General features: G+C 41.1%; 8 protein-coding genes and 1 non-coding gene across 11 annotated transcripts in view; 3 read left to right on the top strand and 6 right to left on the bottom strand.

Moving 5' to 3' along the window:
* The window catches only part of LOC121955303 (palmitoyltransferase ZDHHC14-like), a 19,583-nt gene extending 9,872 nt beyond the window's left edge, over positions 1-9,711 (top strand). For 2 of the 3 annotated variants that reach the window (XM_088089826.1, XM_042503185.2), the window contains exons 4-11: positions 1,646-1,789; positions 2,546-2,683; positions 3,622-3,670; positions 4,591-4,693; positions 4,821-4,930; positions 5,098-5,209; positions 5,343-5,803; positions 6,725-9,711. In XM_088089826.1, coding sequence (XP_087945952.1) covers positions 1,646-1,789; positions 2,546-2,683; positions 3,622-3,670; positions 4,591-4,693; positions 4,821-4,930; positions 5,098-5,209; positions 5,343-5,792 — 1,106 coding nt within the window. In that variant the 3' untranslated portion in view covers positions 5,793-5,803; positions 6,725-9,711. Of the gene's footprint in view, positions 1-1,645; positions 1,790-2,545; positions 2,684-3,621; positions 3,671-4,590; positions 4,694-4,820; positions 4,931-5,097; positions 5,210-5,342; positions 5,853-6,724 lie in introns of all 3 variants that reach the window. The other variant, XR_015779230.1, reaches the window with a different exon arrangement.
* A 2,523-nt stretch (positions 9,712-12,234) lies between these two features.
* On the top strand, positions 12,235-15,855 carry LOC121955305 (ribonucleoside-diphosphate reductase subunit M2-like). Its single transcript, XM_088089743.1, has 11 exons — positions 12,235-12,486; positions 12,666-12,734; positions 13,151-13,303; positions 13,595-13,711; positions 13,879-14,012; positions 14,191-14,285; positions 14,369-14,502; positions 14,657-14,761; positions 14,857-14,969; positions 15,002-15,176; positions 15,703-15,855. Exons 1-11 carry the CDS (start codon positions 12,397-12,399, stop codon positions 15,853-15,855), a joined length of 1,338 nt encoding a protein of 445 aa, XP_087945869.1. The 5' UTR covers positions 12,235-12,396.
* A 43,695-nt stretch (positions 15,856-59,550) lies between these two features.
* On the bottom strand, positions 59,551-74,601 carry LOC121955801 (galectin-8-like). The gene is made up of 9 exons (XM_088089840.1): positions 74,449-74,601; positions 66,754-66,842; positions 66,436-66,646; positions 62,973-63,092; positions 62,786-62,857; positions 61,251-61,277; positions 60,741-60,829; positions 60,443-60,608; positions 59,551-59,936 (listed from the first exon to the last, which is right to left on the bottom strand). Exons 1-9 carry the CDS (start codon positions 74,581-74,583, stop codon positions 59,787-59,789), a joined length of 1,059 nt encoding a protein of 352 aa, XP_087945966.1. The 5' UTR covers positions 74,584-74,601; the 3' UTR covers positions 59,551-59,786.
* A 1,801-nt stretch (positions 74,602-76,402) lies between these two features.
* On the bottom strand, positions 76,403-80,351 carry LOC121955304 (ribonucleoside-diphosphate reductase subunit M2). The gene is made up of 10 exons (XM_088089838.1): positions 80,106-80,351; positions 79,858-79,926; positions 79,289-79,441; positions 78,881-78,997; positions 78,580-78,713; positions 78,347-78,441; positions 78,130-78,263; positions 77,871-77,975; positions 77,662-77,775; positions 76,403-76,926 (listed from the first exon to the last, which is right to left on the bottom strand). The coding sequence occupies exons 1-10, from the start codon at positions 80,193-80,195 to the stop codon at positions 76,774-76,776; spliced, it is 1,164 nt and encodes a 387-aa protein (XP_087945964.1). The 5' UTR covers positions 80,196-80,351; the 3' UTR covers positions 76,403-76,773.
* On the bottom strand, positions 77,465-77,603 carry LOC121956024 (small nucleolar RNA SNORD94). Its single transcript, XR_006106658.1, has one exon. It is a non-coding gene; the product is annotated as a small nucleolar RNA SNORD94 (small nucleolar RNA).
* A 3,551-nt stretch (positions 80,352-83,902) lies between the features above and the next one.
* Positions 83,903-92,833, bottom strand: LOC121955441 (Krueppel-like factor 11). The gene is made up of 4 exons (XM_042503403.2): positions 92,638-92,833; positions 88,625-88,846; positions 87,470-88,358; positions 83,903-86,726 (listed from the first exon to the last, which is right to left on the bottom strand). The coding sequence occupies exons 1-4, from the start codon at positions 92,668-92,670 to the stop codon at positions 86,431-86,433; spliced, it is 1,440 nt and encodes a 479-aa protein (XP_042359337.1). The 5' UTR covers positions 92,671-92,833; the 3' UTR covers positions 83,903-86,430.
* A 15,336-nt stretch (positions 92,834-108,169) lies between these two features.
* taf1b (TATA box binding protein (Tbp)-associated factor, RNA polymerase I, B) lies at positions 108,170-121,684 on the bottom strand. The gene is made up of 15 exons (XM_088089812.1): positions 121,528-121,684; positions 120,532-120,630; positions 118,955-119,042; positions 118,604-118,701; positions 118,432-118,524; positions 117,782-117,884; positions 117,125-117,293; positions 115,081-115,180; positions 114,446-114,593; positions 114,175-114,349; positions 113,688-113,725; positions 112,471-112,558; positions 111,654-111,724; positions 110,518-110,746; positions 108,170-109,704 (listed from the first exon to the last, which is right to left on the bottom strand). The coding sequence occupies exons 1-15, from the start codon at positions 121,543-121,545 to the stop codon at positions 108,576-108,578; spliced, it is 2,646 nt and encodes an 881-aa protein (XP_087945938.1). The 5' UTR covers positions 121,546-121,684; the 3' UTR covers positions 108,170-108,575.
* A 2,241-nt stretch (positions 121,685-123,925) lies between these two features.
* adam17b (ADAM metallopeptidase domain 17b) lies at positions 123,926-135,201 on the top strand. The gene is given in 19 exon segments (XM_042503773.2): positions 123,926-124,266; positions 125,441-125,576; positions 125,679-125,812; positions 125,887-125,975; positions 126,323-126,503; positions 127,069-127,199; positions 127,272-127,358; positions 127,428-127,538; positions 127,895-128,039; positions 128,135-128,226; positions 129,673-129,825; positions 129,900-130,099; positions 130,639-130,742; positions 130,822-130,956; positions 131,755-131,885; positions 132,270-132,437; positions 132,559-132,615; positions 133,030-133,157; positions 133,159-135,201. Coding segments are annotated over 19 exon segments (2,517 nt in total). The 5' UTR covers positions 123,926-124,175; the 3' UTR covers positions 133,403-135,201.
* Positions 135,202-135,533: 332 nt separating this feature from the next.
* Positions 135,534-142,543, bottom strand: part of LOC121939823 (cleavage and polyadenylation specificity factor subunit 3-like) — a 14,582-nt gene continuing 7,572 nt past the window's right edge. The window contains exons 10-18 of the mRNA XM_088089814.1: positions 141,198-141,344; positions 140,460-140,612; positions 140,231-140,339; positions 139,946-140,044; positions 138,268-138,362; positions 137,531-137,618; positions 137,363-137,429; positions 136,592-136,688; positions 135,534-135,816 (exon numbers count right to left, since the gene is read on the bottom strand). Coding sequence (XP_087945940.1) covers positions 135,727-135,816; positions 136,592-136,688; positions 137,363-137,429; positions 137,531-137,618; positions 138,268-138,362; positions 139,946-140,044; positions 140,231-140,339; positions 140,460-140,612; positions 141,198-141,344 — 945 coding nt within the window. The 3' untranslated portion in view covers positions 135,534-135,726. The remainder of the gene's footprint in view (positions 135,817-136,591; positions 136,689-137,362; positions 137,430-137,530; positions 137,619-138,267; positions 138,363-139,945; positions 140,045-140,230; positions 140,340-140,459; positions 140,613-141,197; positions 141,345-142,543) is intronic.

The following is a 142,543-nucleotide window of genomic DNA, read 5'->3' on the forward strand; positions in this document are numbered from 1 at the left end:
AATTTGATCTCTTGATCTCAGCGGCCTCGACTCGACATCCAATTAAAACACGACCTGTGTGACACTAGTTGCACCATCAGTAGGGTTGAGAGCTGAGAGCTGAAACTTTGTTTCAAATTTGGAAATTCGAGTACTTAATGCCGAGTGCCGGGTACCCATGAAACATAAAAACCTTTTGGTTCTGCTAAAGTGAATCGTCTCTGCTCAAATATAAACTGTGACGGAGTCTCTGTTCGCCTCAAACGTTCTCAGAAACATGTTTTAGCTCTTTGTTTAACTGTGACATGAAATCCAGCCGCCATTGTTTCATGCGGACCGTTCCACATCACATCGCCAACCAGCGGGACTGTTTATTGGTCTGGTGCGGTGCAGTGCATTCTGGTAGATGTAGTTTTCTCCCTCTTGAGCAAAATCGTCCTTTTTGTAGCGGCCGTTTCAAACGTGTCCGTGTCTGTCTGCTGCAGAGACAGAACGGTTTCATATTGTTGAAATACTTCTTTAAGTTTTACTTTGACTTCTTTCATGACAGTTTTTTTCTGTTTCCATGACGACCGTCCATCTGAGTGTTTCTTCGAGCTTCAACATCTGTGGAGGTTTTTCAGCTGCAGAATAATCTGCTCAGTAATGATGTTGAGTCACAGCAGGAAGCTGAACGCCACCTCCTCCAGCCACTCACCGTGTGTGTGTATGTGTGTGTGTGTGTGTCTGTGTCTGTGTGTCAGTCACGTGTCGTCTCTTCAGACCTCGGCTCGGTCAGAAATGTGTCGTCGTGACGTTCGTTTCCACAGAAACTGAAGGTCACTGTTGAAGCTCTGATCCGTTTCAGAAATCTCTGATTGTTTATTTATTTCTGTCATTTTGACGGCGGGTTCAGAATCGGTGGAGCGACCGAGCTGTCAGTCACAGCCGAGCCGGGCCTTCGGAGAACGACCAAATACGGAGAAGAAGCAGAAGAAGCTGGGCTCAGTGTGCGAGGGGACAGAAATAGTCGTGTGTTTTGTTTAGTCAGGACTTAATTCTGTGACGCACAGCTTTAAAAACAGCCTCCTGACTTCCTGCCTGAGGAGCAGGACTACAGAAAGAGCCGGACATCACAGCTGCTCTGATCAGAGTTTTGACCGTAAAAAATGGATGAAATGGTGATTTCTGAGGCTCTGCAGCTGCTCGGGTTCAGATTCAAACTCTGTGAAAACACAAATGTTTCTGTTCGGCCGGTGAAAATCATCAGCGTGATCCTTTGACGTTGAGTTTCGGGCTGCAGAGAGTCGCTAAATTAGATTTGCTTTGTGTGGGTCTAACGGCAGTCTCTTAAAGTCACGCTGGTTTAACCATTCGTTAACCTTTTGTAACTTGAGCGTCTTGGCTGGATTTCTTTCAGAAACACGTGAAGCGACAACAAGCAGCTTAAAAAGAAATGGCTCCAAAAAATGAGCAAGAAACTGAAAAAAGTTACAAGAAAATGAACTGAAAATAGCAAACAAACAAACAAACAGGAGAAAATGACCGTAAGAGAGGGGGGAAATTAAACAGAGAGAAATGGTTTTTTTTGTGACATACATTTGTTTCCTCGTTCATTTCTTTGTTTCCTCGTTCATTTCTTTGTTTCCTCGTTCATTTCTTTGTTTATTTCTTTGTGTGTCCTCAGACACGGCCGGCTGCTCCAGACCGCCTCCTCGCACCCGAGAGGTCCTGATCAACGGACAGACGGTCAAACTGAAATACTGCTTCACCTGTAAGATCTTCAGACCGCCGCGAGCGTCGCACTGCAGCCTCTGTGACAACTGCGTCGGTACGTACGGATACTCGAGTACTCTGAGTTCAGGGCACTGGTACTGGGAAACAGCGTTTTAAAAACGCAATAAATTTAGATTCAGCAACAAAAAAAGAAATGACCAAAACATTTAAGAGAAGTTAATAAAAAGTACAAGAAAATGACCTGAAATGTAGTTAAGAAATGAAAATAAATGAAAAAGAAAGAAAAAATTCTGATTGATCAAAAACTGCATCCAAAATGCTGCTGTAAACATATACTTAATAAATCTTAAAGGTTTATGAAAAAATGGACAAAATGTTGCTGTCATGGTTAATTAAGTGTGTAACGAATTTTATCTGACAAACTGAATTTTCTGCAGCATTTTGAATTCTGCCCTCATGTAAACTTTTGCAGTCTCTGGGAAAATAACGTCTTTAAACATCAGTTTTTCACTTTTCTGTAAAAACTAATGATCAACATCTCTCTGCTGTCTACACGAAGTCCGCAGATTCTCCGAGTTCGGTCTTGAGCGAGTTTTTAGCAGCATTTTGAAATCTGCCTTTCCATGCACAGACAGCTGATATCCTGCCCCCTGCTGGTCACTGAGATACTGGCTTGTTTTTGGTGTCTGAGGTTGTGAGTTTGAGCCTCGTGATGCTGACAGCTCTTTCTGACTCCCAGTTGTTCATCATCTTTATATTTGTCTGCTGCTTGCTGATAGAAAAATGTCCGGCCCGACAGATATAATAATCTGCTGATAATAATAGTTATTGTTTTTTTGTTTTTTGTCAGAGCGTTTCGACCATCACTGTCCGTGGGTTGGGAACTGCGTCGGACGGAGGAACTACCGCTTCTTCTACCTGTTCATCCTCTCGCTCTCCTTCCTCACCATCTTCATCTTCGCCTTTGTCATCACGCATGTCATCATCAGTGAGTAACACCGCGCACGCACGCACGCACGCACGCACGCACGCACGCACGCACGCACGCACACTGAGTGACTTCACTGATTCAGGTATTGATTTCTAAATAAACTCCTCAGCTGCTGAACTCTGATTCTCTGGTGAAATGTAACAGAGTACCTTTACTTGAGTACATATTTAAAGTACTTAATAACTTTATTTATGCAGCAGCTGCAGACCGTCTGAGAGCGAACACTGCGACGCTTGTTTCCTGTTTTTATCTTCGGCGGCAGCTATGAAAAGATCCTGCAGAGCGTTTGATGTGAAACACTCAAAGATCGCTGAGTGAGTGAGCTGCAGCTCGTCCGGCCGTCTGCTCAAATACTGAAAATACTGCAGTACAATTTGACGTATTTGTTTCTCACATCACTGTCTTCCTTTTCTGCCACACTTGGACTCTGCTGCATCTCAGTGTGAAAAAGTGCAGAAAAATCTTTTAATTTTCTGTCACTGACGGTTCATGGACTCATACTTTCAGCTGCACTTTTATAAACTGTCGAGTTTGATTTATAACAAAACATGTTTTATGAAATCTTCATCTTCAACTGCATTTTGTACATTTAATGAAATGTGAATGCATTTATTAAATGATTTATTTTATTTATTTTTTTTCTTCCATAAACTTGAACTTGTGTAAATGTACTTCTCAACATTCCAGCTGCTGGAGAGTTACAATAAAAAAGTCAAATAAGATTAAAAAAAATTAAATAAAATGAAATACTGCAACAGTCAAAAAAACATAAATCAAATTTCAAAATTGACAATAAAAATATGAAAAAACAAAACAAACATATGTATCTGTGTCTAGAAATAAAGAGTTATGCAGTTTTGTTCAGGAATGTGAAAAATATTTTCTGTGTTTTTTCAAAAACCTGAATAACCTGAACATTGTTGTCGTTTCTGCAGGATCGAACCGGACGGGTTTCCTGAGCGCGCTCAAAGACAGCCCGGCCAGATATCCTTCACGCTCTAAAGGCTCCTTTTCAGTCCAAATAATCATATCAGTAATGAACTTTAATCATCTTATTAATAATAATAATAATAATAATAGTCCGCTCACACTGATGAGCCCCCGTACCCTCCGGTCTGTCTCAGCGGGTTCATTTCACGTGTTTGTGAGTTTCTGATAAATCGATGACTCTGACGCTGTCACCAGCCGCAGGTCAATACGTCCCATAATGCATTGCCAAGGTATATTCCCGCCGTCACGCTCTGAGGGCCACGTTAATATTCAGCTCCTTCACTCCGCTCTGCTCGTTTCTGTCTGTTTCTGCTGTCGTCCTCTTCATTTTATCAGTAGTGAGCCGGCACTGCGTAGAAATATCGATATTCATGTTAAAGATGAAACATATTTAAATATAAATTATTTAAATTATTATAATAATTATTTAATTTATTTTATTTATAATTATTTAAAATATTAAATATTTAAATAGTTTCCTGTCTGCAGTGTTCTTCTCTGGCAGGTAAATTAATCTTTAAAAATTAAGACCTTTAATATTTTGGGTTTAAGAATATTAAAGGTCACTTACAACTGAGGACATGTCTCTGAGGACATGTCTCTGAGGACACGTCACTGAGGACACGTCACTGAGGACATGTCACTGAGGACATGTCACTGAGGACATGTCTCCACCATGTCCTCAGTTCAAACATTCGAAAATCTTTGAAATGTTTTAAATGTCTAGAAATGTCCTAAAATCCTTGAAGCATGTGTGGGCAGCTGACCCCTGACCCCTGACCCCCTGACCCCCTGGGCCCTGGCATTTTGTAAAGTGGTCCCTAATGAATCCAGCTGAGTGTCCCCGCTCTATGAGCTGCGTTAATGATCCATTTTTCCAAATTGTGCGGCGGGCCCTTGACTCGGCTGTGCACCGTGCTGGAGGTGGTGGTGTGTTTCTTCTCCGTCTGGTCGATCGTGGGTCTGTCGGGGTTCCACACGTACCTGATCAGCTCCAACCAGACCACCAACGAGGACGTGAGTAAACGAGCTGTGGTCCGAGGACCTTCAGGGGGAACAGGAGACAAACAATGAAGTGTCACCGTGTTTTTATCTGGTCCTGATGTGTCTCCTGTCTCTGGTCCTGGTCCTGGTCCTGGTCCAGATTAAAGGGTCGTGGTCCACCAAGAGAGGGAAGGATAACTACAACCCCTACAGCTACGGAAACATCCTGACCAACTGCTGCGCCGCCCTGTGTGGCCCCCTGCCCCCCAGGTGACAATAATCAATCAATACACAGCAGATTATGAGTTATTGATCGTTCCTGTGCTGATCACAGCTGGTGAAACTCATTTTAATGACTTTATAAACTGCTGAGTCGTTTCATTTGTCAGGAAAGTTTTGAATTGAATAACGGAGACATGTTTGTCTCTGTGTCCCAGTCTGATTGACAGGAGAGGACTCATCCAGTCTGATACCCCGCAGACCGTCTCCCAGTCCTCCCAGTCCAACGGCACCAGCACCTACGCCTCCACCCAGCTGACCAGTCACATGGTGAGACCACGTTTTTGTTTTTGTTTTTTTTTTTTGAATGACTTTAAATGATTCATAAATAATCTGATGAATTTATCCAAGAAACATTTAGACTATATGTCCAAAAGTATGTGGACACTCCGTCTGTCCTCAGTGTGACCAGGATCAGTGTCTTCAGAGTACGAAGTTCGTCCTCCAGGCCGCGGCGACTCCGCTGCTCCATAGTGACCCCGTCGTCCTGGCCCCACTGCCGGGGAAGACCACCACGCTGGGGGGCCCCTGTGCCTACCTGGCCCCGTCCCAGCCCTCCCTGCCGTCCTGTGGGGGGGACGTTCTGACCCTGAGAGACGCCGCCGTCGACTCGCACTGCCACCACCACCTCCATCATCACCACCATCACCACCACCACCACTTCGTCAGCCCGGAGGAGACGCCGTGCTCCACACCGCAGGGCGCCCTGCCCTGCCCCGCCCACCTGCACCTGCACCCGCACCCGCACCCGCACCCCCCTGTCCCCGCGCCCGCCGCCCTGTACGACCCGGCCTGTCAGGACGCTCTGCACGAGGACTCGGTCAGAGGGCTGGTCAAACTCAGCTCCGTGTGAGCGACCACAGCGTGAGTTTCATCCTGAGACAGGAAACGCCACGACTGCTTCCTGTGAGGCGTAAGACACAAACACACCGAGTCAGCGCTGCTTGTTCTCTGCAGCCAACAGATTTTCATTTTGATAATTAGAAAACCAAAACTGTGAAAAAGCTGTGTCTCTACAAAAATGTCTAACTTGATCTATGAGTGAAGTCAGCTGATGTTTGAGACGCTTTTTATTCCTCAAACTCAAAACTGACGCTCAGAAAAGACGGAAAAACAACCCAATGATTTCTTTAACGTTTTGAAACCTGCACAAACTGGCTTCATTTTTTTTTATAAAAACAGGTAGAAGCTAATGAGCAGCAGAGGAAGAAATGACACAGAAATCAGCAAGAAAATTATCTGAAAATGTTATAAAACAACAAAAAGAAAAGATCAAAAATGACATTTAATCAAAAAGGTACCAGAAAATGTTTTCCTTAAAAATTGTGAAAACATTAAAAACAAAAATTAAAAACAAGTCCTCAAAGTGCATTTCTCCTTAAAAAATAATGTAGTAATAATAATATAATAATTAATAAATAGAAAATTCAGCCATTTAAAGTTTCATGCCCCAAAGCCAACATAAAAAACGTAAGTTCCTCCCCAGAGCTTAAAACATGATTTCATATGCTTCCCCTTTTTTCCCCTTCATAAAGAAATGAACAGTCCCTTACCCTCAGCTTGTCTGTACATGATCTGTAAATAAAGTTTTGTCACTTTAAATAAAAACATCGGACGGTTTTAAACTAAAATGTCGCACATGTAGACGCCGGCGTCCACAGAAATAAAAGAGGAAGTTTCAGAATTGAGACAAAATCAGCTGTTTCGTTGGTTTTTCTCTCAGAGAGTGAAAATGTTCATGATTTCCTGTTTAACAAAGCCGTATTTTATCATCCGTCTCCGCAGGATCTCTGCGCCTCCGTCTGATGGAGTCAGATTCTGATTCAGACGCTTCGCCCACAGTAAACTGCTCTCGGCGGACCGGGACCGATGTGTGGTTTTTATATTGTCGGCGTTTCTGTGGATTAAGGAGAACTGACCGTTACTCTCAGAGGAGCCGACAGACCCGACGCGAATCTTCAGGTTTTCATTTCATTCTGTGGACATAAAAAAGGAAGCCGGACCGAGTTTCCAAAATAAACTCCTTCAGACACGAGTTCATCGGAGCAACAACACTGCCAGACGCTCAGCTCACCTCAGCGGTCCACACTGATTTTAATCGGTCCAGCCAAAAACTTCAGCCAGAATCCACGCAGAATTCTCACGTCAAGTTCAACTTTGGTGACTTCAGAGAGGAAACTGGTCGCCGTGTTTTTGTACGTCCTGACGGAGCCGAGCTCTTCTGCTCGTGGAGCGGCGCCGGTGTGCCCACATGGACCGGGATTAACCGCTAACCGCCTCTTCGTTGTTTGCCCCAGTCACGTTTCTCTGACCGTTTCTATCCGTGTTCCTGAAAACACGGAGGCTTGACACACAGGAGACCTCCGCGGTCAGCTCAGTTTCACGTACGGAGTTCAGTTACGGCCCACAACACGATTTGTGAGCTCCGAGACCTTCGACCACCAAATTCTAATAAGTTTGCCATTGAGTTCAACTGGACCTTTTTGACTCATCCCGTTCACGAAAATGACCGATGCAAGGTCACAGTGACCTTGACCTTGACCTTTAACCTTTGACAACCAAATTCTGATCAGACAGAGATTTGTGTCAAATTTGAACAATTTTTGAGACTCCCTCAAAAATTCTTGACATATTGTTTTCAGGATTATGAGACAGATACAAGGTCACAGTGACCTTTAACCTTTGACCACCAAATTGTAATCAGTTTATTGCAGAGTCCGAGTGGCTGTTTGTGCTATATTTGAAAGAATTCCCTCAAGGTGTTTTTGACATATCACGTCAACAAGAATGACATGGAGGTGAGGTCACCGTGACCTTTGACCACCAAAATCTAATCAAACCATTGCTGAGTCCAAGTGGAAGTTTGGGCCAAATGTGAAGAAATACCCTCAAGTTTTTCTTTATAAATGAGTCAGACGCAAGATCACAGTGATCTTTGACCTTCAACCTCTAAAATCTAACCAGATTATTCTTAAGTTCCTGTCGCTGTTTGTGCCAAGTTTGAAAAAATTCCCTCAAGGCGTTCTTGAGATATTTTGTTCACAAGAATGAAATGGACACAAGGTCACGGTGACCTTTGACCACCAAAATCTAATCACTTCATCTTTGAGTCCATGTGACTATTTCTGCCAAATTTGAAGAATTCCCTCAAGGCCTGTTTGACATGTTGTTTTTAGGAGAATGACATGGATGCAAGGTCATACGGGCCTTGACCTTTAAGCTTTGACCACCAAATTCTGATCAGACCATCTTTGACTAGAAGTGGACGTTTGTGCCACTTTTGAAAGAATTCCCTCGAGGCGTTCTTGAGATATTACCTTCATAAGAATGAGACAAATGCACGTCACTGTGGTCACTGTCACCTTTGACCACCAAATTGTGATAAATTCATTGTTGAGTTCGTGTGGATGTTTGTGCCAAATTCGAAGGAATTCCCTTAAAGTGTTTTTGAGATATCATGTCTATGAATTGAGGCGTCCAGAAAAAAAACAGAACGTCTAAAAACACAGCTGGTCATGTGATTCCGCCTCAGCATGTGACACGTTTCTTTGTCCATAACATTCTCTCATACTTTGGGAAGCCTGTTTTGAATTTCGGAAACGTAGCTATTTTGGGATTCAAGGCGTCATGTGGAGCACTCAGCCCGCCCCCTGGCTGTAGTTCTTCCTCCTCACTGTCAGGTCACATGACGGCGCTGGAGGCAGGAAGAACTACAGACTCTGCAGCTGCAAACTCGGCTCTCCCGGTCGCTGCAGCTCTTGTGTCAGTGTGAATCATCAGCACTGTGACAGCCTCAGAAAAGCTGGTGAATTTTCCCTTTAAACGTGTGAACCTGCAGCTGTTCTGTCAAATATAAACTAGAGCCGCAACGATTTATCAATTCAACGATTATTCGATCAACAGAATATTAACTGATAACTAAATTCATAATCAGCTAATGATTTAAGTCACTTTTAAAGAAAAAAAGTATATTCCCAGCTTCTCAGATGTGGGTTTCTGCTGCCCTTTTTGGTCTTACCGTGTTGTAAATTTAACATTTTTGGGATGTAAATGTTATTTGGACAAAACAAGATGTGATGTCACTTGAGGCTCGAGCAGACTGTAACTCTAACTCACTGTTTTATAAGCTTTTGATGAACTGATAAATGAATCTGTAGATTACTCAGTGAAGGACATTTTAAGTATAAACTGCTCCATATCCCAAAAAAGGTGTTAAAAAATCTGGTCGAACCTGCAGGAGCTGTGCGGCAGCTGTCAGTGATGTCAGAGCGAATGAAGAACAATAAATGCCTTATCTTAAATTTTATTTCCTTCATGATAAATGTGTGAAGGATCCGCCCAGCAGAGACGCAGGAAGCTCAGACAAACTGACACCATCACTGACGTGTAGGTTGTTGTTTTTAACTCGCTGTTGTGGACGTGACGTGTGCTCGACAGGCGATGGAGGCTTACCTGAGCACTGCATTCTGGGAGTTGTAGGCGGTTGACTGAAGTGAAGTGTGACGTTGAGGGGACGCCCGGCGGCCGCAGGACTCTGTGAATCCCTCGCCATGTTGTCTTCACTCTGCTGATGATGTATCTTAGTAACGGACGGCGTCGTCCAATCTGCGTGGGGGACACGAGGCTGCTGATTGGACGATTGCTGACTTCTGTGTGACACTTTGCAGTCAGTTTAATAATATTTGTGGTTTTGTGCCAAAAAAAGTTCTCCTCCAGCTGTTTCATGAACGACTGATTTCAATAAAACTTACTTTTATTTAAGATATTAAAAACTCCGTAATCGTTCCACCATCAGACTGAAGTCGACGGACGCAACGATCAAATGAAACCAAAACAAGCAAGATAAAGTAATTTATTAACTACTAAAGTAAAAAACGTTCACAACCAAATGTTTAACTCTTGGAAGCCGGGAGCCACCACTTCTCTTGCTTTCAGACACTTTTCACAAGTATTTAACCCTTTGACCTCTGAGCACGTGGGTTTGAGTTGCTTTCAAAAATGTAAAAAAAAAAGAAAGAAACAAGCATCTTGGTAAGAAATGTTCCACAAGCTGCCAGAAATTAATAGATTTAGAAACTCTTTTTTTAAAAAGCCGGGAAAATGTGTTGGTTATATTCATAAGTTACCCAGCAGTATGTGAAGTCATTAACCCTTTACAACCTGGGCAAATGGGCTTCATTTCTTTCAAAAACATGGGCAGAAGGTAACGAGCAGCTTAAGAAGAAATGACTAAAAAGTTACATGAAAATAAGAAAGAAAGAAAAAAAAACCACACCCCGAAACAGGACAAAAACACGATTTTAAATGTAAAATTAATGAAATATAATTAATTTAAATATAGTTTCTGGGCATTTTCAGATAATATCCAATTTTTGAGTCATTTTCTTGTCACTTTAACTTGTTGCATTTTTTTAAAAAAAGAAAAAAAAAAGTCTTAAAATGCCGGGACATTTTCTTGCAGTTTGCAGGGCACCTTAAGCCAAACTGCTTAATGCCTTTTTTTTCTAAAAGTGTTTTATGTATTTATTTATTCTTTCAGAATTAAGAGGTTTTCATGCTTGTAAAAAGCGTCTGAACCTGACTTCCTTATAATACATCCATGGTCTGAACGCAGCAAGAGAAAAACTGATGACTGTCCAGGTGTTAAAGGGTTAACAGAGTATTTCTTCACTGTGGTAATAGTACTTTTACTGTGATGTAACATCAGAGTACTTCCTTTTGTTTAGCCCTTCTCTGTGTGTGTGTGTGTGTGTGTGTGTGTGTGTGTGTGTGTGTGTGTGTGTTTGAGAGAGACAGCGAGAAAGAGATCATCCGGGCCGCCAGGTGGCGTCTCTCACTGTGACGTACACTCACAGGTGTGTCGTTGTCTTTCCCAGGAGCCAATCAGAGCGCGCGCTGCAGCTGCATTAACCCGGCAACAGTTGGCGCGCGAGCTCCGCTGCAGGGAGGAAGTGCCGTCAAAACCATCTGATTTTAGAGGGAAAATGGAGCGAAAACTGTTGATTCTCAGCCTGAAACCCGAACACAGGACGAGAGGTACAACACGTGCACATAATCACCGACACCGATAATCGATAAATCTGACGGTAAATCTGTTTGTTGTGTCGCGGTGACTGCGTGTGTTCCCGGGTTTTCTGGCGGTTTTACACCTTCTTTACCCTGAAACATAAACGGTTTAAACAAAACTGTTTATTTCACCTGAACGCACATATGACACCTATAAACGTGGAATTATAATAACGTAGTGCGTACGATCATTTTCGCGCTAAATTGTGGTCACGACGCCTTAAACTGTCGGTTAACAACAGAATTTGGCGGCAACGGGAAAAAAAATAAAATCAGATGATCACTTTAACCCTTTGAAACCCGGAGCATCGTCTCTTTTGTGCTGCTTTCTGACACATTGGATTGAATTATTTTTAATGGAAAACATAGGAAAAATGCAACCTGTAACATAGTAAGAAATGTTCCACAAATTGCAATAAAGTTTTAGTTTTAGAATATTATTATGAAAAAGCTATTCATAACTACTGATAGACGTAATATCATTGCTGCACATTTAAAATTATATTACAGACTTATTGTAATTTTTATGCACTTTCCGAGGTCATTTGCTTGGTTTTTTTGTGTGATTTTCAGGTATTTCTAGTAAACTAGTTTTCTTGCACTTTTTAAAAAATAATTTCTTGCAATTTTTGGATCATTTCTGCTTTCGTTGCTCTTTGCCTCAAATGGTTAAATATTGTCACATGTTTATTAAGATACAAAAATACGCACTTAAAAATTAAGTAACTCGATGTAATACACATGACATAAAAGCTACTAGTATAAATATTTGAGCTTTACACACACTTTGAGGGAATATAAACAGTGTTTGAAACAGAATCATTACTGTTTAATTGTTATTATGTACCTCTAAGGTTTATATGACACTATAACATATTTAGAGTCATTAAACAGCAAATTAGACACACACGGAAATCACGTTTCCTTTTGGCGATTTTCTGATCATTTTGACCTTAATGACTGTATTTTAGAGTCTCAGTTTAACGGTATTTAATGTCAAATAAATGTGTGTTTTTGTCTGAACTTTTCATGTTTCGTAAACGGTGATTTTTGGCAGTTTTGTAACGTCGTTTTCGGGCAGTTTTGTAACCCCGCACAGACAAAGCCGTTTGAATTTCCCGCAGCTGTCCGGGCGGCACGTGAGCGCGGCTCGCCTCCTGATTGGCTGCGTCGCAGCGTCAGCTTTAAAGAGCCGGCACGAGCTGCGCTCCTATTGGTCGGTCTCGTTCTAGCGCCAAGACTTGAATAAAAAGGGCGAGCGTCCGGCGGCAGCCGCTTCAGTCTGTGTCCTCCGCCCGTGTCCTCCGCCCGTGTCCTCCGCCTCGCGTCTCTGCGTCTTTGCGTCTTTTTTAAGTCGTTAACTCGTCGTTGAATTCTCCGTGTGAAGCAACATGCTGAGTGCTCGCGCTCCTCTCTCCGTGAAGCCCGGGAACTCGGTGAGCGGGCAGATGAGCAACATGTCGCTGGACAAAGAAAACACGGTGAGGACTCAAACACCGACCCATGAGTCAGCGCTTTTTCACGCGCTCACACGTCGCTGCGACGGCGCCGTTTTCTCTGCGTTAACGTGTCTTTCAGCCCGAAGATGAAGTAAAACGTTAATTTCGCTTCAGAGTGTTATTCTGTTGTTCTCTGAGGATTTCTGTCGTTTCTCTTTCAGCCGCCGAGTCTCAACTCGACCCGCATCTTGGCGTCTAGAACCGCGCGGAAAATCTTCTCGGAGGCTCCGGTGAGTCCAGATGTGCTGAAAGCTCCAACAGCTGCAGCTCGATTCACAGCAGCTGCTTTCTGCGCTAATTATTATCACTTTGTCTGCTGATGGAGCTCATGTGGCGCCAAACCGTCAGTGTGGCGCCAAACACCAACGATCAGCTGTTACTGTTTACAGGCACTTCAAGATGTAGGTCAGGGACTGATCTCTATTTATCAGAGGAGAGGGCAGCTGGGATGTCTCTATTTTATTTATTTATACTGTCATCTTCCCAAATATACTGCCAGTACAAAATGTAAAAGTAGTCACATGATGCAGGATAAGGGACTGTGCTGTATTTATCAGGTGTGACTCCTTCATGTTTTTAGACTGCCCAAATATATTACACAGTTGTTGTGTGTTTGTGTGTGACGGTTGTGTGTTTTATGTCCCAGTCCAAAGCCGTGAAGAAGAGCAGCAGCGGGGAGGAAGAGGAGGAGCCTCTGCTGAAGGAAAATCCTCGCCGCTTCGTCATCTTCCCCATCCAGTACCACGACATCTGGCAGATGTACAAGAAGGCCGAGGCGTCTTTCTGGACCGCCGAGGAGGTAACCATGGAAACCAGCCCGTCTGTAGCTCTGTGTGTACAGGAAGACTGTTCCAGCTGTTTGCTGACGTCACAGGTGTTAATGATGTCATAGCGTCCTGTGTGTGTTCAGGTGTTGATGATGTCATGGCGTGCTGTGTGTGTTCAGGTGTTGATGATGTCATGGCGTGCTGTGTGTGTTCAGGTGTTGATGATGTCAGTGTCGTGTGTGTGTGTTCAGGTGTTGATGATGTCATGGCGTGCTGTGTGTGTTCAGGTGTTGATGATGTCATGGCGTGCTGTGTGTGTTCAGGTAGATCTGTCGAAGGACCTGCAGCACTGGGAGTCTCTGAAGGACGAGGAGCGCTACTTCATCTCTCACGTGTTGGCCTTCTTTGCCGCCAGCGACGGAATCGTCAACGAGAATCTGGTGAGCCCCGCCCACATGTTGATGAGTCGTTGACAGTTTAATGACGAGTTGTTGTTATTGTTGTTTATTGGCAGGTTGTTGTTGTTTATTGGTGAGTTGTTTATCCACGAGTCAGATAGATTTCAGGTGAGCTGATGATGTCATCTGTTTCTCCGTCTGACCACCAGGTGGAGCGCTTCACACAGGAAGTACAGGTGACGGAGGCCAGGTGTTTCTACGGTTTCCAGATCGCCATGGAGAACATCCACTCTGAGATGTACAGCCTCCTCATCAACACCTACATCAAGGAGCCTGCAGAGAGGTGAGGACACACGGGGACAGACGAGGACACACGGGGACAGACGAGGACACACGGGGACAGACGAGGACACACGGGGACAGACGAGGACACACGGGGACACACTATTTTGCTGTGTATATTGAGTGTGTGTGTGTGTGTGTGTGTGCGTGTGTGTGACGGTGTGTTCACTGACCCTCAGAGAATACCTGTTCAATGCCATCGAGACTCTGCCGTGTGTGAAGAAGAAGGCCGACTGGGCGATCAACTGGATCGGCAACAAGAGCGCCAACTACGGTAACTGATCACTTCCTGTTTATCAGCTCTGATGTTGATCAGGTATTGATCAGGTATTGATCAGGTGTTGACTCTTCCTGCAGGAGAGCGTGTGGTGGCCTTCGCCGCCGTGGAGGGAATCTTCTTCTCTGGTTCGTTCGCGGCGATCTTCTGGCTGAAGAAGAGAGGCCTGATGCCCGGCCTGACCTTCTCCAACGAGCTCATCAGCAGAGACGAGGTGATTATTGATTACTGATCAGCAGAAGATCAGTGACACGCTTCATCCTGCTGCCTCCACAGCATCGGATTATCACATTCAAAACCACTTTGCTACTGGTTTCACTGGTCTGACGTGTGTGTTGCTGGTCTGACGTGTGTGTTTCTGGTTTCAGGGTCTGCACTGTGACTTCGCCTGTCTGATGTTCAAACACTTGGTGAAGAAGCCGTCGGCAGAAACCGTCGCTGAGATCGTCAGGAATGCCGTGGAGATCGAGCAGGTGGGTGACGGGAACACGCCCTCCACACGTGGCCGCGCGGGTCTGTGGTTGGACTGGTGTGACTGGTGCGCTGACCGGTGTGTCGTTGTTGTCAGGAGTTCCTGACGGAGGCTCTGCCGGTGAAGCTGATCGGGATGAACTGCGAGCTGATGAAGCGGTACATCGAGTTTGTGGCCGACAGACTGATGCTGGAGCTCGGCTTCTCAAGGTAAGCTCTCCCAGTAACGCCGCTGCTCCCAGTAAGGAGAGCTCGGGGCTCGGGTGCGTCTGTGGTGATGAGAGGCGCAGGGTGCGGACCTCAGCCGATGATGGGGCTGAGTGCTGCTGCGGACGCTCTGATCGGGGGACGAGTGGTTCGCCGTCAGAACGCCAGCTGCACGAAAGAGACGCCCGTCTGAACAGACGCCGCCCGAAGGTGTGCGCTCCTCCTCCTGGGACTCTGAGACTCGGAGAAATGAAATGTAGACAAATATTTATACGCGCTGCATTTTAATATTTCCAATATACAGTAATTCTGTTCAGATCTATTTTTCTTGTATTGAACTGACTTTGTTTATTTTTTTCTAATGTACGTTTTGTTTTCATTGAGTTATTTTTTTTATCATTTATTAAATGTATTTATTTTAATTTTATTTACTTAATTTTTCAGATTTTTATTACAGAGCGTGGACATTTTTTTACCATGAATTTAATTGTTTTCACCAGATTCATTTCTGTTTGCATCTTTTTTTTGTTAATTGTATGACGTTATTTTTCAGGTTTGTGTTTTATTACAGTGACTTTTGCTCCCCGCGGTGCAGTATATGAGGAGTATTTTTCCTTCTTAAACTGCTGCAGTTTGTTCACGTATTCTACTCTATAATGTCTCATTTTCTCAAAGCTGTTTCTGAGTGTGACTGTTAAAGGGTTAAACTGACGTGGGCTCTGCGCTGTGTGTGCAGATCTACCGGGTGGAGAACCCCTTCGACTTCATGGAGAACATCTCTCTGGAGGGAAAGACCAACTTCTTTGAGAAGCGTGTGGGCGAGTACCAGAGGATGGGCGTGATGTCGGGCGCCACAGACAACACCTTCAGGCTGGACGCCGACTTCTGAGGACAGAGGTGGAGACACACTCACTCACACACGTCACACTGTGAGAGGACGCCAGCGGCACGTTAAAACCCCAAGAAGACCGGTAGCGTTTATCACGTGATAGACTGGCCACAGTGCATGGTGGGATCAGCTGTAACACAAACACACAGATGAAAATATGGACACTATTATTATTATTATTATTATTATTTTCATTATTAGTAGTAGTGATAAAATCAGACGTTTGGACGTTGCAGCGCTGAAGCCAGTTTTTGTAAATGATTTTCTTTTATCTGCATTTTGTAACAAACTGCACAGATTTATATATATATTAGTATTTTTAGACCGCAGTAGTCTGTAGGGGTGCCCTGTAAAATATGTACAGTATATTTGTTTTTTTAACTGATTTTTTTATAATAAAAGCTTGTGCAAAAAGAAAAACATCTGGTTGTGGTTTTGCTTTTAACATTTTCTCTACCAAAGCTGCTGATAAAATCTTGAGTTTTAGTATAACTCATAGCTTAGTGTGAAACAAAAATTAAACTTCCATCTAAAAACTCAAACTTTGCAATGGCAAAAACGTTACAGTATACTATTTTAAATTAAATTATAATATAGCATGTCGAACGAACTGTCGGAAAAATTGTAGTTTCTGGTGGCAAAAAATGTCAGTATAGCACAAAAGAAAGGTGTTGGACGAAAGATACCATATATAGCATGTCAAAAAACTCCAGACAAAGTAATAAAAAATGACAAAAGTCTTGATTGTATGGTAATATAGTATTCATAGTATATATGTACTCTGTATTTATCCAGTAAGCAGTGAACCAGCAGGGGCTTTGTGGGACTAATAAAGACTTGTCCAATCTCCGCTTAATTAAGTGACACTCAGGACAAATTAGTTTGAACAAGCTGTTTTAGACCACCGTTGTAATAATAATAATAATATATGAAAAGTGAAGTAAATCAGGCCAGATGTTAAAAGTAACGACCATGCTGAAACAGATGTTTGCCATTTCCACATAAACACGTGAACACAGGCCAGTATCACCAGTGACGATGGCGTCCTCCTCACCACTGCAGCCTGCTGGCACAACCGTTCAGTTCAGGAATGCTGTTTTTACAAGAGGGACTGTGGAAAATTACCCAAAATATTGTTTTGCTGTGTAACTATGAAGCATAGGATCACAAGACGACATCGTTACATGGGGAGTTTGTCAAAGCTCTAAGCTCAGCTCTCTATCTTTTTTAACAATGCACATTAAGGCAAAAGTTTGAACTTGACATTGGGCTGCACGATATGATCAAAAACTCATTGCGTTTATTTTGAAAGATTTTGCATTTGTATTCTGATTCGCAAATTTTGTGTTTGATCAAATTTGCCACCACAATTTTTGTTCTAACCACAGAAACCAAAATGTTTGCAATTTAATCAGCTATTCCAAAAAACATGTTTCAGTGCAACTGGAAAAAATAACTTATAGATCACAGCATCTCTGCAGCACTACAGTCCCTCATCATAGAGCTGTTAGTGAGACAGAAACATTGAATTTTAAAAATGGTAAAATGAGTTCGGAAAACCTGATAAAAGGGCATGTCGAAAAATGTCATGGTAGAGCAAGTCTGAAAATGGACCGAAAAAGTCGACCTTAATTGCGTTTCTCCACAGGTTAATACTGTGATGGTTTTCAACGTCAGAGAGGTCCACTTTTTTAAACCATTTTTGCATACTCTGACGTGTCTAAACATGCTATGTGAACTTGTTTTCAGCTGTTTTTTGGACATGCTTTGCTGTCATTTTAGACATGCTTTATTATGATGTTTTTGGCCATTTTTCATCATGCTTTATTATGATATGAATCCACATGCTATACTGTTTGTCAAAGACCATAAGTCCCAAAAGGGGCTGAAAACTTCATGAACTTGCGTGCCGAGAAACGCCATAGCATAGAATATTGCAAAGACGGCCAGAAATGCGCTAACATTTCATGTTGGAAAAAACATCTGCCATATAATAATATGGCGAAAACTGTAATTATGACATGTTCCAAAAACAGCTGAAAACCACATTAAATAGTGTGCTGAGACACACCATGGCATACACTGTTGCATAAAAGGCCAAAAACACAAAAATATAGCATGTCGAAAAAACGACCTAAAGCACCCAAAACACCAAGGCTATACTATATTTTGGTGTTTTTGGTCATTTTTGCAACATTCTTCACCATGTCGCGTCTCAGCACGCTATTTAATGTGGTTTTCAGCTGTTTTTGGAACATGTCAAATTTTGACATTTTTCGCCATAGCCTTGGTGTTTTCGCTGTTTTTGGACGATTTTTTGACACGCTATAATTTGGCGTTTTTGGCCACTTATTCAACATTGAATTCCATGGCGCGTCTCAGCACGCTAATTAATGCGGTTTTCAGCTATTTTTGGACATGTAAAATTTTGACATTTTTCGCCATAGTATGGCCTTGGTGTTTTCAGTGTTTTCTGCCGATTTTTCGACATGTTATATTTTGGTTTTTTTGGCCATTTATGCAACATTCTTTGCCATGGCGTGTCTCAGCATGCTATTTAATGCGGTTTTCAGCGGTTTGGGGGACAAGTCAAAATAGCGTGCCAAGACATGCCATGGCATTTAATGTTGAATAAACGGCCAAAAACACCAAAATATAGCATGTCGAAAACTTGACCGAAAACACCAAGGCTATACTATGGCGAAAAATGTCAAAATTTTACATGTCCCAAAAACAGCTGAAAACTGCATTAAAAAGCGTGCTGAGACGCGCCATGGTGAAGAATGTTGCATAAACAGCCAAAAACACCAAAATATAGCATGTTGAAAAAACGGCCGAAAACAGCGAAAACACCAAGGCTATACTATGGCGAAAAATGTCAAAATTTGACATGTCCCAAAAACAGCTCAAAACCGCATTAAATAGCGTGCTGAGACGCACCATGGTGAAGAATGTTGCATAAATGACCAAAAACACCAAAATATAGCGTGTCGAAAAATTGACAGGAAACACCGAAAACACCAAGGCTATACTATGGCGAAAAATTTGAAAATTTGACATGTCCCAAAAACAGCTCAAAACCGCATTAAATAGCTTGCTGAAACACGTCATTGCATACAATGTTGCATAAACGGGCAAAAAAAACAAAAATGTGGCATGTCGACAACTTGGTCGAAAACAGCGAAAACACCAAGGCTATACTATGGCGAAAAATTTGAAAATTTGACATGTCCCAAAAACAACTCAAAACTGCATTAAATAACTTGCTGAAACACGTCATTACATACAATGTTGCATAAACGGCCAAAAAAACCAAAAATATGGTATGTCGACAACTTGGCCGAAAACAGCGAAAACACCAAGGCTATACTATGGCGAAAAAAGTCAAAATTTGACATGTCCCAAAAACAGCTGACAACTGCATTAAATAGCGTGCTGACACGCGCCATGGTGAAGAATGTTGCATAAACGGCCAAAAACATCAAAATATAGCATGTTGAAAAATCGGCCGAAAACAGCGAAAACACTAAGGCTATACTATGGCGAAAAATTTGAAAATTTGACATGTCCCAAAAACAGCTCAAAACCGCATTAAATAGCGTGCTGAGACGCACCATTGCATACAATGTGGCATAAACGGCCAAAAAAAACAAAAATATGGCATGTCGACAACTTGGCCGAAAACAGCGAAAACACCAAGGCTATACTATGGCGAAAAAAGTCAAAATTTGACATGTCCCAAAAACAGCTGAAAACCGCATTAAATAGCGTGCTGGGACGTGCCATGGTGAAGAAAGTTGCATAAACGGCCAAAAACATCGAAATATAGCATGTTGAAAAATCGGCCGAAAACAGCGAAAACACTAAGGCTATACTGTGGCGAAAAATTTGAACATTTGACATGTCCCAAAAACAGCTGAAAACCGCATTAAATAGCTTGCTGAAACACGCCATTGCATACAATGTTGCATAAACGGCCAAAAAACCCAAAAATATGGCATGTTGAAAACTTGGCCGAAAACAGCGAAACACCAAGGCTATACTATGGCGAAAAATGTCAAAATTTGACATCTCCCAAAAACAGCAGAAAACTGCATTAAATAGTATGCTGAGACGCGCCATGGTGAAGAATGTTGCATAAATGACCAAAGACGCCAAAATATAGCATGTTGAAAAATTGACAGGAAATACCGAAAACACCAAAGCTATACTATGGTGAAAAATTTGAAAATTTGACATGTCCCAAAAACAGCTGAAAACCGCATTAAATAACTTGCTGAAACACGTCATTACATACAATGTTGCATAAACGGCCAAAAAAACCAAAAATATGATATGTCGACAACTTTGCCGAAAACAGCGAAAACACCAAGGTTATACTAAGGCGAAAAAAGTCAAAATTTGACATGTCCCAAAAACAGCTGAAAACCGCATTAAATAGCGTGCTGGGACGTGCCATGATGAAGAATGTTGCATAAACGGCCAAAAATATCGAAATATAGCATGTTGAAAAATCGGCCGAAAACAGCGAAAACACCAAGGCTATACTATGGCGAAAAATTTGAAAATTTGACATGTCCCGAAAACAGCTGAAAACCGCATTAAATAGCTTGCTGAAACACGCCATTGCATGCAGTGTTGCATCAACGGCCAAAAAACCCAAAAATATGGCATGTTGAAAACTTGGCCGAAAACAGCGAAACACCAAGGCTATACTATGGCGAAAAATGTCAAAATTTGACATCTCCCAATAACAGCAGAAAACTGCATTAAATAGTATGCTGAGACGCGCCATGGTGAAGAATGTTGCATAAATGACCAAAAACACCAAAATATAGCATGTCGAAAAATTGACAGGAAACATCATAAACACCAAGGCTATACTATGGCAAAAAAAATTTGAAAATTTGACATGTCCCAAAAACAACTGAAAACTGCATTAAATAGCTTGCTGAAAGACGCCATTGCATACAATGTTGCATAAACGGCCAAAAGACCCAAAAATATGGCATGTCGACAACTTGGCCGAAAACAGCGAAACACCAAGGCTATACTATGGCGAAAAAAGTCAAATTTTGACATGTCCCAAAAACAGCTGACAACTGCATTAAATAGCGTGCTGAGACGCGCCATGGTGAAGAATGTTGCATAAATGACCAAAACCACCAAAATATAGCGTGTTGAAAAATTGACAGGAAACACCGAAAACACCAAGGCTATACTATGGCGAAAAATTTGAAAATTTGACATGTCCCAAAAACAGCTGAAAACCGCATTAAATAGTGTGTTGAGACGTGCCATGATGAAGAATGTTGCATAAACGGCCAAAAACATCAAAATATAGCATGTTGAAAAATCGTCCGAAAACAGCGAAAACACCAAGGCTATACTATGGCGAAAAATGTGAAAATTTGACATGTCCCAAAAACAACTCAAAACTGCATTAAATAGCTTGCTGAAACACGTGATTACATACAATGTTGCATAAACGGCCAAAAAAACCAAAAATATGGTATGTCGACAACTTGGACGAAAACAGCGAAAACACCAAGGCTATACTATGGCGAAAAAAGTCAAAATTTGACATGTCCCAAAAACAGCTCAAAACCACATTAAATAGCATGCTAAGATGCACCATGGTGAAGAATGTTGCATAAATTACCAAAAACACCAAAATATAGCATGTTGAAAAATCGGCCGAAAACAGCGAAAACACCAAGGCTATACTATGGCGAAAAATGTCAAAATTTGACATGTGCCAAAAACAGCTGAAAACCGCATTAAATAGCGTGCTGAGACGCACCATTGCATACAATGTGGCATAAACGGCCAAAAAAACCAAAAATATGGCATTTCAACAACTTGGCCGAAAACAGCGAAAACACCAAGGCTATACTATGGCGAAAAAAGTCAAAATTTGACATGTCCCAAAAACAGCTGAAAACCGCATTAAATAGCGTGCTGAGACGCGCCATGGTGAAGAATGTTGCATAAACGGCCAAAAACATCAAAATATAGCATGTTGAAAAATTGACAGGAAATACCGAAAACACCAAGGCTATACTATGGTGAAAAATTTGAAAATTTGACATGTCCCAAAAACAGCTGAAAACCGCATTAAATAGCTTGCTGAAACACGTCATTACATACAATGTTGCATAAACGGCCAAAAAAACCAAAAATATGATATGTCGACAACTTTGCCGAAAACAGCGAAAACACCAAGGTTATACTAAGGCGAAAAAAGTCAAAATTTGACATGTCCCAAAAACAGCTGAAAACCGCATTAAATAGCGTGCTGGGACGTGCCATGGTGAAGAATGTTGCATAAACGGCCAAAAACATCGAAATATAGCATGTTGAAAAATCGGCCGAAAACAGCGAAAACACCAAGGCTATACTATGGCGAAAAATGTGAAAATTTGACATGTCCCAAAAACAGCTGAAAACCGCATTAAATAGCGTGCTGAGACGCACCATTGCATACAATGTGGCATAAACGGCCAAAAAAACCAAAAATATGGCATTTCGACAACTTGGCCGAAAACAGCGAAAACACCAAGGCTATACTATGGCGAAAAAAGTCAAAATTTGACATGTCCCAAAAACAGCTGAAAACCGCATTAAATAGCGTGCTGAGACGCGCCATGGTGAAGAATGTTGCATATAAACGGCCAAAAACATCAAAATATAGCATGTTGAAAAATTGACAGGAAATACCGAAAACACCAAGGCTATACTATGGCGAAAAATTTGAAAATTTGACATGTCCCAAAAACAGCTGAAAACCGCATTAAATAGCGTGCTGGGACGTGCCATGATGAAGAATGTTGCATAAACGGCCAAAAATATCGAAATATAGCATGTTGAAAAATCGGCCGAAAACAGCGAAAACACCAAGGCTATACTATGGCGAAAAATGTCAAAATTTGACATGTCCCAAAAACAGCTGAAAACCGCATTAAATGGCGTGCTGAGACGCGCCATGGTGAAGAATGTTGCATAAATGACCAAAAACACAAAAATATGGCATGTTGAAAACTTGGCCGAAAACAGCGAAAACACCAAGGCTATACTATGGCGAAAAATGTGAAAATTTGACATGTCCCAAAAACAGCTGAAAACCGCATTAAATAGCGTGCTGAGACGCACCATTGCATACAATGTGGCATAAACGGCCAAAAAAACCAAAAATATGGCATTTCGACAACTTGGCCGAAAACAGCGAAAACACCAAGGCTATACTATGGCGAAAAAAGTCAAAATTTGACATGTCCCAAAAACAGCTGAAAACCGCATTAAATAGCGTGCTGGGACGTGCCATGGTGAAGAATGTTGCATAAACGGCCAAAAACATCGAAATATAGCATGTTGAAAAATCGTCCGAAAACAGCGAAAACACCAAGGCTATACTATGGCGAAAAATGTGAAAATTTGACATGTCCCAAAAACAACTCAAAACCGCATTAAATAGCTTGCTGAAACACGTCATTACATACAATGTTGCATAAACGGCCAAAAAAAACAAAAATATGGTATGTCGACAACTTGGCCGAAAACAGCGAAAACACCAAGGCTATACTATGGCGAAAAATGTCCAAATTTGACATGTCCCAAAAACAGCTCAAAACCACATTAAATAGCATGCTAGGATGCACCATGGTGAAGAATGTTGCATAAATGACCAAAAACACCAAAATATAGCATGTTTAAAAATCGGCCGAAAACAGCGAAAACACCAAGGCTATACTATGGCGAAAAATTTGAAAATTTGACATGTCCCAAAAACAGCTCAAAACCGCATAAAATAGCGTCCTGAGACATGCCATGGTGAAGAATGTTGCATAAACGGCCAAAAACATCACAATATAGCATGTTGAAAAATCGGCCGAAAACAGCGAAAACACCAAGGCTATACTATGGCGAAAAATGTGAAAATTTGACATGTGCCAAAAACAGCTGAAAACCGCATTAAATAGCGTGCTGAGACGCACCATTGCATACAATGTGGCATAAACGGCCAAAAAAACCAAAAATATGGCATTTCGACAACTTGGCCGAAAACAGCGAAAACACCAAGGCTATACTATGGCGAAAAAAGTCAAAATTTGACATGTCCCAAAAACAGCTGAAAACCGCATTAAATAGCGTGCTGAGACGCGCCATGGTGAAGAATGTTGCATAAACGGCCAAAAACATCAAAATATAGCATGTTGAAAAATTGACAGGAAATACCGAAAACACCAAGGCTATACTATGGTGAAAAATTTGAAAATTTGACATGTCCCAAAAACAGCTGAAAACCGCATTAAATAACTTGCTGAAACACGTCATTACATACAATGTTGCATAAACGGCCAAAAAAACCAAAAATATGATATGTCGACAACTTGGCCGAAAACAGCGAAAACACCAAGGTTATACTAAGGCGAAAAAAGTCAAAATTTGACATGTCCCAAAAACAGCTGAAAACCGCATTAAATAGCGTGCTGGGACGTGCCATGATGAAGAATGTTGCATAAACGGCCAAAAATATCGAAATATAGCATGTTGAAAAATCGGCCGAAAACAGCGAAAACACCAAGGCTATACTATGGCGAAAAATGTGAAAATTTGACATGTCCCAAAAACAGCTGAAAACCGCATTAAATAGCGTGCTGAGACGCACCATTGCATACAATGTGGCATAAACGGCCAAAAAAACCAAAAATATGGCATTTCGACAACTTGGCCGAAAACAGCGAAAACACCAAGGCTATACTATGGCGAAAAAAGTCAAAATTTGACATGTCCCAAAAACAGCTGAAAACCGCATTAAATAGCGTGCTGGGACGTGCCATGGTGAAGAATGTTGCATAAACGGCCAAAAACATCGAAATATAGCATGTTGAAAAATCGTCCGAAAACAGCGAAAACACCAAGGCTATACTATGGCGAAAAATTTGAAAATTTGACATGTCCCAAAAACAACTCAAAACCGCATTAAATAGCTTGCTGAAACACGTCATTACATACAATGTTGCATAAACGGCCAAAAAAAACAAAAATATGGTATGTCGACAACTTGGCCGAAAACAGCGAAAACACCAAGGCTATACTATGGCGAAAAATGTCCAAATTTGACATGTCCCAAAAACAGCTCAAAACCACATTAAATAGCATGCTAAGATGCACCATGGTGAAGAATGTTGCATAAATTACCAAAAACACCAAAATATAGCATGTTTAAAAATCGGCCGAAAACAGCGAAAACACCAAGGCTATACTATGGCGAAAAATGTGAAAATTTGACATGTGCCAAAAACAGCTGAAAACCGCATTAAATAGCGTGCTGAGACGCACCATTGCATACAATGTGGCATAAACGGCCAAAAAAACCAAAAATATGGCATTTCGACAACTTGGCCGAAAACAGCGAAAACACCAAGGCTATACTATGGCGAAAAAAGTCAAAATTTGACATGTCCCAAAAACAGCTGAAAACCGCATTAAATAGCGTGCTGGGACGTGCCATGGTGAAGAATGTTGCATAAACGGCCAAAAACATCGAAATATAGCAAGTTGAAAAATCGTCCGAAAACAGCGAAAACACCAAGGCTATACTATGGCGAAAAATTTGAAAATTTGACATGTCCCAAAAATAGCTGAAAACCACATTAAATAGCGTGCTGAGACGCACCATTGCATACAATGTGGCATAAACGGCCAAAAAAACCAAAAATATGGCATGTCGACAACTTGGCCGAAAACAGCGAAAACACCAAGGCTATACTATGGCGAAAAAAGTCAAAATTTGACATGTCCCAAAAACAGCTGAAAACCGCATTAAATAGCGTGCTGAGACACGCCATGGTGAAGAATGTTGCATAAACGGCCAAAAACATCAAAATATAGCATGTTGAAAAATTGACAGGAAATACCGAAAACACCAAGGCTATACTATGGTGAAAAATTTGAAAATTTGACATGTCCCAAAAACAGCTGAAAACCGCATTAAATAACTTGCTGAAACACGTCATTACATACAATGTTGCATAAACGGCCAAAAAAACCAAAAATATGATATGTCGACAACTTGGCCGAAAACAGCGAAAACACCAAGGTTATACTAAGGCGAAAAAAGTCAAAATTTGACATGTCCCAAAAACAGCTGAAAACCGCATTAAATAGCGTGCTGGGACGTGCCATGATGAAGAATGTTGCATAAACGGCCAAAAATATCGAAATATAGCATGTTGAAAAATCGGCCGAAAACAGCGAAAACACCAAGGCTATACTATGGCGAAAAATGTGAAAATTTGACATGTCCCAAAAACAGCTGAAAACCGCATTAAATAGCGTGCTGAGACGCACCATTGCATACAATGTGGCATAAACGGCCAAAAAAACCAAAAATATGGCATTTCGACAACTTGGCCGAAAACAGCGAAAACACCAAGGCTATACTATGGCGAAAAAAGTCAAAATTTGACATGTCCCAAAAACAGCTGAAAACCGCATTAAATAGCGTGCTGGGACGTGCCATGGTGAAGAATGTTGCATAAACGGCCAAAAACATCGAAATATAGCATGTTGAAAAATCGTCCGAAAACAGCGAAAACACCAAGGCTATACTATGGTGAAAAATTTGAAAATTTGACATGTCCCAAAAACAACTCAAAACCGCATTAAATAGCTTGCTGAAACACGTCATTACATACAATGTTGCATAAACGGCCAAAAAAAACAAAAATATGGTATGTCGACAACTTGGCCGAAAACAGCGAAAACACCAAGGCTATACTATGGCGAAAAATGTCCAAATTTGACATGTCCCAAAAACAGCTCAAAACCACATTAAATAGCATGCTAGGATGCACCATGGTGAAGAATGTTGCATAAATGACCAAAAACACCAAAATATAGCATGTTTAAAAATCGGCCGAAAACAGCGAAAACACCAAGGCTATACTATGGCGAAAAATGTGAAAATTTGACATGTGCCAAAAACAGCTGAAAACCGCATTAAATAGCGTGCTGAGACGCACCATTGCATACAATGTGGCATAAACGGCCAAAAAAACCAAAAATATGGCATTTCGACAACTTGGCCGAAAACAGCGAAAACACCAAGGCTATACTATGGCGAAAAAAGTCAAAATTTGACATGTCCCAAAAACAGCTGAAAACCGCATTAAATAGCGTGCTGGGACGTGCCATGGTGAAGAATGTTGCATAAACGGCCAAAAACATCGAAATATAGCATGTTGAAAAATCGTCCGAAAACAGCGAAAACACCAAGGCTATACTATGGCGAAAAATTTGAAAATTTGACATGTCCCAAAAACAACTCAAAACCGCATTAAATAGCTTGCTGAAACACGTCATTACATACAATGTTGCATAAACGGCCAAAAAAAACAAAAATATGGTATGTCGACAACTTGGCCGAAAACAGCGAAAACACCAAGGCTATACTATGGCGAAAAATGTCCAAATTTGACATGTCCCAAAAACAGCTCAAAACCACATTAAATAGCATGCTAGGATGCACCATGGTGAAGAATGTTGCATAAATGACCAAAAACACCAAAATATAGCATGTTTAAAAATCGGCCGAAAACAGCGAAAACACCAAGGCTATACTATGGCGAAAAATGTGAAAATTTGACATGTGCCAAAAACAGCTGAAAACCGCATTAAATAGCGTGCTGAGACGCACCATTGCATACAATGTGGCATAAACGGCCAAAAAAACCAAAAATATGGCATTTCGACAACTTGGCCGAAAACAGCGAAAACACCAAGGCTATACTATGGCGAAAAAAGTCAAAATTTGACATGTCCCAAAAACAGCTGAAAACCGCATTAAATAGCGTGCTGAGACGCGCCATGGTGAAGAATGTTGCATAAACGGCCAAAAACATCAAAATATAGCATGTTGAAAAATTGACAGGAAATACCGAAAACACCAAGGCTATACTATGGTGAAAAATTTGAAAATTTGACATGTCCCAAAAACAGCTGAAAACCGCATTAAATAACTTGCTGAAACACGTCATTACATACAATGTTGCATAAACGGCCAAAAAAACCAAAAATATGATATGTCGACAACTTGGCCGAAAACAGCGAAAACACCAAGGTTATACTAAGGCGAAAAAAGTCAAAATTTGACATGTCCCAAAAACAGCTGAAAACCGCATTAAATAGCGTGCTGGGACGTGCCATGATGAAGAATGTTGCATAAACGGCCAAAAATATCGAAATATAGCATGTTGAAAAATCGGCCGAAAACAGCGAAAACACCAAGGCTATACTATGGCGAAAAATGTCAAAATTTGACATGTCCCAAAAACAGCTGAAAACCGCATTAAATGGCGTGCTGAGACGCGCCATGGTGAAGAATGTTGCATAAATGACCAAAAACACAAAAATATGGCATGTTGAAAACTTGGCCGAAAACAGCGAAAACACCAAGGCTATACTATGGCGAAAAATGTGAAAATTTGACATGTCCCAAAAACAGCTGAAAACCGCATTAAATAGCGTGCTGAGACGCACCATTGCATACAATGTGGCATAAACGGCCAAAAAAACCAAAAATATGGCATTTCGACAACTTGGCCGAAAACAGCGAAAACACCAAGGCTATACTATGGCGAAAAATTTGAAAATTTGACATGTCCCAAAAATAGCTGAAAACCACATTAAATAGCGTGCTGAGACGCACCATTGCATACAATGTGGCATAAACGGCCAAAAGACCCAAAAATATGGCATGTCGACAACTCGGCCGAAAACAGCGAAACACCAAGGCTATACTATGGCGAAAAATGTCCAAATTTGACATGTCCCAAAAACAGCTGAAAACCGCATTAAATAGCGTGCTGGGACGTGCCATGGTGAAGAATGTTGCATAAACGGCCAAAAACATCGAAATATAGCATGTTGAAAAATCGTCCGAAAACAGCGAAAACACCAAGGCTATACTATGGCGAAAAATTTGAAAATTTGACATGTCCCAAAAACAACTCAAAACCGCATTAAATAGCTTGCTGAAACACGTCATTACATACAATGTTGCATAAACGGCCAAAAAAAACAAAAATATGGTATGTCGACAACTTGGCCGAAAACAGCGAAAACACCAAGGCTATACTATGGCGAAAAATGTCCAAATTTGACATGTCCCAAAAACAGCTCAAAACCACATTAAATAGCATGCTAGGATGCACCATGGTGAAGAATGTTGCATAAATGACCAAAAACACCAAAATATAGCATGTTTAAAAATCGGCCGAAAACAGCGAAAACACCAAGGCTATACTATGGCGAAAAATTTGAAAATTTGACATGTCCCAAAAACAGCTCAAAACCGCATTAAATAGCGTGCTGAGACATGCCATGGTGAAGAATGTTGCATAAACGGCCAAAAACATCAAAATATAGCATGTTGAAAAATCGTCCGAAAACAGCGAAAACACCAAGGCTATACTATGGCGAAAAATGTCAAAATTTGACATGTGCCAAAAACAGCTGAAAACCGCATTAAATAGCGTGCTGAGACGCACCATTGCATACAATGTGGCATAAACGGCCAAAAAAACCAAAAATATGGCATTTCGACAACTTGGCCGAAAACAGCGAAAACACCAAGGCTATACTATGGCGAAAAAAGTCAAAATTTGACATGTCCCAAAAACAGCTGAAAACCGCATTAAATAGCGTGCTGAGACGCGCCATGGTGAAGAATGTTGCATAAACGGCCAAAAACATCAAAATATAGCATGTTGAAAAATTGACAGGAAATACCGAAAACACCAAGGCTATACTATGGCGAAAAATTTGAAAATTTGACATGTCCCAAAAACAGCTCAAAACCGCATTAAATAGCGTGCTGAGACACGCCATGGTGAAGAATGTTGCATAAACGGCCAAATACATCTAAATATAGCATGTTGAAAAATCGGCAGAAAACAGCGAAAACACCAAGGCTATACTATGGCGAAAAATTTGAAAATTTGACATGTCCCAAAAACAACTCAAAACCGCATTAAATAGCTTGCTGAAACACGTCATTACATACAATGTTGCATAAACGGCCAAAAAAAACAAAATATAGCATGTTTAAAAATCGGCCGAAAACAGCGAAAACACCAAGGCTATACTATGGCGAAAAAAGTCAAAATTTGACATGTCCCAAAAACAGCTCAAAACCGCATTAAATAGCGTGCTGAGATACGCCATGGTGAAGAATGTTGCATACATGACCAAAAACACCAAAATATAGCATGTTGAAAAATTGACAGGAAACACAGAAAACACCAAGGCTATACTATGTGTTGTTTGCTGTGGTGTGCTGGGGCAGCAGACTGAGGGCTGCAGATGCAAACAGACTCAACAGACTCATCCGCAAAGCTGGTGATGTGGTGGGGGTTAAACTGGACTCCTTGGAGACAGTGATGGAGAGAAGGATGCTTCTCAAACTACGGAGCATCCTGGACAACAACACCCACCCCCTCCATCAGCTCCTGGTCCAGCACAGGAGCACACGGACCAACAGACTCAGACCACCCACCTCAAAAACTGAGCGTCACGGAAGGTCCTTTCTCCCAGTGGCAATAAAACTGTACAACTCATCTCTGTAAATTCACTGTCATCCTTCCACACTCACTGCACAGTGTCAGGTTATTTCATAATAACCTGACACTTATTGTACAGTCTTATTTATTTCTTGCGCACTGCTCTTTGCACTATGTATATAGTTTTATTCTGTCATTATGTGCACTATGTGCATTGTCTTGTTTTTCTTACCTGTTTGTTGTTGTTGAGCAGAGCACTGTTACGAACAGAATTTCCCTTGGGATGAATAAAGTATTCTGATTCTGATTCTGATAAACGGCCAAAAACATCAAAATATGGCATGTTGAAAAATCGGCCGAAAACAGCAACAACACCAAGGCTATACTATGGCAAAAAATGTGAAAATTTGACATGTCCCAAAAACAGCAGAAAACTGCATTAAAAAGCATGCTGAGACGCGCCATGATGAAGAATGTTGCATAAACGACCAAAAACACCAAAATATAGCATGTCGAAAAATTGACAGGAAACACAGAAAACACCAAGGCTATACTATGGCGAAAAATGTCAAAATTTGACGTCCCAAAAAAAGCAGAAAACCGCATTAAATAGCATGCTGAGACGCGCCATGGTGAAGAATGTTGCATACATGACCAAAAACACCAAAATATAGCATGTCGAAAAATTGACAGGAAACAGCGAAAACACCAAGGCTATACTATGGCGAAAAATTTGAAAATTTGACATGTCCCAAAAACAGCTGAAAACCGCATTAAATAGCGTGCTGGGACGTGCCATGGTGAAGAATGTTGCATAAACGGCCAAAAACATCAAAATATAGCATGTTGAAAAATCGGCCGAAAACAGCGAAAACACCAAGGCTATACTATGGCGAAAAATGTGAAAATTTGACATGTCCCAAAAACAGCTGAAAACCGCATTAAATAGCGTGCTGAGACGCGCCATGGTGAAGAATGTTGCATAAACGGCCAAAAAAACAAAATATAGCATGTTTAAAAATCGGCCGAAAACAGCGAAAACACCAAGGCTATACTATGGCGAAAAATTTGAAAATTTGACATGTCCCAAAAACAGCTGAAAACCGCATTAAATAGCGTGCTGAGACGCGCCATGGTGAAGAATGTTGCATAAACGGCCAAAAACATCAAAATATAGCATGTTGAAAAATTGACAGGAAATACCGAAAACACCAAGGCTATACTATGGTGAAAAATTTGAAAATTTGACATGTCCCAAAAACAGCTGAAAACCGCATTAAATAACTTGCTGAAACACGTCATTACATACAATATTGCATAAACGGCCAAAAAAACCAAAAATATGATATGTCGACAACTTGGCCGAAAACAGCGAAAACACCAAGGCTATACTATGGCGAAAAAAGTCAAAATTTGACATGTCCCAAAAACAGCTGAAAACCGCATTAAATGGCGTGCTGAGACGCGCCATGGTGAAGAATGTTGCATAAATGACCAAAAACACAAAAATATGGCATGTTGAAAAATCGTCCGAAAACAGCGAAAACACCAAGGCTATACTATGGCGAAAAATGTCCAAATTTGACATGTCCCAAAAACAGCTGAAAACCGCATTAAATAGCGTGCTGAGACGCGCCATGGTGAAGAATGTTGCATAAATGACCAAAAACACAAAAATATGGCATGTTGAAAACTTGGCCGAAAACAGCGAAAACACCAAGGCTATACTATGGCGAAAAAGTCAAAATTTGACATGTCCCAAAACAGCTGAAAACCGCATTAAATAGCGTGCTGGGACGCCATTGCATACAATGTTGCATAAACGGCCAAAAACATCAAATATGGCATGTCGACAACTTGGCCGAAAACAGCGAAAACACCAAGGCTATACTATGGCGAAAAAAGTCAAAATTTGACATGTCCCAAAAACAGCTGAAAACCGCATTAAATAGCGTGCTGGGACGTGCCATGGTGAAGAATGTTGCATAAACGGCCAAAAACATCAAAATATAGCATGTTGAAAAATCGGCCGAAAACAGCGAAAACACCAAGGCTATACTATGGCGAAAAATGTGAAAATTTGACATGTCCCAAAAACAGCTGAAAACCGCATTAAATAGCGTGCTGAGACGCACCATTGCATACAATGTGGCATAAACGGCCAAAAAAACCAAAAATATGGCATGTCGACAACTCGGCCGAAAACAGCGAAACACCAAGGCTATACTATGGCGAAAAATGTCCAAATTTGACATGTCCCAAAAACAGCTGAAAACCGCATTAAATAGCGTGCTGAGACGCGCCATGGTGAAGAATGTTGCATAAACGGCCAAAAACATCAAAATATTGCATGTTGAAAAATTGACAGGAAATACCGAAAACACCAAGGCTATACTATGGCGAAAAATTTGAAAATTTGACATGTCCCAAAAACAACTCAAAACCGCATTAAATAGCTTGCTGAAACACGTCATTACATACAATGTTGCATAAACGGCCAAAAAAAACAAAAATATGGTATGTCGACAACTTGGCCGAAAACAGCGAAAACACCAAGGCTATACTATGGCGAAAAACTTCCAAATTTGACATGTCCCAAAAACAGCTCAAAACCACATTAAATAGCGTGCTGAGACGCGCCATGGTGAAGAATGTTGCATAAATTACCAAAAACACCAAAATATAGCATGTTGAAAAATCGGCCGAAAACAGCGAAAACACCAAGGCTATACTATGGCGAAAAAAGTCAAAATTTGACATGTCCCAAAAACAGCTGAAAACCGCATTAAATGGCGTGCTGAGACGCGCCATGGTGAAGAATGTTGCATAAATGACCAAAAACACAAAAATATGGCATGTTGAAAACTTGGCCGAAAACAGTGACAACACCAAGGCTATACTATGGCGAAAAATGTCAAAATTTGACATGTCCCAAAAACAGCTGAAAACCGCATTAAATAGCGTGCTGAGACGCACCATTGCATACAATGTGGCATAAACGGCCAAAAAAACCAAAAATATGGCATGTCGACAACTTGGCCGAAAACAGCGAAAACACCAAGGCTATACTATGGCGAAAAAAGTCAAAATTTGACATGTCCCAAAAACAGCTGAAAACCGCATTAAATAGCGTGCTGGGACGTGCCATGGTGAAGAATGTTGCATAAACGGCCAAAAACATCGAAATATAGCATGTTGAAAAATCGTCCGAAAACAGCGAAAACACCAAGGCTATACTATGGCGAAAAATGTGAAAATTTGACATGTCCCAAAAACAGCTGAAAACCGCATTGAATATCATGCTGAGACGAGCCATGGTGAAGAATGTTGCATAAACGGCCAAAAACATCAAAATATAGCATGTTGAAAACTTGGCTGAACACAGCGAAAACACCAAGGCTACTATGGCGAAAAAAGTCAAAATTTGACATGTCCCAAAAACAGCTGAAAACCGCATTAAATAGCGTGTTGGGACGTGCCATGGTGAAGAATGTTGCATAAACGGCCAAAAACATCGAAATATAGCATGTTGAAAAATCGGCCGAAAACAGCGAAAACACCAAGGCTATACTATGGCGAAAAATTTGAAAATTTGACATGTGCCAAAAACAACTCAAAACCGCATTAAATAGCTTGCTGAAACACGTCATTACATACAATGTTGCATAAACGGCCAAAAAAAACAAAAATATGGTATGTCGACAACTTGGCCGAAAACAGCGAAAACACCAAGGCTATACTATGGCGAAAAATGTCAAAATTTGACATGTCCCAAAAACAGCTGAAAACCGCATTAAATGGCGTGCTGAGACGCGCCATGGTGAAGAATGTTGCATAAATGACCAAAAACACAAAAATATGGCATGTTGAAAACTTGGCCGAAAACAGCGAAAACACCAAGGCTATACTATGGCGAAAAAAGTCAAAATTTGACATGTCCCAAAAACAGCTGAAAACCGCATTAAATAGCGTGCTGGGACGTGCCATGGTGAAGAATGTTGCATAAACGGCCAAAAACATCAAAATATAGCATGTTGAAAAATCGGCCGAAAACAGCGAAAACACCAAGGCTATACTATGGCGAAAAATTTGAAAATTTGACATGTCCCAAAAACAGCTGACAACTGCATTAAATAGCGTGCTGAGACGCGCCATGGTGAAGAATGTTGCATAAACGGCCAAAAACATCAAAATATAGCATGTTGAAAAATCGGCCGAAAACAGCGAAAACACCAAGGCTATACTATGGCGAAAAATTTGAAAATTTGACATGTCCCAAAAACAGCTGAAAACCGCATTAAATAGCGTGCTGAGACGCACCATTGCATACAATGTGGCATAAACGGCCAAAAAAACCAAAAATATGGCATGTCGACAACTTGGCCGAAAACAGCGAAAACACCAAGGCTATACTATGGCGAAAAAAGTCAAAATTTGACATGTCCCAAAAACAGCTGAAAACCGCATTAAATAGCGTGTTGGGACGTGCCATGGTGAAGAATGTTGCATAAACGGCCAAAAACATCGAAATATAGCATGTTGAAAAAATCGTCGAAAACAGCGAAAACACCAAGGCTATACTATGGCGAAAAATGTGAAAATTTGACATGTCCCAAAAACAGCTGAAAACCGCATTGAATATCATGCTGAGACGAGCCATGGTGAAGAATGTTGCATAAACGGCCAAAAACATCAAAATATAGCATGTTGAAAACTTGGCTGAAAACAGCGAAAACACCAAGGCTACTATGGCAAAAAAAGTCAAAATTTGACATGTCCCAAAAACAGCTGAAAACCGCATTAAATAGCGTGTTGGGACGTGCCATGGTGAAGAATGTTGCATAAACGGCCAAAAACATCGAAATATAGCATGTTGAAAAATCGGCCGAAAACAGCGAAAACACCAAGGCTATACTATGGCGAAAAATTTGAAAATTTGACATGTGCCAAAAACAACTCAAAACCGCATTAAATAGCTTGCTGAAACACGTCATTACATACAATGTTGCATAAACGGCCAAAAAAACCAAAAATATGGTATGTCGACAACTTGGCCAAAAACAGCGAAAACACCAAGGCTATACTATGGCGAAAAATGTCAAAATTTGACATGTCCCAAAAACAGCTGAAAACCGCATTAAATGGCGTGCTGAGACGCGCCATGGTGAAGAATGTTGCATAAATGACCAAAAACACAAAAATATGGCATGTTGAAAACTTGGCCGAAAACAGCGAAAACACCAAGGCTACTATGGCGAAAAAAGTCAAAATTTGACATGTCCCAAAAACAGCTGAAAACCGCATTAAATAGCGTGCTGGGACGTGCCATGGTGAAGAATGTTGCATAAACGGCCAAAAACATCGAAATATAGCATGTTGAAAAATCGGCCGAAAACAGCGAAAACACCAAGGCTATACTATGGCGAAAAATTTGAAAATTTGACATGTCCCAAAAACAGCTGACAACTGCATTAAATAGCGTGCTGAGACGCGCCATGGTGAAGAATGTTGCATAAACGGCCAAAAACATCAAAATATAGCATGTTGAAAAATCGGCCGAAAACAGCGAAAACACCAAGGCTATACTATGGCGAAAAATTTGAAAATTTGACATGTCCCAAAAACAGCTGAAAACCGCATTAAATAGCGTGCTGAGACGCACCATTGCATACAATGTGGCATAAACGGCCAAAAAAACCAAAAATATGGCATGTCGACAACTTGGCCGAAAACAGCGAAAACACCAAGGCTATACTATGGCGAAAAAAGTCAAAATTTGACATGTCCCAAAAACAGCTGAAAACCGCATTAAATAGCGTGCTGGGACGTGCCATGGTGAAGAATGTTGCATAAACGGCCAAAAACATCGAAATATAGCATGTTGAAAAATCGTCCGAAAACAGCGAAAACACCAAGGCTATACTATGGCGAAAAATGTGAAAATTTGACATGTCCCAAAAACAGCTGAAAACCGCATTGAATATCATGCTGAGACGAGCCATGGTGAAGAATGTTGCATAAATGACCAAAAACACAAAAATATGGCATGTTGAAAACTTGGCCGAAAACAGCGAAAACACCAAGGCTACTATGGCGAAAAAAGTCAAAATTTGACATGTCCCAAAAACAGCTGAAAACCGCATTAAATAGCGTGCTGGGACGTGCCATGGTGAAGAATGTTGCATAAATGGCCAAAAACATCGAAATATAGCATGTTGAAAAATCGGCCGAAAACAGCGAAAACACCAAGGCTATACTATGGCGAAAAATGTGAAAATTTGACATGTGCCAAAAACAGCTGAAAACCGCATTAAATAGCGTGCTGAGACGCACCATTGCATACAATGTGGCATAAACGGCCAAAAAAACCAAAAATATGGCATGTCGACAACTTGGCCGAAAACAGCGAAAACACCAAGGCTATACTATGGCGAAAAAAGTCAAAATTTGACATGTCCCAAAAACAGCTGAAAACCGCATTAAATAGCGTGCTGGGACGTGCCATGGTGAAGAATGTTGCATAAATGGCCAAAAACATCGAAATATAGCATGTTGAAAAATCGGCCGAAAACAGCGAAAACACCAAGGCTATACTATGGCGAAAAATGTGAAAATTTGACATGTGCCAAAAACAGCTGAAAACCGCATTAAATAGCGTGCTGAGACGCACCATTGCATACAATGTGGCATAAACGGCCAAAAGACCCAAAAATATGGCATGTCGACAACTTGGCCGAAAACAGCGAAAACACCAAGGCTATACTATGGCGAAAAATGTCCAAATTTGACATGTCCCAAAAGAACTTCAAAACCGCATTAAATAGCGTGCTGAGACGCGCCATGGTGAAGAATGTTGCATATAAACGGCCAAAAACATCAAAATATTGCATGTTGAAAAATTGACAGGAAATACCGAAAACACCAAGGCTATACTATGGCGAAAAATTTGAAAATTTGACATGTCCCAAAAACAACTCAAAACCGCATTAAATAGCTTGCTGAAACACGTCATTACATACAATGTTGCATAAACGGCCAAAAAAAACAAAAATATGGTATGTCGACAACTTGGCCGAAAACAGCGAAAACACCAAGGCTATACTATGGCGAAAAACTTCCAAATTTGACATGTCCCAAAAACAGCTCAAAACCACATTAAATAGCGTGCTGAGACGCGCCATGGTGAAGAATGTTGCATAAATTACCAAAAACACCAAAATATAGCATGTTGAAAAATCGGCCGAAAACAGCGAAAACACCAAGGCTATACTATGGCGAAAAATGTCAAAATTTGACATGTCCCAAAAACAGCTGAAAACCGCATTAAATGGCGTGCTGAGACGCGCCATGGTGAAGAATGTTGCATAAATGACCAAAAACACAAAAATATGGCATGTTGAAAACTTGGCCGAAAACAGTGACAACACCAAGGCTATACTATGGCGAAAAATGTCAAAATTTGACATGTCCCAAAAACAGCTGAAAACCGCATTAAATAGCGTGCTGAGACGCACCATTGCATACAATGTGGCATAAACGGCCAAAAAAACCAAAAATATGGCATGTCGACAACTTGGCCGAAAACAGCGAAAACACCAAGGCTATACTATGGCGAAAAAAGTCAAAATTTGACATGTCCCAAAAACAGCTGAAAACCGCATTAAATAGCGTGCTGGGACGTGCCATGGTGAAGAATGTTGCATAAACGGCCAAAAACATCGAAATATAGCATGTTGAAAAATCGTCCGAAAACAGCGAAAACACCAAGGCTATACTATGGCGAAAATGTGAAAATTTGACATGTCCAAAAACAGCTGAAAACCGCATTGAATATCATGCTGAGACGAGCCATGGTGAAGAATGTTGCATAAACGGCCAAAAACATCAAAATATAGCATGTTGAAAACTTGGCTGAAAACAGCGAAAACACCAAGGCTACTATGGCAAAAAAAGTCAAAATTTGACATGTCCCAAAAACAGCTGAAAACCGCATTAAATAGCGTGTTGGGACGTGCCATGGTGAAGAATGTTGCATAAACGGCCAAAAACATCGAAATATAGCATGTTGAAAAATCGGCCGAAAACAGCGAAAACACCAAGGCTATACTATGGCGAAAAATTTGAAAATTTGACATGTGCCAAAAACAACTCAAAACCGCATTAAATAGCTTGCTGAAACACGTCATTACATACAATGTTGCATAAACGGCCAAAAAAACCAAAAATATGGTATGTCGACAACTTGGCCAAAAACAGCGAAAACACCAAGGCTATACTATGGCGAAAAATGTCAAAATTTGACATGTCCCAAAAACAGCTGAAAACCGCATTAAATGGCGTGCTGAGACGCGCCATGGTGAAGAATGTTGCATAAATGACCAAAAACACAAAAATATGGCATGTTGAAAACTTGGCCGAAAACAGCGAAAACACCAAGGCTATACTATGGCGAAAAAAGTCAAAATTTGACATGTCCCAAAAACAGCTGAAAACCGCATTAAATAGCGTGCTGAGACGCGCCATGGTGAAGAATGTTGCATAAACAGCCAAAAACATCAAAATATAGCATGTTGAAAAATCGGCCAAAAACAGCGAAAACACCAAGGCTATACTATGGCGAAAAAAGTCAAAATTTGACATGTCCCAAAAACAGCTCAAAACCACATTAAATAGCGTGCTGAGATACGCCATGGTGAAGAATGTTGCATACATGACCAAAAACACCAAAATATAGCATGTTGAAAAATTGACAGGAAACACAGAAAACACCAAGGCTATACTATGTGTTGTTTGCTGTGGTGTGCTGGGGCAGCAGACTGAGGGCTGCAGATGCAAACAGACTCAACAGACTCATCCGCAAAGCTGGTGATGTGGTGGGGGTTAAACTGGACTCCTTGGAGACAGTGATGGAGAGAAGGATGCTTCTCAAACTACGGAGCATCCTGGACAACAACACCCACCCCCTCCATCAGCTCCTGGTCCAGCACAGGAGCACACGGACCAACAGACTCAGACCACCCACCTCAAAAACTGAGCGTCACGGAAGGTCCTTTCTCCCAGTGGCAATAAAACTGTACAACTCATCTCTGTAAATTCACTGTCATCCTTCCACACTCACTGCACAGTGTCAGGTTATTTCATAATAACCTGACACTTATTGTACAGTCTTATTTATTTCTTGCGCACTGCTCTTTGCACTATGTATATAGTTTTATTCTGTCATTATGTGCACTATGTGCATTGTCTTGTTTTTCTTACCTGTTTGTTGTTGTTGAGCAGAGCACTGTTACGAACAGAATTTCCCTTGGGATGAATAAAGTATTCTGATTCTGATTCTGATAAACGGCCAAAAACATCAAAATATGGCATGTTGAAAAATTGGCCGAAAACAGCAACAACACCAAGGCTATACTATGGCGAAAAAAGTCAAAATTTGACATGTCCCAAAAACAGCTGACAACTGCATTAAATAGCATGCTGAGACGCGCCATGATGAAGAATGTTGCATAAACGACCAAAAACACCAAAATATAGCATGTCGAAAAATTGACAGGAAACACAGAAAACACCAAGGCTATACTATGGCGAAAAATTCTAAAATTTGACATATCCCAAAAACAGCTCAAAACCGCATTAAATAACGTGCTGAAACACGTCATTGCATACAATGTTGCATAAACGGCCAAAAAAACAAAAAATATGGCATGTCGACAACTTGGCCGAAAACAGCGAAAACACCAAGGCTATACTATGGCGAAAAATGTCAAAATTTGACGTCCCAAAAACAGCAGAAAACCGCATTAAATAGCATGCTGAGACGCGCCATGGTGAAGAATGTTGCATAAATGACCAAAAACACCAAAATATAACATGTCGAAAAATTGACAGGAAACAGCAAAAACACCAAGGCTATACTATGGCGAAAAATTTGAAAATTTGACATGTCCCAAAAACAACTCAAAACTGCATTAAATAGCGTGCTGAAACACGTCATTACATACAATGTTGCATAAACGGCCAAAAAAAACAAAAATATGGTATGTCGACAACTTGGCCGAAAACATCGAAAACACCAAGGCTATACTATGGCGAAAAAAGTCAAAATTTTACATGTCCCAAAAACAGCTGGAAACTGCATTAAACAGCGTGCTGAGACGCGCCATGGTGAAGAATGTTGCATACATGACCAAAAACACCAAAATATAGCATGTCGAAAAATTGACAGGAAACAGCGAAAACACCAAGGCTATACTATGGCGAAAAAAGTCAAAATTTGACATGTCCCAAAAACAGCTCAAAACCGCATTAAATAGCGTGCTGAGATACGCCATGGTGAAGAATGTTGCATACATGACCAAAAACACCAAAATATAACATGTCGAAAAATTGACAGGAAACAGCGAAAACACCAAGGCTATACTATGGCGAAAAATTCTAAAATTTGACATATCCCAAAAACAGCTCAAAACCGCATTAAATAACGTGTTGAAACATGTCATTGCATACAATGTTGCATAAACGGCCAAAAAAACAAAAAATATGGCATGTCGATAACTTGCCCGAAAACATCGAAAACACCAAGGCTATACTATGGCGAAAAATTTGAAAATTTGACATGTCCCAAAAACAACTCAAAACTGCATTAAATAGCTTGCTGAAACACGTCATTACATACAATGTTGCATAAACGGCCAAAAAAAACAAAAATATGGTATGTCGACAACTTGGACGAAAACAGCGAAAACACCAAGGCTATACTATGGCGAAAAAAGTCAAAATTTGACATGTCCCAAAAACAGCTCAAAACCGCATTAAATAGCGTGCTGAGACACGCCATGGTGAAGAATGTTGCATAAACGGCCAAATACATCTAAATATAGCATGTTGAAAAATCGGCCGAAAACAGCGAAAACACCAAGGCTATACTATGGCGAAAAATTTGAAAATTTGACATGTCCCAAAAACAACTCAAAACTGCATTAAATAGCGTGCTGAAACACGTCATTACATACAATGTTGCATAAACGGCCAAAAAAACCAAAAATATGGCATGTCGACAACTTGGCCGAAAACAGCGAAAACACCAAGGCTATACTATGGCAAAAAATGTGAAAATTTGTCATGTCCCAAAAACAGCAGAAAACTGCATTAAATAGCATGCTGAAACGCGCCATGATGAAGAATGTTGCATAAATGACCAAAAACACCAAAATATAGCATGTCGAAAAATTGACAGGAAACAGAAAACACCAAGGCTATACCATGGCGAAAAACTTGAAAATTTGACATGTTGCATAAATGGCCAAAAAAAACAAAAATATGGCATGTCGACAACTTGGCCGAAAACATCGAAAACACCAAGGCTATACTATGGCGAAAAATTTGAAAATTTGATATGTCCCAAAAACAGCTCAAAACCGCATTAAATAGCGTGCTGAGATACGCCATGGTGAAGAATGTTGCATAAACGGCCAAAAACATCAAAATATAGCATGTTGAAAAATCGGCCGAAAACAGCGACAACACCAAGGCTAAACTATGGCAAAAAATTTGAAAATTTGACATGTCCCAAAAACAGCTCAAAACCGCATTAAATAGCGTGCTGAAACACGCCATTGCATACAATGTTACATAAACGGCCAAAAAACCCAAAAATATGGCATGTTGACAACTTGGCTGAAAACACTAAGGCTATACTATGGCAAAAAATTTGAAAATTTGACATGTCCCAAAAACAGCAGAAAACTGCATTAAATAGCTTGCTGAAACACGTCATTACATACAATGTTGCATAAACGGCCAAAAAAAACAAAAATATGGTATGTCGACAACTTGGACGAAAACAGCGAAAACACCAAGGCTATACTATGGCGAAAAAAGTCAAAATTTGACATATCCCAAAAACAGCTCAAAACCGCATTAAATAGCGTGCTGAGATACGCCATGGTGAAGAATGCTGCATACATGACCAAAAACACCAAAATATAGCATGTCGAAAAATTGACAGGAAACACCGAAAACACCAAGGCTATACTATGGCGAAAAATTTGAAAATTTGATATGTCCCAAAAGAACTTCAAAACCGCATTAAATAGCGTGCTGAGACGCGCCATGGTGAAGAATGTTGCATAAATGACCAAAAACACCAAAATATAACATGTCGAAAAATTGACAGGAAACAGCGAAAACACCAAGGCTATACTATGGCGAAAAATTCTAAAATTTGACATATCCCAAAAACAGCTCAAAACTGCATTAAATAACGTGTTGAAACATGTCATTGCATACAATGTTGCATAAACGGCCAAAAAAACAAAAAATATGGCATGTCGACAACTTGGCCGAAAACATCGAAAACACCAAGGCTATACTATGGCGAAAAATTTGAAAATTTGACATGTCCCAAAAACAACTCAAAACTGCATTAAATAGCTTGCTGAAACACGTCATTACATACAATGTTGCATAAACGGCCAAAAAAAACAAAAATATGGTATGTCGACAACTTGGCCGAAAACATCGAAAACACCAAGGCTATACTATGGCAAAAAAAGTCAAAATTTTACATGTCCCAAAAACAGCTCAAAACCGCATTAAATAGCGTGCTGAGATACGCCATGGTGAAGAATGTTGCATACATGACCAAAAACACCAAAATATAACATGTCGAAAAATTGACAGGAAACAGCGAAAACACCAAGGCTATACTATGGCGAAAAATTCTAAAATTTGACATATCCCAAAAACAGCTCAAAACCGCATTAAATAACGTGTTGAAACATGTCATTGCATACAATGTTGCATAAACGGCCAAAAAAACAAAAAATATGGCATGTCGACAACTTGGCCGAAAACAGCGAAAACACCAAGGCTATACTATGGCAAAAAATGTGAAAATTTGTCATGTCCCAAAAACAGCAGAAAACTGCATTAAATAGCATGCTGAAACGCGCCATGATGAAGAATGTTGCATAAATGACCAAAAACACCAAAATATAGCATGTCGAAAAATTGACAGGAAACAGAAAACACCAAGGCTATACCATGGCGAAAAACTTGAAAATTTGACATGTTGCATAAATGGCCAAAAAAAAACAAAAATATGGCATGTCGACAACTTGGCCGAAAACATCGAAAACACCAAGGCTATACTATGGCGAAAAATTTGAAAATTTGATATGTCCCAAAAGAACTTCAAAACCGCATTAAATAGCGTGCTGAGACGCGCCATGGTGAAGAATGTTGCATAAATGACCAAAAACACCAAAATATAACATGTCGAAAAATTGACAGGAAACAGCGAAAACACCAAGGCTATACTATGGCGAAAAATTCTAAAATTTGACATATCCCAAAAACAGCTCAAAACTGCATTAAATAACGTGTTGAAACATGTCATTGCATACAATGTTGCATAAACGGCCAAAAAAACAAAAAATATGGCATGTCGACAACTTGGCCGAAAACATCGAACACACCAAGGCTATACTATGGCGAAAAATTTGAAAATTTGACATGTCCCAAAAACAACTCAAAACTGCATTAAATAGCTTGCTGAAACACGTCATTACATACAATGTTGCATAAACGGCCAAAAAAAACAAAAATATGGTATGTCGACAACTTGGATGAAAACAGCGAAAACACCAAGGCTATACTATGGCGAAAAAAGTCAAAATTTGACATGTCCCAAAAACAGCTCAAAACCGCATTAAATAGCGTGCTGAGATACGCCATGGTGAAGAATGTTGCATAAACGGCCAAAAACATCAAAATATAGCATGTTGAAAAATCGGCCGAAAACAGCGACAACACCAAGGCTATACTATGGCAAAAAATTTGAAAATTTGACATGTCCCAAAAACAGCTCAAAACCGCATTAAATAGCGTGCTGAAACACGCCATTGCATACAATGTTACATAAACGGCCAAAAAACCCAAAAATATGGCATGTTGACAACTTGGCTGAAAACACTAAGGCTATACTATGGCAAAAAATTTGAAAATTTGACATGTCCCAAAAACAGCAGAAAACTGCATTAAATAGCTTGCTGAAACACGTCATTACATACAATGTTGCATAAACGGCCAAAAAAAACAAAAATATGGTATGTCGACAACTTGGACGAAAACAGCGAAAACACCAAGGCTATACTATGGCGAAAAAAGTCAAAATTTGACATGTCCCAAAAACAGCTCAAAACCGCATTAAATAGCGTGCTGAGATACGCCATGGTGAAGAATGTTGCATACATGACCAAAAACACCAAAATATAGCATGTCGAAAAATTGACAGGAAACACCGAAAACACCAAGGCTATACTATGGCGAAAAATTTGAAAATTTGACATGTCCCAAAAACAACTCAAAACTGCATTAAATAGCTTGCTGAAACACGTCATTACATACAATGTTGCATAAACGGCCAAAAAAAACAAAAATATGGTATGTCGACAACTTGGATGAAAACAGCGAAAACACCAAGGCTATACTATGGCGAAAAAAGTCAAAATTTGACATGTCCCAAAAACAGCTCAAAACCGCATTAAATAGCGTGCTGAGATACGCCATGGTGAAGAATGTTGCATAAACAGCCAAAAACATCAAAATATAGCATGTTGAAAAATCGGCCGAAAACAGCGACAACACCAAGGCTATACTATGGCAAAAAATTTGAAAATTTGACATGTCCCAAAAACAGCTCAAAACCGCATTAAATAGCGTGCTGAAACACGCCATTGCATACAATGTTACATAAACGGCCAAAAAACCCAAAAATATGGCATGTTGACAACTTGGCTGAAAACACTAAGGCTATACTATGGCAAAAAATTTGAAAATTTGACATGTCCCAAAAACAGCTGAAAACTGCATTAAATAGCTTGCTGAAACACGTCATTACATACAATGTTGCATAAACGGCCAAAAAAACCAAAAATATGGTATGTCGACAACTTGGACGAAAACAGCGAAAACACCAAGGCTATACTATGGCGAAAAAAGTCAAAATTTGACATGTCCCAAAAACAGCTCAAAACCGCATTAAATAGCGTGCTGAGATACGCCATGGTGAAGAATGTTGCATACATGACCAAAAACACCAAAATATAGCATGTCGAAAAATTGACAGGAAACACCGAAAACACCAAGGCTATACTATGGCGAAAAATTTGAAAATTTGATATGTCCCAAAAGAACTTCAAAACCGCATTAAATAGCGTGCTGAGACGCGTCATGGTGAAGAATGTTGCATAAATGACCAAAAACACCAAAATATAACATGTCGAAAAATTGACAGGAAACAGCGAAAACACCAAGGCTATACTATGGCGAAAAATTCTAAAATTTGACATATCCCAAAAACAGCTCAAAACTGCATTAAATAACGTGTTGAAACATGTCATTACATACAATGTTGCATAAACGGCCAAAAAAAACAAAAATATGGTATGTCGACAACTTGGCCGAAAACATCGAAAACACCAAGGCTATACTATGGCGAAAAAAGTCAAAATTTTACATGTCCCAAAAACAGCTGGAAACTGCATTAAACAGCGTGCTGAGACGCGCCATGGTGAAGAATGTTGCATACATGACCAAAAACACCAAAATATAGCATGTCGAAAAATTGACAGGAAACAGCGAAAACACCAAGGCTATACTATGGCGAAAAAAGTCAAAATTTGACATGTCCCAAAAACAGCTCAAAACCGCATTAAATAGCGTGCTGAGATACGCCATGGTGAAGAATGTTGCATACATGACCAAAAACACCAAAATATAACATGTCGAAAAATTGACAGGAAACAGCGAAAACACCAAGGCTATACTATGGCGAAAAAATTCTAAAATTTGACATATCCCAAAAACAGCTCAAAACCGCATTAAATAACGTGTTGAAACATGTCATTGTATACAATGTTGCATAAACGGCCAAAAGACCCAAAAATATGGCATGTCGACAACTCGGCCGAAAACAGCGAAAACACCAAGGCTATACTATGGCGAAAAATTTGAAAATTTGACATGTCCCAAAAACAGCAGAAAACTGCATTAAATAGCATGCTGAAACGCGCCATGATGAAGAATGTTGCATAAATGACCAAAAACACCAAAATATAGCATGTCGAAAAATTGACAGGAAACAGAAAACACCAAGGCTATACCATGGCGAAAAACTTGAAAATTTGACATGTTGCATAAATGGCCAAAAAAAAACAAAAATATGGCATGTCGACAACTTGGCCGAAAACATCGAAAACACCAAGGCTATACTATGGCGAAAAATTTGAAAATTTGATATGTCCCAAAAGAACTTCAAAACCGCATTAAATAGCGTGCTGAGACGCGCCATGGTGAAGAATGTTGCATAAATGACCAAAAACACCAAAATATAGCATGTCGAAAAATTGACAGGAAACAGCGAAAACACCAAGGCTATACTATGGCGAAAAATTTGAAAATTTGACATGTCCCAAAAACAGCTCAAAACCGCATTAAATAACGTGTTGAAACATGTCATTGTATACAATGTTGCATAAACGGCCAAAAGACCCAAAAATATGGCATGTCGACAACTTGGCGAAAACATCGAACACACCAAGGCTATACTATGGCGAAAAATTTGAAAATTTGACATATCCCAAAAACAGCTCAAAACTGCATTAAATAGCTTGCTGAAACACGTCATTACATACAATGTTGCATAAACGGCCAAAAAAAACAAAAATATGGTATGTCGACAACTTGGATGAAAACAGCGAAAACACCAAGGCTATACTATGGCGAAAAAAGTCAAAATTTGACATGTCCCAAAAACAGCTCAAAACCGCATTAAATAGCGTGCTGAGATACGCCATGGTGAAGAATGTTGCATACATGACCAAAAACACCAAAATATAGCATGTTGAAAAATTGACAGGAAACAGCGAAACACCAAGGCTATACTATGGCGAAAAAAGTCAAAATTTGACATGTCCCAAAAACAGCTCAAAACCGCATTAAATAGCGTGCTGAGATACGCCATGGTGAAGAATGTTGCATAAACGGCCAAAAACATCAAAATATAGCATGTTGAAAAATCGGCCGAAAACAGCGACAACACCAAGGCTATACTATGGCAAAAAATTTGAAAATTTGACATGTCCCAAAAACAGCTCAAAACCGCATTAAATAGCGTGCTGAAACACGCCATTGCATACAATGTTACATAAACGGCCAAAAAACCCAAAAATATGGCATGTTGACAACTTGGCTGAAAACACTAAGGCTATACTATGGCAAAAAATTTGAAAATTTGACATGTCCCAAAAACAGCAGAAAACTGCATTAAATAGCTTGCTGAAACACGTCATTACATACAATGTTGCATAAACGGCCAAAAAAAACCAAAAATATGGTATGTCGACAACTTGGACGAAAACAGCGAAAACACCAAGGCTATACTATGGCGAAAAAAGTCAAAATTTGACATGTCCCAAAAACAGCTCAAAACCGCATTAAATAGCGTGCTGAGATACGCCATGGTGAAGAATGTTGCATAAATGACCAAAAACACCAAAATATAGCATGTTGAAAAATCGGCCGAAAACAGCGAAAACACCAAGGCTATACTATGGCAAAAAATTTGAAAATTTGACATGTCCCAAAAACAGCTCAAAACCGCATTAAATAGCGTGCTGAGACGCACCATTGCATACAATGTTGCATAAACGGCCAAAAAAAACAAAAATATGGCATGTCGACAACTTGGCCGAAAACAGCGAAAACACCAAGGCTATACTATGGCGAAAAAAGTCAAAATTTGACATGTCCCAAAAACAGCTGAAAACCACATTAAATAGCGTGCTGAGACGTGCCATGGTGAAGAATGTTGCATAAACGGCCAAAAACATCAAAATATAGCATGTTGAAAAATCGGCCGAAAACACCAAGGCTATACTATGGCAAAAAATTTGAAAATTTGACATGTCCCAAAAACAGCTCAAAACCGCATTAAATAGCGTGCTGAAACACGCCATTGCATACAATGTTACATAAACGGCCAAAAAACCCAAAAATATGGCATGTTGACAACTTGGCCGAAAACACTCAGGCTATACTATGGCAAAAAATTTGAAAATTTGACATGTCCCAAAAACAGCAGAAAACTGCATTAAATAGCATGCTGAGACGCGCCATGGTGAAGAATGTTGCATAAACAGCCAAAAACATCAAAATATAGCATGTTGAAAAATCGGCCGAAAACAGCGAAAACACCAAGGCTATACTATGGCGAAAAAAGTCAAAATTTGACATGTCCCAAAAACAGCTCAAAACCACATTAAATAGCGTGCTGAGATACGCCATGGTGAAGAATGTTGCATACATGACCAAAAACACCAAAATATAGCATGTTGAAAAATTGACAGGAAACACAGAAAACACCAAGGCTATACTATGGCGAAAAAAGTCAAAATTTGACATGTCCCAAAAACAGCTCAAAACCACATTAAATAGCGTGCTGAGATACGCCATGGTGAAGAATGTTGCATACATGACCAAAAACACCAAAATATAGCATGTTGAAAAATTGACAGGAAACACAGAAAACACCAAGGCTATACTATGTGTTGTTTGCTGTGGTGTGCTGGGGCAGCAGACTGAGGGCTGCAGATGCAAACAGACTCAACAGACTCATCCGCAAAGCTGGTGATGTGGTGGGGGTTAAACTGGACTCCTTGGAGACAGTGATGGAGAGAAGGATGCTTCTCAAACTACGGAGCATCCTGGACAACAACACCCACCCCCTCCATCAGCTCCTGGTCCAGCACAGGAGCACACGGACCAACAGACTCAGACCACCCACCTCAAAAACTGAGCGTCACGGAAGGTCCTTTCTCCCAGTGGCAATAAAACTGTACAACTCATCTCTGTAAATTCACTGTCATCCTTCCACACTCACTGCACAGTGTCAGGTTATTTCATAATAACCTGACACTTATTGTACAGTCTTATTTATTTCTTGCGCACTGCTCTTTGCACTATGTATATAGTTTTATTCTGTCATTATGTGCACTATGTGCATTGTCTTGTTTTTCTTACCTGTTTGTTGTTGTTGAGCAGAGCACTGTTACGAACAGAATTTCCCTTGGGATGAATAAAGTATTCTGATTCTGATTCTGATAAACGGCCAAAAACATCAAAATATGGCATGTTGAAAAATCGGCCGAAAACAGCAACAACACCAAGGCTATACTATGGCAAAAAATGTGAAAATTTGACATGTCCCAAAAACAGCTCAAAACCGCATTAAATAGCTTGCTGAAACACGCCATTGCATACAATGTTGCATAAACGGCCAAAAAACCCAAAAATATGGCATGTTGACAATTTGGCCGAAAACACCAAGGCTATACTATGGCGAAAAATTTGAAAATTTGACATGTCCCAAAAACAGCTGAAAACCGCATTAAATAGCGTGCTGGGACGTGCCATGGTGAAGAATGTTGCATAAATGACCAAAAACACAAAAAATATGGCATGTCGACAACTTGGCCGAAAACAGCGAAAACACCAAGGCTATACTATGGCGAAAAAAGTCAAAATTTGACATGTCCCAAAAACAGCTGAAAACCGCATTAAATAGTGTGCTGAGACGCGCCATGGTGAAGAATGTTGCATAAATGACCAAAAACACCAAAATATAACATGTTGAAAAATCGGCCGAAAACAGCGAAAACACCAAGGCTATACTATGGCGAAAAATTCTAAAATTTGACATATCCCAAAAACAGCTCAAAACCGCATTAAATAGCGTGCTGAAACACGTCATTGCATACAATGTTGCATAAACGGCCAAAAAAACAAAAATATGGCATGTCGACAACTTGGCCGAAAACATCGAAAACACCAAGGCTATACTATGGCGAAAAAAGTCAAAATTTTACATGTCCCAAAAACAGCAGAAAACTGCATTAAATAGCGTGCTGAGACGCGCCATGGTGAAGAATGTTGCATAAAAGACTAAAAACACCAAAATATAGCGTGTCGAAAAATTAACAGGAAACAGCGAAAACACCAAGGCTATACTATGGCGAAAAATGTGAAAATTTGACATGTCCCAAAAACAGCTGAAAACCGCATTAAATAGCTTGCTGAAACACGCCATTACATACAATGTTGCATAAATGGCCACAAAAAACAAAAATATGGCATGTCGACAACTTGGCCTCTCAGTAAGAGCTACTCTTCTAGATGTCTATCTGATTCAGCAGTGGCTAAATTTAAGAAACTGATTCCTTCTGCTTTGACATCATTACCATGTCTTACAGCGACTGAGAACACTACTACTAACTTAAGTCATTCTCAAATTGACTGTCTCATCGATAATGCTACTGGCTCACTGCGATCAGCTCTCGACACTGTTGCACCCTTCAAGAAGAAAATAATGAAACAAAGAAAATTAGCCCCATGGTTTAACCTCCAGATTCGCAAATTGAAACAAACATCGCGAAAACTTGAAAGACAATGGTGTTCGACCAAACTGGAAGAGTCCCGTTTAGTCTGGCTGGACAGTCTTAAAGTGTATAAGAAGGCCCTCCGCCATGCCAGGGCAAACTATTATTCATCACTAATTGAGGAAAACCAAAACAATCCCAGGTTTCTTTTCAACACTGTAGCCAGGTTGACTCAGAGTCACAGCTCTATAGAGCCTGTATTCCTTCGGCCCTCAGCAGTGACGACTTTATGACTTTCTTTAATGATAAAATCATAACTATTCGAGATAAAATCCATCACCTCTTGCCCTCAACTGACCTGACCCCGAACTCAGATAGCCTGGATATGGCAGCAAGGCCCGAAATTTATCTGGACCATTTCTCCCCCATTGACCTTCATCAACTCTATACTTTGGTTTCTGCATCTAAGCCATCAACATGCCTGCTAGACCCCATCCCAACTAAGCTCCTTAAGGAAGTTTTACCTTTATTAGACAACTTTTTATTAGATATAATCAACGCGTCTTTATTGACAGGTTATGTACCTCAGTCTTTTAAAGTAGCTGTCATTAAACCTCTTCTAAAGAAGCCCACTCTCCATCCTGAGATTTTAGCTAACTATAGACCAATATCTAATCTCCCCTTTATTTCTAAAATCCTTGAGAGAGTGGTTGCTCATCAGCTCTGTGACTTTCTCCGAGACAACAGTTTATTCGAGGACTTTCAGTCAGGCTTTAGAGTTCATCATAGCACAGAGACGGCACTAGTAAAAATTAATAACGACTTATTTATTGCTTCTGACACGGGTCTGGTCTCTGTTTTAATCCTATTAGATCTCAGTGCTGCATTTGACACCATTGACCATCAAATCTTACTGCACAGACTTGAAACCTCAATTGGCCTTAAAGGAACGTCACTAGCCTGGTTTAAGTCATACTTATCAGATCGTTCCCAATTTGTTCACATCAATGATCAATCCTCCGCACATACAAAGGTCTGCTTTGGAGTGCCACAAGGTTCGGTGCTTGGACCAATCCTTTTCACTTTATATATGCTTCCTCTAGGCAACATAATTAGAAAACATTCCTTAAATTTCCATTGTTATGCTGATGATATGCAATTATATCTATCTATGAAACCAGATGAAACTGATCAGCTATCTAGACTTCAAACATGTCTTAAGGATGTAAAAGCCTGGATGAGCCGTAATTTCCTGATGTTGAATTCAGACAAAACTGAAGTTATTGTTCTTGGCCCAAAACACCTCAGAAGCTCCTTTTCCAACAATGTAATTTCTCTAGATGGCATTACCTTGGCCTCTAGCACAACTGTAAGGAACCTCGGAGTTTTATTTGACCAGGATTTATCCTTTGCCTCCCATATAAAACAAACTTCAAGGACGGCTTTCTTTCACTTGCGTAACATCGCAAAAATTAGACATATCCTATCCCAAACAGATGCTGAAAAATTAGTACATGCATTTGTCACTTCTAGGCTGGATTACTGTAATTCACTATTATTTGGTTGCCCCAACAAATCTCTTAGGTCTCTCCAACTGGTGCAGAACGCTGCTGCTCGTGTTTTAACGGGAAGCAAGAAAAGGGATCATATTTCTCCTGTTTCAGCTTCTCTGTACTGGCTCCCTGTGAAATCCAGGATTGAATTTAAAATCCTCCTCCTTACTTACAAAGCTCTAAATGGTCAGGCTCCATCCTATCTGTCACAGCTCATAGTTCCTTACCAACCCTCAAGATCACTGCGCTCTGAAAACGCAGGGTTACTTGTGGTTCCCAAAATTTCCAAAAGTAGGTTAGGAACCAGAGCCTTCAGCTACCACGCTCCTCTCCTATGGAACCATCTTCCATTTTCGGTCAGGGAGGCAGACACCGTTTCAACTTTTAAGGGTAGACTTAAGACTTTCCTCTTTGATAAAGCTTATAATCAGGGCTGGCTCAGGCTGCCTGGACCAGCCCATAGTTAGGCTGACATAGGTTTAACCTGCCGGGGGACTTCCTCTGATATGCTGAGCTCCTTTCCTTCTCTCAATGCTGCCATCAGAAATCATGCATGTCTGTTAACTGCATTGCCATTTGCAAGCTTAGCTTAGCTCTGTGATAGCCATGTGGTACTCTCACTGCCTGGGGCTCGCGATTACAGAGCCTGGGTCTGTTGAACTGCACTACGCTAATCCTGTTGCCTCTCGGGAGCATTCCTGCTCCCTTGTTTCCTAGTTTCCCTGGATCCTGGCCGTAACCTTGACTGTGCCTGACCGTGGTGATAGCTGTGCTGATGCCGCGACCCTGCCTTTGGTTGTGCTCGTGCTGTGGCTGCACTGATTCTGTGCCCCCCGCTCGCCCTGATCGTGGTCTGGTCCTGGTTGCGCCGATGCTGTGATCTTGCATTTGGACACCTCCCTTTCAACATATGCATGAGACTGTTATCATCTCTATCAACATCATCATAGAGAGCAATTACTAATTTCACACCTACCATTACTGTAATATGACATGCATCTGTTTCTATTATTGCTGTGCCCCCCCCACCCCCCCACCCCCTCTCTCTTTCTCTTTCCTTTTTTGCCATGATTGTATTTCATTTGCTATTTACGACATCTATTGCTCGTCTGTCCATCCTGGAAGAGGGATCCCTCATTATCCTCTACCGCTCTTCCTGAGGTTTCTTCCTTTTTTTTTTTTTTCCCCGTTACAGTGGTTCTTTTTGGGGAGTTTTTCCTCGGGTGATGTGAGGGTCTAAGGGCAGAGGGATGTCGTACACTGTAAAGCCCTCTGAGGCAAACCATGTTTTGTGATAATGGGCTCTATAAATAAAACTGACTTGACTTGACCGAAAACAGCGAAAACACCAAGGCTATACTATGGCGAAAAATGTGAAAATTTGACATGTCCCAAAAACAGCTGAAGACCGCATTAAATAGCGTGCTGAGACACGCCATGGTGAAGAATGTTGCATAAACGACCAAAAACATCAAAATATAGCATGTTGAAAAATCAGCCGAAAACAGCGAAAACACCAAGGCTATACTATGGCGAAAAATGTCAAAATTTGACATGTCCCAAAAACAGCTGAAAACTGCATTAAATAGCATGCTGAGACGCGCCATGGTGTAGAATGTTGCATAAATGACCAAAAACACAAAAATATGGCATGTCGACAACTTGGCTGAAAACAGCAAAAACACCAAGGCTATACTATGGCGAAAAATTTGAAAATTTGACATGTCCCAAAAAAAGCTCAAAACCGCATTAAATAGCGTGCTGAGACGCACCATGGTGAAGAATGTTGCATAAATGACCAAAAACACCAAAATATAACGTGTCGAAAAATTGACAGGAAACACCGAAAACACTAAGGCTATACTATGGCAAAAAAGGTCAAAATTTGACATGTCCCAAAAACAGCTCAAAACCGCATTAAATAGCTTGCTGAAGCACGTCATTACAAACAATATTGCATAAACGGACAAAAAAACACAAAAATATGGCACGTCAACAACTTGGCCGAAAACAGCGAAAACACCAAGGCTATACTATGGCGAAAAATGTCAAAATTTGACATGTCCCAAAAACAGCAGAAAACTGCATTAAATAGCATGTTGAGACGCGCCATGGTGAAGAATGTTGCATAAATGACCAAAAACACCAAAATATAACGTGTCGAAAACTTGACAGGAAACACCGAAAACACCAAGGCTATACTATGGCGAAAAATTTGAAAATTTGACATGTCCCAAAAAAAGCTCAAAACCGCATTAAATAGCATGCTGAGACGCACCATGGTGAAGAATGTTGCGTAAATGACCAAAAATGCCAAAATATAGCATGTTGAAAAATCGGCCGAAAACACCAAGGCTATACTATGGCAAAATAGATCAAAATTTGACATGTCCCAAAAACAGCTGAAAACTGCATTGAATAGCGTGCTGAGATGCGCCATGGTGAAGAATGTTGCATAAACGGCCAAAAACACCAAAATATAGCATGTTGAAAACTTGGCCAAAAACAGCGAAAACACCAAGGCTATACTATGGCGAAAAATTTGAAGATTTGACATGTCCCAAAAACAGCTCAAACCTGCATTAAATAGCATGTTGAAACACGCCATTGTGAAGAATGTTGCATAAATGACCAAAACCACAAAAATATAGCATTTTGAAAAATTGGCCGAAAACACCAAGGCTATACTATGGCAAAAAAGGTCAAAATTTGACATGTCCCAAAAACAGCAGAAAACTGCATTAAATAGCGTGCTGAGACGCGGCATGGCATACAATGTGTCATAAACGGCTAAAAAAAACAAAAATATGGCATGTCAACAACTTGGCTGAAAACAGTGAAAACACCAAGGCTATACTATGGCGAAAATTTTCAAAATTTGACATGTCCCCAAAACCACTGAAAACCGCATTAAACAGTGTGCTGAGACGCGCCATGGTGAAGAATGTTGCAAAAACGGCCAAAAACAACGAAATATAGCTTTTCGAAAAATTGACCAAAAACACCAAGGCTATACTATGGCAAAAATTGTAAAAATTTGACATGTCCCAAAAACAGCTGAAAACCGCCCAAAATAGCATGCTGAGACGCACCATTGCATACAATGTTGCATAAACGGCCAAAAACACCACAATGTAGCATGTCAAAAAATTGACCGAAAACAACGAAAACACCAAGGCTATACTATGGCAAAAAATGTTAAAATTTGACATGTGCCAAAAACAGCTGACAATCACATTAAATAGCGTGCTGAGACGCGGCATAGCATAGAACGTTGCAAAAACTGCCAAAAACACGGCAATATGGCATAGCATAATATCACACTTTCAGTGTGCTTTTCAACACGCTAATTTAGCATCTTTTTCAGTACAATATTGTAAACACTAGCATGTTTTTGAAATGATGCACTTTGACAATTTACTCATAAACATATATATGTACAAAACGTTTTTGATGACAAAGTATACTGTGATCTCTTCTGATAACAATGTGTTCGGTTTTGTTCAGTTGTGTTTTTTCTGTTGTGTCTTACTTTACGATAACTTTTTCCAATTACATACTAAATTACAACGTTTTTTCAGTGTAACATACTTTGATGTCTCTGTAGCTTTTCCAGCTGACAGACTGGTGAAGTGTGAGGCTCGCGCTGGTTCCAGGTAAACCAGTGTGATGATGGTCGTGTTTGTTGTGACTCACCTCGGAGACGCTGCTTTATCCACGAACGCTTTCTCAGACCAAACTCCGGACCGCCGCCCGATCTCCCTGTTGACCAATCAGAGCACAGAAACACTGATCACCCAAAACTGAGAGAAGCTCTGATCTGAGTTTAGTTTCAAATTTCTCTCACTGAGTGTCTTCAGGTTTTTTAAAGTGAAAACTTTAAAAAAAAATAAAAAAATCTAGGTCGTTTTTTCCTCTTTCTGTTCTGACAGATCAGCAGATATTTACATTTTCAGCTCAGAGGAACAAACCGTCACATGATGCTCATTCGGATTCGTCTTTTTTAAATAACTAACAAACAAAAACACGAGGAGGAATGACAGCTTTTGATCATTACTGATAATACAGATAATCAATCAATACAGTTATTGATCTGACCATTTTTCACATGCTACTCTATGCCATTTTTCAACATCAAAATGGTCAACTTTTCTGGACCATTTTTCGACATGCTATACTACATGCTATACTGTTGCACGTTCCGACATGCTGTACTATGACGTGTTTCGACGTCGGAAAGATCATGTTTTTCTGATCATTTTTCTGCATGCTATACTATGGCATGTTTCCACATGCTATACTATGGCATGTTTCCACATGCTATACTATGACATTTTTCGACGTTGGAAAGGTCGACTTTTCCAGACCATTTTTCCACATCCTATACTTTGACATGTTGCTACATGGTTTAATATGAAGTTTTTTCGACGTCAGAAAGGTTGATTTTTTCTGATCATTTTTCAACATACTACACTATGACGATATTCAATGACAAAAAAGTCAAGTTTTTCTGACCATTTTTCACGGCGTGTTTCCACATGCACCATCTGTGAACCGCCACCTTACCCTGGTGGAGGGGTTTGCGTGCCCCTGTGATCCTGTGAGCTGTGTTGTCTGGGGCTACTAGCCCCTGGTAGACGCCGGGCAGGTGTGGGGATACTCACAAGCCCCCAGCTGAGCACCGCTGTGTTGCAGTTTACCCCAGGTAACGACAGGGTCGCTTCGATGCAACTGCGAGTCGCAGAGAGGAGGTCTCTGACTGTCGTGTGTGCGGAGGCACCCAACATCAGTTCAGAGTACCCGGCCTTCTTGGAATCTCTGGGCAGTGCCCTGGAAAGGGTGCCGACTGGGGACTCCATAGTTCTTCTGGGGGACTTCAATGCTCAAGTGGGCAATGACGGAGAAACCTGGAGGGGCATGATTGGGAGGAACGGTCTGCCCAATCTAAACCCAAATGGTGTTTTGTTATTGGACTTCTGTGCCAGTCATGGATTGTCCATAACAAACACCATGTTTGAGCATAGGGATGTTCATAAGTGTACCTGTTGCCAGAGCTCCCTTGGCCAAAGATCGATGATTTGCGGCTGTATGTCTTGGACACTCGGGTGACAAGAAGAGCGACGCTGTCAACTGATCATCACCTGACGGTGAGCTTGATCAGGTGGTAGGGAAGGCTACTGGACAGACCTGGTAAACTCAAGTGTGTAGTGACGGTGAAGTGGGAACATCTGGCGGAGGCCCTGTCCACAAGTTCCACCTCTGGAGGAACTTTTTCGTGCATCCTGGGGGAGGTTGGGAACATGGAATCCAATTGGTCCTTGTTCAAAACCTCCATTGTGGAGGTGGCTGCTAGAAGCAATGGTCAGAAGGTCATCGGTGCTTGTCATGGAGGCAACCAAAGGACCCGCTGGTGGACACCAGAGGTTAAGGAGGCCATCAAGCTGAAGAGGGAGGACTTCTGGGCTTTGTTGGCCTGGGGGTCCCCAGAAACAGCAGACAGGTACCAGTTGGCTAGAAGGGCTGCAGCGGAGGAGGTCGCCAAAGCAAAAACTTGGGTGTGGGAGGAGTTTGGGGAGACAATGGAGGAGGACGTTCGGTCAGTCTCAAGGAAGTTCTGGCAAACCATGAGAAATCTTCAAAAGGGGAAGCAGGGCTTGTGTCAGGCTGTCCTCAGCAGGAGAGGAGAACTGCTGACCTGGACTGGGGATATTGTCGAATGGAGGAGGGAACACTTTGAGGATTTCCTGAACCCTGCCTTCACATCCTCCATGGAGGAGGCAGAGTCTGAAGACTTGAGGGAACCTTCATCCATATACCAGGTCGCTGAGGTAGTCAAAAAGCTCCTCGGTGGAAAGGCGCCTGGTGTGGATGAGATTTGCCCTGAGATGCTGAAGGCTCTGGACTCTGCAAGCCATTTGGTCCTTGTATAACCAGAGTGAGAGCTGCGCATACTCAGCGTGAAGTCAAACACTTTCCCAGTTAGTGTTGGCCTCCGCTAGGGTTGTCCCTTGTCTCCGATCCTGTTTGTGATTTTCATGGACAGGATCTCAAGGCGCAGCCGAGGGAAGGAAGGGGTCCGCTTTGGGGACATCATAGTGGTAGGAGGCCCCGAGGCAGACCTAAAACACGCTGTAGGGATTACATATCTCGTCTGGCCTGCTAACGCCTTGAGGTCCCCCAGGAGAAAAGCGTTGCTGGGGAGAGGGATGCCTGGAGTGCTCTGCTTAGCCTGTTGCCCTCGCGACCCGGCCTCGGATAAGCGGACAAAAATAGATAGATGGATGTTTCCACATGCTATACTATGACATTTTTCGACGCAAGAAATATCGACTTTTTCTTACCATTTTTCGACATAGTATACTATGACGCTATTCGGTGTCTAAAAGGTCCAGTCTTTCTGACCATTTACTACATGCTATGCTATTGCATGTTTTCACATGCTATACTACTTAGTTTTTGACATCAGAAAGGTCAACCTTTTCTAACCATTTTTCGACATGCTTTACTATTTAGTTTTTTGACATCGGATAGGTCAACTTTTTTGGACCATTTCATGGTGTGTATCCGATTGCTATACTATGACGTTTTTCAACATCAGAAAGGTCAACTTTTTCAGACTATTTTTGTCATACTATACTATGGTGTGTTTCCACATGCTAAACTAAGACGTTTTTCAACACCAGAAATGTCAACTTTTTCAGACCATTTTTGCGACATGCTATACTATGGCTTTCATGTTTTCATAAAGAAACAGTAAATAGGCAAACTAAAGGTTATCTAACACCAGATATGTCCAGCAAGCTAACATACATGCCCACAACACTGAAGCACTAAGTCAACAGTGAGGGTTCCTGCTTTCAGGAGCAGTAAAAAAATACTTTTCATTTTAAGATAAAACAGTTCTGTTTGTGTCATTTGTATTTTTATGATGTGAAAGCAGCTGGCCTCCAGGTATTTTCACATTATCTATGCTGACAAGCTTTCAAAAAAGTTAGGACACTCCTGCCATATTGTTTTAGAAAAAAGTGACAGTACAGCATGTTGGAAAACTGTTTTTCTGTATGAATCAAAGCATGAAGGCAATTTCATGTTTCTATGCTTCAAAACACCAGAGAAATCAAGAGAACGTCAGCTGGTATGTAAAAGGGTCACATGGTTGGTTTATTAGATCTGGCAGCAAAGTGCATTTACAGGAACAATTAAAGACGCACAAACAGTCGATGAGTTTTGGATTTCCATCTCGTTTTACTTCTTAATGTTTGTTAATGTCTGACACAGATTAAAATGGAAGTGATGTAAATATCAAACTTTCTTGGTTTATACATTTTACGACCTGAAAAACGTCAGCGAGGCTCCAAAGGGTTAAAGGTCAGAGTTCAGAGGATGTTGACACCCAGCAGTGTGACGTCTCCCAGGACCTCCACCTGGGTGATGCAGCTCAGGTCCTGGACTCGGTGTTTGTAGTCCAGCTGGTGGTGTCCGTTGACGGCGACTCTGAACTGATGACAGTCACAGAGGATGATGATCTGCAGTGAAACATGAAGAAGTAAACCTGAAACATTCTGATCAGGTCTCACATACCAACTCTAAAAATGGGGCTGAAACTAGGGCTGCTGACTATGGCAAACATCATCATCACGACTATTTTGTTCAGTAGTTGGTGGATGGTTGTTAGTGGTGGATGGTTGTTGGCTGTTGTTGGTGGTGGATGGTTTTTGGTGGTTGGTGGTGGTGGATGGTTTTTGGTGGTTGGTGGTGTTGGGTGGTTTTTGGTGGTTGGTGGTGTTGGATGGTTTTTGGTGGTTGTTGGTGGTGGATGATTGTTGGTCATGTGGTGGTGGATGGTTTTTGGTGGTGGATGGTTGTTGGTTGTTGGTGGTGGATGGTTGTTGGTTGTTGGTGGTGGATGGTTTTTGGTGGTTGTTGGTGGTGGATGGTTGTTGGTTGTTGGTGGTGGATGGTTTTTGGTGGTTGTTGGTGGTGGATGGTTGTTGGCTGCGTGGAGGTGGATGATTGTCCTGTGGTGCGGTACCTCAAAGTATTGTCCTGCACTGAAGGGGAAGGAGTCCAGCTGTCTCTCCTCGGGGCCCCAGCACTCAGACAGGAAGGAGTTCCTGACAAAGACCTCTTTTTTCAGACGAGGGTTCAGATGAAGAGCGATGTCGCTGCTGCCAGACACTCGCAGATTCACAGCGAAACTGAAACATAGAAAATCATGTTGAAAATACAGAAAAGAAACCCCTGATTCTGGTTCAAACAATCAAAACATCTATACTCTTCAACTGCAAACTACACAGACAGACAGACAGGAGTGTCGAGGTGTGGTCCACCTCTGTGCGTTCTGATTTGCTTCTCCTTTAATGGTGACGCTGCATCCGACAGTCAGTCCTTTAACCAGCTCCCCTCTGAAGGGAATCCTCTGCAGAGACAGACGGACAATGATATGAGAGAAACTCGCAAACTTTAGACTTTACATTTTTTTAAAAACTGACTAAAAAGTTGACTGAAATTTCTATATACTGAAGGGCTGAAGGCTGTGGCTTTTTTCACTATACTATTCACTATACTGACCTCATTTTTTCCACATTCTATACGACTGTTATAACAGTTTTTAGACATACTATGACTTTTTTTCTCAGACATACAATATGATTTTTTTTTTACAACACACTTGATCATGATTTATGACAATATAACGAATTACGACACTCTATACTATGACTTTTTCAACATACTGTTCTATGACTTTTTTTATCATACTATACGGCAACTGTGTTAGGACATACTATACTATGATTTGCTTTTAAAAAGCTATACCATCGTGCAACAGTAAAACTTACCAAGTCACCTGAGGAGGAGATTACTGGCTGGAAAAAAAAGAAAAAAAAAATTGACATCAATGCAAAAAAACAAAACAAAACATTGTTCTGAAACAAGTTTGCTACAGAGAGAAAACAATTTAAAGACTAAACTTCACGCTTTATATTCTCATATTCTCTGTCTGAGGACTCGACTGCACATCTCACTCGAGTTTGGGTCCTCTGTTGCTTTCTGTTTCAGTGATTCTCTATGTGGAAAATAACATATAAATGTAATATGCGTCTTCATTTTTGTGCTGACGGCACTCAGCTGCATTACACCTGGTGACAACTAATTTGTAAAATATTAGAAATAATCAATGCCTTATAATCATATGAAGTAAAAGAAAGTTAACAAATCCTTCACTATGAGGTCCACATCTGGTGTTTTTGTTTGATAAATGTTCACTAATACTGCCGCTGTTTCATTTCCTGTATACTAACTAATTAAATGTTTGCTCTTATTATCTGTTTGAGTGTCTTGGACTCTCTGAAGTCTTTCTCTATTGCACATCTGACTGTTGCTTTCTATTTATGCGCTTCTTCTTGTGGAAAATATGACATCGGGCTTGTCACGTGACCAAAAAAATGTGCATAGTTAATAAATAATTTCATAAAATTGAAATAAATCGTAGATCCCTATTCGTTTTTTCTGTTGGAAGCTAGCGACTGTACCGTTCCAGGGCCGCTCTCGTTGTGATCCCAGCCCGATTCAGCCAAATGTCTTCTTGGAGACTTTTTACAATAAATCTCAAAGATCCTATATGGATTCTCTTTTTGTCCATATCTTATCCATGTTTGGTAATTAACCATTTGTAACCACATAGTTGGTTTATTATTTTGTCTGTTTTCTTCACATGGCTGGAAACCCTATACTTACATTCTATGAATATATTTAAGTCCCAACACTGAAGAGAACAGTTTCAGGAAACCAGGAAAGCTTAGTACTGTGTGTTTATATGTGTTGTTACAGTAAAAATCTGTCAGATTTGATTTTTGTTTTTCTTTTGTCTTTATGGTCCCATCTCCATTTCTACACTCAGGTGAAATCTCTGCCGTACAAATATTCTTAAAGACCGCGTTGTCCTGAAAACAATGATGTGTACATCTTGACTGAGCAGTACAGGGTTGATTTCATGTGAGCTTTATTACATAATAAATCCAGGCAGTCCAAAAATGGTCAAAAATGGTCAAAAATGGCGTAGGGTTCCATAAAATATACTTTTTCTTTTCATGGTGACGACACTCAGCTGCATGAACTCGTAACACCTGGCAACAATTTGAGCTGATAAAATATAAAATATTACAAAAAGTGTCAAAGCTTAATAATCAGTGACGGACAGTAAACAAAGTGAGAACGTGTGAGCTCCACCACACATATTTTTATTTTAGAAATGTTGACTGATACTGTCTGATTATTTGTTTGCATATTGAATATTTTGTATATTGATTACTCTGATAGCAGAAAATGAACAAAGACTCCTGAAAGTTGAAGTTGAACATAAGAACAAGCTTACTGTCTGATGAGGTTTCTGATTCATGTCTGGTTGCTCCTGATTGGTCAGACCAGCTGCAGGGGAAACTTCACTCTAAAAAAAAACAAAAACAACAAAATCTTTTATTCATCTTCATCACAAGTTTTATCACATGAAGAAATGATCACACGTTACTTTTCTATCACAGACGTTGTTGTGAGGGACTCACGGGGCTCGGGAGGATGCCAACAGCCTGAACTTTGACCTTTCCAGATATGGCCAGAGTGTCGACTCGCTCCAGCTCCACGCGGTGTTTGAACTCCAACACGTGACCGCCGTTCACTGCCACCTGCAGCAGCCGTGGGAGAAACACCGAAGTGAAAAATAGCACCACAACAATGTAGATATTAAACACACAGCAAGGAAAAGTCCTGTATTCAAAATGTTAGAAAGAAAAAGTGCACACCTGCTGTCAGCTTCACATATTTAAAGGGAAGTTACACTCCAAAATCAAAACTACGTGTTTTTCCTCTAACTTATCGTGCTGTTCATCAGTCTGGATAGTTTCGGTGTGAGTTGCAAAGTGTTGGAGATGTCGGCCGTGCAGACGTCTGCCTTCTCTCCAGTTAAAATGAAACATGATGGCACTCAAAGTGCCAAAAAAACAATTAAAAAACAAATTTTAAAAATCTGAAGAACTCGTATTGCGCACTCGTATCAAACCTGTTTTTACACTGAAGTCAATATTTGAATGCAGTGCAGGACCTTAACTTTGCAGTATGAATAGTTTTACTACTTACATTAATGGTTTACTTACAAAAATGGTATTTTTGCATTTTTTTTTAGCAATGTTAGTGTCATTTCTTCTAAGCTCTTCATTGTTTTTACTCTGATGTTTAGAATAAAATCAAGCAACTTTGTTCAGCTTTCAGGTTAGTTTTTGTTCGGGTTAGTTGGCCTCAGTAATCTGTGTAAACAGAGCAGGAATAGTTTCTATATAACTAGTGTTTATACCCCAAATCTTCAATGAGCAGCCCAGGCTGTTATTTACCTAAATCACTGAAATCAGCAGGCTTATATTTGGGACGGGCTTTTAATTCATTTCATTCAAAGCTGCTGCTCAGCAAAGATGGACATACAATCTGATTATTCATTTAACCCTTTGAGACCTGGGCAGACTGGCTTTATTTCATTCAAAAACGTGTGAAGAAGATAATGAGCAACAAAAGAAGAAATGACCCAGAAGTTCACAAGAAATCTGTGAAAAGTACAAAACAATCGAATCCATCAAGATGAACATCCTACCAAGGGTTTTATACCTTTTTCAGTCATTGCCCTTAGAAGCACCAGAAAAACAATTTCAAGAATGGGACAGATTATTTTCTAGGTATATATGGGCTGGGAAAAAACCCAGGATACGTTATAAGATACTCCAACTTTCAAAAGAAAAAGGAGGACTAGCTCTCCCTATTCTAAAAGATTATTACAAGGCAGCCCAACTTAGGCCTTTAATTTGCTGGTGTACACCTAGTTACAAGGCCAGATGGAAAAATATTGAACAAACAATGGGAAAAGGCTTCCCAGTCAGTGCGTTAATTGGGGACCCATCACTACACAAACAACTTATCGATCAAGATAATCCATGGATCACTAATTCATTAAAGCTTCTGAGTGATGTATCAAAACAGTTCAATTTAAAAAAGACGCTCGAAGGCCTGAAATGGTTTGCTTATGACCCACAATTCACACCTAATCAACACGACCATAGATTCAAAGAATGGACCTCCTTAGGGCTTACAACATACTATTCACTAATAAATAAAGGTACGCTTAGAAGTTTCCAAGATCTCAAGGACAAATTTGGTTTACAAAACCAGGACCTATTCAGGTATATACAAATAAGAGATTATATCAGGAAAAAAATTATAAAGAATTATGAACCTGAAAATGATATCCTACAGGTATTCGTAAAAGCTTATAAAGATGAACCTAATAAGAAGATAATTTCAAAACTATACACAAGTCTTCAATCTCTTAACAAAGAAAATACATCTAATGTAAAATCAAGATGGGAAACTGAAGGTAACACCATAATTGCTCAGGAGAACTGGAAGGAAATTTTTAAACAACAATGGAAAACAACAAATTCTCCGCTCTGGAGAGAATATGCATGGAAAAATGTCATTCGCTATTTCTATACTCCATATCAAAAGAGAACTTTTTCCAATCAGACAGACTGTTGGAGATGTTGTGGAAGCGAAGAGGCGAATCACTATCAGATATTCTGGTGTTGCCCTGTTGTGACCCCATTTTGGTTATGGGTACATCAAACTCTAGAGACTGTGTTTTCAACAAAAATAACTTTCTGTTTCAGTTTGTTGTATTTGGTGGATCTACAGGATCTGGATTGGAGGAACAAAGATAAATATCTATTGAGAATATTACTGGTGGCTTGTAAGAAATCAATAACGAAGAAATGGCTGAAGAGGGAGGCACCTAGTGTAGATGAATGGATTGATACAGTGTACAGCATCTTTGTAATGGAAAGAATCACTTTTAATTTAAGAACACAAAAAGAGGCATTTATTGATAATTGGCAAAAATGGTGTGCATTTGTCTCTACCATAAGACCAGATTTCAAGTAATTTCAATCTGTACTATCAGAATACTTATAAGTACTCATTACTTTATTTTTATTTCTTTTTTCTTGATTTCTCAACTGGAGGTATTTACCAGTCCCCCTATGTACGCTTATACTTTTTCCTTGATACTTCTATACTCATTTATAGGTCTTCATGATGATTGTTTGACTGTTTGCCTGTTTACATGTAAAATTAAAAACCAATAAAAAGTAAATGACAAAAAAAAAAGAAAAGTACAAAACAAATTACCTGAAATTTTGCCAAATAAAAAACAAACAAATAAAAAAAGATAAAGTAAAACAAAAAACACAGAGAAGGAATGACCTTAAAAACTGCTTAAAATTAAGATAATAATATAAGATAAAACAAGACTTTATTGTCCATTTTCACAGATACTGGCCCACATCAACAATCTCTCAACAATCAGAAAAGCATAAAAACAATTAAACACTCATAAAAGCAGTAACCTGTAAAGTCGCCCTCCAGCTGTCATCAGACAATAAGCGACCATATGCCCCTCTGACAAGCACGTCATGTGACACACACAGTCACATCATAGACTTCATCGTTCTTTAAAATAATCGGAAAATATATCTTTTTAAATATATAATTCTGAATATAGTTCACTGGACATTTTTCCCTACATATAAAAAATAAATAAAATAAAAGGTCTTCTTCATCTATTATTCTCTTTTTGGGTCTCTTGTTTGCTCTGCTGATAATCCCGTCTTCTTCTTTGGTGAATGACTGAACTGTGAGAATCTCACAGAGCTCACATTGTGTGTCCAAACTGACAAAAGCTTAAACATATAAACGTAATGTAATAATTGTTTAATGAGCTGCATGGTAACCATGGTAACCACAGCAAGCCTCTAATAGAGACAGGCCTTTATTTGTCACAATGTGGAGCCACAGCCGGCTGGTTAAAGGGACCACGCCTTTATTTGAACTTTTACACTATATGTATTTGTGTGAATACATGTTATGTGTAAGGATAATAAGAGACATATTGTTGGTATAAAAACTGTCCACCTGCAGCTTGTCGCTCACCTTGAACTTGTCCTTCAGGACGAGGATGATGAGCTCGAACGCCTCCCCAGGAGTGAAGTGCTTCTCATACAGGATCTCCTCTCTGCCCCAGCGCTCCCTCTGCAGCGAGTTGCAGACAATGCACGGCGACCGCTTGAACCTCGGGTTAAAGTGAAACGCCACGTCGGCCCTCGGCTTCACGCTGCTGCCACACGTGAAATCCACCTGGAACCTGCAAGAAGGCGCAGAGGGACGACAGGTGAGTCTCAAAAACTAAATTAAACTTCAGCCAGAAATGGATCCAGCAGGTTTTATGTGCGTTGTGCTACGAGTTCTCACCTGTCAGCATCAGATGATACCGAGCCCTGAATGAGAACCATCTCCCCCGGCAGCAGACCGCCCAGGATCGTCCCGGCGAAGGGAAGCGCCTGCCGGGAGGGAAAGAAAAGTCAGAAATATTCAAACATCTGACAACATCTGACAAGAACCACCGAGATTCCTGGCAGGGAAATATGTCTGTTTCAAATCAGTTCATTGAGATAATCTGTAGCATTATCTGCTACATTTCACAGGAAAGTACATATATATATATATACACTCACCGGCCACTTTATTAGGCACACCTGTCCAACTGCTCGTGAACGCAAATTTCTAATCAGCCAAGCACATGGCAGCAACTCAATGCATTTAGGCACGTAGACATGGTCAGGACGATCTGCTGCAGTTCAAACCGAGCATCAGAATGGGGAAGATTTAAGTGACTTTGAACGTGGCATGGTTGTTGGTGCCAGACGGGCTGGTCTGAGTATTTCAGAAACTGCTGATCTACTGGGATTTTCACGCACAACCATCTCTAGGGTTTACAGAGAATGGTCCGAAAAAGAGAAAATGTTCTGCAGTTCTGTGGGCGAAAATGCCTTGTTGATGCCAGAGGTCAGAGGAGAATGGCCAGACTGGTTCGAGCTGATAGAAAGGCAACAGTAACTCAAATAACCACTCGTTACAACCGAGGTATGCAGAAGAGCATCTCTGAACGCACAACACGTCGAACCTTGAGGCAGATGGGCTACAGCAGCAGAAGACCACACCGGGTGCCACTCCTGTCAGCTAAGAACAGGAAACTGAGGCTACAATTCACACAGGCTCACCAAAATTGGACAATAGAAGATTGGAAAAACGTTGCCTGTCTGATGAGTCTCCATTTCTGCTGCGACATTCGGATGGTAGGGTCAGAATTTGGCGTCAACAACATGAAAGCATGGATCCATCCTGCCTTGTATCAACGGTTCAGGCTGGTGGTGGTGGTGTAATGGTGTGGGGGATATTTTCTTGGCACACTTTGGGCCCCTTAGTACCAACTGAGTATCGTTGCAATGGCACAGCCTACCTGAGTATTGTTGCTGACCATGTCCATCCCTTTATGACCACAGTGTACCCATCTTCTGATGGCTACTTCCAGCAGGATAACGCGCCATGTCATAAAGCTCGAATCATCTCAGACTGGTTTCTTGAACATGACAATGAGTTCACTGGACTCAAATGGCCTCCACAGTCACCAGATCTCAATCCAACAGAGCACCTTTGGGATGTGGTGGAACGGGAGATTCGCATCATGGATGTGCAGCCGACAAATCTGCAGAAACTGCGTGATGCTATCATGTCAATATGGACCAAACTCTCTGAGGACTGTTTCCAGTACCTTGTTGAATCTATGCCACGAAGGATTAAGGCAGTTCTGAAGGCAAAAGGGGGTCCAACCCGGTACTAGCAAGGTGTACCTAATAAAGTGGCCGGTGAGTGTGTATATATATATATATATATATATATATATATATATTAGTGCTGGGCATAGATTAATTTTTTTAATCTAGATTAATCTCACTGCAATCCTGTAGTTAATCTAGATTAATCTAGATTAAAATTATAGATTTGAATTTTGCCAAAGACATTCAAAATAATATCTATCTATCTAAATGATGAAAATGCATCACAAACTGCTTGAGAAAGCTGTTCTACTATAATATTTGGTAAAGAAAAATAATGTTCCATAAGATTTACTTTGGTGTTTAACTTTATTTTATTTTGTTAAACACAGACATTTAGGAGCACAGGTTCTGTCTCCATGTGGAAAAAGCTTTTTCCTGCTAACTGGAATGAACAGCAGAGGGCGCAGCCTCTGATAACATGACCCTAACTGAACTGTGGGCCTACATTAGAGGTCATGAAGAAGACAATTAACGGTCAGCAGCTTTGTGACACGGCTTGAGCCAATCACTCCGGTCACTCAGGCAGACCAGCTTCCGCCTTGTTCACGCCCCTCCAGCGTAATTCGACCAGGTATACATCCGCGCTTAAACAACAAAGTGAAATTGGTGCCTTGCTCACTGTATAGACCCAACTTAGTGAATAGTTTATCGCGCGATAATTTCCTTATCGCGCGATAAGAATCCCGCGTTAACGCAGCACGTTAACGCCGTTAACGGCCCAGCACTAATAAATATATATATATACTAATATATATATACTAATATATATATACTAATATATATATATATATATATATATATATATATATATATATATATATATATATATATATATATATATATATATATGTACATATATATATCCCCAAATCTACAGCATTTTTCTCACAGGCCAGATTTTGTGTTGAATTTTAAACTGGAAGTTTAAGGATTTAAGTTAGATGATACACCTCCTTTAGTTATGCCGACGACACATAGTTGTACATCTCTGTGGAACCAAATGATGCAGCAGCTTTAAACTCCATCACTACCTGTCTGCTGGCAATAAATAAATAGATAAGCATAACTTCTTAAAGTTAAACAAAGACAAAACTGAGATCCTACCAGTTGGCCCTAAAACAAAAAGAGAAATGCTTTTGGATAATCTGGGTAATTTGACTCCCTGGATTAAATCTGAGGTCACAAGTGTTGGTGTTATTCTTGACTCAGATTTGAGCTTTCAGTTCCACATTAACAAGGTGACCAAAAAATCTTTCTTCCACCTCAGAAACATAGCTAAAGTATGGCCATTTATAAATCAAAAAGATGCAGAAAAACTGATTCATGCCTTTGTTTCAAGCCGACTCGATTATTGTAACACACTTTTTACAGGGTTACAGAAAAAATCCACAGAGAGACTTCAGCTGATCCAAAACTCTGCAGCTCAGCTGTTAACCAGAACCAAGAGTGGATCAGGCCAATTTTAGCTTCCTGTAACAGTTACAGCTGATTTTAAGTTCCTTCTGCGAACATACAAAGCCCTTAATGGACCAAGTTACATCACTGACTTGGCTGTTCCTTACTCACCTACTTACAGCTCTGAAAAACAAACTGTCGACAGATATCAGAGAAGCCAGCTCACTAAATATTTTTAAAAGAAAACTAAAAACCTATCTCTTCACCTTTGCATTTAACTGGCTCTAAACTCAGCTTCTTTGCATTCTGCGACAGACAATGAGAAACCAGTACTCACTGAAATCAGATACAACCTGAGGGAGCGCATTAAGATCCCAACGCCGGGCTGAGTGTCACCGCAGAGACAGGAAGCGACGGATGAAGGCAAGAGTGGCCTTCACCAAGAACCCATTCACATATCTGTCAAAACTCCTGAGAGACGAAAGATCAGGGGAGTTGAGAACAACGAAGAAGGAGTCAAATCCATAGCAAGCCCCGAAAAGGAGGACAGATTAGTAGAGACTGAGAAGCTCTTCAAACCACCAGAACCAACTGTCCCCTTCAAAGCAGAGGAAACAACTTGGCAAGAAGTCGACAACCTCCTTAAAAAAGCTTGAGAGAATGCAGCCCGAGGACCAAGCAGCATCCCACATAAAATGTACCAGCAGTGAGAAAGGCTCAGGAGACAACTCTGGAGACCACTGAAGGTGGCATGGAGGAAGAACTTCTTGCCAGATAGCTGGCTGATAGCAGAAAGATGCTTAATTTCCAAAGAGGTCAAGCAATCCGGCACCATCTCCCTCCTCAGTATGGAGGGAGAAATCTTCCTCAGGATCCTGGTAAGGAGGCTGACCGCTTTCATGCTGGATAGTGAGTACTTCTACACCTCAGTGCAAAAGTGTGGAGTTCCAGGGGTACCAGGCTGTCTGGAGCACACCAGTGTAATCTCTAAGATCACTGAGTATGCAAAAACAAACCAAGTTGACCTGGCAGTGTTGTGGCTGGATCTAACCAACACCAATGGAGCAATATCCTATAAACTGGTGGGAATAACACTACGTAAAGACCAACAATGTCCCAGGGCGATTCTAGAAGCTCTTGCAGTGCTACCACGACAATGTTAAGATGCGATTTATCCGCAGGCATTTTACCACTGACAGGCAGGGACTGAAGGTGGGCATTGTCACTGGGCGCACAATCCCAGTGACACTGTTCTCAACAGCAATGAACCTTTTTGTTAAATCAGCAGAGAAGTTACGTCAGGGTGCAGCGCTGGCAAGTGGCATCCAACGGGCACCAATTAGGGCATTTATAGATGACCTACCAATTACAGCAAGATCAGTACCTGAAAGGAGATGGATTTTGGAGGATTTGGTCGAGCTCACCGACTGGTCACCGATGGAGTTCAAACCTGCAAAATCCAGAAGCCTAGTACTGCAGAGGGGGCTTGTCCAGGACCGGTTTCACTTTAAGATTACAGAGGAAACCATTCCAACTGTCCAAGAAATACCAGCAAAAAGCTTGGGGAAGTTGTACAGAGCAGATCTCAGTGACAGGCAAAGTGTTAAGGAGATGCTTGATCAAGCAGGAACTTGGATGACATCTCTAGAGAAGAGTGGCCTACCTGGCAAGTTTAAAGCATATGGATACTGACATGGTGTGCTTCCCAGATTGCTCTGGCCACTGCTCATCTATGAGGTACCTACTTCAACAGCTAAGAACCTAGAGAGGAAGGTAAACACCTACCTGAGAAGATGGCTAGGTATCCCCAACAGTTTTTGCTCCGTTGGCCTGTACAGCAAAAGCAGCAAACTGCAGCTGCCAGTGACATCTGTGGTTGAGGATTACAAGGCAACAAAAACATGCCAGGCCATGCTGCTGCAAGACAGCAGAGATGCAAGGGTACGTCAGGCAGACATCCAGGTGAGAACAGGACGGGAGTGGTTAGAGGAGCGTCTGCATCGAGCCAACATTGTTGGGGCAGTAGCCCAAGGCAGGATGGGTTTGGATTGCTCCACCAGGGCAAGGCAGAGGAAGACAAACCCAAAGGACATGGTGCAGAGAGAGGTTTGCAAGGATGAGGAGAAAGGTCGACAGGTCACGGTCACAGCCATGAATAAGCAAGGCAGCTGGACAAAGTGGGAAAGTGGGGGATATAGGCCACTATCCTGGCAGGACATCTGAAGCATGGAGGGATACCGGATCAAGTATCTGTTGTGTTGTGTGTACGATGTCCTGCCTGCTGTACAATAATTTTATTAGGTACATTCATGAAAACCAACGTCACACCCTTCGGTTTGATACCCCACCAGCACCGGAAATTGTCCATCCAAGTCAAAGAGTACAAAGTCAAAAAAAAGTCAGTCAATCTAAAGGGAAATAGAAGGGGAAGAGATTGGGCAGGGGAAAATGTGTGTGTGGTTGTGTTTTTGTGGGTGAATAAGCAAGTGCAAGATAAAGCTGTGAGCTGTCACTTTGGGCACATCCTACCATGCAGGCAGAGGCCTAGCAACATAAGCAACTATCAAAATACCACACTGTCACAGAACAGTTATTTAAACAATCCACATGACTGAATTACTAATGTTTTATAGGAAAACACTGTGTTCCGGATCACTATTACATCAATTATGGTTAGCAAACTAGCATTAGCCACCATGCTACCTAGCTCGCATTAGCCATTACCACAGTTTCTAACAACATTCATATGGCACAGTACACGTAAAAAACACCCTCTTTGCCACGGGTGGCTCACAGTAACACAAACAATAACATGGGCAACCTTCATTCAGACCACCCATGGATGTATTACAGGAAGTCTGGATACAGCTGTGGATGTGTAACAGGAAGTCTGGATACAGCTGTGGGGGCGGAGCCTCATTTGTGTTTATGAGAATTGCTCATTTACTGGCCCATAGAGCAGCATGGTAGAGATTAATGGCAGCCGAGCAGGTAACTTCCACCGGTGGAGCAGCCTACTTCCGGATTAGTACCTCGCTAGCTAGAATGGTGGTCTAAAAAAATGTAATCTTGCTGCTCTTTTAGACTTTCCAAATGTTATTGAACAGGATGGTTTACAATCTAGACTGTGATAGAAGACATTTCGTGGGGGTTTTGATGTTAACAAAAAAATGATTTACTATTTTACAGACGTCTGTTTTCTCGATGTAAGTCAATGGAGACAAGTCTTTCTGGGCCCGTGTGCGTCACGTGACCAACTTAAGCGCTGTAATTCCACTTATGGCCACTATGTAAATTTTGGATCAGCACCTGGCGCACTTCCTGGGGGCTTTGGAGAACCGCCAACGCTAAATCAATGATAGCAACATGCTAACAACAACAACATTATCGTAACTCACCAAATTCCAAGAATCAGTTCACGTCTCACTCTCTGCACCAGTGGCACCACGCCAAGAGAGACAAACATCACAGACAAACCTGTACATTTCACGTTTGAAAGCACTGCATTGTAACATCGATAGTAAAGCAGATGTCTGTTCACCTGTCACAGTAGCTGCGCATGAGAACAGACAGGTAAAAGTACACAGTGACATAGTCAAGTCTGGCAGATGGGAAGTTCTGTTAAGGACACAACCAGACCGTGACTCAGCTGACCGCCGGGGTGAAGCAGGTAAGGAAGGACCTGAAACAGCTTTCTTATGGGCGACGTTTTATCCACCTTCTCAGGTCGAGGAGAGAGCAGCTGCAGCAGTCAAGAGCTGAAGGGCTCCACGCTACAGCAAGCAACTGGGAGATTCATGCAGACCTAAAGTCAGCCCAAATTCCCGGAGGAGAGAGCCCACACCAGACTCACTGCACTGAGGCCACTAAAATGTGCTGTAATCAGAGAACTGTGCATCACTCTTTTTATTGTTAGTATGTAGTGGGTTTTTTATTGACCACTTTATTATTTTAAATTGTGACCAGTTTATTTATTTAAATTGTGACCAGTGTATTTATTTATTTATTTATTTGAATTGTGACTAGTTTATTTATTTATTTAAAATTGTGGCAAGTTTATTTATTTATTTAAAACTGTGACCAGTTTATTTATTTATTTATTTTTAAATTGTGACCAGTTTATTTCATTTTAAAAAAACAAACAAATCTGACCAGATGATGTATTTTTTTATTGTGACCACTTTACCTTTTGTTTTCATTCTGACCAGTTTATTTTCTTTCTTACTGTGACCAGATTTTTTGAAGTCGCATCTTAAAGTCACAGTTGGTTTCGTTCATGTATGAATGTCTGAATGAGAGCGTCTGGAAATATAGCAGATGTGTCTGCGGCGGAAGGGAAACTTGCCACCAAACCTCTTTACGACTTCGGAGTGTTTTAAAACTTCCTCTCTTGTTTTCAAACGCTTACGGGCTTAATTCCTTCATTTAAGTCGGTATACAAACCAGCAGGAACCGGTTTTTCATTCGGCCGCCCTGAAACAGACCCAGCCGGACTCCACAGTCAATAAAACCCGGTTTACTGAGGAGCCCACCGGAGGCAGCGCGGAGAACCGGGCGGAGAACCGGCGTGAAAACAAAGAAGAGCGGCGCATTTGACTAAAACAAAGTTATGGAAGAAAAGAGACGTGAGCCGAATCACAGTGAAATATCCTCAGACCGAGTGAAGCTTTTTAGAAATGTTAAACGACAAAGAGTCACGTTAAAAACGCGTCACTTCACGCAGCTGGTAAAACCGAGGAAACGCTTAGCTGAGGTGCTAGCTCGCCTGTCTGCCGATAAATTCTCAGTAAAGAAATCAATTTAACGATAACGACGGAAATAAAAACATCGATAAGGAGAGGTGAACATGAGGCGAGCACGGAGAGTGTCCTACCGGGCTCAGGAACGTCTGTCTTGGGTTGGACACCGACATGTCTGCGCCTCGAGGACACTTTGGAGGTTTGTTTACTTCCTCATGTGACGTCTGCACGTCGAGTGTCACAAGGACGCGACAGACCGGAAACACCATCGCTACAGAGGATTCATTTTATTTATTTTTAAACGGAAAATTAAAGTTAAAACCCACGAGATGTCACACTTTTTACTTTATGCTTCCTCAGTACTTTCAAAGTACCGATGCGCTGAATGTCACACCCGCGCAGCGCGCGCCGGTGTGATGACGTAGCTGTCCGCTCCTTAACGGCCGCAGAAGTTTTGCAGGAAAGAGGTCAATTAAAGTCCCGTGATTCCGATAATGATTCATTAAAAACGACTTCCTCATGATACATCCATGACTCAGAACCGCTATAACACACGTTCATGCATGTGTCCTAAATGTAGTCCAGATTGTGTATTTGAGTGTAATCAGTGAATTTGCAGCTCAGCTCCTACAATAAGTCTAAAATACACTGTGGAAACTAAATAGTTACATTCAGACTGTTCAGGTCCAAAAATGCTCCATTGAAACCCATTCAAACTGACATTTTTGATCCCACAGCCATCAGAGCAGAAAAACAGGACTTGTATTATTTCTGGGTGTCATTCTGGGCTTTTGACTCTGAATTTCTGTTGAAAATTTACATTTTTCACTTCAAGTTCTGAAATTTTTTTAATTCTCAGATTTTGCTTCTACATATTTAGTGATTGTTGCTGATGGAGCCTCAGATGTCAGATTTCCACCGTCGAGGACGGCGTCTGTACAACTGTGCAAATGACATTAAATCACTTATAACATTAAATGTATTATTTTCTAGTTTTTGGATCAACCTTGTTTTTCAAACTGCTGACGGGATCACGTTTTATCAATCCTAACATGTTGGATCAAAGCGACACCAACAGGAAAACTTTTTTAAATTCTCTACAGAAAGATCAGGACGTTATCGATGGAATCGTTGTTTGTAATATGAATTCATTTTTATAATATTTTGCTTTGTGAAAATCCAGAAGCAGGCAGCCTTTCTGTCATGTGAGAAGTATGTTGTTGGTTTAAATGAGAACAGCTGCAGAGCTGAGAATTTGACATCTTTATCATAATTGCTTGATGAATATTGAACCTTTTTCCTGCTCTGCCTGGTAAAATAAAATTACAAAATCATAGTTCTTATTATTCACAGCTGTAAAAATACGCCTGTACGTCCTGCAGCACAGAGTCCTGAGGGTTTTTCTGTTTGACGATCCCGCGTTTCCACCAGAGAATTCTTGTTAAATGATTTTGCTGGTTTTCAGAAATTATACTGATTTTTTGGATTTTCAGTCACATATTATACATGAAGACATGAATGACATGACTCTGGTCACCTTTTGTAAAATCATCTACCTGAGGAAACAGTGAGAGCTCATTTAAACTTTTCTCTTGTTATAAGATGTTGGATTTCTTAAAGTTTCGAATCGATTCAGCCAGATTTCCATCTTATATCTGATTTTTCTGGTTCTGGTTTTATGATCCGCTTTGTCTTCACTGGAGGGAAAATGAATAAAACCCAAAATATTGAAGACAGACCTGAAATGTGTCTGATGTAAACAGCACAGTTTGTTTACAAGCTCTGACATATTGTCATAATTATTGTTATTATATTATTACTTATTCATTTGTTGATGCTGTCCTTCTCAATCCGAGTTTTTTTCTTTTGTAGGGTAGTGCTGGTGGAGGGAAGAGCTGACTGTTCAGAAGTAATTTTATTTAATTGTAATAAGTTTACTGAGTGAATGAATTGACTGAAGCGTTTAAGATTATGGAGGATTGATAAACTGTAGAGAAAGAGCCGTGAATGTTTGTTTTTGATAGGTTCCCTGTGTTGGTGTCTGAGGTGAGCGTGATCAGAGGTGCAGGAATGAACAGATGCACACAATCAAGATTTTGGATTTTATTACAAAAGAAGAAAAAAAAACCAAACTGTACAAATGAAACTAAATAAAGTAAAACACATTTGTTTAGTATAAAAACATACTAATATAGCAGATTTTATTTTTAAAAAATGATAAAACCGGAGTTCGGATCCTCCGCCAGGTCTCCTGCTGACAGTGAGGCGCGGCGTGTGAACCGACTCCGGGCCGCTGCGCTCTGATTGGCTGAAACGCTCATTTCAGCGATCGTCCCGCGGAGCCGCCGCCGTCCTGAGAGTTAACGTTGTGTGATTTTGTCAGTGTGTAGTTGTGCGTGTTTGGTCCCGCAGAAGCTTCTGGAGTGTGTGCGTGAGTGAGTGTGTCTCCACCTCTGTCCTCAGAAGTCGGCGTCCAGCCTGAAGGTGTTGTCTGTGGCGCCCGACATCACGCCCATCCTCTGGTACTCGCCCACACGCTTCTCAAAGAAGTTGGTCTTTCCCTCCAGAGAGATGTTCTCCATGAAGTCGAAGGGGTTCTCCACCCGGTAGATCTGCACACACAGCGCAGAGCCCACGTCAGTTTAACCCTTTAACAGTCACACTCAGAAACAGCTTTGAGAAAATGAGACATTATAGAGTAGAATACGTGAACAAACTGCAGCAGTTTAAGAAGGAAAAATACTCCTCATATACTGCACCGCGGGGAGCAAAAGTCACTGTAATAAAACATAAACCTGAAAAATAACGTCATACAGTTAACAAAAAAAAGATGCAAACAGAAATGAATCTGGTGAAAACAATTAAATTCATGGTAAAAAAATGTCCACGCTCTGTAATAAAAATCTGAAAAATTAAGTAAATAAAATTAAAATAAATACATTTAATAAATGATAAAAAAAATAACTCAATGAAAACAAAACGTACATTAGAAAAAAATAAACAAAGTCAGTTCAATACAAGAAAAATAGATCTGAACAGAATTACTGTATATTGGAAATATTAAAATGCAGCGCGTATAAATATTTGTCTACATTTCATTTCTCCGAGTCTCAGAGTCCCAGGAGGAGGAGCGCACACCTTCGGGCGGCGTCTGTTCAGACGGGCGTCTCTTTCGTGCAGCTGGCGTTCTGACGGCGAACCACTCGTCCCCCGATCAGAGCGTCCGCAGCAGCACTCAGCCCCCATCATCGGCTGAGGTCCGTACCCCTGCGCCTCTCATCACCACAGACGCACCCGAGCCCCGAGCTCTCCTTACTGGGAGCCGCGGCGTTACTGGGAGAGCTTACCTTCGAGAAGCCGAGCTCCAGCATCAGTCTGTCGGCCACAAACTCGATGTACCGCTTCATCAGCTCGCAGTTCATCCCGATCAGCTTCACCGGCAGAGCCTCCGTCAGGAACTCCTGACAACAACGACACACCGGTCAGCACACCAGTCACACCAGTCCAACCACAGACCCGCGCGGCCACGTGTGGAGGGCGTGTTCCCGTCACCCACCTGCTCGATCTCCACGGCATTCCTGACGATCTCAGCGACGGTTTCTGCCGACGGCTTCTTCACCAAGTGTTTGAACATCAGACAGGCGAAGTCACAGTGCAGACCCTGAAACCAGTAACACACACGTCAGACCAGCAACACACACGTCAGACCAGTGAAACCAGTAGCAAAGTGGTTTTGAATGTGATAATCCGATGCTGTGGAGGCAGCAGGATGAAGCGTGTCACTGATCTTCTGCTGATCAGTAATCAATAATCACCTCGTCTCTGCTGATGAGCTCGTTGGAGAAGGTCAGGCCGGGCATCAGGCCTCTCTTCTTCAGCCAGAAGATCGCCGCGAACGAACCAGAGAAGAAGATTCCCTCCACGGCGGCGAAGGCCACCACACGCTCTCCTGCAGAAAGAGTCAACACCTGATCAATACCTGATCAATACCTGATCAACATCAGAGCTGATAAACAGGAAGTGATCAGTTACCGTAGTTGGCGCTCTTGTTGCCGATCCAGTTGATCGCCCAGTCGGCCTTCTTCTTCACACACGGCAGAGTCTCGATGGCATTGAACAGGTATTCTCTGAGGGTCAGTGAACACACCGTCACACACGCACACACACACACACACACACACACTCAATATACACAGCAAAATAGTGTGTCCCCGTGTGTCCTCGTCTGTCCCCGTGTGTCCTCGTCTGTCCCCGTGTGTCCTCACCTCTCTGCAGGCTCCTTGATGTAGGTGTTGATGAGGAGGCTGTACATCTCAGAGTGGATGTTCTCCATGGCGATCTGGAAACCGTAGAAACACCTGGCCTCCGTCACCTGTACTTCCTGTGTGAAGCGCTCCACCTGGTGGTCAGACGGAGAAACAGATGACATCATCAGCTCACCTGAAATCTATCTGACTCGTGGATAAACAACTCACCAATAAACAACAACAACCTGCCAATAAACAACAATAACAACAACTCGTCATTAAACTGTCAACGACTCATCAACATGTGGGCGGGGCTCACCAGATTCTCGTTGACGATTCCGTCGCTGGCGGCAAAGAAGGCCAACACGTGAGAGATGAAGTAGCGCTCCTCGTCCTTCAGAGACTCCCAGTGCTGCAGGTCCTTCGACAGATCTACCTGAACACACACAGCACGCCATGACATCATCAACACCTGAACACACACAGCACGCCATGACATCATCAACACCTGAACACACACAGCACGCCATGACATCATCAACACCTGAACACACACAGCACGCCATGACATCATCAACACCTGAACACACACAGCACGCCATGACATCATTAACACCTGAACACACACAGGACACTATGACATCATTAACACCTGTGACGTCAGCAAACAGCTGGAACAGTCTTCCTGTACACACAGAGCTACAGACGGGCTGGTTTCCATGGTTACCTCCTCGGCGGTCCAGAAAGACGCCTCGGCCTTCTTGTACATCTGCCAGATGTCGTGGTACTGGATGGGGAAGATGACGAAGCGGCGAGGATTTTCCTTCAGCAGAGGCTCCTCCTCTTCCTCCCCGCTGCTGCTCTTCTTCACGGCTTTGGACTGGGACATAAAACACACAACCGTCACACACAAACACACAACAGCTGTGTAATATATTTGGGCAGTCTAAAAACATGAAGGAGTCACACCTGATAAATACAGCACAGTCCCTTATCCTGCATCATGTGACTACTTTTACATTTTGTACTGGCAGTATATTTGGGAAGATGACAGTATAAATAAATAAAATAGAGACATCCCAGTTGCCCTCTCCTCTGATAAATAGAGATCAGTCCCTGACCTACATCTTGAAGTGCCTGTAAACAGTAACAGCTGATCGTTGGTGTTTGGCGCCACACTGACGGTTTGGCGCCACATGAGCTCCATCAGCAGACAAAGTGATAATAATTAGCGCAGAAAGCAGCTGCTGTGAATCGAGCTGCAGCTGTTGGAGCTTTCAGCACATCTGGACTCACCGGAGCCTCCGAGAAGATTTTCCGCGCGGTTCTAGACGCCAAGATGCGGGTCGAGTTGAGACTCGGCGGCTGAAAGAGAAACGACAGAAATCCTCAGAGAACAACAGAATAACACTCTGAAGCGAAATTAACGTTTTACTTCATCTTCGGGCTGAAAGACACGTTAACGCAGAGAAAACGGCGCCGTCGCAGCGACGTGTGAGCGCGTGAAAAAGCGCTGACTCATGGGTCGGTGTTTGAGTCCTCACCGTGTTTTCTTTGTCCAGCGACATGTTGCTCATCTGCCCGCTCACCGAGTTCCCGGGCTTCACGGAGAGAGGAGCGCGAGCACTCAGCATGTTGCTTCACACGGAGAATTCAACGACGAGTTAACGACTTAAAAAAGACGCAAAGACGCAGAGACGCGAGGCGGAGGACACGGGCGGAGGACACGGGCGGAGGACACAGACTGAAGCGGCTGCCGCCGGACGCTCGCCCTTTTTATTCAAGTCTTGGCGCTAGAACGAGACCGACCAATAGGAGCGCAGCTCGTGCCGGCTCTTTAAAGCTGACGCTGCGACGCAGCCAATCAGGAGGCGAGCCGCGCTCACGTGCCGCCCGGACAGCTGCGGGAAATTCAAACGGCTTTGTCTGTGCGGGGTTACAAAACTGCCCGAAAACGACGTTACAAAACTGCCAAAAATCACCGTTTACGAAACATGAAAAGTTCAGACAAAAACACACATTTATTTGACATTAAATACCGTTAAACTGAGACTCTAAAATACAGTCATTAAGGTCAAAATGATCAGAAAATCGCCAAAAGGAAACGTGATTTCCGTGTGTGTCTAATTTGCTGTTTAATGACTCTAAATAAGTGCTTTAAAATCATAAGCTATCCATAATAAGTATAATAATTCTGAAGCATTGTTATTTAAAACATTTAAGTATATCTGTGAATAGTTATCCATAACTTTTTTGTTCACATTTTTCCCCAAATCTACTTTTTTTTTGTTGCTGTAACTTGTGTACGAATTCATACAAATAGCTCATTGCCTTTTTCTCATGCTGTTGACAGAAATCACTCCATTGTGCTCAGGTTTCTAAAGGGTTAAATACTTGTGAAAGACGTCTGAAAGCAGGAAGAGTGACGTGGCTCCAGGTTTCAAAGGGTTAAAGTGTTATTTTCTGGTTTGTTTCCCGCTGCCGCCAAATTCTGCTGTTTACTTTTGTCTAGATGTTGTCACAATTTAGCGCCAAAAACAATATTAGACACCGCAGTGTTGTTACCACTCTACATTATTAGAGTCATATTTTAAGAAATAAGACCTCAAACTGACATAACTGATTTTAGCCTGAAAAGAACAAAGGGGATCAAAACGGTCATTTGGCGGGTTTTCCCGCCGTATTTTCATGATAAAGAGATATTTTACTGATGTTACAGACTCTCTGGTTAATGACTCGAACTTTGATTTGATCACGTTTCAGTCTGAAATTTCAAAGAATCGCCTCATTTTCCCTCGAAACAGGAAAAGGGGACCGATCAGCTGTTTCCGAAATGGAGCGCTCTGATTGGCTGCTGGAGAAGACAACAACACGTCATGTGAATGTAGGTCAGAGGGCGGCGGCGCCCCCCGCCGGCGGGAAACAGCACTGTCACTAACATACAGACAGCTGAGAACAGTTTTGTTTTGTTTTATCTGATCTTATTTACATTTTTTACAAAAATATATATTTATCTAAATATATCTGCAGTGACATTTCTACCCTTTTCCTTTCTGTGTTTTTAAGATTTTTTTTAAAAAATCGATTTAACCTTTATTTCAAGAGGGAAGGCCATTGAGAGCAAGTTCTCAACAACAAAAATGTCCTGATTACATCAAAAAATAAACACAAAAGCACATTGTAATATACATCGGGATTTCTTAACAAAATCACATATGTGTGTGTGTATATATATATATATATATACATACATACATACATACATACATACATACATACATACATACATACATATATATCTTAAGAAAATGTAATGATTCTGTAACATAAAAATAACCTTTGTTTAATTATGATAAATATATATATAGTTTTTTCCTCGACTTTTTCCTAATTTTAATTACTTAATTTCTTTCCTTTTATTCCCCCCTTTTTTTAAAAAAAAAAATAAGTCCAACTAATGTGCTCAGAGTTTAAAGGGTTAAATACCTGTGAAAGGAGGTACAGTGATGTGACTCCAGCTTTCGATATATTTATGATACTGATGCTGAAAAAATAACAAACAAAAATACCTCTATGACTTGTACTTGTTAAAGAGTATTTCTACCATGTATTTCTACTGTCAGTGATATAAGTACTGCAGTAGCAGTGCTGCAGTACCGCTGTCCGCCTCGCAGTGTCGCTGCTGCTCCGCCTGCTGTTGTTATTTATTTATTAGTAGTTTTTTTTCTTCTTCGTTGGCTGCTGCTGAATGTCGGTCAGTAAGGCAAATGGGCGGGTACCTCAGCAGCCAATCACACGCATTTCTCACGTTCCCGGCTCAACGTCGAGCTCTCCCCATTGGTCACACCCCCTGAGCGCCGCCTCCTGATTGGCTGCCGGCTGTTACCGGGGAGAGAGGGAGAGCTCGCGCGGAGCTCCGGTTGTGTAACTCGACACGTAACGGCGCCGCTGTCGCCGAGCAGAAACTGCACGCGCGGGTCGATGTTTGTGCGTTTAAAGAAACGGAGCCAACTTAACGGAATTATCCCCGCGAACAGACTTTTCCCGCCATTTAACGGTCACGACAACGGTTTGTGACCTGAATTCACTAACAACAAATGACGACAATAAAACGGAACCGACTTTAGGGAACCGATGATTTAACTTCATGTTCATTCATTATTCTGGACTCAATTAGACTGCAGCTAGATATTCAGTGATGTAATTTCATTACTGCTTACAGTAATGAAACTACAAAATGAATGTAATCAGTTACAGAGAGAAATATGTTATGACATGACAGTTACTAATTAAATTGTTTGTGTTTACACAAAGGGTTACAAATGAAAAAAAGTGTCATTAAAAAGTTTATATGTTGAAATAATCATTCCTCCTGACGCTTTACATCTTCCCAGTGAGCAGACAATGTTCCCACAACATTCACGAAATTTTAAAGAAAACCTTTTAACATTCAGAGAACGTACCTACAACATTCACCAACGTTACCTTTAGGTTGTAATGATGTTTTAAAGACATTTTAATCTAACATTCAGAGAACGTTTTAAGGATGTTTATCATTTCAAATAATGTTCCTGTGAGGTTAAAAAAGACGTAACGTTTGAGCTGCAACACTGATGTTCTTTATAAAACGTTCCAACAATGTTACATGAGAACAAAAGAAGAACATTTTCAAAGCAACATTCAGAAAATTTTATTGAGGACTGAGATTACACAGATTTACACAAAAAAAAACACTGAACATTTTTTTAACGTTTATAGAGTATGTTACCCAAACGTTTAGAAGAACATTCTGGGAACTTAAAGAAAATTTGTTGCTGAAAACATTTCCAAAACATGGCATTGGTTGCATTGTACCACTCTCAGTTTATAGAACCAAAAATTGCTCGCTGGGATCTCAGTAAAAAGTTTAAAGGTGAATAAAACAGTAATTCTGTTGCTTTTCATGTTGTTGCCGTGCAGGAATATTTCTCTGTGGCAGATTTTTGGAAAACGCAGGTCAGCAAAGCTGTGGAGACAAACTGAGCGGCACATTAACACACTTTATGTATTTAGGTCTTTTCAGCTTTATCTGTTTGAAACATTTGTCAGAAAAGTCATTAAATGTAATAAATTGGATTACTTTGAAGTAATTACTGGTAGACACACACACACACACATATATATACACACATATATGAGTACCACTAAACTTTACTTAAGCCCAGTGATAATCACCGTAGCGATGACGCTAATTTTCCACGTGTCATCCTCAAAATGCCCCGGAAAATAAAAATTAAAAAATTAAAAAAGTGACTTTCTGAGATGTGTTTTTGTGAGGAACAACAAACCACAAACCAACGTGTATTTTTGTGGTAAATTTTTATTATAAAAACCACTTTCTTCACCATCCCTTACAGGCAAATGTTGAGAAATGGGATTATTCCGATATAAGCCGTTATTATTAAGAATAACATTTAATAACGAGGTATTTTCTTACTGGCTACACTATGGGCCAAATCAAGCTATCAAAAAACAGCACTTGTTCCTCAACAAATGTTTATTAAATAATTTTTTAGGGTGTAAAGCGAAGAGCGTAGGTAGTATCACAGTGAGGAATACTGTCCACTGACATTTTTAAAATATCAATAACTCGTACTGTCCATAAATGCAGATTGGAATACACGTAACATTCATATAGATATCAATATATTTACAGTATTTACACGCACAGACAAATGAACACGAGTCGGCGAATAATAAAAGCACAATACGGAGGCTTTGGCAAATAAAGAGTGCATACATTTCGCTAAACGTGACATTTTACACATGAAGTAAACATGATTATACACGGAGAGAGAGAGTACAAAAACGAGCAAGATTCAAAAAATCCAGTGCAATGTCAGGTTTTTGTTGGTTTCTGTCCGTGAATGAATAGCAGCCTGTCGCCTCCTCCTCCTCCTCCTCCTCCTCCTCGGTGAGTTTGTGGTTGGTGGGAGTAAAATGTCCTGAGCAGGGCGGGAAACTCGCTCTGTGCTCTGCTGGCGGCTCCGGCTTCATCTACACCTTCGTGTTGTTTTTTATTTCATCCCGACGACATTTTGATTATTGACTAAACGTGTACTTCATCATCTGTTTTCACATCTTTATGATTTCTGTCTTTAAAGATGAAGTCAAACATGCTCATCGCTTCAGGTAGGGACTGTTGTGTATTTATCAGAGGAGGGGGGTGGAGCTCCCTCCCTGAGTGACTTGGGGAAAACACGACCACCAGCGTCAGTGGGCTGTTAGAGTTGAACAATTTTGAAGTTTTCAAGTTGAAGCTGAAATCCTAGAGTTGAAAAAAGAAGTTTGTTTTTTTACGGAAACGTTCGTCACAGGTGATGTGCTCGAGGACCAAACTTTCCAAATAGGAAAACCCCAAAATAATTTCTCACTATGATTAATGGTGTCATTTTGTTTTTTTCCTTTGAAAATGTCTTAAAAAAATAAAGACCAAAGATGCCAAAATGTTTTTCCAAAACTTGCAAAAAGAAAATCAAAATGTTTCATTCAAATACTGTCAAACTTATTAGTAATGAAAAAAATCACCCAAAATTTTTGATGAAAAAATAAATTGCCAAAATGTTTCCTTTAAACCTTTTGAAAAGCAAAAAAAGCAAAAACTTTTATAAAATCTTTTAAGAAAACATCATTACTGTGCAAAACATGCCTTCCAAATCCAGGTTTTCTTTACATATCAGCAATCTCTACAGAAAATATTGGCAATCTGCAGTTTTTAAAGGAATATTTCTTCCAAACCTGAATGTTTTCTTTAAAAAAAAACAAAAAAACTTCCGCAATTAAAAATTGGCTGTTAAATATATACAAAATCCAGCCTTTTAAAGTTTTATGCCCGTTCTCTAAAGCTAAAATAAAAAGTCCCTCGCATGATTCAAAAAATGATCTGACATGCCTCCCCCTTTTTGCACCACCCCCTCCCCTCTCATAAATAACACACAGTCCCTTACGAACCTTTCATATGTGGCAACAAAGAGCCGAACACTAAAACTTAAAAAGCTCAAACACGTCATGAAAGTGACGACCGAACTGAGTCTGGAAATGAATCGTTTGTTTTTAAACTTCAGATTTTATGATTCTTATTGACGATCTGCTTTTTCGTAAATCTACCCGGCAGCTAAGTTTTCTGGAGTGTGATGGCCGTTTCGCCTCTTGGGGTCGCTGCTGTGTCTGCAGACGATGTGAACACACTCGACGAAGAGCGACGCCCTCCTTCACTTGTGCCCCGCCAAAATAAAAGCAGATTTGGAGTTTAAAGGAGTTGATGATCAGAGTTTGTCGTTGTTGGTGTAAACGCCACCGGAGCATAGCGGCGCCTCCAGCAGCAGCTGATTGGTAAAAAAGATCCTCCTGATGTGGAGCTGAATGAATCGACCAGAGTGATCTGCAGGTGTCCCCCCCCCCCCGCCCCGGGGTCCTGAGTTGGCCCTGTGGGGCCCCCTGACTGAGTCTGGTGCACCCTGTTCACACCGGTTTTAAAACGCGTCCTGGCCTGTCCGATCACACGCGGGCGGCGTTAAATACGAGTGTAAACGACCGCCGAGACGCACCGTGACCTGGTCGCTCAGAGCAGCTGCTGACGTGCCGTTCGACCGCGTGTCTGTCGTGTGAATGTGTCCTGATGCGTCATCGGCGCAGGACGTGGCGATTGTTTGGGCGTCTCGTCCAACGCTCTTTGTCGAGTCGCAGGTGACTGTGCTGCTGATGTCAGCAGGTGGAGCGGCCCGCTCACACACACACACACACACACACGGTCGTCACAGGCGTGCACGGCGTCTCGGCCGTCCTCTCTGACCGCCCGGACGTGTCTTAAAGCCGAGAACAAACAGGGTCTTAGTTGGCAGTAGAGACCAGCATGCTGACAGGAAGTGCGGGGCCCCTGCTTTGGCCCTTGGGCAGGGCCACTTTGTTGAGGTCTCGGGTTTCGGCGGGCCACGATGACGCCCTCTTGGTGGTCATGTGCCGCCGGGCGTGTTTGGTCAAGTGGTCGCTGCGCATGAAGCGCCGGTCGCACACGTTGCAGACGAACTTCTTCTCACCGGTGTGTGTCCGGCGATGGCGGGAGAGCTCGTCGGAGCGGGCGAACTTTTTGTCGCAGCCCTCCCAGTGACAGCTGAACGGCTTCTCACCTGCAGAGGAGGAACACAAAGGGTTACCATGCCACCTGACCACCTGACGGCGGCTTTGTGTCTCTGCGTCGGCGTGCAGGAAACATGCAAACAGGAGGTCAAAGGTCAGACAGCGTGTTCAACAGCTGCAGACGAGGTTTGTTTAGAAGGAAAAAAACACGTAACACGTAACATAAGTGTCAGCAGCTGTTTCTAGACAATGACATCACATCAGTAGCGATCATTGAGCGGCTGTTTTTTGGCGGCTGATGTGGTCCTCTGCTGGGAGAGGGCGGAGCTCCCGGACCTCTCTGCTTTCACTAATGTGAAAAATGTTTTTGTTTGTTAAAGACATTTTGATTTTTTTTCTTAAGAAAACATGTTTGTTGTGAAAACGAATTTTTTTTTCTCCTTACATTTCTTCAATCTTTGTCTATCCAAAAGTTTTTGTGACTTTTTTTTTTTTTTGGGCCATTTAATGTTTTCCTTTAAAAATGTTTCTTGATTTATTTATTTATTTTTGATGATTTTTAAAGAAAACATTTCGTTTTTTTAAAGTACATTTTTTCTTTAAAAACTTTTCAGATTTCTTTTTGTTTGTGTTTTTTTCAAAAATGTTTGGTGATTTTTGGCTATTTTTTTATCCTTCAAAAATGAAATTTATTTTTACAGAAAAAGACATTTGTTTAAATGCAGCGAGACAGCGAGGTAGCGTGCTGTTCCCGCCTGTGACGGGCACTGTGAGCGCGCCTCGTGTCTCTCACCTGTGTGCGTGCGCAGGTGAGCCTTCAGGTGCGAGCTCTTGAAGTACGTCTTCTTGCAGCCGGGGAAGTTGCAGACGTAGTTCCGTCTGCGGGAGAAGTCTGCCTGCGAGGCGGCACCGCCGCTCGCTCCCGTCGGCATGTAAACGGGGGCGGGGGCCAGGGGGAGGAGCTTGGTGTTGCCCAGGGTCATGACAGTCTGCGTGCCCTGTGGCGCCTGCGACACGGACGCCTGAGGGACGACGAACATGACGGTCCCCTGCGGCACGGTGGAGCCCACCAGCAGGGGTGGGGCAAAACTGGAGGGGGTCTGGGGCAGGATTGGCTTCGGCCCCCCCTGAGTTTGCACCTGAACCGGCGCCTGAACGAAGGCGGAGATCATCCCCGTCCGGCCGCTCACCGGGAACACCTGGCAGAGGAGCGGGGAGGAGGAGGAGGAGGGGGAAGACAGCGGGGAGGAGTGAGGAGGAGACGCAGAGGAGGGAGGAGAGGACGGGCTGTCGGGAGACGGAGGAGCTCCGTCCTTCTCCTCTGGAAGAGTCTGTGGAGGTCCTGGCGGCGGTGGCGTGGAGGTTTCTGTCGGCTGGGAGGCGGGGGGTGGAGGCGGAGGGATGCCGAGGCTGTCGGCGGTGTGGCGGATGACACTGGTGGCCATGGCTCTGCTGGGCGGAGCCACGCAGGACGACTCTGTCTGAGGAGGAGCTGAGGTCTCTGAGGAGGAGCAGCAGGGAGGGGGGCAGGGGTAGGACTCGCCGAGGAGGAGGGCGGGGCCAGGGCCGAACAAGGGGCGGGGTAACACTGGCCCGGAGGAGCTGAGGGCGGAGCAGGAGGTGGTGAGGACCGTGGTGGTGGAGGCCTCGGCGAAGCTCGGACTGTGAGGAGGAGTCATGCACTGAGGAGGAAACGAAAAAATTCAGCTCAAATATCAGTCAAACAATAACACAGAAAATGAAAATGATTTTGTTGTTCTACATATTTCCACTTGTTCTGTTGTCAGTAGTTTAACGATTTTACGTGTTTTAATTTATTTCAAATAGAAGAGACAGTAAATTATTTCTTTAAATTATTCTAACAATATTATTGTTAAATCAAGTCTTTATTTCTCAGATGTTGAACTTTTTTTTTCAGATAAAATAAAATAAAATAAACGTCTCTCACCAGCGAGGACAGGGCGATCAGGTCTTTGGGGGCGTCGCCCCCCTCAGGATGCAGGTGGATGGAGTCACAGGAGTCGGAGGTGGGAGTGAGCGGGCGGGGCTTGTGCGACCTTTGACCCCAGAAGCTCATGCTGACGAGCGCCTCGGCGGCCTCAAGGTCGTGGTACTCGATGCACGGCTTCAGCTCCATGGTGGACACCGTCCGGCCGTCCATATGGTCAACCTGTGGAGGACAAAGAACGCTTAAATTATTCTGTTTTCTCGCTCTGATACGACGAGAATTAAGAATCAAAAAACTCCAACAACAAAACTGAAACCCGAAACTTCTGCAGAAACACAAAAACAAAATCTCAGCAGGATCAAATAAACAGCTGCTTCAATATTTTTCCTTTTTGGCACCATTTTGCTTCCATACACCTTGTGTTTTATTCTATATGGTCTTTTTATGGTTCTGGAAAAGTTTCCAAAAATAAATTAGCTGTGAAACTCTTTCAGATGTTTAAATTACTGACGGCGTTAACGGTTTAAACCCTGTGAGCTCGCTTTCACACGACTCAGACTCTAGGTTTTATTTCATTTACGGGGCGAGTTCAGAAATCTGTGATGGTTTTAAAATGTTAAATTAACTTGCTGATACTGCATAAGGTCATCTCCTACAATACACACGCTGTCCTCGTACACAGAGGGAGTACAAATACTCTCCATCTGTCTGTAAGAAGAGAGTATTTGTACTCTACACTTAGATCTGCCTGACTCGTTTTTGTCTCGTGTGCAGATAATAAATATGATTTGACGGCTGATGACATAAACTTTTGTCTTCTTTTATTTAAATTAAATGTCAATAATAGTTGGGATCAAAAATGTGTCCTCTAATGAAGATGTCTCCATCTGTAACATTGTTTAGTGTCTTTTGTTCTCAGAAAATCAAGTTAACGACATAAACAAGTGTTTTCTTTTATTTATGATGACTGCTCGGGGATACCAAATGTGTCATCTTTAATCAAAATACAAAGAGAACAACAAGATAGCAACTTTTCATGTGAGCTGGGACTCCAAATGTGTCCAGCTGAGTTAGCACACTAATGACAGAAACTTTTTACTTCTTTTATTCACATTATATGTAAATATTAGTTGGGATCCCAAATGTGTCCTCTAATGAAAAAGTTTTGCTCTGTAATATTAACTAGTACCTTTTGTCCTGGAAATGTATATCAAAAAGTGGAAAAATATGGGGGAAATGGAATTCATGTCCATATATTTTTAAAAAGCAATCAAAACGAAATAAAAGTTAGAAATAGCGCTATCTGTGCACATGTAAATAAAATCTGTTAAAAAACATCAGAAAAATGAATATCTATATGTGCACATATATATAAAAACTGGGAAAATACAGAGAAATCCTGAAACATATGCAAAAATTTAAAAAAAATGAATATTATAAACGTTTATGCACATGTATATAAAAAATTGGAAATGTATGCAAGACAAAATATATATATATATAAAAAAATATATTGTAAGATATTAAACATTTAAGAAAATATTAAATATTATAAATACTTGTGTCTGTGTACATATATAAAAAAACAGGAAAAATAAAGAAAAAAACTGGAACGTATATGTATATATATATATACATATACACACACACACACACACACACATATATATACATATATATATATATATATATTAATCTAATAATAGTGAGTAGGTGTGAGGTTAAAAATGAATGTAGGTGGGAGGTGACGGCAGGACAAAGGGCTCCTGAGTGCAGGTCCAATAAGTTGGCTGGCATCTGGCGAACGCTCAGCTGCACGCACAGGAAGTGTGGGGGGGGCAAGCGACATATAGATACACGGGGGGGGGGGCAGGAACCTCCCTGCACCCAGAATAGATGATGGGAGGTGGCGTGCCAGATATCCCCCCGACAAAAAAAACACAAGCCCCGCCCCTCCTCCTCCCTCATTAACATGCACCGACTCACCCCAAAAAGAGAGAGAGAGAGAGAGAGAGAGAGAGAGAGAGAGAGAGAGAGGAAGCTCCGAACAGGAAGTGGAGAAAACAAAGTCAATCTGTTGCAGCAGGCAGAACCACGGCGCTGAAATTTCCCACGATCACACAAACACACCACGGATACAGCAACACATGATGAGATCACAGCGGCAGGAAACAACACACACACACACACACACACACACTGTTAATGGTTTAACCCTTCAACACCCACATCTGCGTCGCTGTGCTGCGTTCACACACACATTCACAGCTCTGCTTTCTGTAAAAAACACGAGTAAAAATCATAATGAGAAACTTGGCGGCGGGTGACCATAAACCGAAAAAAAAGGAAAAAAATAGAAATGAGCTGAAAATTAGAAACAAATAATAAAATAATTAATACATTTAAATAAATATATATTTGCATTTTTGTTGCTTATTTTCAGGTACATTTCTTGTAACTTTTTCGTTTTTTTTGCTCATTTTTTGGGCCGTTTCAAAGAGTTAATTGTAATTTTGAAATGTATAGAAATAACTGCTGCTCAGTGACAGCAGGGAATCAGCTCTAATTTACCGACTGAACTTTCTTCTTTGTAATTTCAGTTTGTTGTTGATTTTGTTTTTATTTTCTTTATGATTTTTATCGTCTCCTCCGTCGTCTCTTTGTTGTGTTCAGCTGCAGCTTTTCTGCACAAACCGAGCCTCGGTCTGATTAATCGATCAGCCGATCAATACAACATTTATCAACTCTAATGCTTAGATTTGACTTTTATTGAGCAGGTGGTTAAACAACAAAACACGCAACATGAATTTGAGTCATTTTCACTATTTTCTGACATTTTAAATAATAAAAAAACATAAAATGCAGTTTGAGATGAACTTACTTTTATGTGTCTTATTATGATTATTGTCACATTTTGTGTGCTGACAATAACATTTACACATCCAAAGATTTAACTTTGGGCTGCAGTATAATGTGACATTTAACTAAGGGACTGTTCTGAATTTATAAGCTGCAAAGTTTGTGGCTATAACAAATGGTGCAATTTTTAAATACAAAATAATAATGATAATAACAATACATTACAAAAACATTCTTTAAAAAAAAAATAAATTTAAATGAAAAAGAAAAACACACACAAAAAACACTAAACATTATTGAAGAAAAAAAAACTGGCAACATTGTTTTAAGAAAATAAATAAGAACAGTCCCTTAAGGGGAAAACATGTTTACTTTAAAACAATTTGGTGATAAAATAAATACCAAATTCAGCCGTTTAAAGTTGCAAGTCCCTCCCCTCAGCCTAAATAAAAACGTGTCTCCCCAGTGCCTAAAACACATTTTACACGCACTCAGAAATAAATAACAAACAGTCCCTCCATCACCTTATTTTTTTGTTACATTAAACACGCCACATTTTCTCTAAAAAATATCTGTCGGCTAAATGAAATAAAAAAGCAGCCTATAAAGCCTCTGCCCAGCTTCAAACACGTGACACGCACTCCTGATAAATAACGAACAGTCCCTACAGACAGAATAACAACAAGCTGCAGCTCAGTGTTACTCAGGTCAGCTTACATAGTATATTATGGGATGAACTGAGCGCGTGCACAGCTCGCAGCCTCCTCACAGACACCAACAAAGAAGAATCATCAGACTCCACTCACAACAATAGAAACCAGTAAAAACAACAACAACAACAACAACAACACAACAACAACAACAACAACAACAACACAACAACAACAACCGGCTCCTGCAGACTGACACACCGGCAGCATCTTCAAACTTTATCACACACGCGCGCGCACGCGCGCGGAGGAGACAGCGGGTCCGGGATGACCTCAGATAAACCAGCCGACAGTCCCAAAATGAGACGGCAGCACGCGCCCTCGGCTCACCTGCAGCTCGGTCACCGCCGCAGCTGAGCGGACAGCAGCGCGTGCAGCGGCGGTCCCGCGCGGTAACTTTGCCGAGCGGAAAGGTGACAGTTTGCGGGGGATGAGGAGGCTCACCTGACGGCCGCGCTCCGCCGGGAGGCTGAGCATCGGGAGCGGAGAGGAGCGGGGAGCAGCGTCTGCCGGTACCGGAGCGGAGCGCGAGGACAGCGGCGGAGAGTGAGCAGTCAACAATCAGCGCGAGCTTCTGCCGAGCGCCGCGCGGACTGACTTCAGCTGAGAGCCCAAAAAAAACGTAAAAAAAAAACACAGAAACAAAATTCAGAGCAGTCTGGCGGGTGGTAACACGCAGCCAATCACACGCAAAGGTGTAGCGGGCCGCGGCCAATCACAGGCGAGGCGGTGCGTGATCAGTACGTGGCCGGCGCGCCATTGGTCCGACGCGGGGTGCGTGGCTGTCGGGGGGCGGGGCCGGGTGTCAGCGGTGTCAGAGTAAACCCGGTGAACCCGGCAGCGCGCTCGAACTGGGGGAAAGGTTGGGAAGCAGACAGGCGCGAGGCGGGACCGCGACACCCGCGAGGACGCGCGCGAGAGGCAACGTAGCGAAGAACTGCGGATACAGCAGGCGACAGAAAGAGCCCAAATATTCCCCAAAAATGAATACGAGAAAACATAAAACACACACAGTCTGACGGTGTGAATGCAGAGTACACCCGGAAACACGAGTCACCCGTCTCTGCGTCCTCCTCATGTTCCAACGCTTCAAATTACAAATTAATTCAACTTTAAACTGCAAGAATCATCAGCGTCACCAAAAATATAAGAATTAATGAAAACAAGATGTGCTGTCAACTTAATCATCTCTCATTTTTATTTTTTATTTATTTTTTATATTTGTATATATATATATATATATATATATATTAAATTTCAGTTTGAGCTTCTGTGACTGTGAGTGAATTTCCCCGGTGTGGGATCAATAAAGTTTATCTTACCTTAAAAAATGTGTTCCTAAATCACTATACTATTTATACGTTTTTTATGTTTAAAATTGCAAATAAATCAAATGTAAACAGCAAGAATCACATCAGAATATCACAGTAACCCAAAATCTAAGACATTCATGAAAACAAGGTGTTTTGTTAACCTAATTATCTCTCATTTGTATTTAAAAAACTGTGTGAATAAACACATTTAGGTTGTTTTTATGTTTTTTTTATGGTTGAAATAATATGACCTTAAACTTTGGAGAGCCCTCAGTATATTAGAACATTACCCGAAATATAAGATATTTATAAAACAATGTGTGCAATAAGCGTGATTAGTGCTTATTTTATATAATTTGTGTTTTGTTTGTGTTTTTATGATTTTATTATGGTTTTGATAACAGTTTATAAACTCTAATCATACAAGAATATTATTATCAAATCAAATGTTGATACACAAATATGAGTTTGAATCTCGAAAGGTTTTTTTTTGTTTTCTTTAGAAGAAAAAAACGATTTTATGGTTGAAATGACACAAACTTGAATTTCTAAAAACCAATTCATGAGAATGAATCAATAATGAGAATTATTCATAAAAAACAATGTCATGAACTTCACTGGCTCTTATTAGAAAATGTATTCATTAACTCAGGTATTTTTGTCTTTTTATGATGTCTTTTATGGTTTTAATGTGACAATTTGTACTTTTAACAAACTCCTATCATTTAAGAGTATTATGGACACATAAAATATGAGATATTAATACAAACGTGTGTATTTTAATCTGGGTGTTTCTGTGTTTTTGCTGTGACTCGTCCTGAAGGAATTCTGCTTTTAAAATCACATAAACTTGAACTTTGAACAACCAACAACATATTAGAGTGTTATGGTCGACCAAAATACAAGAAATTTATTTAAAATATATGTGTCATGGACTTAATTGGCTGAATTGTAGTCAAAATGTTAAATATATTTGCACCCTTTAAGTCTGATCATGTTAGAGCATTTATGTAACACAGATTCAAGATATTAATTAACTGATATTTCTTTCAAACATAATGAAATAAAATAAAATGAAATGAAACAAAATAATAATTGAATTGGGCTATAACCGATGCAGCAGTTCAATTAATAGATTCTGATAAAAAACAGAAAATACGCCATGCTTCATTTAAATTAAATATTGATAAACATGATAATGTTTAACTTTTGATGTTGTTGTGGTTTTAGTGACACAATTTGCACCGTTTACAAACTTTAATCATATTAAAATATTAATGTCACACAAGATATTATAAGATATTTACAGAAATGATTTCATGTTTTGTTGTTTTTTGTGTTATAAAAACTTTCATGATTGAAATGACAAATGCATTCATATATATATATATATATATATATATATATATATATGTATGTATGTATGTATATAATGTGGAGATGAGCTGTGAGAACGTGTGCTGAGCAAACAATAATCTGATGTTGCAGCCTGTTTTTTGTTTTTATTGTTTTTTATTTCTTAGTGATATCTATCTGAGTCCATACGCTCTGCTGCTGGAGCCCCAAACAAGACTCATGTAAAATGTAGATGTAAACACAGAGAGAGGAGGAGGAGGAGGAGGAGGAGGAGGAGGAGGACTAAAGCAGCTCCGGATATTTTTCAGTCTTTGCAGATGATGAAGTGTTTTTGTTGGATTTTCTGCAGGTAAATTACAAAAAAAAGGCACGGGGTGGTGTGCCGGTGGAGTCGGCTGCAGCTGAAGAGACTCCACAGGGTTTTTTTTGGTTTTTTTTCTGGGGGGCATCTCGTGTGTTCACGTGCTGCGGGGACTCGAACATGTGAACCTCAAACGCTGTTCAGGACACAGAGGGAAAATAAAGAGTCAAGAGGAGACAAAGACACAAAGAAAAGCTCAGATCTGCAGTTCAGAGGCCCTCAACATATTTCCTTATTGTCTTCTTCCTGTACCATTTTCCTCCAGTCCAGCTACCTCCCCCCACCTCCTCCTCCTCCTCCTCCTCCTCACCCCCGCCCCGCCGGCCCGATGAACCCGGGGACTCCTATGCGTCGAGGTTGTAAACAGCCTCTCCAATAAAGAATTCCAGGGCGGGGCCACAAGGCAGCCGGAGCAGCCTCCCCTCCCTCCCCCCCTCCCTCACACTCTCGTGCACACGCCAGCCCAGCACCGGCTCCTTTGTTGTGGCTGCCTGTTAACCCTTTAAGCTGCGGCGGGGGGCTGGAGGTCGACTGGCACCATCATCATCATCAGCAGCATCACTATGACATGAACACACAGAGGAGGAGGAGGAGGAGGTGGAGGAGGAGGAGGAGTAGAAGGAGGAGGTGAAGGAGGTGGAGGAGGAGGAGGAGTAGAAGGAGGAGGTGAAGGAGGTGATACGTCATCCTGTCTGAAATAGAGCCAGACAAAGAGCTCGTTTATTCCTCGAAGCCGGTTTGTGATGCGGCCTCCGTCTGTGTTTGACTGACAGAAAAGTCCTCACGCGGCCTCACATCACCCCCTCGCCTCAGACGCCTCTCTGCGGCTCGGCTCAGCCGGGCCCGGCTCGGCCCAACTCAGCTGGGCCCGGCTCGGCTGGGCCCGGCTCGGCCCGGCTCAGCTTGGCTCGGCCCGGCTCGGCTCGGCTCGTACACAAACCAGATAAACAGCCTGATGTCTCAGAGAGACTGAGCTCGACACGCTGCCGCTGAAAGCGTCTGCAGAGAGAGAAAACTGGGACAAAAGCAGGAATCTGGCAGCCGGCAGGGTGACGCGAGTTCATTTTCATTTTCAAGTTCAGCGAGGTTGTGAAATAAAAAAAAGGAAAAAGGAAAACACACACGGGCGGTCCGTCCACAAAAAAAAAAAAAAAAACAGTTTCCAGGCAGAAAACAGTGTGAGGGCTGTGCAGGAGGGAACGACGGAGCCGAGCTCACACACAAGTTTGTCTGCAGGACGGAGTCAAAACCTGCAGAGACCCGGATCAGCACCTTCACCAGCTGCTCACGGCGGCGCCTCAGTGAGGCTCAGCACAGACCTCTGAAAGAAAAACCAAAAAACCACCAAAACATTATACATGAGAAAACATGCCACCCAAACCCGCCTGAAGACACCTCTACTTTCAACAGTTTTGATTATTATTTTCATTTTCTTTGTTTTTCTGATTTTATTACATTTTAGTTTTTTACTTTTTGCATTTTTTTTCCTCTTAAACTTTTTGGTGATTTTTTTTCTTTAAAAAGTTTTGGTGATTTTTTTCTTTAAGGAATGATTTTTGATTTTTTTTTTGTTTTCTTTAAAACATTTTGGTGATTTGTTTTTTTCCTTTTTGGCATTTCTTTTTCTTTAAAATTTATTTACTTTAAAACTTTTTGGTGATGTTTTTCTTATGTTACATTTTTGTTTCTTTAAAAAATTTGGGTGATGTTTTGGCTGCTGAGTTTAGTTCCCTTCTCAAGTTTGGTCCCTTAATTTAGTTCCCCAGTTAAGTTCTTAAAGTTTGGTCCCTAAGATCAGTTCTCTGGGTTTAGTTCCCTGCTGACTGACCCTCTTCATGGATCAGTCTGAGTGCTGGAGCTGGAGGGTAAAGGCTGGTTTTGGTTTTAATTTGAAGTATCAAAGTTTAGTTTCCTGTGATGTCAGTGAGGAGTGATGACCTCACACAGGTGTGTAAATCACCACACAGTGTAAATACGCCTGCAGGGCGGGAAGAAATCCTCCGCTCTGTTTTCAGAGTGTGTGTGTGCGCGTGTGTGTGTGTGTGTGTGTGTGTGTGTGTGTGTGTGTGTGTGTGTGTGTGTGTGTGTGTGACCTTGCACATTACTACGGGGTCAAAGGTCGCCCCTCCTTCAAGACTTCCAAGCATCAGACCTCCAGGAATCTGAGCGACCGCAGCACGCCCTCGCCGCTCACGTTGCGGCTTCGCTGCCGTTTGAAGGTTCATCTGTTTCAAGTTTTCGGGATTAAAGGACCATTCTGCTGTTTTTAGTCTTTGTCCCCAATCACTGGAGGACACTCCAGTCTCATGTCTCATGCTCCCTGTCCACAGTGTCCAAATCGTCCTCAGAGTGTCTGTGCTCAGTTTAACATCGTGGTCAGAGTCATTTTACCTGATCAGGACGGACTTAAAAACACTGAAGGGACCAGGCGCGTCCTCTCAGACCAGACCAGAACTCCCAGTCCCTCACGGGTTAAGACACGACTGCTGCTGCTGACTTCAGTCTCTGACTTAAATACTGGAGTTTAGTTCCCTTCTGAAGTTTGGTCCCTGAGTTTAGTCACTAAGTTTTGTTCCCTTATAAAGTTTGGTCCCTAAATTTGGTTCTGTGAGTGAAGTCCCTGAATCTAGTTCCCTTTTCAAATTTATTCACTGAGTTTTCTTAATTATAGTTCCCTTCTCAAATTTTGCTCCTGAGCATAGTCACAGAGTTTTGTTCCCAAGTTCAGTCACTAAGTTTAGTTCTCTCAGTGTAGTCCCTGAGTTTAGTTCCCCTCTAAAGTTTGCTCACTAAGTTTAGTTCTCAAGTTCAGGCCCTGAATTAAGTTCCCTGACTTAATCACTGATTTTAATTCTTTGAGTTAAGTCCCTAAGTCTACTTCTCTTCTCAAGTTTGGTCCCTGAATTTAGTTCCCAAGTTTATTTCTTTGAGTTAGTTCCCTTGCCGAGTTATGTCTCTGAATATAGTCCCTGAACTCAGTTTCCAAGTTTAGTCTCTGATTTAGTTCCCTTTCCAGTTTGCTCCTTGAGTTTAGTACCTGAATTTAGTTCCCAGTTTCAGTGCCTGAATTTGGTTCCCTCCCTAAATTTGCTCACCGAGTGATAGTTCCCTTTCCAAATTTAGTCACTAAGTTTAGTTAAGTCCCAAGTTTAGTTCTCTGAATGCAGTCCCTGAGTTTAGTTCCCTCCCTTTGCACACTGATTTTAGTTCCCCTCCCAAGTTCAGTTCCTGAGTTTAGTCATTAAGTTTAGTTCCCTAATTTAGTACTTGGGTTCAGTTCCCTTCCCCAGCTTAGTTTTTTGCGTGTAGCTCCTGAGTTTAGCTCCCTGCCTAAGGCTGGTTATGTTTCCAAGTTTGGTTCCTAAATTTAGTTTTGGGTTTTGTTTGTTTGAAAGTCTGATCAGCAGATGTGATTTTCCCTCCAGAGCAAACAGCAGCGACCTCATCAACCAGAGACACACACACGCCGAGCACGCACAGCATACATACATCTGTGTGTGTGTGTGTGTGTGTGTGTGTGTGTGTGTGTGTGAGGGGGGAGCCCGGGATGGGTGGGGTCACAGGAATGTAGGTCACACTCGGCCCGTGGTCCCGGACAAGGAGGTTTTTCCTTCTTTTCTGTCAGCGGAGTGTAAACTGAGACAGAGTCCAGCTGACGTTTGGTCCCCGAGGACTCTGAGCATGGTCCCCACTCCGTCCCTACACCTGCACCTCTGTATCCAGTAATACACACGTAATAAACACTTAAGATGTTCTCATTCTTTACTCGAGTATTTACATTTTGGAGATTTTCTTTACTTTTTACTCAGTATACAATAATAATGTGATAACTGCAGATTCTGCACATTCACATTTTGTATTTAACAGCTGATAAACGCGGCGGCTGATGGAGAAAACTTTAGTTTATGTCTCGAGTTTTAAACATTTTGGACGTCCAGTCACCTCACAGTCTGATGGAGACTCTTCAGCAGAATCTCACAGATTTTCCTCACTGCTCGAAATCAGCGTCATCTTTAATCACTGAACGACTAAATATTTACAACCTGAAGACAACTCTTTCCATGCTTTTTATTTGGTTTTTGTTGTTGTTTTGTGTTTCATTTCCTTTTTATTCTTATGTGTTTAGTTTTGTTTCATTTCTTTTCTTTTGTGTTTTGTTGTTGTTTTTTGTGTTTTGTTGTTGTTTTCTTTTGTGTTTTGTTGTTTTTTTTGTGTTTTGTTGTTGTTTTTTGTGTTTTGTTGTTGTTTTTTGTGTTTTGTTGTTGTTGTTTTCTTTTGTGTTTTGTTGTTTTTTGTGTTTTATTGTTTTTTGTGTTTTGTTTTTTGTGTTTTGTTGTTATTTTGTGTTTTGTTGTTTTTTGTGTTTTGTTGTTGTTTTCTTTTGTGTTTTGTTGTTTTTTTGTGTTTTGTTGGGGTTTTTTTGTGTTTTGTTTTTTGTTGTTTTTTGTGTTTTGTTGTTTTTGTGTTTTGTTGTTTTTTGTGTTTTGTTGTTGTTTTTTTGTATTTTGTTGTTGTTGTTTTCTTTTGTGTGTTGTTGTGTTGTTTTGTTTTGACTGAGCCGGCATCAGAGGACATGTTGTGTTGGTTCAGTTTTTTGATTTTATCCATATTTTGCATCTTCATTATTTTGCCTCACAGACTCTTTTCTGCTGTAATAACAAATCTGATTTATAGGTTCATGTGTAAAACCCGAGAACGGCCTTATTTAGCCGTTATTAGCCAAACTGAGCTCAGTGAGGTTTCATTTTAGAATTTGGAGCCACCGGCACTCATGTCAGTATGTAAATGCCCAATTTGACATAAATATTCATTTACTGTAGATTATATCTGCTCAAATGTGTATCACAGAGGCCTGTTTTTGTAATTTCCACATGAAATGTATTGCTGTCATTTTTATTTGCTGTTTTTATGTTCTTAGGGCACGTCTTTTATGGAGAAACTGAAGGAAACATTTTCACATGGTGGTCAACAAAGTTTTTGTAAATTCATAATTCGTAAATATAATATATATTTATTATGTTTTTATTTATTTTTGTCTCTTTAGCTCTCTTTGAGCTGTGTCCTTAATAAAGTTTTGAACTGAATGTAAAACAGTTTTGCCGTCCATATTAAAAAAGGTGAAGCGGTTCTTACCAGATGGCGTTGATGGAAACTCAGATGGCGACTTTTTTTTGACTGATGTTTCCGTCATTCAGCGGCGCCGTCGTTCACGTCCTGGACTCAGAGATTCACACTGACATCAGTCTGATCAGCTGCACCTGTGGAGGAGGCAACAACTTTAAGAAAGTTTAAGAAACCCAGCCAGCAAGTTTTGGTTCTACAAACGTTCTGTGTATGTTACAATGCAACCAATGCAAAGTTTTCTTTTAGTTCCCAGGTTTCTTAAAGTTTAAGTAACATTTTAAATAAAACATAAAAAAATGTAAACAAACCAAACAAACAAATATATATATATATATATATATATATATATATATATATTGTTAACATATCATAATACATTAACTTTTCATCTAAAAAATCTTGTGTAATCTGAGTCCTCAATAATATGTTCTGAATGTTTCTTTGAAAATGTTCTCTCTTTGTTCTCATGTAACATTGTGGGAACGTTTTCTAAAGAACGTTCTCTGATCTTTCACCTCTCAACGTCACCAAAACATCCTCAGAGTGTTTCACTTCAAATATTACGTCTTATTTAACCTTAAAGGAACATTATCTGAAATGATCAACATCCTTAAAATGTTCTTTGAACATTATATTAAAACGTTTTCTTTAAAACGTTATTATAACTGTAAGCTAGTGTTGTGGGAATGTTCCCTGCTGGCTGGGTTTAAACACAAATATTTAAAGTATTTTTAAAATGTTTCTTAGTTAAAGAATAATATTTTATATATATATTATATTATTATTTTATAATACCAGAAATATTTCGAAAAGACTTTCTGGAAACAAAAGTTAAATTATTTTCTATTTTTAGACTTGAACTGATGCTGCTGCTCACGTGTCCGTAGTTTCTGTTTCTGAGATTTGGCTGAAAGCAGCAGAAAAAAGGTTTATTTATTAAATTATTGTTTCTAACATTTCAAACTTCACGCTTACAAAATAAATAATTTCTTGATCAGTTTTTTTGAGAAACAGAAGAAATCTGTGTAAATAAGTATTAATCATGAAGTTTTTATTGTGAAAACACGACTTGAATAATAGTGAACAATAGTTTTGCTGAATCAAATAATAACTTCTTAAACTTAAAAACCTCCCGCTGACATTAACAGGAAGAGCCTCCAGGATGAACTTTATTGTAAACAGGACATTTATTTAAATTATACTCACAAAACAAGAACATTCCTGAAATGATTTTTCAGATGAAAATAAAGGTTTTTTCGTTTTGATTTGGTTTTGATTATCACAGAAATCTGAGTTTATATTAAGAATAAAAAATGAATTTCACAGCTTTCCAAACTCCAAAAGGATTTTTATCTTGTGAGCACAAACAGAAATAACTCTGTTGATGCTTCAGAGGCTTCACTGAATTTATTTCTTTACTGAAAACAGGAAATTATTTTTGTGGGTTTTTCCACAGATCAGCTGCTGCAGGATGTCGAAATAATTTTGCTGCAGAAATCACAAAAGAAATGTTTTCGTGTCTTTAATTAGTCACACGAATAATTTCATTTGGTGAAATTAAAGTAAAATATTCTCGTTAACTTCAGTTTTTCACAGGAAACCTTTCATTTCAACAGTTTTTCCTCCATTTCCGCAGAAACATTTTCATTTTCTTTTTTAAACCTTAACGTTGTGAGTATTTTTAAATTGATAGTTTAGGAAATTAAATATGTTTAATCCAAACATTTTAAAGTTTTTATTAAACATTTTAGCTTCAGAAACATCTTCTAATGAAAGACTGATGAAATCTCTCCAAACTGAACAAAAAACAAAACAAATTTCTACTTTTCAGGAGAGGAATGAAACTATATTTATTATCATCATTATTATTATTATTATTATTATTTGACCTAAAGATTCATTTTAAAAAGCTGAGAATTATTTCTTTTGGTGAATTTTCATTTGGTTTATTTCTAACATTCTCTGACAGAATCGTAATAAAAATAGAGTTTTTCAGGATTGAGGACTTATTTCCTTTAGTCGTCACATTAAATCTTTTCGTTTCTGACCCTCAGAAAAAAAATGAAGAATTAAGAAATAAAGAAAAAGAAAAATGAATCAAGTCAACAAACTATAAAAACAAATTAATTTGATCCTCAGAGTTCGTTAATATTCTCACATTTTACCCTCAATTATTAAGATGGAAAAGCTGTCAGAGGAGAAATCATCGACACAAAACCTAATTTAACGGATTAAAACACGTTGATTTCTCTCCTGTCTGAAGCTGCGGCTCTGCAGGAATGTTAATCCCATCAGCTTTTTCTCCTGCGTCTCTTTTCTTGCCGTAAATTCGTTCTTGTTCTGTTTGTGTTCATGGTTTCTTTGATTTTTACACAGAAATGATGGGAAGTTTCTGCAGATTTCTTCCTTTTTCTGTTTGAAATGGTCTGTTTTCTGTTGGAGACGTACGGGAGACGTGCGGGACGCTGACCTCTGACAGCCGTCTCGCCTGAGACTGAATCAGCTGCGTCTTTCTGTCCTGAATGAGACAAAAACAAGACGACAAACTGAGACAAATCTGTTAGAGAGAAACGTCAAACTATTATTATTATCAATATTATTATTATTATTATTGTTATTAATATTATTATTAGTGTATCGGTGACTCAACGATATGTTGAATTCGTGAAGAAAACATCCTGTCGAAATTAATGAGTTCAAAATCAGCAAAACTTTATCGGAACATCAAACTCTCTCGACAAACGCTCAAAATAATTAGTGAATCCAAAACAGCAAATATTTTGCAAATTTAGGGCATTTCTCAGATTTTTGAACATTTCACAGACTTTTGAACATTTATAGGATTTTTGAACATTTCATGGATTTAAGGACAACATGGAAAGTGTCTTTCCTGCAGTTTCCTGATGAAAACGCCTGAAACACAACAAGCATCACAGCTTTTTCATCTAGTTTTTATTTTTGGGAAAAGCTGCTGTGAAGTCAGACTCTTCGTCCTAAAAACATCCGCTGACGTCCTGCAGGGACGGATTCATCCGATTATTGGACAGCTGCTAAAACTTTATTAAGCTTCAGTTCACTGATCATATCTCAGTTTTGGGATTGTTGCTTCACCGTGGAAACGCAACAGAAAACAACGTTTTCTTCATGAATTCGACACGCAAAGAAACAGACGATCTCTGTGAAGAAACTGTCGTTTAACGTGACCACAAACTCGTTCAGTCCACATTTTACATTATATATATATATATATATATATATATACACACACACATTTATACATATATATATATACAGTATGTGTGTGTGTATATATGTATGTATATATAATTTATGTTACATTAAAATACGAAAAAACATTTAAAGTCCTTTAGAGAACCTGTCTGTCTCTCCTCGTCTGTCTGTCTGTCCTCGTCTGTCTGTCTGTCCTCGTCTGTCTGTCTGTCTCTCCTCGTCTGTCTGTCCTCGTCTGTCTGTCTGTCTGTCTGTCCTCGTCTGTCTGTCTGTCCTCGTCTGTCTGTCTGTCTGTCTGTCTCTCCTCGTCTGTCTGTCTGTCCTCGTCTGTCTGTCTGTCCTCGTCTGCCTGTCTGTCCTCGTCTGTCTGTCTGTCCTCGTCTGTCTGTCTGCCTGTCTGTCTGTCTGTCTGTCTGTCCTCGTCTGTCTGTCTGTCTGTCCTCGTCTGTCTGTCTGTCCTCGTCTGTCTGTCTGTCTGTCTGTCTGTCCTCGTCTGTCTGTCTGCCTGTCTGTCTGTCTGTCCTCGTCTGTCTGCCTGTCTGTCTGTCTGCCTGTCTGTCTGTCCTCGTCTGTCTGTCTGTCCTCGTCTGTCTGTCTGTCTGTCTGTCCTCGTCTGTCTGTCTGTCTGTCCTCGTCTGTCTGTCTGTCTGTCTGTCCTCGTCTGTCTGTCTGTCTGTCTGTCCTCGTCTGTCTGTCTGTCCTCGTCTGTCTGTCTGTCTGTCCTCGTCTGTCTGTCTGTCCTCGTCTGTCTGTCTGTCTGTCTGTCCTCGTCTGTCTGTCTGTCTGTCCTCGTCTGTCTGTCTGTCCTCGTCTGTCTGTCTGTCTGTCTGTCTGTCTGTCTGTCTGTCTGTCTGTCTGTCTGTCTGTCTGTCCTCGTCTGTCTGTCTGTCTGTCCTCGTCTGCCTGTCTGTCCTCGTCTGTCTGTCTGTCCTCGTCTGTCTGTCTGTCTGTCCTCGTCTGTCTGCCTGTCTGTCCTCGTCTGTCTGTCTGTCTGTCCTCGTCTGTCTGCCTGTCTGTCCTCGTCTGTCTGTCTGTCCTCGTCTGTCTGTCTGTCTGTCCTCGTCTGTCTGTCTGTCTGTCTGTCTGTCTGTCTGTCTGTCTGTCTGTCCTCGTCTGTCTGCCTGTCTGTCCTCGTCTGTCTGTCTGTCTGTCCTCGTCTGTCTGTCTGTCTGTCCTCGTCTGTCTGCCTGTCTGTCCTCGTCTGTGTTGGTGTTTACCTGAAAGGAGAAGAAAAGACAGTAATGATGTTTTAATGTTCATTTATCGTCTCATGTTTTATTCTGATCTAATTTGTTTCGTATTTTCGGATTTGTGGTTTTATTTCGTGTGAATGTGTGAAATGGTAAAGTTTGGGATTCAGTTTGCTGCTGAGGCTCTTTGTTCTCTCGGCGGCTGCAGCGACCTGATTTCCCTCTCGGGGTCGTTTCAGGTGACGGTTTGATGTCTGAGCCGCAAAGATTCACTCAAACTAAAGGAAAAAATGAGCGACTGCAGCTGATGTCAAACATCTGCTCAAATAAAATGTCACATCCGTTTCACGCAGACGAGACTTCAGCATCACGAGGACATCGTGTTCCTCCGTTACCGGCCGAGGCTGTTGCTAGGGGACCTCACAGCGTTGCTACGGGGGCCCTGAAGGGCAAATTGCAAGACACAAAAAAATGTAAATGAAATTTACAGAAACACATCAGCAATTCACACAAACTGGAATTTTTAAAGAAACTCATTTTTTTCACATGATGGAAATTAGCAAAAAAAGGACAAATCCGGCAAAAGCAGTTCACAAAAAAAAATGTAATTATCGAAACTCAACAATCTGGATAATGAATCTGCGAATCACGAAACATTACAGCGACTCAAAAAACCAACAATTACCCAGAAAAAACGAGCACAATTTACAAAACAGCGTTTCAAAACACTCAAGAGCAATTCTCCACGGGCAACGGAAATTCACGGAAAAACGACTGTCGAAACACGACTGTCGAAACACGACTGTCGAAAAACGGCAATTTGTGAAATGGAACAAATCACAAAACTACAAAGGTGTTAGAGATCCCAGCCTCGCAATTTAAAAACAAAGCCGTTAAAACCATCGGAACCGAAACGTTCTTTTTTCCCTCAGATTTTCGCGGCAGGTTTCGCCTGCTGTGTTTGAGTGAGTGTAGATATCGAAAAGCCTCGGGCGTTCAGCTGAGGGGCCGCTTCTGCTAAATAACAGGACTCCTGGGGCCAATTACAGCAGACCAGCATGTTTCTGGGATTTTAGGACAGTTCTATGATTTTAGGACATTTTATTAATTTTAAGACATTTCTAGGATTTTAGATGTTTCTAGGATTTTGGGACATTTCTAGTATTTTAGGACATCAGTGTCTCAGCTGTGTCCTCTGTCGGGGGTGTGGGGGATCCTCCTCTGGCTCTATTTTGATGCTGTTTTATGTCTCTGACACCTGATGGAGACTAAAAGGACAAAAACTGTTCACAGAGTCCATCACTTTATTTTTACTGTCAGTTAGAAAACAGTTTTGGGGGCCAGCAGGGGCCCTGTGAGGGGCCAGATTTGGCCTGCGGCCCTGGGTTGAGTGTCAGTGCTGTATATTAAATTGGGCTGAAGGACAGATGCAGCAGTTTCTGTCTGTGTTTTTTCTGGTTTTGTGCGTTCCCGCCCTGCTGCAGGAACACGCGTGTGAATGTTTGTGATTTGCTGTTTTTGGATTTGAAGTTGAGATTGGAGGCGCTGAGCGGCAGCGGTGGGGTCGGCTCCTCTGCAGATGCTCTCGTACCAAACGTGTTCTTTAAAATAAGTGTGAAGTTGAGGCTCTTTGTTCTCTCGGCTGCGGCGCAGACGGATCTTCCCGTCGGGTCGTTTCAGGTTTCAGGAGTTTGATCTCAGACAAAGAAAACGAGACGAAACCAGACAAACTGACAGAAGCATGAAAATGAACATCAGCGCGTCCGCAAACGGACTCAGCTGATGTCAGACGTCTCTCCGTGTAAACTGTCCCCTCAGTGCAGCTGCACGCAGACGAGACGTTGACATCAGATGAGGACATGTTGTCCCTCCGTTATACGCTGCGGCTGTTGCTAGGTAACTTCAGAGTGTTGGGCATGTTGCCATGGCGATACTATAGCGAGCAGCAGTTACCTCCCGTCACCTCAACACGGTGCTGCGTTCACACGCGGCTCGTTGGTTCCGGCGTCCAGACAGATTTATTTTTACCGTGTCCTCAGATGACTCCTGAGAGCGCGCTCAGATTTTCACCTCGACTGACTTCAGAGCTGAAAAACATTTAGTTCTCAGTCTGACACGAATATTCCTGCTCATGTCTGAGATCCTAAAATACCAAATAATATTTAGACACTTTAGCCCAAACTCACAGATCCTGTCAAGAAAAGTTCAGTCAAATAGTCTCGATACGAACTATAAATTAACTATAAATTAGAAACTGTTTTAAAATGATTAAAATAAACAAAAACTTTCATTACTTTTCAAATGAAATTATCACAGTAATCAAAAGAAAAAACAGCAACTTCAACAGCAAAAAGTGACTTTGAACTGTCACAATAATTTTAACTGATTTTTTGTCAATCCACTCAGATTATCAGACCGATGTTGTTATTTCTGAAAATATAAATATTCTTCATATTATATATATATAATATTCTTCTGCATGATTTGATGCATTCCCAAACAGATCATTTACTTCAGTAAAGTATGTTATTAAATATATTAATAAAATAAAAAATAAGTCATTAAATGTATTCTAAAATCAATTTAAATTATTAAAAATATTTTTTTAAACCCAATTATTAGTAGTTACAAGAAAATGCAGAAAATCATTCCAGTGACGCTGCAACCATGAAATAAAAATATTAACAATAAAATAAAAAATATATCCTTAAAGTGGAATTTAAAAATATTTGTTATAAATTCAAATTTAAAATGATTCACAATCAATTAAATTAAAACTATTTCTTATATCTGCATATTTTTATATGTTTCTATTAAAGTTATTAAAGGAAAAGCTGCTGGAGGTAATAACTGTTTTGGTTAGTTTCCCAAATATTACTGGCACATTAAAACAGGTCTGGTGATGAATGTGGGACTGAAGATGATTTCATGATTTATTTAATGGTGATTTTTCAGTTTTCAGTTAAATTTCTTAATTTCTGTTTCAGTTTCTTGTTGATGAATCACCACAAAAAAACTCTGATGATGATCTGATGAGAGATGTTTATATGTTTGTTGTTGTCGGATCATGACACAATAAATAAACGCTCATCTGTGTGTGTGTGTGTGTGTGTGTGTGTGTGTGTGTGTGTGTGTACCAGCTGTGCACTGACTGCAGGGTTGAGTTTCGTGTGAACCACGCTCACACGCTCGCCGTGTGTCTGCCGCCTCCTGCTGATCACTTCCCGCCTCTGCAGCGCTCGCGTCTTTGTCAGACTGAAAAACAACCTGATCAACAAGTTAACGCTCACACGCTCTCAACATTCAATTACTGCCACAAACACCGAAACGCAGCACGAGACAATATTATGAACGATCAAACAGCCGCAGAAGACTTTTCCTGATGAAAATATTTCGGATGATCACGTTTCAACATTTTATTGGAAATAAACAAAGAGATAAAAAGTCACATTTCAGAGGAGTGAAATCAACATTCGCCTCCCGTTCACTTCCACTCAACACGGCCCAAACAAATCTGAAACATGACAGTAAATCTGCAGCTGAAGTCTGGACGGATCAGACGCCGCAGACCGTTTGTTGTTTTTGGTTTTGGCGGCTGAACTTTTCATTTATTTTACCACCGATTTTTAAAGAAAACATGCAGGTCCGGAGGGCGTTTCTCTTTAAAAAACTTTGGACAATGTTTTTCAAAGTTGTTTCATGCAAGAACCGTTGCCGTGGAAACGGCCCCTTACTCGTCCCGCCTCAGATCAAAGAGCGCGTGAAACTGTGGACGCTCACGCGAAGGTTTTAGGGTCAATCCATCAATCAGTCTTGTTCCATCAATCTTGTTTCCCGTCCCCTCTGTGGCGTCCCGCTCTCTGTCCTCTTCCTGCTCCCTGTCCCTGCCTTCCTCTCTGTCCCCGTCGCGCTCTCTGTCCCTGTCCCGCTCTCTGTCCTCGTCCCGCTCCTTGTCCTCGTCCTGCTCTCTGTCCCCATCCCGCTCTCTGTCCTCGTCCTGCTCCTTGTCCTCATCCTGCTCTCTGTCCCTGTCTTCCTATCTGTCCTCATCCTGCTCTCTGTCCCCGTCCTGCTCTCTGTCCTCTTCCTGCTCCCTGTCCTCGTCTTGCTCTCTGTCCCCGTCTTCCTCTCTGTCCTCTTCTTGCTCTCTGTCCCCGTCCCGCTCTCTGTCCTTGTCCTGCTCTTGTGTCCTCTGCTGCTGAGGACGCGTCTCTCCGCCCTCAATCTTGTTTCCCGTCCCCTCTGTGGCGTCCTGCTCTCTGTCTTCTTCCTGCTCCCTGTCCTCGTCCTGCTCTCTGTCCCCGTCCCGCTCTCTGTCCCTGTCCCGCTCTCTTCCCCCGTCCCACTCTCTGTCCTTGTCCTGCTCTTGTGTCCTCTGCTGCTGAGGACGCGTCTCTCCACCCTCAATCTTGTGTCCTGTCCCCTCTGTGGCGTCCTGCTCCCTGTCCTCTTCCTGCTCTCTGTCCACGTCTTCCTCTCTGTCCTCTTCCCACTCTCTGTCCCCGTCCCGCTCTCTGTCCCCGTCCCGCTCTCTGTCCTCTTCCCACTCTCTGTCCCCGTCCCGCTCTCTGTCCTCTTCCCGCTCTCTGTCCCCGTCCCGCTCTCTGTCCCCGTCCTGCTCCCTGTCCTCTTCCTGCTCTCTGTCCACGTCTTCCTCTCTGTCCTCTTCCCACTCTCTGTCCCCGTCCCGCTCTCTGTCCCCGTCCCGCTCTCTGTCCCCGTCCCGCTCTCTGTCCTCTTCCCGCTCTCTGTCCCCGTCCCGCTCTCTGTCCCCGTCGTCCTCTTTTGTCCTGTGCCGCTGAGGACGCGTCTCTCCACCCTCAGCACGTCCTCGTACAGGCACGCCGGCTTCACGTCCAGCATGAAGCAGAAGAGCTGCAGCAGCCAGACGAAGGTCCGAGGCAGCGCCGCCTCCGAGTAATGACTGATGCAGCTCCTGCAGAGAAGAAGAAGACGGCGTCAGAGCCTGCGGGGTCAAAGGTCGGGGCATCGGTTTTACCGAAGCTCCCTGCTGGTTTTAGAAATGATCTGAGGTTTTCGGGGATCATCATCACGCTCGTCACAGCGGAGACGTTAACCCCTTATGAGCCGGTTCCTCGTTTCTTCGCGCTCGCGTCCGGTCGGACGCTGGGCTTTCTGCCGTTGTGAACTCTGTTTTTAAAGCTGCTGTATGAATGAAGTTATTTTCACTATTAGAATTATTCAGAGATTTTTGAAACTTTTTGGGATGTTTTAGAAGAACTCGAGGAGCTTTCGGCTGAATTTGAAGTCGCTCCACGACACGTAAATCTGCCGTCGGGTGAAAAATATGATCAGATTTAGTCTCTGCTGCTGCCGACATGGAGGGAAACGTTTTCTCCAACATTTAAAGAACATTTCAAAGACTTTAGAGAAAATCCACCTGATTTCAGGAGGCGACTTTTTTAGCGTGAAATAGAAACATCGAGACCGACACCGACGTTTTGTAATACTGACCGCCTTTTTAGTGTGTGTATTTTTTTCACTTCACTTTCATAAATTATTTCTCATTTCTGTGGGTTTTTTTGTATAATGTTTTTACTGTTTTGTTTTGATTTTTGTCCGTTATTAATTCGAGTTTTATTTAGTGTCTTACGAACTATCACCGTCACACTGAATTTACTTTGATGTATAATATTTAATGTTTAGATTTTTATGATTCTAAATATTTCGAAAAAGAGTTTGAGCACAAAAAAAATGAAATAAAGAATGAATGAACGAAGGTGGGTACCGGGGGTTGCAGGTTTGGAGCCCAGGGTGCCAGTACGTCGAGTTCACGGGGGTCCAGATGTTGTTTTTGAGGGTCAGGACTCCGTCCAGCTTCTTCTGGTGCAGACTGGGACCGTCCGCTCCGTCCTCGTCCCCCCAGCAGAACCTGAAGCTGGACGGTTGGACGCGCTCGACGCCCGCCGGCCGAGAGGACAGCCTCTCAAAACAGATCTGCACCTGCTCCGCGATTCCTGCACAAACACAAACCGACCTTCATCTCTGCTGCTTCGACTCGACGCTCCTCTTCATCACTCGGTGAAGACACGACGCTCCCGCCGGTATCGTTCGGTGACCTCACTCTCTCCAAAAAAACACCCACAAATCAGAACAAGAGACCGAACTCTCCAGGTAATCTTCCTGTTTTTAGTTGTCCTCAGATTCTCAGTGAACATCGGCTGCAGACAGAAGCTGCTCCCAAATAATTCACTTTTAATGGAGACATCTCAACAAAATGTAAAAAATACACGCTAACAGCATGCCCCAAAGCATTATGGGAACTCCAAACCCAAAAATTTGAGCACAAACAGAAGTTAAAAAAAAAAAAAACACAAAACAAAAAAACAGAATTACTGCCTCCACGGACCAGTGCAGTTAGAGTCATCACTGAGTCCAAGTGGACGTTTGTGCCAAATTTGAAAAGGTTTCCACAGAGTGTTCTTGAGAAATATTGCTCACAAGAATGCGACAAAGTCACACTGACCTTGACCTTTGACCCGTAATCACTGAAGTCTAATTAATTCATCCTTGAGTCCAAGTGAACGTTTGTGCCAAATTTGAAAAAACTTTCCTGAAGGTGATTTTGAGATGTTGTGTTCAGGATAATGAGACCGGCGGCAGACAACCTGAAACAGAATTCAGGTAAAGCCATCGCCGACACACAGGCATAAAAACTTTACTCAAAGATTTAAAAAACGAGACAAAACCCATCAACCTTTTCTGCTGCACTTCGGATAAATATTTGACCCGATTAAGACTCTGAATCTACACGGCCCTTTTTGTATCTCTGCATCAGCGACAACAGATATTTAACCCGACACACCTGTGACATCTGCACCGGCGTGGCACCTTAAAAACTGACCCACAAACTGCGGTTCTTACTTCTCCTCTTGATGTTGCCATATTTGTTGGTGTTGTTGGTGTACAGAGGTTTCTTTGCCGTCCACTGTTTCCTGCAGACCAGACGGACACACACAACACACAATTACAGCATTCCTGATTTCTGGATATGAATGTGTGTTTATATGTGTGTATGCATCGGTATACACACACACACACACACACACACACACACACACACACACATATACTGTATATATATAAATTTTACAGATCTTTTTTTATTCTTTTTTGGGGCATTTTTAGGCAATTTTTTTTTAAACATTTTTGATGATTTTTAAAATTCTTTGACAATCACCCAAAGTGACACCGTTTATCACCGTTATATATATATATATATATGTGTTTGTGTGTGTTTGTGTGTGTGTGTGTGTGTTTGTGTGTGTGTGTCGGTGTGTGTGTTTGTGTGTGTTTTTGTGTGTGTCTGTGTGTGTGTGTGTGTGTGTGTTTGTGTGTGTTTGTGTGTGTGTGTTTGTGTGTGTGTGTGTGTGTGTCTGTGCGCACGCGTGTGCGCCTGTGTGTGTGCGTGTTTGTGTGCGTGTGTCTGTGTGTGTGTGTGTTTGTGTGTGTGTGTGTTTGTGTCTGTGTGTGTGTCTGTGTGTTTGTGTGTGTGTGTGCGTGTTTGTGTGCGTGTGTCTGTGTGTGTGTGTGTGTTTGTGTGTGTGTGTGTTTGTGTCTGTGTGTGCGTGTCTGTGTGTGTGTCTGTGTGTTTGTGTGTGTGTGTGCGTGTTTGTGTGCGTGTGTGTCTGTGTGTGTGTGCAGATAAGCTGTGCAGGTGTAACAGCGGTTCCCGTCTCACCTGGCGACGTGGCGCTCTCTCCTCCGCTGAGCTCGGATCAGAGCGGCCTGCGTCTGTCTGAACCACCGCCTCACATTAAACATGTTTCCTGTCCACACGAAACATGGATTCACTCAGTGCGACTGTTCACCTTCTTCACCGTGGTTCACTCATCACCTTCAGCAGGAGTGTCAAACACACACATTCAGACACACACACACTCATTTCAGGAGAATTATACTACGAAGTGCCGGGATTTGTTTGACATGTTGGGTGTCATTTAGACCTGCACTATGTGAAAAAAGTGTCCTTTTGTTATAATTTGACATTATATGAATTTAAATTAAATGTATCTTTAAAAAAGTAATTTAAAAAAGTGGAAAAAAATTTAATTGGAATTGACAGCATAAAATAATGCAGCAGTGAAAATAAAAAATAAGATATAAAATATAATACTGAGGCAACTTGGTGAATAATAGTAAAATGTATTATTTCTGTTATTATTATTATTACACAAGGAAAAAACAACAAGCATACACATGCATATACAGGAAAACAATAACAATACCACCAACAACACAACAACATAACGAAAGCACTAAATACATAACTGTATAAATCAACTTTAAATATTTCATTTAGTTATTCTGGTGAAGTAAATAAATATAAACTGTGTATGAGACATGAAAACATGAACAGACGACTTCAATCTCTGAACTTTACTGGAAGTTCAGAAAATAAATATTAATTTTTCTTTTAACTCGTGTTAATTAAAGTCTCCATGGACAAACTGATATTTTATGGACAGTTTTATCAAAACTGGATGTTTAGAAGAAGAAGAAATGACTTTGTCACAGATTCAAATTTCATCATTGATTTTGTTGATTGGCTCAATATTGTTTGTAAATTAATTTGAGCTGATTGACGTGATGGTGAAAGAAATGACCATTTCAGGGGCACTCTTCAAATTGGCAAAAAAAAAAATGAAAATCCTGCATAAACTTTTCAAACGTTCCTTTTTCAGGAGAGAAATAAATAGAATAAAAATAAATAAATAAAGAGAAGTCCAACAGCAGCCGTCTGCCTGAACTGACGGGGTTTCGGTTTTTAAGCAGCTCGGCTTCGCTGATGTTTAAACGCTAAAACAGCGTCACACTTTTGATGAAGGTTCAAACCAAACGGAGTCGACATCAGTAAAATGAAACGTTACGTTTCCGGCGCGGAGGTGAAGAGCTCACCTGTGTCGTCCTGATCGGCTGCTTCGTTGGATAATTCCCTACAAGAAAAAAACAAAAGTGGCTCTTTAAATTAACCTTGAAAAATGTGAAAACTTTCTTACAAAAATAATAATTATAATGAGTTTTTATTTATCTAATTTTTGTGTGATCATTTTTTTATTTAGTTTTGTGCCGAGTATGACAGTAAATCATATATATACACATCTGCATCTCATCCAGATTCGCCCATATGTTTTCCAAATTTCCAAAGACAACAGTACTAATACCACCAACAACACAACAAAACTGCTAAATAAATTAATGAATGAAATCTTTGCAACTGAAATAATTTTTGGGTATGTTGGTGAAGTGAAGGAGAATTTGAAAATGACCGATGAAGATCGTCGTTAAATTGAAACGTGGCATTAATAAAAATTACTGGGAGTTAAATCCGGTGTGCGGATCGTCTGTCTGACTCTGATTCGTGTATTTTTGGGTGAATCATTACCACTCGGTGTAGTCATCCAGGCCAAAGACCAGCTTCATGGTGACGATGATGAGGGCGGCGGTCTGGACGTCGTACTGCGGCAGGACGGGACGAGACAAGCGGTCGAAAGTGTGCAACGTCTGATCCGCCATGTTGGCGCGCTCCATCAGCAGGCAGACCCACGGGTGGAGCTCGTCTGCAAACACAGAAAAACAACGAGACAATAATCAGGTTTCACTGTCGGCAGAATCCTCATAATCGCTTCTATCGTCCGTGTCGGTCGCGCTGTTACCGGGCAGATTAGCGTCCGTCAGGTAGCGCACGCTGAGCAGAGCCGGGTGCAGCAGACTCTGTCGGCTGATTGGAGGAAAAGCAGGAAGCTGCAGGAACAGGATCAGAGTCTGGGCCTCCTGATGCAGCGCCTGGTGTGACGGGATTCTCTGTGGAGGAAAACAAGCGCACCTCATTAAAATTCACTGTTTTTATACCCGACCGCGTGAACAAGAGTCAGACACGCTGGAGAGTAACGATCGGCCGTCTCTCGTCTTCATGAGGATGTTTGGATTCAAACAGAACCCGTTTTTAGTTTATTTTATTGTTTTTATTTATTTAATTACCCTCCCCTCTTGTTTAAACTTTTTTCCACCTATGTACTTTTTCATTCTATTCTATTTTTTTATACATTTATCTGCTTATTTATTTTCCCCTTTTACATGATTTCTTAATGTTCATTTGGGTTTTCTACTTTGTTTTTGTACGTTCACACAAACCACTAAAAAGATAATTACAAAAAGAAATGATTTTGTTTGTTTGACGGATTCTTATGCAGCAAGTCTTAAATGACGGTGGAAACTGGTCAGACGCCGCCTGATTTGTGGCTTCTGTGTGAATGACTGATTCAGTATCAGGAGCTGATTGATGTCTGACCTTAACTCTGAAGACGAGAGCGTCTTTGCCTTCGAGCTTCATCTCGTCGGGGAGTTCTTCGTGAGCGTTCAAGTACGGGACGTGACCTTCATTCACCAACCTGAACACAAACACAACAACTGTTCAAGGACTTTCCAGGACCAATTAACTCAACTGAGACTGTTAACATGGAAGACAACTCAACAACATGTCATACAAAACAGCTGCGTTATCATTTCACAAATTCAGTCTGGTGGATATTTTTGGGCTGATTCCAGGATCATTAGACTGAATATGTCTACATGTAAAAACATGGGGACAAGAAAAAAGCCCAAGTGGCTCGGTGGGTTCGATTCCAGCCTCGGCCCTTTGCTGCATGCCATCCCCTCTCTCTCGCCCTTTCACACTTAAGCTGTCCTGTCAATGAAGGCAAAAAAGCCTGAAAAAAATAATCTTAAAATGTTGCATTTTTAAAAAAAATATTCTCATGTTACCCCATAAAAATGTGTTCCTGGCATTCAGTCTTCACGTCAACAGACAGGAAATTCCTTTCAGCAGCCACCTGACCACATAAAATCTGACACTGTCTTTAGTTTTAATATCTGTTTGCTGGGTTTTGAAATACTCTACTGCAGATCTCACGTGTGGAGTGTGTGGTGGAAATTCTCTGCTGCTTTTGCTGGTGAAGAATGAAATAGAGACTTCTGTCGGCCGACAAGGTTTTATTTCCTTTGCAAAGAAAAGGTCAATCAACATGTGAGCGGTCAGGATGAAGAAAGACCCCGAGCATGGGGAAAACTAGACATTTTATGCTTGTGGAAGGACACACCCCTCGGTCTCTTATCAAAGGTGTGAGTTGAACTCATCACAGTTCAGAATACAAACGAATTTGAATCTTGATGAGGAGACGGAAGGGAAGGATGTCTCACGTGATTGAAATGCAAAGGACCGACGCCCTAAGGTGTGAGAAACACACCCCTCGGCCTCCTATCACAGTTCAGAATACAAACGAATTTGAATCTTGATGAGGAGACGGAAGGGAAGGATGTCTCACGTGATTGAAATGCAAAGGAACTAAATTCTGACATTTTGGTGAGGCGGTGGGAGGTTGTGTGTCTCACAAAGAAGTCAAAATTACAATTACAAGTGCCACAGGGCTCAATATTAGATCCTCTGTTGCTTTCAGTGTACATGCTTCTCCTTATAGAAAATGTAATATAAAGTTGTTGGTTTTTTTTGGCTGAAGTGAAATATGAAGGCATTTTCTCATCTGACTTTACATAAACATGATGTGATTTCTGTGTTTCACAATTTAAAGTCATACAAAATTAAACAAATCCTCGTATTTAAGAGGCTTTGAGGTTCACGTTTGGGGTTTTCATTTGAAAAATGTTGACGTAAAAAGTGTCAGTGATTCATTTTCTGTATATTGAGTGATTAACTCTTTGGTTTTAGTATGGGATTAAGGGGTCTTGGACTTTGAAGTCCTTCTCTGCTGCAAAGCTTATTTGTGGAGTGCCATGGGGCTTGATTTTCGGTCCTCTGTTGTTTTCAGCTTACATGCTTCTCCTTGAGAAACTTATAATATAGATATGTGTTTTTCGGTTTTTATGCCGACGACACTCAGCTGTATGTACACTTAACACCTGGTGACAATATCAACTTTAAATGTAAAATTCTACAACAAATTCTCTTCTTATGTCACCTGAAAAAGACGTGATTTCTGTGTTTATGAATTTAAAATTATATGAAATGAAACAAATCCTAATATCGAAGAGGCTGTGACCTACATGTGTTTGGTGTTTTTTGTTTGTTTTTTTATGTTAACAAAAAATGTCAGTGATTCATTTTCCGCACATTGACTGATTACATTTTTAGTTTTAGTAACTTTTTGTGGGGTCTTGGACTTGTCAAGTCCTTCTCCTCTGCAGATCTCACTTGTGGGGTGCCACAGGGCTCAATTTTAGGTCCTCTGTAGTTTTCTGTTTGCTTCTCTGGCTTCGGTGTCTGTTTCTGTGGTCTTGGATTTTCTGGCTGAACATCCAGGTGAGTGTGTGTTTATTACCTGAGCAGGTCACTGAGCGTCAGCGGCTCGTGGATCCAGACTAGAGCGAGGTGGATCAGAGCCAGAGTCTTCCTCATGGTCATCAGACAGTGGGAATTCCTCATCTGAGACGACAGGTAGGCAGTGGTGTCCAACGAGCCCGAACACTGCGACCAATCACTGGAGCCTCCTGTGGAGGTAAAGAAGGATTTCACCTGCTGAGGGACCGTCGAGCAATTTAATACTTAATGTTATCGCAAATTTCTGCAAATCACACAAAGACACTGACTTTCTTTGAACAAAAAACCTGACCACACAGCTGGCCCTTCCTACCTGATTCAGATAATTCTAACGATTTTTGGCTATTTCACTCCTAATTTCATAAACACAAACTGATCCATGGTTTATTTTTGTTTGTGAAGTTTGTAAAACTTAACTTTGCATGTCTGTTCATTTAATATTAAAAGGATAAAACACTTTTTTCTATTTTTGAGTTTAATGTTGTTTCTGCATAAAAACAAAAGCAGCTGGAATTTAAAAGATTATTTAAAGATTTATTTGGAAACAGATTATTCATGTGGTTATTTAGCCTTTAACTTATGTGACAGAGTCTGAGTTCATAACAAAGTAAAAACAGGATGTTTTGAGTTCATCATGTGTATCTGTTAATGACTCCACCTGCGTTGGAGCCGGCGGTGGACAGGTTCGTGTCTCCGTCCGTCTCACTGGCCGACATGACGGACGTCTCGGCTGCACTGTCCGACTCCGAGTCCGGACCTCTCTGAGGACACACAGACACAAAGACTTTAGACAGTTAATGTCTGCCCGCCTGCTCCTGAGACACAATTTTAAACAGGCGACGAACTTCCTTCATAAAATCTGTATTTCTTCTTTCTTTGCTCGATGAAAATTGTGAAAATGGCTTCCAGTGTATGTATGCACAATACACACTCAAAATAATATAGTAAACGGGGAACCCGGTGGATCAGTGGATAGAGCGGGTACCCGGCGTATGGAGGCTAAGTCCTCGCGGCAGCGGCCGCAGGTTTGATTCCAGCCTGGGCCCTTTGCTGCATATCATCCCCTTTCTCTCCCACTTTCACACTTCACCTGTCCTACGCAATAAAGGCATAAAAAAGCCCAAAAAATAATCTTTAAAAATAATAATAATAATAATAATAATAATAATAATAATAATTATATAGTAAAGAAATATTTTTAAAAAATATATATATAAAAAATAAATGAATTAAAAGTGAAAACTAAGACAGAAGAAATAAGATAAAAAAAATAATATTTATGCAGGTTTGTGTAGTTCGTGAGCTCACCACTCTGAAGACGGACGCCCTCACTGGGTTGTGTGTGAACGCCTGTCGACTCTTCTGCAGGTAGATCTTCCACAGCTGACACAAAACATCATCCTGAAAACGAAAACTTTTAAAATCGGCCGATCACCTCGCCGCGCTCGACCCCTGCAGATTTCACCGAAAACATACCGACCTTAAAACTCGGATTGACTCCCAGTCTGAGCAGAGCGTCGGCCTGCTGCTTCAGGATGAACTGGAAACCCTCGCAGATCACCCACTGACGGCCGCGCTCTGAAACAGTCGTCAGAAAATTAGTAAAACTCGGAATAAAGAAATAAATAAAGCTTTTATAGGAGGTGAAAAGATCTGCAAATTAATCAATGAGGAAAGAAATGATTCGTTGCCGCTCGACACATTTTCATCACCTGACTTAAACAAAGATATTTGTTGTATCTTTAATAATAAGGCTTCATCTTTCTGTTTAAACAGGTCAGCGGTCAAACTGTGTCGGAGGTCGACTCGTTAAATGTTTGGGGTCACAGACCGGCTCTCTTGGTTCGGGGTCCTCGGCCCATGGTGGAGACCCTGCTGTGTCCCGGAGTGATGTTGGGATCCACCACCTCTCTGGTTCTCTGAGGACGTTTGGACAGGTTAGAGACACAGAGACAGACAGACAGACAAACAAACAAACAGGAAACTCCAGATGAAGTGGTGCGGAGAGGCGGCGCTGCCACCTGCTGACAGACGACACAAACTGCAGAAACTCTCCACAAACAGATAAAGTGACCCAGACTGACGCAGTTTTCTGGAGCTGCATTCAGACGCCTTTTACAAGCTGTTTAACCCTTTGAAACCCGAGCAGACTGGTCTGATTTCTCTTGAAAACATGGAGGAAAAAGGCAGCAGTTTTGCAAGCAATGTCCCGCAAATTTCAAAAACTTAGTGAAAGGTGACAAGAAAAAGACCAAAATTAAAAAAAACAAAAAAAAACAAGGAAAAATGTCCAGAAAACTTTATTTCAGCAATATCACATGAGAGGGAGCGATGCGCTCGTATATCATCACTCACACACACATCAATCCCTAAATAATAATAATAAATAATAAATATACATATACATTTTTTTTTTAATTTCAGCACTTTTTTGCAGTGATTTATTTCTTTTTTCCAGGTGATTTTCTTGTAATTTTTTAAAACATATTTTTTCATTTATTATTATTATTATTATTATTATTATTATTATTATTATTATTATTATTATTATTATTTTAATACAAAATTTAAGGTTGACCTTTGCTGAAATGATCATCTAAAACATCAATGTGGGATTTAACTTTGTTTGTAACGGCACAGAAACACTCATTATAACGGTTGATTCATTATAATATTTTTGGTCATTATAACCAAAACACGAGCTGAAATAATGCGTGAAGCATAAATGAGAAAATGGCAGTTTTAATTTATTATGTGTATTTTAATTTTCCTGTTTTTTTGGGAGGCTTAAATTGACAGATTATTTCATTTTGTGTGCATTTATCTTTTATCTTTTAATACTGACAGTGTGGCAATAAATGTTTTTATTTCGTCTACCTGCTCCAATTTTTATTTGTTTCATTTTCAGCTGATTTCCTGCTATTTCCTCCCATTTTATTAAAATATTTATAAATCTATTATAACTGATGTGAATTTCATAGAGTAACAGCTACAAGACATATTTAAAATTTAACAAATTTACATTTCTTAAAATCAAAAAATCAAAATTAGATTAGGATAAAATGTTGAGATGTAACAAAATAAACGCAGAATAATAATCACCATCATCTGACGCATCACTTTTAGGACGAAGCTTCTGGATCAGCGTGTCCTTATTTATCAGACTCTTAATTTGACACTTCAGAGTGTTGTTAGGTTTGTCGGCTTCCTGTTGTTCTTTAGTTATTTAGTGTTTATTTCTGGGTCATTTCTGGTCCGTCTCACACGGGATCACAGACACCATCGTGACACAAAGTCTTCGTCATCCTCTGCTTTTACAGACAAGATACACAAAATAAACAAAGAAAAGAGAACTGTGCAGAGAAAAACATCCATCAGTCAGCTGTTGTTGTTGTTGTTGTTGTTTACCTCGATGACGTTGTGACAGGATCTGCAGTAGAAACGACCCTCGTCTGAAACTCCCCAATCCACCGCTGAACACACAGCACAGGGCTGCCTGTACCCGGCCTGAACACACACACACACACACACACACTTTATTTCTTTATTTTATATTTAACCCCTCACTGACTGTTTGGTACATTTTAGGTGCTTTTCATTCTTCATTTTTTGATAATTTTGTCTGTGTGCAGAAAATAAAAATTCACTTATTTTCTTGCTTGATGGAAATTGTGAGTAAAGATTAAATTATATTAAAAAGTTTTGTCAAACCCTCAGAGTAAATTCAGCGTATAACTCTTATGAATCTAGACAGAAGTCCTTTATTTTAAATATTTTAATTTGATAAACTTTAAGTTTTAAATCCATAAATGCAAGCAGACGAAGAGGCCCCCAAATAGCCATCAGTTCAAACATGATTTTAAATTGCATTTTAAATCACCCAAAGAACTGAAAAATAATAAAGACATGAGGACAATACACATTTATTATCTTCTTCTTGATGCAAATATCTCATTTATATTCCACTTCCTGTTTATGTTTTTAAAAATGCTTTTCTTTAATCTCTTGATGTAAGACGAGATTTATTTTTTCTGTTACTATTATTGTCGTTATTTTAATGTGATTTTATGAATTTTCGATGAAGGAAATTAAAAAAGAAAAACTGCTGTTGTTGCGGCGGAAGTCCACACAGCTAAAGCCAAGTTACAATTCCCAAAGTTGTTCCATCAAAATACGTTTTTGTTGGATGTAAAATACGCCGAATGTTAAATTAACTCGTGTTAATTTTGATTTACTCATAAAAAACATTAAATGTTATTTGTATTTCGTTTTAAGCGTGAAAGATCATAAAAATGACGCATAATTAAACGGACTTTGGTGCGCAGCGGCTAGCTAACGGCGAGCTCGCGGTCGTTTTTAGCTTCGGTCGTTATTAAAGTGACAGAAACGTTAAACAGGAATTACCGTATGTTCTTCGTCCATTTTCACGTTAAGAAAGCGTCTTCAGTTTGTAGTTTTATCGTTAATTGTAGTCCATACAGGACTCCCACATGGACGGGTTTACTTGAGGGGGCGGGGGTCTATTTCTTCTTCTATGGTTTCTGGCAGACGGCAGGCTGCACGTCACTCTGCTGCCGCCGACAGTCCAGAACATGAACTACAACCATTAACGGGTTAATTAACGGGACGTTATTTTCATTTAAAACAGAGTTTACAAAGTGTTTTGGAGAATGAAACGAGAGAAACAATTATAAAAAAAAAACCCCAATAACAACACCAAAAAAGAAAACAAAAAAAAAACATCACACACTAATAAGAGTAAAAACAATTCACAGAATATTAGCAGTAAACAGAAAATAATAGTGCTGATAATAGGATTAAAGATAATGGAGACGGTAAAAAAAAGCATAAATTCAGAGACAAATTAGAAAAGATGGATTATCACATAGAAGTAAGTCTTGTGTTTTCAGCCTTTTCCCCCTCAGAGGTCCGGGCTGAGCCCCCCAGCCTCCCCAAATCCTCCAGACAGCTCTGCTCAGAAAAGTCACTTTAACTAAATTATCTAATTTTCATAAAATAAAGAGACTGATCATTCAGGTGAACATGAGATTTGGTTATTTTATTAAATACTGTATGTGTTAGTGTTAGTGTCAGTGTGTTTACGGAGACGCGGACAGAGATCAGACTGCAGCTGTCTTTGTTTGCTGCACTCTTCTCTGTTGTTGTTGTTGTTGTGTTGTTGTTGTTGTTGTTGTTGTTGTTGTTGTGTTGTTGTTGTTGTTGTGTTGTTGTTGTTGTTGTTGTTGTTGTGTTGTTGTTGTTGTTGTTGTGTTGTTGTTGTTGTTGTTGTGTTGTTGTTGTTGTTGTGTTGTTGTTGTTGTTGTTGTTGTTGTTGTGTTGTTGTTGTTGTTGTTGTTGTTGTTGTTGTTGTTGTTGTTGTTGTTGTTGTGTTGTTGTGCAGTGTCAGTGTTACGGAGTGTGTTTCCCGGGTAAATGTGCGCGGTGTCAAAGCGGATTTGGATGAGATCAGCTGGTATAAATAGCTGCCAGATGTCTCTGTGTGTTTTTCTCTTACATAAGACGGACGACATGTTTCTCTGTTTTCTGCTTCACCTTCACTCCCTCCGCCCAAAATTCACTCTTTTTACACACAACACGCTGCTAAATAACGCGGAAAATGATGGTTTTCGTTTTCAGGTTGAGTTTTTTTTTTATCCAGCGTGTTTGACTCAACAGTCTGTCAAGTTCTCCAAAATAAGAGCACGGTGCGACGGCGGATTTTCAAAATATATTTCCCCGGGAAATCTAGTTTTAGCAGCTGTTAAAGCAGTTTTATATTCTACAATACTGATGACAATAACAACTAAACTGACCCAACATATATGAAAACTAAGTATTCGGTATTTAAGGATTTAAAAAGGCTTCATGCAGAGAAAACTGACTAAAATGAATATTAATTTATTTTCTTTTTTTTTTTTTTTTTAAATTTATATTCTATTTTGTTTTATATATATATATATATATATATATATATATATATATATATATATATATATATATATATATATATATGTTTTGGGGTTGACTTTGACTTTAAAAACAATAAACATTCTATTTATTTAAAATAGTAATTTTTAGTATTTATTTGTTCATGTTGTTATGTTATGATTAAAGTATGAACTATTAATTCAAGTCAAATTCACTACACATTTACTTTAAGGCTTAATTTATTTTTTTTATTTTGTCATTTTAGTTTATTATTTTGTTTTCTTTTATGAATTATTTTTGGGGGGTTATGTTGGAAGTACTTGGACTAAGTATTTTGTATTCATAATCATACCTGCCTATTTGATTTTATTCATAAATAAAATTATTTTTAAATTAATTAATTTTGCGGTTGAGGACACTTGGTCTAAAACATTCATATTGTTTAACGTTTAACAATACATTCAATTTATATATTTATATTTTTTTACTTTCTGTTCAAGGTTATTCATTCATTAAAATTATTTTACTTATCTTTTTGCAGCTCGGGAGACATGGACTCAGTGTGTTGTGTTTTCATTGTTGTTAGTTTTTTACATTTTTAAAGTTTTGTTTTTTTTTTACACTTAAAAAACGTCATTTATCATTATTTGACCTCGTCATTTCGCATTTCCTGGATTAGCAATGGTTTATTTTTTTTATTTATTTACACTTGTCTTCTTCAGGTGTTGATTATTTTATTTGCATTTCTTTAACTATTTATTTTTTTTAAAAATAATTAATATATTCTTATTCTTTTTCTAATTATTATTGTTAATCATTGGTTTTAAATGTCCCTATTTTATTGTGAAGGCAGCAGGAAGTGTCCCCGCCGGTGTTAGCTAGCTTGACTCAGCAGCTTTTTGTCTTCCTGGTTTTTTCGGACCGAAGACGTTTTTTTTCTTCTGTTTTAAAGAGTAAAGACTTTAACTGAACGAGATTCACTTAAATATCCTCAGAAATGTGTTTTTAACCTAAAAGTTTTCCTCTAAACTCCCGTTAAAGTCTTTAAATCTGATGCGTCGACACTTTTAAACTGAAACAAGAAGCGACGACCTCATTATTAAAATTCATCAATCACGTCAAAAATGAGGCTTCAGCTCTTATTTTTAAACGTTTTCACCGTTTTAACGGAGGCAGCCGTTTCTCCGTCGGCAGACACACAAGAGCAGCGTCACAGTGAGTCTCTAAAGTTTAATTTAATTATGAAAAGTTCATATAAAAGTCTGTTTTAATGTTCGCTAAAGAAACAAGCCTCACTCTCACACAGTCACAGTATGGAAGCTCAAACCTGCCGACACAATATTCAGAAAAACTCATGAAGAGTTAAATGAAATACTTGTGTTCAGAGATAATATGTCAGCTATTACACATACTGGTCACATGTCAAATATTTAGGTTTTAAAGTCAAAATTAGGAGATAGTGGGTCAGAATTACAAGTTATAATTCTGAAATATGAAGTTCCAGTTGTAATATCTTAAATCTCAGCTACTTTATGCAGTCTAGCCTTGTGCTTAAATTATACTTAAATTGGACTTACTGCATTAAAACTAAGACAGTAACTCAAACTGAGGAGAAAATAAGTCCAAATTTTAAAAGTATGTGATGTCAAATATTTTAGATCTAATGTCAGAATTAGAAGATGGTGAGACACAATTTTGCAAGAATTTCAAAACTATACGAAAATAAAGTGGTGCTCCCACGTCACAATGTATCAACAGGAATTAAAATTATGAGTTTTTGAGTCAAAAGATAAGGTTTTAAATCATGATTTTTAAAGTTATAATTTTGAGAAAGGCTTATAAATCCCAATTTTGGTGTAATATTTAACATTAGTGTTTTAAGATTGCTAAAGCAACAAACCTGACTTCACTCAGAAGAAAAATTAGGACTTTTAAAAAATGTTTTTTAGATGTATTATTTAAACAATTTAATATGGATGAGTCACCTATGGAACACTTTTAATGTGAAAAAAAGTTTCTAATGTGAAAGGAAGAGCTTTTAATTTAAGTTAAAATAACAGAGAGTTTTTAATGTGAAAAAACTTTTACTGTAAAAAGAACACATTTTTAATGTGAAAATGAGCTTCCATGTGAAAACATGAGCTGTTAAAGTGAAAATATAGAAGAAGAATAGATTAAAATAAAAAAGAACTTTTAAAGGTGGGAAAAAGATCCTTTAATGTGAAATGAAGAGCTCTTAATGTGAAAACAGAGCTCTTAATGTGAAAAGGAGAGCTCTTAATGTGAAAAGGAGAGCTCTTAATGTGAAAAGGAGAGCTCTTAATGTGAAAAGGAGAGCTGATGTTTATGAACCTGACGCAGCGAGGTGATGGGCTCTGTGTTCCCTCAGCTGTGTCTCTCAGGTCGATGCTGGATGACTTCGACGTGTTGCCGTTCTCCAGCCTGCAGACTCACTCCGTCCGTCGCCGTGACGTCCAGACTCAAACTCACGTGGAGAAACTGGTCAGCTTCAACGCCCTGCAGAGGTCAGAGGTCACACCTCACACAGTTTAATGACTCACAGAGACTCCTGAAGACAACAGTGTGTGTGTGTGTGTGTGTGTGTGTGTGTGTGTGTGTGTGCGCAGACAGTTCAAACTCTACCTGCGGACCAATGATCAGCTGTTCACCGAGGACTTCAGCGCCGTGATCGTGGACGAGGACGGACAAGAGCGGAGTTACGCCATCAACAGACACAACTACTTCACGGGACACGTCATCGGTAATGAGGACTCGCCGGGAAACTTGCAGGACGAGTCGATGAAAATACTTTAGTCCTGTTTTTTTCCGTTGCAGGGGAGGAAAACTCTCGAGTCCAGGCTCACATTGACGACCACGAGTTCTCGGCTCACATCCTGACTGACGAGGCCGAGTACAACGTCGAGGTGAAACACTCGATTTCTGTTTGTCGGTAAAATCTTCATCCATGTGAGGAAGAAACAGGCTGAATATCTACAAAAAAACGAAACACCGTCTGTTTATATAAATATATGTTGATTTCTTTATTGTTTGACTTTGAGAATTTTTGGAGTAAAGATGGAAACTGAAGTAAAACTGAATGAGTTTGGATTTTGGACTTTTGGTCGGACAAAATGACATCAGAAGTCGTCGTCTTGGGCTGCGTGAATCGTAACGGGCATTAACAGACCAAACAAATAATCGTGAATTAAAAAACGTAAACGGTTTTCAGGCCGCAGAATCGTTCCTCACGTGGTTCTTCTTCTCTGCTCAGCCTCTGTGGAGGTTCACGTCGGAGCCCGCCGACGGTCGTCTGCTGATCTATCGCTCAGAGGACATCAGGAACCTCAGCCGCCTGCACCAGCCGTCGGTCTGCGGCTACGTGACCTCCGACCCCGGCCACCTCCTCCCTGACGGCGTCAAGACGACCCCGCTGGAGGACGGAGGGGAAGCAGGTCGGCAGGTTTCAGCTCTGAATGCCGAAAAATCAATCAGTCAATCAATCAATCGATCAATCAATCAGCAATACCCTGCGAGACAAACAACGTCAGTTTACTGTACAGCTGCTTCACAACAAAAGCCTCTGTGTGACTCAGCTCAGGAATCATTTTAATGTGGAAAAAGAGCTTTTAATGTGAAACATCAGCTTTTAATGTGAAACATCAGCTTCTAATGTGGTTAAAATAGAAGAGCTTTTAATGTGAAAATATCAGCTTCTAACGAGGTTAAAAAAAGAGCTTTTAATGTGAAAGAAAAGCTTCTATTCGACCCCCCCCCGACTATGTTTCTTCTATTAGGTTAATCGTGTGTGGTTATTTTAATTGTAATTTTAATAACTCGCGGTGTGTGGTTATTTTAATAACTCGCGGTGTGTGGTTATTTTAATTGTAATTTTAATAACTCGCGGTGTGTGGTTATTTTAATAACTCGCGGTGTGTGGTTATTTTAATAACTCGCGGTGTGTGGTTATTTTAATTGTAATTTTAATAACTCGCGGTGTGTGGTTGTCTCTGTGGTCAGAGTCGGTGTTCAGAGGGAAGCGTCAGGTGTACGACCACACGAAGAACACCTGTCCGCTGCTGCTGGTGGCCGACCATCGCTTCTTCGAACACATGGGCCGGCGGGAGGAGAGCACCACCCTCAACTACCTGGTCAGTCGTCAGTCCGTTAATTTAACCCCTTCATCTCCACACAGCGACGCTCACCGCCCGACTGTGTTTCAGATCGAGCTGATCGACCGCGTCGACGACATCTACAGAAACACGTCGTGGGACGAAGAGTTCATCGGTTACGGAGTTCAGATCCAGCAGGTGATGAACTCTCTTTTTTAAAAACGAACATTTGGAGCGCTGAAAAGTTAACCCCGTGTTTCCTGTCAGATCATCATCGAGAAGATCCCGACCGCGGTCGAACGCGGAAAGAGTCACTTCAACATGAGAGGAAGTCCGGCGGAGGGTCGGGACGTCTGGGACGTCAAGAAGCTGCTGGAGGTAAAACCTGACAGACTCACGTGTTCCTAACAGCGTCCGCATGGTCGTGACAAACCTGGAAGAGTCATGGAATATGCAGATAACTATTTCCAGGCCTGGATAAGTTTAAGAAAACCAAATATACCCTGAAAGTTTTGAGCTTTTCATTTCTTAAAGAGTAAATATTCAAAAAACTGTTATACGGTGATGAGAAAGAAGCGATGAGGAGAATCGACGGTCCTCTCAGACAATGTTTGGTCTTTAAAGTTTGTCTAAATTCATTAAGTCCTGGAAAAGTCCTTGAAATAGATCAGAGACAATAACAGATCAATAACTCACAGCGTATCTGACGTCTCCTCCTGTCTGTGTCTCTGCAGCAGTTCAGCGTGGACATCGCAGAGAAAGCGTCCAACGTGTGCCTGGCTCACCTCTTCACCTATCAGGACTTCGATGAGGGCACTCTGGGTCTGGCCTACGTGGCTCCGTCCAAACTGGACATCCCCGGAGGTCTCTGCTCCAAAGGTGAAGTCCCGCGGCCCCGTCACAGCCGTCCACTGTCCCCAAACACCCGAAATCAGGTGACAGACTCATTAACTTTGATCCGTCTTTTTCCGAAGCCTGTCCTCCGTCGACAAACGAGCAGAGAGCGATCTACCTGAACACGGGTCTGACCAGCACCAAGAACTACGGCAAGACCATCCTCACCAAGGTGGGCCGCTGAAACCTTTCCTGTCCGCTCTGTCCACATCCAGAGAAGGTTTGGACATAAAACGCTTCATTAGCACAAAAATAAAGTGAAGAAGCTTCTGAGAGCATGCTTCAGAGTTTATTAACCCTTTAACGCCTGGACTCAGGCGCCTTTCACACTTCCGAAATCTGAGAAAACTGCTTTGTTTCTCTCAAAAACATAACGAGCAACTGAAACGGAAAAGATCCAAAAATGAGCAGGGGGATTTATAAAATATTATCAAAAATGGGGAAAAATTTCCAGAAAACTAAACTTATAATTCTTGTATTATATATTTTAAACTATTATATGAGTATGTTTTTTTAAACTTTCATTAGGTCATTTTCTTTTGTTTTGTGCTTATTTTCGGGTAATTATCTTGTAACTTTATATTAATTTTTTTTCCTGTGAAGCTGCTCATCACCTTTCCATGTCTTTGATAGAAATCAGGCCAATTTGCTCAGTTTTCAAAGGGTTAAATATCAACGTACCTTCTTTGTCCGCCACGTTCACCTTCGCTTACACTCAAGTGGCGGCGCTGCAGATGGATTGTGAGCACAGAGACGTAATTTAGTGCGATAAGCTCTAAAATATTCTGTGAAAAAGAAAGAATTCATCAAATATTCCCGTAAAAGTAAAAGACAGACGTCTCTGCAAACGTCAGACATTTCTGTCTCTCAGCTCCGGGTGTTAATGTGTTAATGATCGGCTTTGGTTCCCTGCAGGTCGCCTCTCTGTCCACGAGCGTTTTTTAGTTTTTAGGATCTCCTGATCTTCACGCCTGCAGGAAGCCTGTTCTCTCCTCAGCGTGGCGACGGTTTCTGTGCGATCATTTAACAGCGTCCCCGCAGATCCAAAAAACTGGAAAGGTTTTGAATTCATCAATCAAAAAATAAGGCCTTAATTACTCTTAAAAAGTCTTTAATTCATTTTCTTTACGTCTTTAAAATGCTATACATATAGATATAAAAGGTGCGATTTTATGAACTTTTTTTCTGACATTGCAATTAAATCTTAAAATAAAAGGTAACTTAAAAGTAAATCACAGAATATCAGTAACAGGAAAGTTTAACTTATCTGGACTTTTTCTCCGTCATTTTCCAGCAAAACTTTGGTCACAGTGAAATCAGTCCACTAACTTTTCTGTTTTTTTAACATAGTGGCATCATGTGATAAAAGCTGGCATTTAAAGGGTTAAAACTGTGCCAACGGACGGATGTTTGATATTTTTGATCAGGACTGATGTTGGTTTAAAGTAGAAAATCATATTCATGTTTAATATCTTTTAAAGCCTGTTTTGAAAAGTGTGTTTCGTGCTCAGAGCGGTACGAGTGTGTGTGGTATTAAAGCGGGCATTAAGGGGTTAATAGTCGTGTAAGCCGACAGCTGCGGTGCGGCGAGGTTCAAAAGGTTACGTTGTCTCCACAGGAGGCGGACCTAGTGACGACTCACGAGCTCGGCCATAACTTCGGAGCGGAACACGACCCCGACAACATCCCGTACTGCGCCCCCCGAGAGGACCAGGGCGGGAAGTACGTCATGTACCCCATCGCCGTGAGCGGAGACCACGTCAACAACAAGGTGGCGTCTGGTTCCTGTGTGAGGTTTGACACGTATGCGTCACATGACAAGTTAACTGTCTCCTGTGTGTCCAGATGTTCTCCAACTGCAGCAAACGCTCCATCGTGAAGCGTCTGCGGGCGAAGGCTCGGACCTGCTTCAAGCAGAGGAACATCAACGTGTGCGGCAACTCCCGGGTGGAGCAGGGCGAGGAGTGCGACCCCGGCCTGCTGCACATCAACTCCGACCGCTGCTGCACCGCCGAGTGCCGGCTGAAGGCCGGAGCTCAGTGCAGGTGGGACCGCCGTCCGGCTGTTAGTCCGAGCCGCTCACAGCTGGACGGCGTTTTACGCTCAGTGTGTACGTGTACGAACACGTTTGATCCCCGACATGTTTGAGCTGTCAGAGACAAACAACAACACACCACACACTGTTCTGTTTACACGGTTTGTTTGTTTGTTTGTTTGAGCTGCTGTGTGTGTGTGTGTGTGTGTGTGTGTGTGTGTGTGTGTGTGTGTGTGTGTTTTCCTCTGAGCTGCAGCTCACACACACTGCTGCTTCCTGTTTACTCTCAGTTTGTGTCTCCAGCTGAGACCTGATCCTTCAGTGCAGAGACTCTGCGCTGCAGGACTTCAGACTTCAGGGCCACGTCTGAACAAAGGGGGGCCAGGGGCCGGTCCAAAGAGCCCCATACACCTCTCTAGGACTTTAGGACGTTTTTCGTTTTTTTTTCTAGGACATTTTTAGGATTTCAGGACGTTTAGTGGATTTTAGAGTATTTGACCTCAGTGCAGAGGTTCAGGTCTCCAGTGACCGGTGTCTGTCTGTGTTCAGTGACAGGAACAGCGCGTGCTGTAAAAACTGCATGTTCGAGTTAGAAGGCGAAGTGTGTCAGGAGCCCATCAACGCCACCTGCAAAGGACACTCGCACTGCACAGGTCAGCCTCAGGTCAAAGGTCACACGACTGCCAGCTGTTCAGAGACGCTGAGAGACACTGAGGACTTTGTGTTTGACAGGAAAGAGCAGCGAGTGTCCCCCGCCAGAGAACGCCTTGGACAAAACCGTCTGCCTGGACAGCGGCGAGTGTCTCAATGGAGAGTGTGTCCCCTTCTGCCAGGCCGTCCTCAAGCTGCAGCCCTGCGCCTGCAACGGTACCTCTACTGCAGTACTAGTACTCACTACACACTGAGCGAATACTACAAGTACTCACAACACACTGAGCAAGTACTACAAGTACCCACTACACACTGAGAAAATACTACACTACAAGTTATAAGTACTGATACCACACTGTAAAAATACTACACTAAATGAAAAAGTGCTAACACCACACCATGAAAGTACTACACTACATGTTAGAGTACTAACACACTACCCTGTGAAAATACTACACTACACTACACAAAGTACTGTTACTACACAGTAAAAGTACTACACTACAAGTAGAAGTACTACAACCAAAACCTCACTTGAGTAAAAGTCTCAGTATTACATTTCTCATTTTAGTTCCCAAAACACTGCATGCTTATTTCTGTTCCCAAACACTTTGCACCCATTTAGTTTTTAAACACCCTGCAAATATTTTAGTTCCAAATCGCACCCTGCTTGTTTCAGTTCCCAGACATCTTGCTATCATTTTAGTTCCCACAAACCCTGTGCTCATTTCTGATCCAAACGCCCCTCACTCCAGTTGGTTCCCACACACCATGCATTCATAGAGCACTGTTCTTATTTTAGTTCCCAGCTTTCCATGCACATTTTAGTTCCAGTGTCCACCTTGCACCTATTTTAGTTCCCAAATTCCCTGTGTTTATTTTAGTTTCCCTCAGCTGGAGGATTCAGTCAGCAAAAACAAACAGAGAGAAAAGACCTGCACGGATTTCTCTCCTGCGAGCGTCTCCTGCTGCTCTGACACTAAAGCGGCTCTTTCTTCTTCTTCTTTGGTGCAGAAACAAACTCGTCGTGCAAAGTCTGCTGTCGCAGCAGCGGCGGCGTCTGCGCCCCCTACCAGGACGAGACGGGCAGCTTCCTGTTCCTGCGTAAAGGCAAACCGTGCACCGTGGGCTTCTGTGACGGAGCGGTGAGTTCCCTGTTTGTCTCCGGTGTGATCCATGGATGTATTATGATGTAGCAGATGCATTACAGGAAGTCTGGATACGGTGCTGGGGGCGGGGCCTCGTTTACTGAGAGCTGCTCATTGGCGTATGAAATTTGTTAAATGAGTTGTTTCCTGGGTTTTGACGCTCACAGTAAAATTATTTACTGATTTACTGACGTCTTTTTCCCGATGCGAGTCAACGAGGAAAAGTCTTTCTGGGTCAGTGTGCGCCACGTGACCGACCCGGACACTGTAATTCCATTTTTGGCCACTATGCTAAATTTGCATCAGCGCCTGGGGCACTTCCTGGGGGGTCGGTGTGATGGGACACTTGGAGCGTCACATGACCTGCTGCTGTCTCCGCAGGGGAAGTGCAATAAGCAGGTGCAGGACGTGGTGGAGCGTCTGTGGGACTTCATCGACAAACTGGACATCAACACGTTCGGGAAGTTCCTCGCCGATAACATCGTGGGCTCCGTGGTGGCGTTCTCACTGCTCTTCTGGGTTCCCTTCAGCATCCTGGTCCATTGTGTGGTGAGTCCCTGTCAGCTGATCCGGATCAGATCCAGCTCAGATCCAGCTCCAGTTTTCAAATGTCACGTGACTCGTTCTGGGTGTCACGTGACTGTGCTGTTTCATTCTCTCTCTGCTTTAGGACAAGAAACTGGATCAGCAGTACGAACAGACCACCAAGTCCCTGTTCTTTCCCAGCGTGAGTCAACACAGATTTAAAATGTTTCAGTTAACCCTTTAAACTCTGCAGCAGAAACGCTCCTCAAACACCACCATCAGTGTTTTTGTTCACTGTGACGTCATTTCTTCAAATGTTCATGTACCTAAAATCTGTACCACCTGTAGATTTTTCCAGGTGAGGTCAGATGAGACCAGGTGAGGTCAGATGAGACCAGGTGAGGTCAGGTGAGGTCAGATGAGACCAGGTGAGGTCAGGTGAGGTCAGATGAGACCAGGTGAGGTCAGGTGAAAGTTGTATGTTTTGTTTTGTACTTCATTGATTTAAACCGAATTGTGTGAGTCGTCTGTCGTTAAAGGGTTAATGAGGTAAAACATTAAAATCAGCGGACTGCTCCTTTAATTTCACACTGACTGTTAGTGTTGATTTTCCCAGAATGCCGAGCTCCTGAGCAGCCTGGAGTCTGCGTCTGTTCGGATCTTCAAACCGCCGACCTTCCCTGTCAGCACCTCCTCTGCCGGGTTGCGATTCCAGGCGTCCGGCCCCCAACAGACCAGCACCCCGGCCCCGGCCCGCCCCTGACCCCCCTCTGGACAGCCCCCGCATGGCCACCATCCAGGAGGACCCCAGCCTCGACTCGCACCTGGACGAGGACGCTCTGGAGGAGGCGTTCGGACGGCCGGCGGGCGCCACACTGCGCTCCTTCGAAGACCTCACGGAGAAAAACATGACAAGTCGAAGCGAGAAGGCGCTGCTGTTCAGACTGCAGAGACAACACCAGATCGACACCAAGGAGACGCAGTGCTGAGGGGACACACCTGTGAGGGGACACGACTGTCCTCACCTGTAGGAGGTACGGTCATGGTGTGACTCGTGTTGTAAACCTGCTCTGTCCCAAAGACTGCGTCCACTTCAAGGTCCGTCCTCACTGAGGTTCAAAGTCTGTCTCTGGTTTAATGGAGACAAAGTCCAAACTGTCCAAACTGTCCTCTCGAAGTTGCGAATCAAACCGCAGAAACGAGTTCTGGTTCTATATTCATCGACTTCATCAGGTGACCAAACAAAGTGAGAAAACAGAAGTTTTTGGGTTTTTTTTTACCTGATCTGACGTCAGATTACGAGATATTCCCCGACAGCGGCGTCAGCTGCCATCTTTCTTTGCTCCACACTCACACATTTAGTTCCCAAACGCTTCACGCTCATTTTAGCTCCTGACTGCCTCGTGCTGGCTTACTCTTAGTTTAGAAACGCTAAACACTCAAATTACCCATACTCACTTTAGTTCCCAAACGCCCCACAATCTCTATAGTTTCAGAACGCCTAACTCATATTTGAGTTCCCAAATGCCCAAAACTCATTTTAGTTTCTGAACACTTGCCATAATTTGCTACCTAAACTCCTCATGCTGACTTTAGTTCCCAAAGCCGCCACAATCACAGCATACACTGCCAAAAAGTGTTCCCTAAACAGCCTACAACCACTACAGTTGCAAAACACGTGGGCTAATTTTAGTTCCCAAACATCCTGCAATAATTGTTGTTCTTGAATGCTCCGTGCTCATCTTAGTTCCCTGAACGCCCCACAACTTTGTGGTCTCATCTCGCTGACATCATGGTGACTGATTCTGGATTTTTCTTGCACTAAAATAAATGTTAATGTGTTGTTTTTTTTCCGTCCAAAACTGAAAAGCTTTAAAAAATATTTCAGTGCCAACAGAGCTGCAAATTAAATTTATTCATTTTGAAGCAAAAAAGCCAAAAATCAGATGGTTTGAGCTGCGTTTTTATTCTTTTACTTAATTGTTACATTAAACTTTCTGTTTTGGACTCAGACATTTGAAGTCGTGATGAGCTTCTCAGACCAAAGCACGAATTTAGAAAATGATCAGCAGATTAATCGACGGTGAAAATGATCAACAGTTGCAGCCGTGAAGTCCAAACTGCACCGAGAGCCAAAGATACGTCAAATTTTAAAAAGCAGCAGGTTTTTTTATGTTTCACACCATATGTTGAAAAACATCAGCAGCTGCTTCAGATGTTCATGCTGCTCTAAATAAAAGTATTTAGTTACTCTGCTGAGCAGGAGTACTTTTTATCTTTTCTTTTGCTGGCTGATGCTGACTTTTATATTTTTATTTGTAGTAAAAGAGGCTTTAAATCAAAGTTGAGTCAAAAATCAGAGGTATTTTCAGATGTGTCACTCAGGCTGTCGGGTACCTCTCGGTTTAGTTTTTTTAAGTGTCATTTTATTTTTTAAACTGAAAGCCATGTTGTTGTTTGTTATTGTTTGTTGTTGTTGTTTGTTGTTGTTGTTTTATTTGTTAAATGACTATCAGAACTCCGTGCCTTCTCTTCTTCTGTGGTATCTAAATGCACTGCAGTCAGTATTTTAACGCTCTGTTTACCGTCTGTGTGTCGCTGTATGCACGCGTTCGTGTGCCATATTCGTTTAACATCTTTGTTACGTTCACCGAGTATTAATATGTTTGTTTTTTGTTTCTGACGTCACTGTGTTTACCCGTCAGTCCCACTGCTGTTTCAAAATAAAATGTTTCACTGTTTTTGTGTGAGAAAACTGTTTCTGAGAAATAAATTTATTGTGAAATAATTTGGAACAACGTCCTGTGATGTGTTTTATCAGCCTGTACAGAGTTCGGCAGACGCCGAGATAAAAAGAAATTATTTAATAACAAATTAATATGGTAGTAAATGCATAAAAAATAATATTAAATAAATCTGTAAGTAAAATGAATTTAACAGAGTGAAGACAATTACAATTACTATTATTAAATATTATTAAACTGTTTCTGAGATTTAACTTTCCATTTATTATTTACTTTTTTCCTCAAAATATTCTGACTTTTTTCTCAGAAAGTTTCAATGTCGCCCTAAAACTGTCGTGTCTTGACTCTTCTTTACATGAAGAACCACGGCGAGGTGTCAGGGAACAAACGTTTGTTTATTTTGTGTGTTTACAGATAAATCGAGTAGAAAAAGGATCAGCTGACCGTCGCTCCGTCAGCTGACGGTGATTCCTTTGGAATCAGATTTCAAACAAAGATTTCGTCTTTGTGAAAAAACTCAAAAACCTTAATCCCACCGATCCGCCATCGCACGGCCGCTGACATCACAGTCAGAAGGCGGGGCTCAGGGCGTCATGGAGCCGGTGCATGGCGACCTCCACCATCTCCCTCAGAGACTCGTCCTCTGCACACGACACCACCTGCACACAGAGGTCAGAGGTCAACTCCAACAGGCTCAATGTTTGTCTGCAGCCTCTTTTTCTTCTTCTGCTGTTGTTGTTGAGTTGTGTGTGTGTTGTCAGTGACACACACACACAGACACACAGACACACACACACACACACACCCTGCAGAACCAAATGGGGATTAATCCGCCGCTGAAAATAATCCCCAACACGTATTTCCTCCATATGCCAAATATGGTCAAAATGACCTCATCAGGTGGAAAATAGTCAAAATGACAAATTCAGAGTCAAAAGCCCAGAATGACACCCAGAAATAATACAAGTCCTGTTTTTCTGCTCTGATGGCTGTGGGATCAAAAATGTCAGTTTGAATGGGTTTCAATGGAGCATTTTTGGACCTGAACAGTCTGAATGTAACTATTTAGTTTCCACAGTGTATTTTAGACTTATTGTAGGAGCTGAGCTGCAAATTCACTGATTACACTCAAATACACAATCTGGACTACATTTAGGACACATGCATCAACACACACACAGTTATCACAACAGGAAGAAGAAAAGAGACTACAGTGAGATCTGGTTATGATGCAGAAGTCTTTGTTTTTTGGCTCAGAGTGGAAATGAAAAATACAAACATCAGCTGTTTCCTGTTAGTTTGATAAAAACAGTCAGCTGCTGTCTGAGGGGACGAAACGATAAACTCTGTTTTTAAAGATTTACGTCTTCAGTAGGAACCAATGAGCTCGCAGCTGAGACGCAGACAGGAAGTCAGACGGGACGTCGGACTCACTCTGGTTTGCGGGTTGATGGACACCGTGACGCCGTCCACGGTCACGCTCAGCTTTTTACCGTCCGTGAAGTTGACGCAGTCGTCTCCGAACATGTCGCTGCAACGCAAACAAACAGCGTCAGACGTCTGTGAGAAGCTCTTATTGTGAAAATCACAACATCTCTGCTGGTACTTCCCCCTGCAGCTTTTATTTTGTTAGTTTTTAGATGTTCACGAAACGGAAACAGGAAAAATATGAGACTGTATTTATATATAATTACAGGCTGAGTACAGGTGTGTGTGTGTGTGTGTGTGTGTCTATGTGTGTGTGTGTATCTATGTGTGTGTGTGTGTGTGTGTGTGTGTGTGTGTGTGTCTATGTGTGTGTGTGTCTGTGTGTGTGTGTGTGTGTCTATGTGTGTGTGTATCTATGTGTGTGTGTCTGTGTGTGTGTCTGTGTGTGTCTGTGTGTGTGTATCTATGTGTGTGTCTGTGTGTGTGTGTATCTATGTGTGTGTGTGTGTGTGTCTGTGTGTCTATGTGTGTGTGTATCTATGTGTGTGTGTCTGTCTGTGTGTCTGTGTGTGTCTGTGTGTGTGTATCTATGTGTGTGTCTGTGTGTGTGTGTGTGTGTGTGTGTGTGTGTGTGTGTGTGTCTGTGTGTCTATGTGTGTGTGTATCTATGTGTGTGTGTCTGTGTGTGTGTGTATCTATGTGTGTGTGTGTGTGTGTCTATGTGTGTGTGTATCTATGTGTGTGTGTCTGTGTGTGTGTGTGTGTGTGTGAACTGACTGCAGCATGAGTCCAAGTCTCTCCACGAAGACGTCCATGTCCAACGTTTCCTTCTTTCCCTCCAGAACTGAAATAAAAACATCAGTTTGTGTCTTTCCGTCATGAAAACGTCTCAGCAGGACGTTTGTTCGTTTGTTTATTCGTTTGTTTGTTTGTTTGTTTACTGACGTTTCTGAGCGTTGGGGTTGGACTGGACCTCTAGGACCACCGTAGTGACGGCGTCGGCGTACATGTCGTTGAGCGGGTTGGCGATCCACTGAGGACAAACAGGAAAAAACGGTTACATTTAAATTTGACGTCAAAAACGCGTTGTGATTTGTTTTCTTTAAATTTTTTTGGCATCTTTTGATAAAATAATTTGTGAAATTGTTTTTTTTTTAATTTTTTTGATGATTTTTAAGTAAAAGATTGTGGTGTTTTTTTGTTTTCTTTCAATGTTTATGTTGATTTAGTTTTTTGGCATTTTCATTTTTTCATTTTTTTTGGCTCGTTCTGTTTTCTTTAAAATTTTTGGGAATTTCTGTTATCCTACCGAGATTTGTGGCAATTTCTTTAAAAACATTTCAATATTTTTTCCCTTTAAAAATCAACAAAAATGACACAATTTATCACAACCAGAAACTGTAAAAATAAAAATGATTTTGGGATTGTGACATTTCTGATGATCCACGAACACATCGTGTTATTTTACAGGTTTATGAAACTAAATTCCAGAACTTTTCCAAAACTTTCAGGGTACATTTAGTTTTCAAAAAACTCTTCCAGGCCTGGAAATTACTATTCTTAAACTCAGCAGCAAGAGAAAATCTCTCATTAATTTAGAGCAAAATCTCATCTCAGTCATCGTCGTCGTCATGGTTTCAGGTTCAGGTTTTGGGTAAAGCAGCAGACGGTCTGAGTCTGACCTCCAGCAGCACCATGCCGGCCTCGTGAACCAGAGTGATGCTCTTAAAGATCCTGATAGTGATCTTCTCCTCGCCCTCCACCTGCTCCACGTCTCCTAACACACACACACACACACACACACACACACACACACACACGCATTACACACAATACACACGGTAAACGCTGCAGGACGTTCACTTAAAACGTTTAACATCCTGCAGAGTCGCGATCGTTTCTATGCCGACGACATTTAAGTATTATCAGCTCAATGTACTCAGAGTTTCACAGTAAAAGTACCTGGAAAAAAGATCAAACACTTAGTGGAAGTTAATGATGAATGTGTCTGTAGTTGACGATGAACGTGTCTGTAGTTAAATGATGAACGTGTCTGTAGTTGATGATGAACGTGTCTGTAGTTGATGATGAACGTGTCTGTAGTTGATGATGAACGTGTCTGTAGTTGATGATGAACGTGTCTGTAGTTGATGATGAACGTGTCTGTAGTTGATGATGAATGTGTCTGTAGTTAAATGATGAACGTGTCTGTAGTTGATGATGAATGTGTCTGTAGTTGATGAATGTGTCTGTAGTTAAATGATGAACGTGTCTGTAGTTGATGATGAATGTGTCTGTAGTTGATGATGAATGTGTCTGTAGTTAAATGATGAACGTGTCTGTAGTTGATGATGAATGTGTCTGTAGTTGATGATGAATGTGTCTGTAGTTAAATGATGAACGTGTCTGTAGTTAAATGATGAACGTGTCTGTAGTTAAATGATGAACGTGTCTGTAGTTGATGATGAATGTGTCTGTAGTTGATGATGAACGTGTCTGTAGTTGATGAATGTGTCTGTAGTTAAATGATGAACGTGTCTGTAGTTGATGAATGTGTCTGTAGTTAAATGATGAACGTGTCTGTAGTTGATGATGAACGTATCTGTAGTTGATGATGAACGTGTCTGTAGTTGATGAACGTGTCTGTAGTTGATGATGAACATGTCTGTAGTTGATGATGAACGTGTCTGTAGTTGATGAATGTGTCTGTAGTTAAATGATGAACGTGTCTGTAGTTGATGATGAACGTGTCTGTAGTTGATGAATGTGTCTGTAGTTAAATGATGAACGTGTCTGTAGTTGATGATGAACGTGTCTGTAGTTGATGAACGTGTCTGTAGTTGATGATGAACATGTCTGTAGTTGATGATGAACGTGTCTGTAGTTGATGAATGTGTCTGTAGTTAAATGATGAACGTGTCTGTAGTTGATGATGAACGTGTCTGTAGTTGATGAACGTGTCTGTAGTTGATGATGAACATGTCTGTAGTTGATGATGAACGTGTCTGTAGTTGATGAATGTGTCTGTAGTTGATGATGAACGTGTCTGTAGTTGATGAATGTGTCTGTAGTTGATGATGAATGTGTCTGTAGTTGACGAACGTGTCTGTAGTTGATGATGAACGTGTCTGTAGTTGATGATGAACGTGTCTGTAGTTGATGATGAACGTGTCTGTAGTTGATGATGAACGTGTCTGTAGTTGATGATGAACGTGTCTGTAGTTGATGATGAATGTGTCTGTAGTTGATGATGAACGTGTCTGTAGTTGATGATGAATGTGTCTGTAGTTGATGAATGTGTCTGTAGTTAAATGATGAACGTGTCTGTAGTTGATGATGAATGTGTCTGTAGTTAAATACCTGCGAGGCTGCGCAGCTGGCTGACGAGCAGAGAGATGGGTCCGGTGTACGGGATGGCCTGAGTCTGCGTCACAGTGCTCATACACAGATCTGTGTAGTCTGAACAAACACACAGAAACACACTGAAGAGAACAACAACGCTTCAAAACACACACACACACACATACACACGCACGTGCGCACGCACGCACGCACGCACGCACACACACACACGCACGCACACACACGCGCACACACACACACACACACACACACACACACACACACACACAGGGTGTTACTGACTGGAGAGGTCGGAGGGCGACACGATGTGATAGTTGAAGTTTCTTTTGACGAGGATCCCGGAGACCCTCTGACCCTGAGTGCACTTCCTGTCCGTCAGAGAGCCCATTACCTGCAGCAGAGCATGCTGGGAGTTAACAGTGCAATACAACGCAGCTGATCGATCAAACTGATCGATCGAACTCACAAACTGATCGATCAAACTGATCCGGCGGAGCGTGTTCACACGAACCTTTGCCAGTTTCTCTCCTCTGAAGTTGAGCGTGACGGTCTCTGTGTTTCGCGGGTTGTGGACTTCAATGTGGACCTCGTCGTTGTCTTCGTACTCGCGGATCAGAGCCGCCTTCAGACGGGCCATCTCGTTCTGCTCGCCGTGGACCAGAATCTGCAGACCAGAACACGACGTTATTTTCCCACAGACTGCAAAAGTTTACATGAGGGCAGAATTCAAAATGCTGCAGAAAATTCAGTTTGTCAGATAAAATTCTGAAATGTTACACAAACTCAAAGTCTGACGACGTCCTGCAGCAGGTCTGTGTCAACTGAGCCAAAAACATGAATCAGCTTAATTCGTCTGACAGTCTCTGATAAAAACAGAGTGACGGACTTCAGCATTTGTTCCACAGTGAAGTGTGCTAAAGTGATGAATGATTTGTTATGAATTTTCAGACTTTTTAAGTTTGGCATGTGACTGGGCCTGTGTGCAGAGTTTGCTTCATTATGACGCATAGGAAGCTGCATTTCCTCTGAATAATAAATAATAATAAATATTATTAATTATTAATAATAATAATAATACTAACACTACTACAACGACCAAATACTATTATTATTATTAATAATAATAATAATACAAATAATAACATTAATACTACTACTAATAATAATAACATTTGCCGTCTGGCCCCGTATAAAGTTCCTTACGGTCATTTCATTTTGAATTTTTCTACATTTAAACAGGTGAGTTTACCACGTGAGGAGGTTTGAGCGCTCGGATGAACTCGCTGGTCTGCTGGTAGTCGGTGTGAGCCGAGAAGGAGATGTAGTCCACCGACATCTTCAGAGGAAGCTTCTGACCCGACATGGTGGAGATCTCATCAGGCTCCGTCATGATGTGCTGAACACACACACACACACACACACACACACACACACACACACACACACACACACACACACACACACACACACACACACACACACACACACACAGACACAGACACACACACACACACACACACACACACAGACACACACACACACACACACACACACACACACAGACACACACACAGACACAGACACACACACACACACACACACACACACACACACACACACACACACACACACAGACACAGAAACACACACACACACACACACACACACACACACACACACACACACACACACACACACACACACAGACACACACACACAGACACAGACACACACACAGACACAGACACACACACACACACACACACACACACACACACACACACACACACACACACACACAGACACAGACACACACACACACAGACACACAGACACAGGGACACACACACACACACACACACACACACACACACACAGAGACACACAGAGACACACACAGAGACACACAGAGACACACAGACACACACAGAGACACACACAGAGACACACACACACACACACACACACACACACACACAGTGTGAGTCGTTTCTGTCGTTGGACGTATATTTCGGGGTGGAAACAGTCAGACTGCAGCTGATTTAAAGAGTCTCACTGTTTTCACAGTTTTATGGATCAAACTTTCACACAAAAATTTTTAATTTATCGCAATGATTCCTGAAATTTTGCTCTCTAAACAAATACAAAGATGTTTTTTATAGCAGAGTTTGAACAATAAAGCTAAAATTATCTCTATGTTAACCCTTTAAACCCTGAGCAAACTGGCTTCATTTGAAGAAGAAATGACCCAAAACTTAGCAAAAGTACAAGAAAATGACCTGAAAATGAGTTTTTATAAAACGGAGAGTAAGCTTTTCTTCTTCCTGTTGTGATAATTGTGTGTGTGTTGATGCATGTGTCCTAAATGTAGTCCAGATTGTGTATTTGAGTGTAATCAGTGAATTTGCAGCTCAGCTCCTACAATAAGTCTAAAATACACTGTGGAAACTAAATAGTTACATTCAGACTGTTCAGGTCCAAAAATGCTCCATTGAAACCCATTCAAACTGACATTTTTGATCCCACAGCCATCAGAGCAGAAAAACAGGACTTGTATTATTTCTGGGTGTCATTCTGGGCTTTTGACTCTGAATT

Source organism: Plectropomus leopardus, chromosome 16 (assembly GCF_026936395.1).
Source record: "Plectropomus leopardus strain MGB_pleo_1.0 chromosome 16, ASM2693639v1, whole genome shotgun sequence".
In the NCBI taxonomy this organism is placed as follows: Eukaryota; Metazoa; Chordata; class Actinopteri; order Perciformes; family Serranidae; genus Plectropomus; species Plectropomus leopardus.

Excerpts from the sequence above, each read along its gene's own strand:
- LOC121955305 (XM_088089743.1), top strand. The coding sequence starts at position 12,397 with ATGCTGAGTGCTCGCGCTCCTCTCTCCGTGAAGCCCGGGAACTCGGTG. Across the intron at positions 14,286-14,368 it reads CAACAAGAGCGCCAACTACG|GAGAGCGTGTGGTGGCCTTC; the intron begins GTAACTGATCAC and ends CTCTTCCTGCAG. Across the intron at positions 14,970-15,001 it reads CTGGAGCTCGGCTTCTCAAG|TAAGGAGAGCTCGGGGCTCG; the intron begins GTAAGCTCTCCC and ends CGCTGCTCCCAG.
- LOC121955801 (XM_088089840.1), bottom strand. The coding sequence starts at position 74,583 with ATGGTGTTTCCGGTCTGTCGCGTCCTTGTGACACTCGACGTGCAGACG. Across the intron at positions 60,609-60,740 it reads GCAAATCAGAACGCACAGAG|TTTCGCTGTGAATCTGCGAG; the intron begins GTGGACCACACC and ends TCTATGTTTCAG. Across the intron at positions 59,937-60,442 it reads GTGCAGGACAATACTTTGAG|ATCATCATCCTCTGTGACTG; the intron begins GTACCGCACCAC and ends GTTTCACTGCAG.
- LOC121955304 (XM_088089838.1), bottom strand. The coding sequence starts at position 80,195 with ATGCTGAGTGCTCGCGCTCCTCTCTCCGTGAAGCCCGGGAACTCGGTG. Across the intron at positions 78,442-78,579 it reads ATCAAGGAGCCTGCAGAGAG|AGAATACCTGTTCAATGCCA; the intron begins GTGAGGACACAC and ends ACTGACCCTCAG. Across the intron at positions 76,927-77,661 it reads TGGAGCTCGGCTTCTCGAAG|ATCTACCGGGTGGAGAACCC; the intron begins GTAAGCTCTCCC and ends CTGTGTGTGCAG.
- LOC121955441 (XM_042503403.2), bottom strand. The coding sequence starts at position 92,670 with ATGCTCAGCCTCCCGGCGGAGCGCGGCCGTCAG. Across the intron at positions 88,359-88,624 it reads TGATCGCCCTGTCCTCGCTG|TGCATGACTCCTCCTCACAG; the intron begins GTGAGAGACGTT and ends TTTCCTCCTCAG. Across the intron at positions 86,727-87,469 it reads TCACCTGCGCACGCACACAG|GTGAGAAGCCGTTCAGCTGT; the intron begins GTGAGAGACACG and ends CCTCCTCTGCAG.
- taf1b (XM_088089812.1), bottom strand. Across the intron at positions 113,726-114,174 it reads CTGGATGACTACACCGAGTG|GGAATTATCCAACGAAGCAG; the intron begins GTAATGATTCAC and ends TTTTTCTTGTAG. Across the intron at positions 111,725-112,470 it reads AGAGAGCGCCACGTCGCCAG|GAAACAGTGGACGGCAAAGA; the intron begins GTGAGACGGGAA and ends TCTGGTCTGCAG.